Here is a 144,179-nt window from a genome sequence, read left to right on the forward strand (position 1 = left end):
ACAGTTCTTGTGTGGAAGTCAAGTACAGGTGAAGGGGACGAATGGGAGCTGAGTGGAAAGGACTGGACCAGACGCTGACCTTTGTGTGTGAACTCTTCTGCATTCTCTGCTGAAATTCTGGGGCCAACACTCTACAAACTGCATTTCCCAAGACTCAGCTAACTTCTTCTACAGCAGCTCTGCTGCTGGGAGACCCTCAGGGGTCCGACAGGTGCAGCAGGAGAGGACAGACTCGCCTCGCTTTCCTATTTGCTCAGTGTTGCTGGAGCCCCAGCTTGCGTTCACCTTGGCCAGAGGCCCCAGCCCCAGGGCCCCACCCCTGCCCGCCTGAGTCCTCTGCCACAGCCCAGCCATTGCTTCTTTCCGTTCTTAATCTCTGGGTTCTTTCGGCTTCCTTTGTTTGCTCTGTCAGCCTGCCAGCACCGTGCAATCAACTCGTTGGACTTCCCTCTTTGAATCGCTGGGGTGGTTTCCACTTTCCCATCTGGACCCTGGCTGCCACGAATCCCATCTGACCTAAAGACTTAGAGTCTAACAAACGTCTTTGCATTCCAACCTTGGTCAAAGAGCAGAAGCTCCTAAGTATGGTCTCCCAGTCTGTGGGACGAGTGAAGGGGCATCCACACGGCCTCCCTAGTCCAGTGCCGGCCGCAGTAGCGTGGTGCCGCCGAGCACTGCCTGACCATCACATTTACCTCTTGTAACTTGGGAACGTGGGTATAGAGGTGACCCCATCCCTGCCTGCCTCCAAATGCTCATAACAGGTGAGTCCAGTGTATGCTAAGAAAGGCCCACCCAGAGGTGTGTGCTAATAATTTATGGGGAAGAGGAAGAGAAGATCAGAGCTTCCTCTGCACTAGCCCTCACTACGCCCCTCCCTGCTCTGTCTTCTCCTGGCACTTATCTCCTTGACACAGGATGCTTCATTTACTGTCACTGCCAACTAGAATATAAGGGACACACTTTGTGTGTTTCACTCACTAACGCATTCCCGGCACCTAGAAGAATGACACACGGTAGATACTGAATAAAAATTTGTACAATGAGTCAACGGCATTTCCAAACAGGAGAGCAAAGGAAGGCAGTGTTGTGTCAACAAGGTACAAGCAATGTCGATAACAAGGTAGGGTGCGTTGAGTAGGCTTTGGCAGATAGACTGGGAAGCCACGCATCCATTCAAAAGGACACCTGGAAGGATGCTTGTTCACACAAAGTGGTTCCTGATGTAGCATTAAATAAAATGTAAAAATTTAAAAGAAAGGGGGCACCTGGGTGGCTCAGTTGGTTGGGCGTCTGACTTCAGCTCAGGTCATGATCTCACGGTTCGTGAGTTGAATCCCCACATCAGGCTGTCTACTGTCAGCCTGTCAGCACAGAGCCCATTTTGGATCCTCTGTCCCCCTCTCTCTGTGCCCCTCCCTCACTTGTGCTCTCCCAAAAATAAATATTTTTAAAAATTTTTAAAGAAAGTGTTTGCTGTCCATGATTTATTCTTTTTCCTGGAATATATCACCCAAATCTACTTTGGAGAACTGTCTCTTTTCCATCTGAGCTGTGGGTTTGGATGGACTGACTCTGTCATCTGGAGTGGCTCCTTCACTTGAACCACTCAGCATCCAACTGGCTACAGGGGTGGGATTCATACCCAGTTTCAGAAAAGTGTCCCAGGGCTTCTGTGAAAAGGACTCCTGTTTTCTTCAGAAAGAGCCCCTCATCAGGCCCTCTGTCCTACCCTGAGTGGTGCATGATGACATCATGGCCACTTGCCTGGAACACCTGCAGAGCACACAGGCCGGGGGGCCTGCCACTCAGACTGCAGTGTGGACAGCTGGAGAGAAATCAGCTCATTCCAACCACTTGCTCAAGTGAACCCTACCTCTGGATGTTTCGTTGGTAAGCTAATAAATTCTGCTACTGTTTGGTTTTCCCTCACTTGGTATCAGAAAAGTCTCAAATGATACATGGGGCTCGATCCCATTTTGATTTTCTAAATATATTTTGAAATATTCAGTTACTTAAACTTGCTGTCTTCCCTTCCAATCCACTCTTCAGCGTCTTCAAACAGGCATCTGGGTGCATCCCTCTAGCTAGGGTGCACGGCGACATTCAAACCTACACAGCTGGAAAGGCACTATACGCTTGGGAAGATGATGATGGCTCGGATCAGGATGTTTGTTACCACAAGCCGTGTGTGTGTGTGTGTGTGTGTGTGTGTAGAAAATGTCAAGAGGAACATATAAGAAGGTTAGCAGTGGTTGTCTTTGGTTAGTATGTTGTATGGTTCTTTTTTAACTATATGTATTTTCTAAAGTTTGTAGATAAACTTGTATTTTTCAGGTCATATTTCTGGGTCTCTGTCCAAATATATATATATCTCAAAAGTTTAAAAAGATTGGCCATACTCTAACCTCAACAGGATGGTAGAGTACTTTCAGTTTCCAATTCCATTTGCTTAGAATACAAATGTATAGAAGTCATAATCTGGTGACTGTGGTGCTTAGCTGAGCAAACAGACAAGAGCCCAGATTCTGTTTCCAGGGTTTATATTCCATTTTAGCCTCAGATTTTATGCCTAAATTTTACTATTGTGAACAATATGAGAACTAGAAAAGAACATTCCTTCTCAGAAGGGTGACAATATCTTCTGAATCAGAAATAGAGACACAGGGCGCCTGGCTGGCTCAGTCAGTAGAACATGCAACACTTGATCGTGGGGTTGTAAGTTTGAGCTGCATGTTGAGTGTAGATATTATTTAAAATTTAAAAAGGTGTTTGGTTTTTTTTTAAATTTTTTTTAACATTTATTTATTTTGAGAGACAGAGGCAGAGCATGAGCAGGGGAGGCAGGGGAGAGAGAGAGATACAGAATCCGAAGCAGGCTCCAAGCTCTGAGCTGTTTGTTAGCACAGAGCCTGACGCAGGGCTCGAACTCACGAACCGGACCATGACCTGAGCTGAAGTCGGACGCTCAACCGACTGAGCCGCCCAGGCGCCCCAAGGTGTTTGTTTTTTTAAAGAAATAGGGACACATTTTATTACACTTGCTAAAATCATGAGGGTCTATATCACCTCTGTCCCAAACTACCTGTGATTGTTTTCACCTAGTTCCCAGTGGCTCCTGTGTTTGGGGAGCACCAGGAGAGGGAAGGTCCGGAGGCTGGGGGCCACAGTCATCTTAAGCAACAAGGACGTGCAGAGATCTATAAGCTAAGCAGGTCCCTCTCAGTAAGAGGAGCTGGGTGGTGCCTGAGACCAAGCTGAACATCTGCCAGGCAAACAAAAAGCAATGGAGAAGAACAAAGGGGAGGATTATTTTCCCTCAAGTTCTTCTTGAGGCCCAGCAGGCAACACCCACCCTCCTTCCTCAAGACACTAGACATCCCTGAAGGGCGTGCTGCTGGCTGCAGACGAGGGAAGAAAAACACAAAGCATAGGTGGAAAATTCAGGCAGATCCACACTGTTGTGATATTAGTTTCCCACATGCTTGCTGAACTGGGAGTCAGAATTCCTGCGGAATCATTTAGTTTGCGTGTGGAACCATTGATCCCCAAGGACCTTGAAATTCAGTCAGTTAAATTCTTACCCCACCTCTCTTCTATCCTTAAGGCCAGAAGTGGAGGAAGGGTGGAAAGTGGAGGTGCCATGGTGGGGCTTTGTGAAATGGACAGAGCTCAGAAACGTCACAGAGCTATGGCCATTAGTAACCCAAATGGCTCACAGTGGGAAAGCCCAGTCTGGTACCAGGTTCCCTAACTTTCTGTCACCTCCAGCCCTGTGAATCACATTGTGCTGGGCCAAGGGCTTCTGTGTGTATCAGATGCACAATCTGTCCCCTGGGGTTGGGAGCTTGGCAGCCAAGAGCCTCCTGATTTGACTGATAACAAACCTGAGTCACAAGGGAGCTCTAAAGTCCCACCACTGGCATGTAGCCAAGTTATACTGCATTACAAATCTACCAGCAAAAGCAGACCAAATGACATTATTAGGTGTGTTTGTGGGTCAAATGCTTATGGATCAAGTTTAGACATACCCACCACAGTGATTTTAAAATATGTTCACAAATTCTTTGATATCCCTTTTGTGAAAAGGTAGAGTCTAATTCCTCTCCCCTCGAGTGTGGCAGGACTTAGCAACCCATTTCTTATGAATAGAAGGTGAGGCAGTGAAGGTATGTCACCTCCAAAGTATGTTATAGAAAGTTCCACGCATCCTCCTTGCTTGCTCTCTCAGAGGAAAGGCACCCAGTCACGTGGCAAAGAGCAGAGGCTGCCCACCCCTGGTGAAGCCTTCAGAAGACTTCAACCGGCTGACAGCTTTCTGCAACCTCATGAGAAATCCCAAGCCAGAATCACCCAATGAAGCCACCCTGCAGAGACTGAGAGAGTAAACTGTTTCTTATTTAAAGCCACTAAGTTTTCAGGTAGTTGATTATCCATCAATACGTAATGGATGCATTTACCTGTGTCACCTGATGCCTATTGTGAGGTTCAATGACTGTTCAGGTTAAACTTAGATGCTGCCCTTCTTTTGGTGGGACAGAGAATTCACAGGTTCAGCAGAGATGCATTTTCCTTCCCTTGTAGGCACAGCCTTCACTTGCAGCTGGGGGAGGGGGGGCATGTGACAGCTGTGGCCAGTGAAAGTGGTTATGCCACCTCCACACCTGGTTCATGGAAACTGACCATGTGGTCTCACTGCTGTGGACTGAATTATGTCCTCCCCAGGAATTCATATGTTGAAGCCCTAATCCCCATTGTGATGGTGTTTGGAGAGGGGAATGTTGGCAGGTAACTAGGATTAGATCAGGTCACCCTGTAGGGCCCCTGTGATGGCAGAGATGGGAGAAAGGCCCCCACCCCACCACCCCTTTCAATGGGCACACATCGAGGAAAGGCCATGTGAGGACGAGAAGGCAGCCGTCTGTGGTGCAAGAAGAGAGTCCTCACCAGAACTCTGCTGGTACCCATTCCTCACCCCTTGCCTCTAGATCTGTGAAAAATACATTGCTGTCGTTTGAGCTGTCCAGCCGATAGTGCTTTGTTATGGCGGGCTAAGCTTACTACGATGGGGTCTTCCAAGTTCTGATGCTTCCTGTCTGCCAGCTGGACATTGAGACCCAGGCCAACCTTGAACATCATCATCAGCTTGGGTACCTGAATGGCGTGTGGAACAGGGACCCACCATCATTTGTACGACTGCCTGTTGGGTGTTCCTACTGTGAACCTCAACATGGACAAGGATGCTCCTGTTGCACTGACTCCCTCGGACTTCAGGATGTGCTTGTTACAGCAGCTAGGGCCGCCTTTCAGAGCAGCGCTACAGCAGTTTCCTTTGTATGTGTGTTCACAATAGGAAATCTCCGTGCCATTAATTTACTCCGCTCGGCTGTGGTTTCAACTGTTGCACACCCAGAAAACAATAATATACAATTGCCTTGGGTGAGGGCCAGCTTCTTTTTCGGTACTAAGCATGCCAGTGCCTCTATATTAGCTCTGGGCAGTGGCTCTGGGGGGCATCTGTTTAAGTCGTTGGATGCCATCAGGCAGCTCTTGGTTATGCTGTTCACAGCTTGAGAAGATCTTCACTTCTCAGTGATGTCTGTGAATGCTGAATCAGAGATAAGACAAACACGAGCTTCTTTGACAGTGACTAGGTAAACTCTTTCTATGCTTTCTATCTGTTCCTGAAAGGCATTGATTTCTTCCCTGCTCAATCAGGACGCGTGAGAATACTCCGTCAAATTCTTTCCCTTCTCCTGTCATGGAGAAAGTCACCGGCACCCTCAGAAGCATGCAGCATTTGCGTGCAGAGTTACAGTGGTTACAGTGCCCCAGTCTCTAACCCGAAGGCCCAAACTTCAGGTGGATATGAACGAGTTACTTGAGTTCTGTGCCTCAGTGCCCTCATCTCTAAAGTAGGGGTGACAATGGCACCCCCCTCACGGGGTGTTGCGAAGATTGGGCAGACTGATGCTCGTACAGCAGGCAGTGCCCGATCCTTAACACTCAGTAGATGACTACTGCTGGTGCTATGATGGAGTGGGGGTAATACTATCCCCACCAAGGGACAAAGGGACCTGGGGAGTTCCTTTCTCATTTCCCATGTGAACCCCTCCTGCCTCTGTGCCTGTGCAGCCCTTCAGCCTGGCTGGTGGGCACAGCTCGCCTGGGCATTCTTCCAACTCTCCTCTCTGGCTGCCAGCTATAGATGCCACCTCTGACCTCCGGCCTATGACAGGACAGCTGCCCTCTCCCTGGTCACTGCTCCACCCAAAAATAGTTCCTGAGGGGACAAGGCCTTGCAAAGCTCACTTTCTTTGAGACTGTTGAGTCCTGATAAATAGGGCTGGCCGCAGGGATTCATGGGAGCCCACCCACCTTTTCCCACTCCACCGCTTGTCCCGGGCTCTAGGTCCTGCCTTTTGTGCCCATTTCCAGTGTGGATGGGCGGGTGGGCAGGGGAAGGGTAGGCGAGAAGGCCGGTGGAGAGTGAGAATGCTTGGGGTTCAGGCATCTCAGACTTCCGGGAAGACGGGACTCACTGCCCTCACTCCTCCACACCCTGCCCACGGCCACGGTTTCTTCTCTGCTGTCTAAACACCACCGCAGTCCGCCTAACCCCTCTCTACTACCGCCCTCTCTGTCAGAGCCCACCCTGCACTCTGAATCTCTAAGTGCTGCTCAGGTGTTACGAATGACCAGGATGACGTCCAGACTTCCTGAAGATGGAAGCCCAGCCCCGCCACCCACTTTCTCCCGATTCTTCTTTGCAGCTTGCCAGCCGCCGCACGCTCATGGCCTGTTTCTGCATGGCCACTCCTTTAGATACCTCTGCCGGGCCCCTGACTGTTTTATTTCTCCTCTCTCTTTCCCATGCTTTAAGTCCAGGCAGGGCCTACATGGTTGTTTTCACACTATTAATTTTTCATTCCCCCCTTCTTTCATTTATTCAATAAACTGACAAACATTTATCTGGCCCCTTCATACCAGGATTGAAAAGGCAGGAAAAACAGGCCACATGTCCAGCATCGTACAGTCTAATGGAGAGATGAAGACAAATACAGAAACAAGCATAGAAATGAGGCAATGCCAAGTGCCATAAGCAAAATCTGAACACGTTCTGTGGGAGTTGAGAAAAGGCAGAACATGTTTTATTGACAACATCAGGAAAAGCTTTATGAGGCAGAAATTACACTCATTCATTCAGCACATATGTACTGAGGACATGCTGTATGTCAGACACATAGGCGCTGGGGACAGACCTGAAGCAAGGAACACGTTCTGACTGGGCAGGGGTCTAGGGGAGAAGCTTGGCAGAGGGAATGCCAGGCAGGGTGGCCAGTAGGAGCAAAACGAACCCGACCTAGGTTCTCTCCATCTACTGGCCATAGTGCCCTGCTTTTCCTGCCAAGAACTGCTGCTTCCCTGGTCCTGCACTTGGATAAACCTGACCCTTGCTTCCCGTTCCAGGGGCCTGTCCACATCAGCCTGAGTTAGCCGGCATATCCTGTCTTCCTGGTCAGAGCGACTGGTCCCACGGTGGGCCAGTAAACCAGGTGGGGCCATTGTGCCAGACACACAAAGAGCAAAACAGAAGTAAAGGGCAACCATCTGAGTGGCTCGATCAAGCCTTGCTGGGTATCCCTCTGTTTAAGCTGGTTTCTTTTTAACTTGCCATCTAAAAAATCCTCATAGAGTAAAGATAGCAAAATCCTGGAAACCGCAGATTATTCTGGATGGTAAGTAAGCGACAGCTGATGAACCTGGAAAGGTAGACCTCACCCTCACTGTAATAGCTCTTTAAATATAACAATGGTAGCTGATGCTAGTGGTCACTTAATACATGTCAGGTATAATTTTAAGCTCTTTATATTAACGAATTCACTTATCCCTACAGGAGAAACACTTATCATTATCCCCATTATTTTACAGATATGGAAACTGAGGCAGGTAGGTTAAGTGACTTACCCGAGATGGCACCAGGAGTCACACCCTACATCTGACTGTGTCCCATGTGCAGTTTTCAAAAAACTATAAGGAGCTAAAAGATCTGTAGCCTTTTAGGCTTTGGAGTCAGACACCACCTCTTCCTCTTTTCAGCCGGTGTGACTTCGGGAAAGAATCTAATCTCTCTGAGTCGCAGGTTCCTCCTCTGCAGGACAAAGCAGGGCTGCTGTCAGGAGTAAACAGATGGCGTGTGTTTACGGAGTTTAGCACAGGACCAGGTCTTCGGGCCCTTGGCCTTCCTTCAGTGTCCCTGACTTCTGTTGTGCCCACTGTTACCCTGGAGGGCTCCTGGGGGGGCCCCGGGGAGCTGTTTGTTCTTTGCTGATCTCCAGTGCTAATCATACCCAGATGCAGACCTGGGAGAGGCCAACCAGGATCACTTCTTGAAGAGTCTCCCAAAGAGAGCAGCCCTAGGCCGCCCCTGCCTCCCCTCATAACCCAGGACTCTTTCGGATCTGCTCCTGGACTGTGGCGGGGCTTCATCTCCTGATGCGTCCGCTGCAAGTGGAATGCAGCCATTGTCAGAGCCCAGGCCCAGACAATCTCCTGATGAGGCCGACGGATGAAGGCACAGGACTTTAGGTGGAAGTTTTCAGAGATCCGATTGTCTGTAGCTAGATGGCCTGGGTGCTGAGCTGGGCTGAGATTCCCAACTTCCCCTCTGTGAGGAAGTTCATGCATACTGCTCCCCACCTTGTCTGAGGCCCCTCAGGACACAAGGAAGCCCAGGGCATGGGCTCACAGCTCTTGTGTAGGAATCTGGAGAGGCAGCTGAGAGCAGGGCAGGGTAGGAGGCAGCGGGCAGAGATGGAGAGAGCCAGACTGCATGGTCTGGTGCGGTGGGAACATCCCAAGGATGGGACACACCTGCAAAGGCTTTTTCTTTTTTACTCTTTGTTTTGGGATGATTTCAGATTTCCGGAGACTTTCCACATTCCCTTCACCCAACTTACCCTGATGTCAAAATCTTATATAATCTTGGAGCTTTTCCCAAAACTGAGACTCAGCATTAGCTCAATGCTGTTACCTGAGCTCCAGACATCATTCGCTTCTTCCACTCACACCCCCTCCTGTCCGAGCACACGCCCAGTGTCCCCATCATCTCCTGTGACCGCTCCTCAGTCTTCCCTCGAAAGTCCCTCCATTTGGGCTTGTGTGATATCTTCTCATGGTTAGACATGCTGTGGGCTTCAGCAGGTGTGTGAGCACCTCCTGGTGCTGCTGCAGGGGCAGACGTGTGATGGGATTTTGCTGCCTTCTCCCGGCTGAGATGCTGTCTGCCAGGATGTTCTGAGTGAGTATTTTTAAGCTCTACCCTCCCGAGCAGGCAGAGTATCTACATGTATTATTTGGTGCTCAGAGGCTTTTAAAGTAACCACAGCCCTGTGTTAGGGCACCCTCTGGGTCAGACCGCTGCTTCTTGGAGAGAAGTTCCCGTGGAGCTGGGCCGCCACTTTGGCATTGTGGGAGAGCTGACAGGAGACAGACGTGGAGAAGTGGGGGCAGGGTGTTGGCAGTATGGGGATAGGGTGCTCAGTGAAGAAGCTGAGAGAACCCCAGCCCACCCAAGACCCCCCTGCTGGCATTCCCCCAAATCCTGCCTGATCATCAACCCCTCAGGAAGGTGGTCCTTCCCCACATGACCCCAAAGACTCCTTCTCTGACCCTCAGTCCTCTAGAAAGCCCCCTGGCTTTCTAGACCCGTCTAGAATTTCTTCTGGATCCGTCTTCTCTATTCTGTTTGGTTTTCTGACTTAATTGCTCTCTCAGTTACTGTTATGGAGCCAATGTGCACAGAAGACATCCCTCCCAATCAGAACCAAAGCTCCACGCTGAGGGGGAGCTGTCTGGGATGGGATGAGGTACTCCCCTGACACTACCCCTTTTAGGGTTTCCAGACCCATTTCAAACAAGGGGGAGGGGGTCTCCCCACACACAATACCAAGCTATTCTCAGACACCACCATAGTGTCTAAGAATTCAATCTAGTTCTGACACTGTCTACCCAGAGACAACATCAGATCTCACAGGTTAGGGTTCAGTCCTACAAAACTGTCTTCCACCCCCAATTCAGATGCCAGTCACAAGCCCAGGCCGTTCCCTATGCTTTTGACCAGATGGCTATAAATTAGAGATTCCCAGGACCTCCTTCTTAGGCTCTTTTAATTTGCTAGAGCAACTCATAGAACTCAAGGAAACGCTTACATTTACCAGTTTATATAAGGGTGTGATAAAGGATAAGAATCAACAGCCAGATGAAGGGATGCATAGCACAAAGTACAGGGAAGGGTCATGGAACTTCCACGCCCTCTGCAGGGCACCACTTTTGCCACATCTCCACATGTTCACCAACCCGAAGCTCTCTGAACCCAGTCCTTTGGGTTTTTATGGAGGATTCATTATGTAGTCATGATTGACTAACTCATTGGCCATTGGGTGATCCAATCTCCAGCCCCTGTCCCCTCCCTGGAAGTTGAGGGAGACATTGGGGCCATGGGCCCCTGCCCTGAGATGGGGTCCAAAAGCCCCTTTCATTAGTAACAAGACACCCGTGTCACCCTTTTGGCTCTGAAGGAACTGTGGATGAAGACCAAATGTGTCTGAGAAATATATTTTGGTCATCTGAGTGATTTTTCATAAATCATCATATCATAAGTGCTGATAAGGGAGGGAGTCTGAAGACTACTCCTGGAGCAGGAGTTTTCCTCTAGCTTCCGATGGCGCTCGTCTACTAGGGCACCCTGCCCATCCATTTCTGGACAAGGACAACTCTCCACCTAGAGGCTCACTGACAGCCAGGTGACTATATTTCCTGTCTACTAGCTCCCAGTGTGGTTTCATGTTCATGACATGGAATCACAAAGTCTCCTCAAAACCTACCTTGTCTAAGGAGCTGAGGCAGTCTGTCCATGTCACAGGCTGTGTAGTACAGATGATCCCCTGTGCAAACAGGTGCAGCTGGACCCACTCAAAAACCAAAAAGCATTTGCCAAACACCCTGAATGGCAGGCAATAAGCGAGCAAGACAGATGAAGCCCTGCCCTCCTGGTTACAGTTGGTAAGGGGACAAGATTATAACCAACAAACATGTGAATAATGGCCCAGGTATCGACCAAGCCAGCTATGAGGGTAGTGAGGAGATGGTATTTCAGAGGCCAGAAGAAATGAGGAGCACATAATGTGGCACCTTAATAGAGGAGTGAGTCCCTGGGACACCCAAGCCAACGCCCCTCCTTCCCTGTCTTCTAAGCAAGCTACACATGCACAGTGTCCCACAGGCCCATGGGGTCCCTGCTGGGAGAGGATGCCCAGTTTCCAGCCTGCTCTCAGTGGGCCTTGCTTCCTGGGATGGCCCTAGACACAGCTCTCTACCAGGTGAGAGGGAGCCACACTGCCTTTTCAGCCTAGGCTCTCAGAACCCTCACTACGGACAACAGCAAAGGAGAAGCGTGTGGGTCTTCCCAATATGAGGCACAGCAGCCTGGGAGACCAGCAAGGGCTCCGGACAGAAGGCTCAACACAAAACTGAATACAGCTGACCATTGAGTAACACGGGTTTGAAATGCACAGGTCCCTTATACATGAATTTTTGTTGATCAATACAACACAGTACTATAAATGTATTTTTTCTTCCCTATGATTTTAATAAGATCTTCCTTTCTCTAGCTTACTTTATTGTAAGAATACAGTGTATAATACATATGACATATAAAATATGTATTAATTGACTCTTTATATTATCAGCAAGTCTTCCAGTCAACAGTAGGCTACTAAGTAGTTAAGTTTTTGGGAAATCAAAAGTGATACACAGATATTTGATTACACAGGGCATGGTCTACCCTAACCCCACTTGGTTCAAGGGCCACCTGTATTTGGAAATAGTTGGCTAACCCACACACCACAGAAAGAGAACATGTCAGCTTCCAGAAGCATCCAGGTGGTGAAGACACCTAGGCTGCAGCACCAAACCCACAGCCTACTGGAGGGGTGAGGGGTGAGGGCTCAGAGATCCCCAGAAGGAGAGGGAGAAAGCATCTCTCTCCTCTTACCTTTAAGCCCTTTCTTTGCCTTCATCATCGCCATGACCATGTCTGTGAATATCTGGATTGCCAGAAAATCATGGCACTGAATTAGGTCCTTAGTAGCCAGATTCTTTAGGAAAATCTTTTTCCCTTTAAACAAATTAAGTCTTTTAAAGAATCTGAAAAATGGCAAACAGTTCTGGATATAGGGTCTGTTGAGGCTGGAAGAAATGAAGGTTTCTTCCACTGGAGAGAGATTTGGGGGTCTTCACCACAGAAAATAGAGCACAGCTAATATCTGGGAAAAAAGACTATCATGCTCTGGTATTATTTTGAATGTTGATGACTTTTGGGTTGAGTTTTGCTCACTTGGTTTCATTTTTGCAGGGCCGTACATCTCTAAGCTGCTCCTCCCTTGAAACAAAGACTCTTCTAAGAGTTTGCAAGTTCTTTTCTACCCGCTCTCAGATTTGCTGGGATAGAGGACAAAAATGCCGAGGGGTTGGGGCGCCTGGGTGGCGCAGTCGGTTAAGCGTCCGACTTCAGCCAGGTCACGATCTTGCAGTCCGCGAGTTCAAGCCCTGCGTCGGGCTCTGGGCTGATGGCTCAGAGCCTGGAGCCTGTTTCCGATTCTGTGTCTCCCTCTCTCTCTGCCCCTCCCCCGTTCATGCTCTGTCTCTCTCTGTCCCAAAAATAAATAAACGTTGAAAAAAAAAATTTTTTAAATGCCGAGGGGTTGGAAGCAGGAGATAGCCTGTACACATTAACTGCCTACCCAACAAAGGCCCAAGGGCAGCGGGTCAGTCCAGCACAAATGTGGGGAGACCTGTTTCAGCCTCAAGGCCCCTTGGCCAGCAGAAGGGGAAGAAAAGGCTCTGTCTCACTCTGGCGGATGATCCTGCCATACATGTCCAGCCTGGCAGACATTGGCAGGGTGCCTCTCTTATGTGAAATGATCAAACGCCTGAAGATATAGGGCCAGGCTCCAAGCTCCCGCTGCTCAGTTGGCTACAGCCTGGTGTCTGCGTGAGGAACTGTCACACAGCCAGTAAGGGAGTTCAAGGACAGCAGGAGCTGTAGAAAAGAAGCAGACACCCATCTTGGTGAAGTCAGGACTGTCCATTCTTCCATTCTCTTCAGAGGTTTTTAAAAAGGCTTTGGCCAGGGGCACCTAGGTGGCTCAGTTCATTGGGCATCTGACTTGGGCTCAGGTCATGATCTCATGGTTTGAGTTCAAGCCCCATGTCAGGCTTGGCCATTAAGTTCTTATTTAAAGTATGGTCTTTAGTCTGTACTTATATATAACTTTTTTAAGTTTATTTGTTTTGAGAGACAAACAGAGCACTGAGGTGGGGAGAGGCAGAGACAGAACCTACCAGAGACAGACCAGCATTTGGGGGAGCAGTGCTGAGAGAGGAAGTGGGTGCAGTAAGACGTGCAGGCAGAGGCTCTTCACTTGGGAGGCGATCAATCAATTCTGGTCATGAGGCATGAACTGAGAATAAGTCTAGGAAAAGAAGGAAGAAAAGAGTTTGAGCAGCTGCTAATTCAGCAGCTTCCCACCTTAAAATGCTGAAAATATCCCCGATAAAGTAGAAGGCTCCCTTCCTTTAAAAACATAGAAAATAGAGAATTCTATGGGGCGCCTGGGTGGCACAGTCGGTTAGGCGTCCGACTTCAGCCAGGTCACGATCTCGCGGTCCAGGAGTTCGAGCCCCGAGTCGGGCTCTGGGCTGACAGCTCAGAGCCTGGAGCCTGTTTCTGATTCTGTGTCTCCCTCTCTCTCTGCCCCTCCCCCGTTCATGCTCTGTCTCTCTCTGTCCCAAAAATAAATAAGCGTTGAAAAAAAAAATTAAAAAAGAAAAAAGAAAATAGAGAATTCTATTTCATTAATATAGATTGAAGAAGTCCTTTCTATGAAAAAAACAAACCCAGAAGCTACAAAGGAAAAGATGAGCAGATTTGATCATCTAAACATTTAAAACTTCCCTCTGTGAAAAGACCACAAAAATGAAGTTTAAAGAATGGCAACGGGAATGCAATATTTGCAAAGCTTGTACGAGATAAAGAATTAAGGGGCACCTGGGTGGCTCAGTCGGTTAAGCGGCTGACTTCAGCTCAGGTCATGATCTCGCGGTCCGTGAGTTCAAGCCCCGCGTCGGCTCTGTGCTGACAGCTCAGAGCCTGGAGCCTGTTTCAGATTCTGTGTCTCCCTCTCTCTCTGACCCTCCCCCATTCATGCTCTGTCTCTCTCTGTCTCAAAAATAAATAAATGTTTAAAAAAAAGTTTTTTTTAAAGAATTAATATGCATGACATATAAATTATTTATATTGATAGGAAGAAGACAAAAGAAAAAATGAACAAAGAAAATAAGCAGTCAATTCATAAGAAACAGACAAAATACAAACATACACAAGTACATACATTTTTTCCAACATCCCCCTCAACTGATAATTGAGGGAAGCAAACTGGAGATAGACAGATAGATAGATAGATAGATAGATATTTCCCATCGAGTCTTGTTATTTGCAGTAATTATGTTCTGTAAAGTCAACACAAACCCTGAGTTACTGAAGACTAAGTCATTGTCCCTGGAGGAAATACATGGTTAGGTTCCTGGGAGCCTCTGGTCACATTGTCAACAACTAATCAATACATAACCCTGTTTTAGGTGCATTTCTGTTCAAGAAACCTTATTTAATATTTATTGTTGACTCGTGAATGTTGAGCTCACAATCAGCAGACCTCGAACTCAGCCTGGATAAACCATCTAGCAAGTGTATTTTTTCCATGAGGCACATCACAGCCTTTTTGTACTTAGGAACCGTAGACAGCACTTCAGCACTAGGCTTGGGGGCCACTTTAAATGGCAAAATCGCCAACAAAAAGCACAAAAATATGAAAACATGAGACTAACTAGGTGGCAAAAGGATGCCTCTTTCCAGTGAGAGTTGAAGAGTATCGCCTGGTTCCTTCCCAGCTGGGAGTGTGTGCAGGTGACTCACTCTCACCAGTTCTGTCCACATCCACTTGCAGCCACGAAAACATGCAAGTGTTGGTTATGGGGCTACAAATAAAGCTTAGCAAGTAGGCAAACACACAAACACAGCATCGATGAGAACTGAGGGTTGCCTGTATTTGTGAGTATGTATACATGTAGCCTCTGTGTATGTAAATCTGAATTTGCATACACACAACTCCTGGCTTCACGGGAGTTGTTACTGCATTGCTCTCATGTGCACTGTTTGTTCCAAGCACTGGGACAGAGGTGCTGCCTCCAAGGGGTTTGCTCTAATGGCAGAGACTGGTTATCTTCATGTGGAATGAACAAATGATTGCAGATGGTGCTAATTACTAGGAACAACATAATCTGTTTGCTGTGAAAAAGAACATTCACCCAAAGTAGCTGAGAGGTAAAAGCTGATACCTGCAGAGCTGAGAGATTTTCTATCAGCATGGAAATGTCTCATCTGGGAAGGGAGAGGAGTCTGGGCAGCCAGGGGCCCTGGGGACACAGAATGACTGGAGAGGCCACAGATACTGGGATACAATAGGTCCTGGGGGAATAGGGCTGTATGTGGGTGGTTAGTAGAATTTTAACTCATCATATAAATGTGGACTTCTTTTCAATGAAAAGACATCATGTAGTGTAATATCATTTTAAAAATTATATCACAAAAGCCAAGTGTTTTCAAGTTTCTTCAAGAGTGGCCTTATGAGCTCTGAGACATATCCACAACCAGAAGACAGAGAGAAAAGGAGAAAGTACACAGGAATCCAAGGAGCAGCTAGTGAAATAAGAGAAAACACTAGGGAATACGGCATCACCAAAGCTAAGAGAAGAGACAGCTTCAAAACAGAAGGCAGTGGTCAAGTAGGAGAATTCTTCACTAGATTTTGCCCAAGTAGATCAGTGGTGCCTTGACAAGAGCACTTCAGTGGATCAGAGGGCAGGAGAGAGGGAACAGGAAGGGAAGAAGTGGGACCAGCATTTATAGAAAATGCTTTTGAGAAATTTGAGTATAAAGAGGATCAAAGAAATAGTAGCTGGAAGGGAATTAGGGGACAAGAGAGGTTCTCTTGTTTCTTTATGATGGAGGATACAAGAGCACATTGGTTTACTGGTAGGAATGATCAGTTAGGTGCTGATGAAAGATCAATAGTACATGAGAGAAAAGGGAATAATGGAAGGAAAGTCCTAAACAATGTGAAAGGGGATGGGATCAAACACTCTTGTAAAAGAATTGATCTTTGTTAGGAGGACAGACACTTCTTGAATTACATCAGGATGGAATAAAGAAGGACAGGTGTAGATAGGGTTATAGATTTGGGAGTGGGAATAACAAGGAGGTCTACTGTGATATTATACTTTTTTCAATCATGAGTGAGGCCATCAGAGCAATACTAAATTGGAAGATGAAGTTGGAAATACAAACAGGGTCATATTAAATAAGACCCCATATGCCATGCCAAGTATTGTTCTAAATGCTAGGGAGCTTTTTAAAAACTAATGAAGATGCAGCGATAAGAAAATAATCAACTCATTATAAAAAATGAGCAAAAGATTTCCAACATTATTAGTCATCAGTAAAATGCGAATTAAAACCACAATGTGATACCACTACACACTTAGCAGAATGGCTTTAAAAAAAAAGTGTGACAATATCACATGTTGGTGAGATAGTGAAACGACAAGGATTTGTTTCTAACACTGACAGAGATGTTAGAATCATCTGGCAACAATTTTAAATCATAAAAATCCTTCAGCAGGCGCATCTGGGTGGCTTAAGAGTCCAACTCTTGATTTTGGCTCAGGTCATTAGCTCACAGTTTGTGAGATCAAGCCCCACATTGGGCTTTGCACTGACAGTGTGGAGCATGCTTGGGATTCTCTCGCTCTCTCTCTCTCTGCACCCCCCCCCCCAATAAATAAATGAACATTTTTTAAAAATGCTGCAACAAGAAATATAAACACACTGAAAATAAATGGAAAAAATACAAAATATCAGCCAAAAAAAGAATATATAAGAAGAATCAAAAGGAAATCTTAGAACTGAAAAAATACGTTAAAGGAATAAAAAAATTCAATGAATGGACCCAAGAGCAGAAAGGAGGGGAGAGAGGAAAGAATAAGAATAAGAAGACAGAAAAATAGAAATTATCCAATCTGAACAACAGAAAGAAAATAAGGAAAAAAGAAAGAAAAAAGGAACAGAGCCTTAGGGACCTACAGGACCATAACCAAAGATCTAACATTCATGTCACTGGAGTCTCAAAAAAGGAGAAGAAAGAGGGTAGGACATAAAAGTATTGAATGAGGATGAGGATGATGACTATTTCCCAAATTTAGCAAGAGATATAAATCTATACATTCAAAAAGTTAAGTGAACCCCAAACAGGATAAACCCAAAGAAATCCATGCCAAGACACATCATAGCTAAACTTCTAAAAATTAAAAACAAGGAAAAAATGTAGAAAGCAGCAAGAGAAATGAGACTTTACCTATCGGGGAAAACAGTTCAAATGACAGTAGATTTCTCATCTCTCATCAAGGAAGTGACACAACATTTTTCAATTTCTGAAAGAAAAGAACTGTCAGTCAAGAATCACATATCCAGAGATAATATGAAGGAGAAATAAAGACATGCTCAGATGAAGGACCAGTAAGAGAACTCATTGCCAGCTTGACCTACCCTAAAATAATGGCTAAGGAAAGTTCTCTAAACAGGTAGGAACTAAGAAAAGAAGGAATCTTGGGTCACTATATATATATATATATATATATATATATATATATATATATAAAATATAGAAAGAGTATACAAAGAGACACTCTTAATTTAAAACAATATAGATTAATTAAAATCGAATTGTAAAAAAAAAAAGGTAATCTACAAAAAAGTAAGAAAAAGAAAACAGAGAAAAAACACAGAGAGAACAAACAGAAAATAAAAAATAAAATGTCAACTTATGCCCTAACATCAACAATTTATTTACTTGTAAATTGTCTAAACATTCCAATTAAAAGAAAGATTGGTAAAGAGGATTAAAAAGCAGTGACCCAACATTGTGCTCTTTAGAAGAAACCCACTTCAAATATAATGAAATAGGCAGAAAGTAAAAGGGTGGAAAAATAGATATTGTGCAAATATTAATCAAAGGAAAGCAGAAGTGGTTATATTACTATCAAATAAAGTAAACTTTAGAGCAAAGAAAATTACAAGAGCCCAAATAAGTCATTATGTAATGATAACAGGACAAGTCCACCAAGAAGACACAACAATCCTAAATTTGCACACACCAAACAACACAGCTTCAAAATATGTGATTCAAAAACTTTTAGAACTGAAAAAGAAATAGGCAAATCCACAATTATAGTTGGAGATGAGAACATCCCTCTCTCAGCAACTGATAAACCAACCAATAAGTTTTAATCAGTATTTATATAGCAGTCCTAACAACAACAACAGAATACATGTTTTCAGGTGCCCGCAAAAGATATACCAAGATATCTTGGAGGAAAAGGGAAAGAAAGAAAAGAAAAGACCTCAATAAATTTAAAAGAATTAGAAACATACACAAATATATGATATGCTTATACATCATTTTTCTTTAGTTCAGTGTATTTGTTTTATTTTCCTTCAGGCTTCATAGATGAGATTTTCCTGTTATTTTTATGTTTTCTGTCATTGACTTCTAGTTTGAGTCTACTATGGTTGGAGAACACATTCTGTATGTCTCAAATCAATAACCTAAGCTTCCACTCCAAGAACCTAGAAAAGAGCAAAAGAAACACAAAGCAAGAAAAGCAGAAAGAAGATAATAATAAAGAGCAGAAATCAATGTAATTTAAAATATTAGAAAAAAATTAAAACAGAAACTACTTTGGGGTACATGGGTGGCACAGTTGGTTAAGCTTCCAACTTCAGCTCAGGTCATGATCTCATGGTTTGTGAGTTCAAGCCCCACTTCAGGCTCTGTGCTGACAGCTCAGAGCCTGGAGCCTACTTTGGGTTCTGTGTCTCCCCCTCTCTCTGCCTCTCCCTACTCAAGCTCTGTCTCTCTCTGTCTCTCTCTGTCTCTTAAAAATAAATAAACATTGGAAAAAAAAACAGAAACTCCTCTGAAAAGATCACTAAAATTGCCAAACCTCTAGCAAAATGGAGAGGGGGGGAGAGAGACAGAGAGACAAAGAGAGAGAAGACACAAATTACCAATATCAAGAATGTAACAGGAAATATCACTAAAGACATCAGACATCAAACGGAACATAGGGGAACACTGTGGACAACTCTGCACACATAAATATGACAATTCAGATGAAATAGACTAATTCTCAAAAAATCCAGTCTCCCACAACTCATTCAATATGAAATAGATCATTTGAACAGTCCTATAACTCTTAATATTGAATTTGTAATTTTAAAACTCCCCAAAGAAATCTCCAGGCTCGGATGGTTTTATTGGATAATTCTACCAAATGTTTAAAGAAGAATTAACACAAATTCTATACAATTTCTTCCAGAAAATAGGAGAGGTGGAACACTTCCCAATTAATTTTATGAATCTAGTATTTCCCTTATTCAAAAACAAAGACAGTACAAAGAAAGAAAGAAAGAAAGAAAGAAAGAAAGAAAGAAAGAAGTTTGTCGACAAATATCCCTCATGAATATAGGTGCAAAACTCCTTAACAAAATATTACCAAATAAAATTCCACAATACAAAAAAACGAATTATACACCATGATCACGTGGGGGTTATTCCAGAAATGTAAAGCTGTTCAATATTCAAAAATAAATAATTTTTAAATATACTCATTTTTAGACTTATTAGATACTACAATAATAGAGACTTTGTGGGGTTGGCAGAGGGATAGACACAAACCGTTAACATCTACAACATGGAATCCTACTCAGCAATAATTTAAAAAATAATTTCTAAATATAATTTAAATTATATCAATTATATGAAATTGTATTAATTTTAATTTGTTTTTTTTAAGTTTTTTATTTATTTTTGACAAAGAGAGAGAGCGTGCACGTGTAAGCTGGGGAGGAGCAGAGAGAGGGAGACACAGAATCTGAAGGAGGCTCCAGGCTCCAAGCTGTCAGCACAGAGCCTGACGCGGGGCTCAAACTCACAAACCATGAGATCATGACCTGGACCAAAGTCAGACGCTTAACCAACTGAGCCACCCAGGCACCCCAATATTAATTTTATTTTGAAATAATTCACAAAATTAAAAGGTTAAGAAGAAAAGTCATATGGTCATATCAATTGATGTGAAAAAAGATTTGACAACATCCAGTATCCATTCATGATTAAAAAGTCTCAGAAAAATAAAAATAGAGGGGGTCTTCCTCCACTTTATAGAGAACATCTACAAAAAACCTACAGTTAACATTATACTTCATGATGAAAGACTAAATGCTTTCCCCCTAAGATTAGGAATAAGGCAAGAATATTTGTTTTCACTACTCTTACTCAACATAGTGCTGGTAGTTCTAGCCAGTGCAATAAAGCCAGAAAAGGAAATGAAATGAATACAGGTTGAAAAGGTAGAAATGAAACTGTCTGTACTTACAGACACAGAAAGTCCGAAGGAACCTACAAAAAGAAACACCTAAAACTATTCTTGGAATTCAGTAAGGTTGCCAGATACAAGACAAATATAAAGAAACCAATTATGGTTCTGTACATTAGCTATGAATTCATGGACACCAAAAGTAAAAATATGGTACCATTTATAATCACTTTTAAAAAATTATATACTTAGGTGTAAATCTAACAAAACATGTACAGAGCTTGTATGCTGAAAACTACACCACACTGATGAAAGAAATCAAATATGGTCTAAGTAGAGACATATGTGTTCACGGATTGGATTACTATTCAACATGGTAAGGATGTCAATACTCCCCAAATTGATATACAGCTTTAACACAATTCCTACCAAAATCCCAACAAGATTTTCTAATGAAGATAGACGAGAAAATTCCAAACTTTACATGGAAAGACAGAGGAACTAAAATAATTAAAATAACTGAAACAACTCAGAAAAAGAGGAATAAAGTAGGTGAAATCAGCCTCCTCAATTTTAGACTTATTAGATAGCTACAATAATCAAGACTGTGTGGGGTTGGCAGAGGGACAGACACATCTGTGAACGTCAACAACATGGAATCCTATTCAGCAATAACAAGAAACAAACTACAGATACATGCAATAACTTGGATGAATCTCCAGAGAATTAGACTGAGTAAAAAAAGTCAATCCCATGGGGCACCTGCGTGGCTCTGTTGGTTAAGTGTCCAGCTTTGGCTCAGGTCATGATCTCATGGTCCATGAGTTCAAGCCCCACTTTGGGCTGTCTGCTATCAGCACAGAGCCTGCTTCCGATCCTCTGTTCCCCTCTCTCTCCAATACTCTGTCCCCCTCTCTCTCTGCCCTTCCCTGTCCCCTGCTCACGTGCATACTCTCTCTCAAAAATAAAATAAATTTTTTTTTAAAGTCAATTCCAAAAGTTTACATCCTGTATGATTCCATCTATATAACATTCTTGAAATTACAACATTAGAGAAATAAAGGACAGAATAGCAGTTTCCAGGGGTTTAAGGAAAGGGGGAGGAGGAGGGTATAAAAGGACAAAAGGAGAGATCCTTGTAGTGATGGAAATTTCTGTTTCTTGACTGCATCAGTGCACATCCTCGTTGCAAATTGTCATCATTGAAGGAAATAGGGTGACGCTGTTTCTTTCAACTACCTATCAATCTACAAGTACCTCAAAATAAAAAGGTATTTTGTGCTGTTTCTTTCAACTACCTATCAATCTACAAGTACCTCAAAATAAAAAGGTATTTTTTAAAAGGCTACATACTGTATGATTCTGTTTAAGAGAAATGCTAGAAAGGGAGAAATTAAAAGAACAGAAAATAGATCTGTGGTTGCCAAGGGCTGGGGGTTGATTTTTGTGAGGAGAAGCAACTCTTGTCAATCTTGGTTGTGGTGCTGGTTACTAACGGTATGCATTTGTCAAAACACATACGAATGCACCTAAAAAGAGTTAATTTTATTGTATGTAAATGTTTTTAAGTGAGTAAAAACAAAAGCCATGAAGAATTTCAAGGAGGAAAGTGGCATGGTCAGATTTGCATTTTAGGAAGATCATACCTGTTGCCCTGTAGGGCACAGAGGGGTGAGGCAAAGACGTGAAGGCCAGGAAATTGGTGAGGAGACTACTGGAGTCATCCAGGTTCAATACAAGCAGAGCCTGCACTAGGAACTAAGTAGCGATGGAGACAGGGAAGAGAAAATGGTTTCAATAACTCCTTGGACTCTTTTAGGACTGGAAATAGAAAGATGGATTCCAAGCAAGTGGGTTTTTTTCATAGAAGTGTGTGTGTGAATCTTCTCATCCAGTGAACTAGTACGCAAAATGGTCATTTACACGTAGTAGATAAAACTTTAAAAGCCATGTGCTTGGGAAAACTGATTTTATGAGATGCTGAAAGATAGGGATCCAGGACTAGGATTTTATAATTTTAGTTCAAATATAAGGTTATTAAACACCAACTAACCGAAAAGAAAATTTTGGGGTCTGAAAACAGCCAACATTTCATACTGGGTCATTTCCTCAATTTTGCACGTATGGAATTTTAACTGCTAAACAGAAGGTGACAGGAGCTGGTCCCAAATCGCAGGGCTGTAGGTAGCGAAGTGACCCCAAGGGACCTTAGGGAGTGGCCAGGGGCTGGAAGCCAGCCCAGAGAAAGCCAACAGGGGTGCACGCCTGGCCTAGTGGAGGGAGAAGCCAATTCAGGAAGGGTACTGGTCAGCTGCAAAGCATTGTATCCTAACCTTCTGTGGCAGCTGCTGCCTCCTAAGCTCAGAAACAAATGCTTAATTTGGAGATCAAGCTCCCGCTGGGATGGGAGGAGATGCTAGCTCAGTGGTTCCTCAAACTTTCTACCACCAAGAATTCTTTTCATCTTTTCCACTCCACCCCCACTGACCCACCCTGTGTTGGGTAGGGTTTTCCTACAAAACTAGATTTAGTTACATACATTTTTCAAGAATCAAAGACATTTATAGTTGCCAACCAGAGTTTTATCAAGAAACCACCAGGGGCACTTGGCTGGCTCGGTCGGTGAAGCGTCCCAATTCAGCTCAGGTCATGATCTTGACGTTTGTGAGTTCAAGCCCGGCATCAGGCTCTGAGTCTGGAGCCTGCTTCGGATTCTGTGTCTTCCTCTCTCTCCTCCCTTCCCCTGCTCACACTCTGTCTTTCAAAAATAAATAAACATCAAGAAAAAAAAAAAACTACTCAACTGACATGATTAACCAGTTTAACAATATTTATTAAGCAATAATGGTGGACATGGGTCCGGAGCCAGGAGTGCAAAGCGGGTGAGGTCTCTGCCTTCTGGGATGATGGTGGACAGCAAGTGAGGAGTTACCCTCGGCAGAGAATCTGCACAAGAGGAGAGAGGACAGTGAATTAGGAGGTGGGGGTGGAGGGCAGGTGGGAGTCAGAGAAGGCTTCCCTGAGGTACTCTTGAGCCAAAAATCAAAGGCTCTGAAGGGTAATTAAGAGTTTCCAGGCAGGTGGGAGCAGAGTGTGTGGTAATCCCCTCTGAAGAGCAGGACTACCATCAAGGCCAATTTCCTGAGGAGGTACTTCGTGTCAGGCTCTGGGCTGTGCACTCACACACATTTACTCTGCACTGGGAGGAAGTACTGATAGTACTCTCCTTCACGGGTGAGGAAACCACAGCTTCCCCTTGTCGAATACTTTTCCAGAGGACACACACGGCTTGGAAGTAATGGGATTGGACCCCAGAGCCTACATCCAGCAACCTGCAGGTGTCTCTGGGCAACAATAAGCAGCATGTGTTGCCAGAAAAGTGAGTGTGGGAGAGGGCACCACAATGTGCGTGTGGCTGGACCACAATTCCAAGGGCTTGCTCTGGCAAGCACATGAGGGGCCGGTGGAGGTACAAACCTGATTTTGGATTGTAGTCATGATATAGATTTTGGAGTGTAGTCATGAAGGAAACTGGGATAAACAAGCTTTTCCTTTTCTGGACAATTCTTTGAGATGGAATCTACTCCCAAAAGCAAGAGGTTTGGTTTCTGCCCACATATTGATGTCTCATAGGCAACTTGTGGTCCCTACAATACACCAATGGGAGGTGTCTGTAACACCCTCGATGTTAGCTGCACCTTCCCTGGCACATTCACAAATCGATGTGACTCGTCACGTTCCATGTGATCCCTGGTCACAGAGGTGACACAACTTCAGTTTTAGGGAAACAAGGGGGAACAAAACACCTCGGGAAAGATAGTTTCAATCCAACTGCTCTTCATGTGGCACAAACATAAAATATAAATAGGTTTCCAACAGCTTTGCATAGATTGTGGGTATTCGATTCATGGCAGGCTATCAGGGGAAGCTCAGGACAGCCAGGCTATTTTGAGGCCATGCTCTTGGAGGACACCCTCTTGCCCCCACGAGCCGTTCCCCTGGCACCACTCTCAGAGAGAAGCTCCTGCCTGTGCGGCCCACAGTCTGACTCAGGGCAGCATTTCTCAAGACCTTTCCTTTTAAGGAGTCAGGGATCGGAGTCCCCGCTGCCAGCAGGGAGCAGGCATGGCAGCTGGAGCATGAGGAGTCATCACTACGAATAGCCTGACTCTGAAGTTTCTAAAAGGGAATCCGGACCACCTGAGCCTCCCAGAAGAGGTACCGGGCACACTTACCCTGTGCCATTTGTGCCCGGGCCGAGCCATGTACATAAGCTGGAACATGAAGGGCATTTTGTAAGACATTTCAGCTGGCAGGTTAAATGTGTCCCACAGCTGTCACTGAGGCACTCTCCCAAAAATAGTCCCAACACAGAGAGAATCGAGATAATGGCAGAGAGGAGATGAGACTAACAGTGCATTATTACTATTACCCCATGAATAAAACATGTAAATAAAGGTGTTGAATGCAGGGGCTGAATTGTAAGAGGGCTCACAAAGCAGGCAAGTGGATCAAAGAGGCTGGGATGTTTGCTATTTGAGGAAGAAAGCGACATTTATATTACTAACACAGAGCAAGGAAATGAGATAGAGTGGACTGTCTTTTCAAAACAAAAACAGGGGCACCTGGGTGGCTCAGTCGGCTCAGGTCATGATTTGTAAGTCATGGGTTCGAGCCCCGTGTCGGGCTCTGTGCTGACAGCTCAGAGCCTGGAGCCTGCTTTGGATTCTGTGTCTCCCTCTCTCTCTGCCCAACCCCCACTTGCACTCTGTCTCTCAAAAATGAACAAACGTTAAAAAAAATTAAAAATGGGCGCCTGGGTGGCTCAGTCCATTGAGCATCTGACATGGACTCAGGTCATGATCTCACAGTTCATGAGTTCCAGCCCTGCATTGGGCTTGCTGTTTTCAGCAAGAGCCTACTTCAGATCCCCTGTCCCCCTCTTTCTCTGCCCTATCCTCCTCACTCATGCTCTCTCTCAAAAATGAATAAACATTTAAAAACAAAAAAACAAAAACCTTGGCAGAAAGGCTCGGCCCTGAAGAAGAAGCTGAGACCTTGTAGCCTAGGGGAGTGGCCTGGCAGATGAGATCCCCATCCCTCCCTCCCCCACAGCTGCTCTTGCAGAAGCCAAGAGGCGACCCTCTCCACCCCCCATGTGGAAAGAGGCATCCTCCTGCCTGAGGGGGAGGCCATCTGAGTCTGAAACCTATGATCTAATGAAGGCTTTTGGCTTCAGAAACTGAAGCCTATCTGAAAAATCATTAATACGGTGAGATATACATCATATCACAAAAAGTACCTATCACAGTACACTGCTGTTTAACAGAAACGTGTCTAATTTGCTCATCTAAGCAAATTAGTAAGACTCATAAATATCTCTCGCTCTGTTAGTGAAAAATTGAACTGAATTTGATCAAGCCTCTAAATCCACCAATTTACAAGAAAAGACATTTATAGAAACTACAGAAATGCAATCAGTAACGTTCAGAAAGCAGGGAACTCTGCGGGACAAACCACCTGGACTCTTTGACAATGAAATTTCAAGGGAAAGAGAGAGAGAGAGAGATTGCTTTCTTTCGCTCCAGACTTGAATGAACTATAAATAGAAATTTGTGAGACAATCGAGGAAATTTGAACATAGACTGGATATTTGATTAAAGGATCATAGTTAATTTTCAAAGGTATGATTGCGATACTGTGATTGTACTTTAATATATGGTCATTATCTTTTAGAGGGCTGAAACATTTACAGATGAAATTACAGGATTTCTGGGATTTGCTTCGAAATAATCTAGGGGGTGGGAGGGAACGAAATAAGGCTGGCCATGAGTAGTTATTGAAGGGGGTGAGGGGCACATAGGGTTTCACTGTACTGGTCTCTCAACTTGTTTTGTGTCCATTTGAAATGTTCCATAATAAAATACATGGATGAATGGATGGAAAAAAGGATGAATTCAAGGAAAAAAATAGCTTGTACTTCATAATAAACCAAAGCATGCTGTCACTTCAGATGATAAACAAAGATAAGATCTGGCCCTCTAGGAAATTACTTAATTTAGGACAAACACATCGGCACCCATGCCCACAGCAATGGGAAGTGTCAGAATAAGAGGGCTGAAGTATCAGGAGGGCCTCGCTCCAAACTGGCTGTACATTTTGAGCCACTGAACAGCTACTTAGGTTTTATCTACTGCAAAATTCCAAAATTATGTTTCTTATAGAATTACGAGGGACGTGGAATTACGAGGGACATGGAACAGTGTAAATTTATTAAAGGGATGAAAGTAAAAATACCTCCAAACCTACACCAAACTTCCTGGTAAGTTTTGCCTGGTAATTGCTTCCCTCCAATTCGTGAAAACTGTAAGAAGGAATGTGACATTATTCCAAGCTTCCAATGGAGTAAGAAAGGCATTGGTCATTTTTCCCTAACACCAGTCTTTTCTGAGGGAAATTCTACACCCTTCAGTATTACTTGCCTTGTTAGAATTTTGTAATGTGCATAAAGGTTAAAACTCCGTTCACCTTCATGAAACTCAAGGAAAGTCAGAATTTTCTGTGGTTTTCTCCAGACAACCCAGAGGCTTTGTGCACATCTGTCTAAAAAGCCTGGGGTTTCAGTTCCACAATCCAACAGATAAATCAGACTGTTCTTCTGCCCAAGCCCCCATCTAGCTGTCCAACAGTCTTCCCATGCAGTAGGTAGCACCAGCCCTTTGCAGTGAGCAAGTGAGCAACCCTCCTCCCAATCTTGCCCCACACACTGCCTGAAAATACTTGTGGCTTATGGAGGCACAGCTCATGAAAACAAGTCTTTATTTCTTACTGCTTAGGAGATGATCAGGTATATCTATCAACTTCATTATGGCTGGGTCAAAGTGAGATACTATGTCAAACAACCTGATTTTTCACCAACTCAAACCAAGCTACCACCTAGATTTTTTTTCCTATTAAGTTGATTACTATACTGCATCTACGATTAAAATAAAATATTTTGAGAAGTTTGGCAAAAAGGGAAGAGGAGTGGGGTGCTTGGCTGGCTCGGTAGGTGGACCATGGGACTCTTAGTCTCGGTCATGAGTTTGAGCCCTTGGGTGGGTGTGGAAATTACTTGTAAAAAATGGGAAGAGGAGTTGTTAAATTTAGAATTCTAAATTACAAAGCTTTGTCCTAAAATTAAAAATAAATAATAAAAGTCGATTACAGAGGTCTATAAAGACACCCGCCCATATTGGGCTATCCCATTGTATTAATCGGGGTGCTTTGTCTACTGTATTACATTTTTCCACATAGTCATAATTGTGGCACACAAACAATGTCGTATTCTGTTGATTTTCAGTTAGTGTTCTGCCCTAATATTCTGCCATGTTACATACAAGGACTTCATAGGTACCACTTTTAATGACAGGATAATATCCCATGTAATGAGTATTTCATAAGTTGTCTAACCATTTCCCAACTGTTGGTTATTTAAGGAATTTGAAACTAAAACACCCTCTCTTGTACCAGGTTTTTATTTACCCAGATGTGCCACATGTCACCACCAGCAATAGAGCTGCTAATTGATGAGCCCCACACAGACCGTCTTCTAGCCCTTTCCTCAAAGACAGCTATCAGCATGGCACAGTAAGAAGCCGTGGTTTCAGTGCCAAGGAGTGGCTTCAGTGTCAAGGCTTCAGTCTCCTTCTGAGGCACAACACAAGAATCACCAAGCTATGGCTTCTTTCTCAGAAAGAATCAGAAGTAGAGTGTCCTTTCTGTTTAGCTGGAGGAAGCTCCTTCCCGGATACCTGCCCTGCCCCCTGACCCCGCAAGACCTTTGCCTGTTTTGTTTTTCTCCCCAGCACTCATCACCTTGTAACTGCAACACACTATAACTCTGCAAGATACACTTTCTATTGTGTTGGTTGTCTCATTTCCCCCATTAAAACACAAGCGTCTTGAGAGGAAGATTGGAGTCTATTCTGTTCAGGGCTAGACCCCAGGGCCTGGCACAGAGATGGTCCTCAGCTGGCGTTTAGGAAACAAATGTGTGTTGCAAGCTCATCCCAAGACTCTCAAATCCCTGGCTTGTTCTTGTTATCAAGTCTCAGCTCACATGTCACCTTCTCCACAATCCTCTCAAGTAGACACCTGCCTACTCTGTTACCTCACACTTTTGGTGTTCCTCATAGACACTTAAGAGAGCTGTACCTTAAGAGAGCAGGGACTTCATATCCCTATTCACAGCTATGTCCCCATGGGACACAGAAAGTGCCTGGGACATGGTAGGCTCTTGAAAACTACTGCTGAAATAATGGATAAATTGAACACAGTGAGTGTCTGAACAAATATCCTAACCCCACCCCTAAATAAACAACATAAATAAGCCAATTCTGATTTCTTAGAAAAATCCTATTTTGGTGTCTGTGCTCTCATAATATATCAATACTGGCCCCGTGCTGATTTATATTCTTTCGAGAGCCTACAGAAAGGATTGTTGCAAATCACACGGGCTCCTCAACACTACCCAGGGTCTCCCTGGCTCTCTGTTCTTGTCCTCTGTGCCTTTCTCTAGGCCCACATCTTCCCCTCAGAAATGCTGGCCTCACTAGAGTCACTGTAATTAGCTTTCAGGAAAAGTTCTGAGGAGCTTCACAGGGAAACCCCAAATGGGGAATACTTTATGACATGTACGGGTTTCAGAGCCTCAGAGTCCAGGAGCAAGATGGCTGGCAGGTCTTCTGGAGGTCTTCCCCATGCCTGACAAGGTTCTAGAGAATTCGTAAATAGCAATGCTCTCAGGAAGCAGTAAGAACAGAGCTGGAAAGGCCCAACAGGATGGCTTCCTGAGAAGCTAACCCACATCTTCGTGTTTGTAGATGACTTTTCTTAACATTGTAAATGACAGGGAAAGCAGCAGCACTACACAGATGGTCAGCAGTGTCCTTACCTCCTAGGCCACTCCTGTGGTTCTCAACCACCAACTGTAATAGTAAATGAAAACTGCCAATATGAGAGAGTCAAGGACATAAACAAAATCAGAATCCAGTTTTAGTTTTTGAAATAATTAAAAATAGGGGTGCCTGGGTGGCTCAGTCAGTTAAGCATCCGACTTTGGCTCAGGTCATGATCTAGCAGTTCGTGAGTTCAAGCTCAGAGCCTGGAGCCTGCTTCAGATCTGTGTCTCCCTCTCTCTCTGCCCCTTCCCCACTGATGCTCACTCTCTCTCTCTCAAAAATGAATAAACATTAAAAATGTTTTTACATAAATAATTAAAAAGAAATATTTAGAAAGAAAAACAAAATTAAATAGGGACTCCTAACAAGTCTATTACAACTGTTAATATTTCAAAGACAGCCCTGAATTCAAATCTTTGGTCAGAGTCTACATTATAGCATGATTCAAACTTTGGTTAAGGAAATACAGTCATTATAATTACAGACTTTCTGGGGCACCTGGGCAGCTCAGTCAGTTAAGCGTCTGCCTTCGGCTCAGGTCATGATCCCATAGCTCGTGAGTTCAAGCCCCACGTCGGGCACGGTGCAGAGTGTGGAGCCTGGAGCCTGCTTTGAGTTGTGTCTCCCTCTCTTTCTATCCCTCCCCCACCCCTGGTCACTCTCTCTCTCTCTCTCTCTCTCAAAAATAAATAAACATTAAACATTTTTAAAAAAATAAAATAATTACAGACTTTCCTTTTATCTCTAGGGCAGGTCTCTCTTGGACTTACATGATTTCTATTCTGAACAAAAGAGAAAAAAGGCAGGATTACCTGTGAGACACAAGAAAAATATATTTACTCCTAAATGAAAGCAGTACAGACCAACTCCTTTTAAGTCAAAGGCGTTAAGTTAAATGTGAGAAAAGCAAGTCTTCTCTTGCATTTTCTTGGGATGGAGTTGAACACTACTCAAAGCAAGCAACTTAGAACTTTGAACTTAGAACTTTGTTAATCAAAGATCAAGCTTCCTCAAGCTTGTAAGTCTGCTTGAGGACAAAGTGGAAAAATTTGTAGAAAAATCCTATTATCAGCATCCTTACAAAATCCTCAACCAAGAATTTCAATGGCATTTATAGACTTGAGTCCTTAGATCATCATAACATCAAATGTTCATTTGAAAGGAATTTGCTGAAGTACAAGACACAAGAGGACTCGCTGGTGGCAGAAAACAAAGAAAACCCAGAGAGTGAGAAACCAGCAGAATGAAATGAATACTGAGTCTTAATCTCATTTCTGCAGCCAGTCACCTGGTCACCATAATAAATTTCACCAGTCACCCCATAAATCTGTTTCCAGAGGAATTCTGTGTTTTGATTTTTGTCTCTCCAAACCACAACCCTTCTCCCCCCTTCTCTCTCCCTGAAACATTCCTCCCCCTCCCATACACACACAAGACCTCTGGCAGAGTTTACTACCTGCCAACCTCTGGTTTATCCCTTTTAGTAGACTCCTACCAATTTTGCTGGGTTCATCCCACAGACTCAGCAAAGTCTGTGCACGGGCAGAGCACAGGCCAGCAACCTGCTTCTTTGCAGATCAGATCTATGGCAGGGTGGCTTAGACTGGGCAAGGCAACACTGCCATCTGGTGGCCCCTGAGAGAGTGACTGATGCAGATCGGATCTCCGTTGAAGAACCTGGGTCCGACCTCTTCCCTGGACCACAGCCAACTCCCTGCAGAAAAGGCAACAGCCAACTTTACTGCAGAAAAGGCACAGGTTGTGGGTCTGCTTGAGGACAAAGTGGTAGGAGATCACACTCTAGATCACCTATACTTCCTAAATCAGCCCATGGGTATCAATCCACACCCCATGTTGTGCTTTGAATGGAGGTTTTCCCATTACAGAAAAATACTTTTCAAAGTTGATTACATATTCCAAGGAGCCACTCAGACCAGGGAGAGCCACACGGACAGCTGATCTCCTCCTGGAGGGTAGAAGAAAGCACATGTCTGTGAAGCATCTTCAGGACAAAGACACTAGGCACCCATTCAGAGGGGGATCATGGCCTGCACAGTCAGGGCCTCTCCCTTCTTTGGACATCCCAGACTCACCACCTCCAAACTGTACACACTGTGAGCGCTTCCCCATCTAAGAGAGAAAATAAGCCCCAGGATGTTAACAGACAAACCCCAGTGATCCTGTGGTTGAAACTCCCTTCAAACCATTTTCATAACCTCTGTTCTGGTGGAAATCAAGCTAATGAGCAGAACACAAGGCTGTGAGGAGGTTCTGTACCTCCAGCTCACCTTGCCTTCAGCCTCCCCCAACAGTCCAGATTGTCCATGGACACAGCTGCCACCTCCTCTGTACAAGCAACAACTTGGGAAGGAACCTGAAGCTCCTTCCCAGTTTAGGTGCAGCCTGCTGCTGGGAACTCTGGAGGGCTGGCAGGTGAGAGATGTAAGGCAATGGCCATCCTGCTTTGTGTCCACCTCCGGGGGCCTGGGCAGCACCTGGGCTCAGCACCATCAGCTCTTGTCTGACTCATTCTAGCTTTCCCCAGCTGCTGGGCCAGGTGAGCGTTTAGCCCAGCCCCTTGTCCCCATCACTGAAGCTGGACATCTGAAGGTAGTGAGACTGACACAAGTGTCCTCATGGCCCCATTTTGCAGGTTCCAGTCTGTTCCTGTGTCCCCCACTCACACTCATTGTCCCTCCCCAACAGCCCGCACCGTGGACTTTAGGCTCCGGCACCTCACACAGCCCAGATCTACCTCCTCTTAATTGCACTTACAGGTCAAATACTATAATAAATCCTCTACTATGTCTCCTATGATTGTTTCTGATTGAAAGTGTCTGAAGAGGAGTTAAGGGAGTTTTTTTAAATTGTGGGTATTTAACTTAAAAATACAGGTCCAGCTCTGAGACTAGGAAAATGTCTTATGGGGTGCCTGGGTGGCTTAGTCGGCTGAGCGTCTGACTTCGACTCAGGTCATGTTCTCACAGTTCGTGAGTTCGAGCCCCGCATCGGGCTCTGCTGACAGCTCAGAGCCTGGAGCCTGCTTTGGATTGTGTCTCCCTCTCCCTCTGCCCCTCCCCCTGCTCATGCTCTGTCTCTCAAAAATAAACATTAAAAAAAAATTTTTTTTTAAGAAAATATGTCTCGGGTGCACCCAGGAATTAGTTTTTACCCAGTGTTCTACATAATTCTGATATAGGAGATCCCACCCTCTGAAAGGCACAAGTAGAGGGAAAGGAGATCTAGAGTCAGAAAGCAAGTTAATGAATTTTCTTGGCCATGAAAGGCTCTTCTAGGTATTAGGTACAGAAAGGCAAGGGGAAAAAAAAAAAAAAAAAAAAAAAAAACCCATCGGGGTAATAGTTGAGCCATTTTGGTAATAAGGACACTTTCCACTAATTGGTCCATATTCCTTTCAAGTAGGCTTGCAGTCGGCCTCATAGCCTGTTTTTAATCTCTGCAATTCGAGAAAACATGCTTGTGTATGACACATGAAGGCGTGAGTGGCACCTGCTGGTCACAGGCTTAGCTCTGAGCCAGGAAAACCCCACTGGGCAGTTCCGTTGAGCAGACTTTGGAAAAATATTTCTGCCCTTTCTCATCATTAAACAAAAAACATATACACAACATTCCAATTCAGTGTGTGTAAATCAAGTCACAGTTAACACATACAAAGAGTAATAAGCACTGTTTTCCCACAATTCCTAACATTTTCTGATTCTCAACCCCCTTTCATTCTGTGCAGCAGGCAGAAATGCGAATCTGACGTATGAAGGGAAGTCTTGACGTAATGGCAGCTTTTTCACCAGAAACTTAAAGCCTGGCTAACTATAAATTAAACTCTAATCTACCAAAGTGCTAAAAGGCTGCCTTTTTCAGGCGAGGTATTGTGGTTAAATGATCTATAAAAGCCACCCAAACAACTAGAGTTAGCTCTGGAAGGACCCACGTGCCAGCATATTCTGGACAAGGTAGTATTAACTGCAGCCTCCTTCAAACACAGGCCTTCAAAGGAGACCACATTCAAGGTGTAGAGAATTACTAGGTTAAAATAATTCATACTGGAAGGTGAGAAAAAGACATCATGAATTTGGAAAACTTCCCCAGAAAACTTCGGAGGTGAGGATCTTATACAAAGTTCCAGGCACACAAACCTATATAATTTTAAATAGTGGAAAGTTGAATCCCAATACCAATGGGACATCCTTTGAAACAAAAAATAAAATACAACTAGTTTATATAATTGTAATGATTAATGTTATATTAACTTGGCTAGATCACAGGGTGCCAGATATTCTGCTAAGTATTTTGGGGTGTCTGTGGGGACTTTTGGGTGAGATTAGCATTTACACGGGTACACTGAGTACAGCCGGCTGCCCTTCCCAGCATGGACGTGATCCAATCTGCTGAAGCCATGAACAGAATCTGCTCTCTGCCCAAACGCTGAGCTGGAACAGCCGTCTTCCCGGTCCTTGGAGGCAGGGCCCCACCACCGCCTCTCCTGGGTCTTCAGCTTGCAGGTGGCAGATCAACAGACTTCTCAGCAAATGTTAAAATATGTTATCTCATAGGAGTTTTTGGTAAGTCCAGTTCTGAACAGGAAGCCAACAGGAAAATCCTGTTGTTAATATGCCACAAAACCAGTGACACCCCCTAGGTTACACCATATCATCGGACTTGTTCACACCAAAGAAACTGCTCCAGCATTACATGTAATGGAGATAAAATGTATTTTATATTAGCTCTATCAAGATATAGGTCTCAGATTTAACATATTTTTTAAATGTTTATTTTGAGAGACAGCACAAGCAGGGCAGGGGCAGAAAGAGGGAGAGCATCACAAGCAGGCTCTGCATTGTCAGCACAGAGCCCGACGTGGGGCTCAATCCCAGGAACTGGGAGATCATGACCTGAACTCAAACCAAGAGTCAGACGCTCAACTGGCTCGACAGAGCCACCCAGGCGCCCTTCGGATTTAATATTCTTAAAGTGTTTATAAAAATTCTTCCTGATTACTGGCTAAAGCTCATTTAAGGGGCTATTTACTTTTGTAATTTTCTTCTATGCTGGTTGATTTGCAGATTTTTCTCCCAGTCATTTCAGACCGTTTAACATCCCCAGGGAATATCTTAAGATCTTCCATTTCCCTTTACATTCATTAATAAAACTGATAAAAGCAGTGGTTTAAAGGTAATCTACCCTTTAAAGAAAGCTGGGTGGACTTTATAATCAATTCCAAAAACCCTCTGCATAAGACAGGCTGGCCATCAAGCAATGATAAGCTGATCAAAACAGTCATCTTTTCCAGATTAATTTCTTGCTCATAAATATAAGGAAAAAGTGACATGACCTGTTTGTTTTTTTCATCTTTAAAATACAAAAATAAAGACACCTGTCTGGCTCAGTCGGGGAAATGTACAACTCTTGATCTTGGGGTCGTGAGCTTAAGCCCCATGCTGGACATAGAGCTTACTTAAAAAACTTTTTTTTTTTTAATTAAAAAAAAATAATTAAAATACAAAAATTGCTCTGGATGACAGAAAAATATGAGAAGAATGAAGAAAAGGAAAGGAAAACAAAATTATACTTTCTAGATCTGTCCTGCTTAGAATAATTACTTCAGGTTTTATTTAATACATCAGTCCAATAGTTCCAAGATACAAAATTAACCAGTTGTGAAGTGATTAATGATAACAGCACACAAATCAATCCTTCCTCAGGGGAACGGTCTCCTCCCTGATGCCCTCCTTGGTCACGATGCAGATTTTGAGTGCATCCCCAGTGTACACGTCCCTCTCTGCCGCTGAAATGAAGACATCTTTCACAAGCCGCATGGCTCTGTCCAAGGACAGTGGGACATGCTCCACATTCTGCATGTTCTTAAAACCAACCTGGTGGGACAGGAAACTTGAATGAGGCATCACGTGACAGTACAAAGGTGGTTCAAGCCTCCCCAGTGCCTTCACGTAGCTAAGGATTCAGCATGAATACATCACATACATTTAAAATATCTCTCAACTGAAATGCTTCCAGACCTGGCTAAATTACACATTCCTAAAACCTGACAAATGTTCACGGAGACAAAGCTGCTGCTCCTGAGAAGCACACATCACCTAGAGAGGTGGACATACGAAAGCAGAGTACCATTATACAATGTGCTACCACTAAGAAAAACCAAAAAGAGCCACGAGAATCCCTAGCAGCCATAACTAAGTCTCCCTGAAGAGACAGGCTTCGTCAGAAGACACACTTGGGTACAGAGTGTGAAGGATAAACCAGAGTCAGAGAGGAGTAACACTCCAGATCCAGGGTGTGCTATGCCCAAAGGCCTGGTGACGGGACAGGCACACCACACCAAAGGTCTAGGTGGAAGCGGAGTGATGGGTGATGAGGAAGATAAGTAATATGCACGAGTAACTGTACACACATATTTCAGAAACACAAAGAAGTAAGCTTGGCGGCAGAAAGGATGATGGGAAATGCAGGCCTGATTTCAGGCAACGGTAAGAGGAAAGGGGGCAAATTAAAAATGTACTTGGAAGTTAGAATATAAAATCAGGTGACGAACAAATGGTGAATGTGGGGAAAAAGATATTTGCAAGTGCTTCAGGTAAGGTGGCAAGAGGAGAACTGAACACATGGTCGACCGTTGCAGACACAGGAGACCTGGAAGTCACGGTATCAGGGGAAGACACTACAGAGTAGGTGAGAGGCCACAAGAGAGCCAGCAGAACACAGAGAGACAAGAAGGTCTGGATAGGGCAAATCAGCCCACCGAAAACAATAGCGATGCACAAGAAACCCTTGATTTCTCCACTCTCCTGAGCCGGTGAATAGGAGAACTCAGAGGAAGGCACTTTGTGTTAACGTCACAGCAACACGGATGCAGTCTCCTTACCTGGTTGTCGAGCAGGGGCTGTAGCATGGCACTTGCTGAGCCTCCGGCCTTGAAGGAGTCTCTCTGGTAGGACCCTACTGGGTCAAAGCTGTACACAGCTCCCTTCCCTGAAAGAATAAGACAGTTTCCATAAGGATGCATCCTGACTACCATCCCAAATCACGGTAAAAATAGATCCAGTGGGACACAAAATGGGACACAAAACGGACTATGAACTTAGCTAAAATGTCAGCCACATTCACTGTTAACCCAGCAGTCTGCTCGCCTCCACTCACAAGGGAGTCAGAGGTACACCTGCCTACTCTGGTCTCCTTATGGCGTGTTTGACACCTGGAGCTTCAGGCTCTCGTCAAGCTGACATCGCCAATTACCACCCAGTGGATCCCAATATGTATGTGGTCTCACAGGCACACTGGTTAGCAGTCATAGGTCCTGCTCTGAGTTCTGCACCAAACTCCTCACCACATTCCTAAAAAATGCTATTGTCGTTCTAGCATAGACCTGAGTTTAAAATTCTACTACTGTTGAATGTGAACAGTCACAAGGAAAACTTACCGTGTGTTTTTAAACAGTAAGCACCTTTAGCATCAACACCATAAAAAACTGATTTAATACAGGAAAATTTTCAGAAAAACACAAATGCCACATGCAAAAAGTTAGTTCTGCCTAAAACATAAACATTGCTTCGTACTACCAGAGTTAACAATCACTTTTGCAAACAAAACACAAGAGTTTGAATGTACCCATTCTTTTTTTATATATATATATTTATTTTTGAGAGACAGACACAGAGTGCAAGAGGGGGAGGGGCAGACAGAGAGGGAGACACGGAATCCGAAGTAGGTTCCAGGCTCTGAGCCCAATGCGGGGCTCGAACTCACAAACCACAAGATCATGACTTGAGCTGAAGTAGGATGCTTAACCGACTGAGGGACCCAGGCGCCCCTGAATGTACCCATTCTTTTTTTTTTTAATTTTTTTTTTCAACGTTTATTTATTTTGGGGACAGAGAGAGACAGAGCATGAACGGGGGAGGGGCAGAGAGAGAGGGAGACACAGAATCGGAAACAGGCTCCAGGCTCCGAGCCATCAGCCCAGAGCCCGACGCGGGGCTCGAACTCATGGACCGCGAGATCGTGACCTGGCTGAAGTCGGACGCTTAACCGACTGCGCCACCCAGGCGCCCCTGAATGTACCCATTCTTAACAACAGTTGCAGAGTACTATCAGTGTAAGGATAAATGGGCCTCTCAGGCTCTCCTGAAGCGTGCATAAATCGCTATGCCTTTTTAAAGAGCAATCTGGCAAGAGAATCTATCAAAATATAAAGCATGCACCCAATGACCCACTAACAATCTAACTTGTAGAACAGGATATACCCATAAGAAGGCTTATTCTGTCTCTCTTAAAAGAGCAAAAATTTCTAAGCAGCCCAAAATCCATTAGCAAAAACCGGTATGGAAGAAGAAGATGGGACTGGGGACATAACTGCAAGACAATGTAAAATGAGTAACTCTATAATGTGTGTAACAGAACCCTATTTCCTATTACAGGCATAAAAAAAAGCATGTAATGTATTTGTATAAGCACACAAACAAGTATGGCAAGATAAACTGAAAACTATAGTTATCTTCGTGCGACTGAAGGCAAGAAAAGAAGGGAATCACTTATATGCTTCGGTACTGAATCTGTTACAAAGCACACGTGTCACCGTAATTTTTTTTAAGGCCTTTTAAAAACAGCTGTGTTTGGGGGGGTGCCTGGGTGGCTCAGTTAGCTGAGTGTCTGACTCTTGGTTTCAGCTCTCAGGTCATGATCCCAGGCTCATGGGATCAAGCCCTGCATCGGGCTCCATGATGATCGTGCGGCCTGCTTGAGATTCTCCCTCCCTCCCTCCGTCTCTCTCTGCCTCTCCTCTCCCCTGCTCACCAGTGCACACTCTGTCAAATAAAAAAAACGAAAAACTCCCTGTGTTTTGGGTGTGAAAAATCATGGATCATTTGACGAGGTATGACTTTAAAGTGATATAACTGATCTCTAAAACACATTACGCCAGAACTGAAGCACCTCAGTAGCTCACCTGGGAGATGTGGGATAAGGACAGTCTTCTTCCTACCCATGGACATCTGCCACCCGTAGCTCTGGGTAGTTTTTCTGTTGCACAATTACTTACAATTCTCTGCTGAGAAGGCAGCATGTAAGGTGCTGAAGTCACTCAGGAGACCCCCAGGTTAAGTGTTTTTGTTGGAAGCAAGCTTGGGACAAGATTGAGATCACAGTGGGCAGTTCACTAACTTCAACACACAAAGAAAGGGACAGGAAATACAAAGCCAAAAAAGAACAACAATCTCTCTCAGGAGGCCAACAGGCCACAAATAAAACGAGGCCCAAAAATGTCAACTAAAGGCAGAACCAATTTCAGAAAAACCATACGCCACGGAGTTGAGAAAAACAAGAGCAGAATAAGTCGAAGATCAGAGTTTCAAAGACCTTCCCACTTAGCAAAGGCAAAAGAGACTTTTGTAACACGAGAACAGAATGGCATGAATCTTATCTGTAGAGTGCTTTTCCTCACCAAAATCATTCTTTAAAAGAGCACCATGGCTTCAATGTAAAAAAATAAAGTCAAAACAAGTGCTAGAAAGAAAACCTTGGATGGGGGAGTCTAACAAAGTACGACACTCAATGCCACAAAGAAAAGACCAACAGACTGGACCACACGAACTTCAGAAAATGCTGCACAGGTAGACAACCCCCAAAAGGTAAGAGACGAAGAACATTCTTGGGAGGCATCCACCACCACGGATATTACAGAGTTGACACAGTTAGATGGCATGCTTATAAATAATTTTTTAAGAAGACTAACCTGCAAATAAGGAAATAAACACAGGTCAGTCTCCAAAGAAGAAAAGCAAAGATCAAAAACCACAAATAAATGCCCAACTTCAGCACACAAAAATTACATATAAATTAAAATAATAAAATATTTATTGGGTAAAGATCTTTAAGAGTAGTAAGGATGCCCAAAGAACCCCAGGTACTCATGCCCCTGCTGCCAGGAGGGTCCACTGGTGGTCTTTTCCGAAGGGCAAACTAGTGATGGCATCAAAATGCCAAAAATATATATCCTCTGACCCAGACACACAACTTCTGAGAATTTTTTCCAGGGAAGTACGCACGGTTGAAAAAGTATACAAATATATGCTAATTTGGATGTAAGTTTAAAAAAATAAAATTTAAAAAAAAGAAAAGAAAAAGTATACAAAACTGTATGTACAAAGACATTCATCACATCGCTTAGATTAAGGACTGGAAACCACCTGAATGACCTGCAGAGGACTGGGAGGCAAACTGCAGTGTAGCTGTACCCTATGCAAGTCACTGAGTCATTACGCATCTTTATTCACTAGCATAAAACGATCTCCATGACAATACATCCAACATAAAGATGCATACACCACATTCTACTTGTAAAGTGCACAAACATGTATGACTACCAAGATACCTGTAAGCGGGTTTACTGGAAGTTTAATTGTAATTAACTCTAAATATAGGCTTTGAGGTGATAACTACTTTCATTTTTGTCTCTTCCAGTACTATTGAAACTTCTGCAACTACTGTTGTTTTTGTTACAGAAAAACTAAAGCCATTGTTACTTTTGGGTGGAAAAATTTTTAAAGTATGACTGCAACTAGAGAGTTAAAGGCACAGAGGTCCAAGAAGACAGCTACTCACCTGGCTATCCTGAAGGGCAGCTGTTCGATCCAGTGTCCTGAAGGGTAAGTGTTGATCCCACTGTCCTAATTTAGCCATTGACCCCAGTGTCCTGAAGGACAGCCAATGACCCAACTACCCTAAAGGTCTCAATAAAGAATACTGCTCTCCAAGTCTCCACCTCCACAAAAAAGAAAAACTGGAAACAAGGTCCCAGATACCCTGGACTTGGGGACACCTGGCATATGTGCAGTCTGGGTACAGGGCAGTAAATGGAAAACTGTCAGGCCAATACCACCCTCTACTCAGATTTTGGCCTACCATTCTTCAATAAGAATGAATGGCCAAAAATCAACGGAAATTTGAAGGAAGCCTCCAACGTAGAAAACAGAAGTCAAAAATAAAATGAAAAGAAATTAATCCGATAAAATGCGGAGATCACAGGAAAATAAATATCAAGGGGAGTACATCTAATGAGAACACACTTAGAGAAAAAAAATAAGGAAGCCAGAGAATTGGAAAAGTTCTTGGAAATTAATGACAGCAGAAGTAAGAATATAGTACAGGATAAAATCTAAACCTGAGGAAATCTTCAGAGAAGAAAAAGACAAAGGGATGGACAATATGCCAGGGAAGAATTATAATAAAATAGAAGATCACAATCCAGGTGATTGTCGAGACAGTGGGGAAGTGAACAGGAGAAGACACAAATAGGGAAAAGATCTTGTACAAAGGGTATCACTATAAAATTGCAGAACACCAGAATAAAAGCAAAGTCTCAAAACAAGTTCTCCGGATTTCTTTTTCCAGAAATCTCTTGAGAGATACACACCAACAAAGCAAGGAAATAAACCAAGAAAACAGGAAAGCATGGTAAAAGCTGAAGTGTCTTGGGGGAACAGACAAAAAAGACTGCTTTGCTACACAAATTCCTCTAAGAAGTGAAAATAAATTTAAAGGACAGTCAAAGCAGACAAGATTATAAAAGACAGAAATGCCTGACCAAAACATCAGAGAACAGGGCTTTGAACTCGAGAAACAAATCCAACCCAAACCTTAGCTTTGCCCTTCAGTAGATGTAAGTGTTCCCAAATTAGCCTCTGACGCTCAGTGAAACTCAAAGGACATTGTCTGGCATGCTAAAATTCAATGATAGCTATGACTAATGTTGCTAAAACCTGAATTTATTGATCTGACATTCAAGTCAGACATAATTTAGGTGGGAAAAAAAGTGTCCAGCAAGCTGGGCTAGGCAAGCTAATCTGTGGCTAGAATTTAACTTGTTAAGGGTAATGAATTTTTATTGGCTGTTTCTATGCTTTATATTCTGTCTTACTTTCAAGGAAGGCTGAAAGACTCGAAATAAATTGTCACCCTAATTTGTCTACATCTAAACCATGGTGGGTAAAAAGACCAGAGTGCTCTCGGGGCCCATTTATGTGGGCAGCTGTTAAGACAGAGGGAAAACAAAGGAAGAGCCCGTGGAACAGAAGGGACAGAAGGAAAAGTGGGGAGAGTAGGAGAGGAGCCCAACTCCCTACTATCCAGAAAGTTTTCCTCTCTGTAGAGATATTTCAATACGTTGTTCTCAGCCAAACATCTCTAGAACTTCTTTCTTCAATGGACTACTGTAAATGGTGGCACAGATCTGTCCTGAGAGATAGTATAGCATCTGGTTGTTGGAAGCAACCGAAAGTCAATCCAAATGAAACCTGGTGAAAACCATCTGTGTCCCTGCTGCGTAATACAGCTTTAGATCAAAAACAGGATGGACATGTCAAGTAACGAGACTGATTTTCTTAGGCCCTCCTGGTCTCACTGACAGAAAATCAAAGAGGTGTTTCAGAATGTTCTGAAAACACTGTTGGAAATGCATACATTTCTTTTAAGGCATCAGTTTTAACAACTTAAGTCAAATACATTTGTTATGTAGAATCATAAGGTCAAGCTCCTCCAAGTCAGATTTTTTCCACAGGATTAAAATGCTAATTATCTACTACTGAACTCCTGCAAGATATTCAGTAAACAGTAAAGGAACAGCATGCCTAACAGTCATTATTAGAGTCTTAGTACACAACCTGTGGTGTGTCTTTGGATCATCTCTTTATTCCCCTTTAAGCTTCAGTTCCTTATTGCTTTAATTAACAGAAAATAAAAGTGTTGGGCAAGATGCTATTTATTATTCTTTTCAACTCTAGAGGGAAACATACATATCTAAAAAATGCCACCCCCCTTCGTTTTCCAGAACGAGAATTCTACCTTCTTCATCCAGTCCCCCGATGATGTTGTAAACATAGTATGGGAAGAAGCGCCTTGAATAGAGGATTGTAGACAACATTGCAGCAATCGCCCCCGTAGTCATGGTCTTGTTATTGGAATGCTTATACATCTGCAATTATTAATGAAAGCAACAGGCACGGAGAGGCAGAATATATTACAGACATGAACGAGGAACTGTAAATTAAAGGATGAATGCAAATCTTGGTGAAACAATGTCTATTTCTTTCAAGAACACACAAACATACTAAGACAAAATAATAATTTATTGTATCATGCCATTTTAGGGGCTATAAAAATTAAGGGAAAGAATGCTAAATTTTCCTCAGTTGTCTGATCTAAAGACTCTATTCTCCATGCCATCCATATCTCAGGAACTGCTAATTCAAGAGCAAATGCACACATAATATGTTTATACAGTGACCTGGGAGGGTGTTTTAAATCCAGCTCTCCTTTACTCTGCCTCTAGACCAGGGTCAGCAAACTGTACAGTCCATGGACAAAATCCAGCCCAACAACTGTTTCTGCAAATAAAGCTCTATTAAAACATAATTTTTCATTACATATTATCTACACATCCTCGTGCATTACAACAGCAGAGCTGATAGTTACCACAGATATCAAATGGCCCATAAAGCTGAAAATAATTACTATCTGGCCCTTTACAGGTAAAATTTGCTGACCTTTGATCAGACCCAGATAGAAGTCCTTCTCTTTGCAAAGGAGGTATCTATGAGAACAGAAGACATGAGGGCAGGACCCTTACTCTGCATGATTCTAGTACAGGGAAGAGGTCCTGCTCCTTAAAGCATCTACAGTGGAGACCAGAAGTATCTAAAACAAACCTTTTAGTGATTTTGAATCCTAGATTTATTTACTCTTAGGGAATCCTAAATTATCCAGTAGAGAAATTCTACAAAAATTTCAAACATAAAATGAGTTCACCAATTTATCAGCCACATAGCAAACATCTCCAAAGATTTACCTAAGAACACAGACCAAAATAACAATAGCAAAATACGGAAGATTAGAAAAAAAATCTTCACTTCATTTCAAAATCAAGCATCAACAGTATAATCACTGCATCATTTATGTAATAACACATGAAAGAGAAATTTCAAGGATTGTGTAATTAAGTTGAATTCCCTGCTCCTTGTTATATTTTGTTAACACAACACTATTCTGCTGGTCTGTGTACTTTTGTACTGTAAGTTCCATCTGCAAAATATGCACCAGGAACCGAATGAATATGTCAATAAATGTAAATCAATAAAACTTTCAATGTAAAGAATTTAAATAAGTATTAACAATTGATCAATACCAAATGAAATCATTTCTGTATTTTACTGAACAATTTTGAAATTATTCCAAAACAGGTATCTGTTAAATTTACTACATACTCCAATACCTAGGACATCATTCATAAGTGTATACAATTTCAAGTGTTATTCACTAATAGGCAAACATAGAACGTGACCACCTCTGGTAACTTCTTCATGTACCAGGTTGGTCTTACCAACTACATAAAATTATGACACATAACCTAAAAAATTAAATCCTACACCAGCCCTGCATTTTTGCCAGCTAAGAAGAGTTTGCATTTACTGGTTATTATTACAGATAAAATCCATTTTAATATGGTTTAAATTACTCCTATCCTACTCTCCTTGAAATTATTTGTTACGTGCTGTTTAATATACACAGGCCATAATAAAAATCAAGACGTGCCTTTACTTTTATTAAGAGTCAGTACTCCTCTGTTCCTCACACCGTCCCCATCTCGCACGGAAGACATGGAGGCAGTGACAGTGTCAGCCCCTTTACAAACTGCAGAACAGGCTGGTTTGCCTCCTTCCTCACTTCCTCCTCATACCACCCTTTTCAGCTCTTCAAACTTCCTCAGCTGGCTGTCAACTAAAGCCTACTAAGGTGTTAGGTGGCGATAGCTTAGGTCGTGCCTCTCATCCAAACTCCTGACTTATCTATTTCTATTCCTGCCCGTGCATCCTGTCAACTAAGAGTCCAATGCTTGAACGAGGGAGAGCACGTCAGTTGATGGTGTTCCAAACCAAGCACCTGTCTAAAAGCTTGCCTCCTCCACAGAATTTTTGTTTTTGAAGGAAGATTATTTTCAGAAGAAACCCTGACCACGCTATCTCCATAAGGGTAGAGAACCCTTTATACTGTACAGAGATTTTAAATACCCTGCAGTTTCACATTACGCTACTTTAATGTGGCTATCATTTCATTAACAGTATCATTTCACTTCTAGAACAGGTTATGGTTTCACCTGCTAACTGAGAGCTTCTCCAGCTATTCTGAGTGACAATCTAATAAATCATTACTAACTTTCTAAAGTGCAGACACGTAACAAAAGTATCTACCTTTAGTCTTGCTTCAATAATCTTTGTCAGGGTAAGACAGTCTCCATGAAACCCGCTGCATCCAATGACTGTTTTGTCTGTTCTGTAAAGAGCACATTTCAGGAAACTGGGCTGGTTAGATAGTAAGGTAAAACACGTCTTCAGCAATTTTAAATATAAAACCCCTATTCCCGTCATTCACCAAATGGTAACAGGACTAGTTAGCCCTTTGTTGCGCGGGGAGGGCAGTGTCATCATTTCATACCTAAATAAATTATAGGTGAATCAAAGACTTCCAGAAAAATTAAAGTATGAATTGCCTAAAGAAGACATAGGTGATACAATCTTGGGTTGACAGCCACCTATTTAAATATGATACAACCCAATGCTTTCACAGAAAAATTTCATAAATTTCGTCAAATTAAAACTTTTATAGAGAAAAATGATAAAGTAAAAAAAAAAAAAAATTGTAGTAGATATGACCAAAGTCTTATATTAACTTCCTTTATCTAAAAGGGCTCCTACAGGGGCACCTAGGTGGCTCAGTCGGTTAGCATTCAACTCTTGATTTCAGCTCAGGTCATGATTTCACGGTTGTTTGGATGAAACCCCACATGGGGCTCTGCACTGCCGGTGTGGAGTATGTCTGGGATTCTCTCTCCCTCCCTCTGCCCCTTCCCTGCTCGCGCGCACTTGCTCTCTCGCTCTCTCAAAATAAATAAACACTTAAAAAATGAAATAAAATGGCTCCTACAAACATCAAAAGCATTAACACAGTGCATCATGGTATATAATGTACAGCATGGTGACTCTGGTTAATAACATTGCATTGAATTTTTTTAACTTTTTTAAAAGTTTATTTATTTTGAGAGAGAGAGAGATCAGGAGAAGAGCAGAGAGAGGAGGAGAAAGAGAATCCCAAGCAGGCTTCACACGGTCAGTGCTCAAACTGACAAATCGTGAGATCATGACCAGAGCAGAAATCAAGGGTCAGATGCTTAACTGACTGAGCCACCCAGGCGCCCAACATTGTACTGAATATTTTAAAGTTGCTGAGAATAGATCTTAAAAGTTCTCAACACAAGAAAAGATTGTGTAATAAATATGGGGACAGATGTTAACCGGACTTATGGTGGTGCAACATACACAAATATGTAATCATGTTGTACACCTGAAACCACTGTTACATGTCAATTATATCTCAATTTAAAAAAAACCTCACAATGGAAAGATTGGTAAAGTTATAGGAGTCATATAAAGAAAGACGCAAGTCACCATAAATGTATGAAAAGAGCCTTCATGTCATTCACAAATCCAAATCTACACAGGTGATGATTTCAACCTGTTAATAAGGCCTAATGCTGGTGAGGGGTTGTGGAAAATGGGTACTCCCCCCTGTTTTTAATGTTTATTTTTGAGAGAGAGACAATGCAGGCAAGGGGCAGAGAAGGAGGGAGACAGAGGATCTGAAGCAGTCTCTGTGCCGACAGCAGACAGCTGGATGTGGAGCTTGAACCCACAAACCGTGAGATTATGACCTGAGCCAAAGTCGCATGCCCAACCAACTGAGCCACCCAGGCACCAAAAATGGGTACTCTTAATAACTGGGCAAAAATATACATCAACTTAACTTTTTAGAAGGGCCATTTGGCAGTATCCAGTAAAAATTTAGGTGAACGTCACTTTTATGCAATAATTCCATTGCTATAAATTCATCCCATCAATCTACTCACATAAGTTTGCAAAGATATACTATAGGCTTACTTGTGAAGTATACATAATATACTATAGGCTTTCTTGTGAAGTTACATATTATGTTAATGGCTCTCCAAAACAAAACAAACAAAAAACAATTTAATGCCCACCACTGGGGAAGTGATTCAATTTTGGTATATCCATACAAATTCAACCAGGTCTCAAAAATTCCTAAATCTTATTATCTATCTATATGGAAACCTACACCAGTCTCATCAAGAAACATAGGAGAAATCACATGATAAACTCTTCCTTTCAGATATTTATGAGGGATTCATACAAACCATATCTGTCCAACTAGAGGGACTAATGACACCTCTGGGGGCATCAACATTTCCTGATCTATCCCTACAATCAACCTCACTGCACTCAGTTAAAGAGCTCCAAGCTCCCATAAAGCTATACTGCCTTTACTAACAAGATGGGTTAATAATACTAATAGGGTAGGACAAAATCTTAGAGCTTCAAGATGCTTTTCCCAAATCTTCACATATATCAAAGGAAGGGGTGTTTGCATGCAAAGAATAAAGTTAAATGTAGAGTCTCAAACAGGTGGGCAAGAGGCAAGTTTGGCTCTAAGCCCACAGGGTATGGGATTAAGTGCAGACAGGCAGTTTTAGCTCTATGTATGATTTAAGGCTAAAGACGGATGACAGGGAGACATATGAAATCACTAATGTTTTATCTATCTATATACCTAAAGGAAAAAAAAAAAAACAGGTATTCCCTTCAGTAGCACACACACTAAAACAGAACATTACAAAGATGAACAGAACCTTGCAAGAGAATGGTATTTGTAAAGTTATGTTCTTAAATTTTATCTGTGACATTTACTACTTTCAAATTATAAAACATCTTAGAAGAAAAAAGATAGCATGGATGCACTATGAATTAAATATCAAAAGATGGAAGAAGAATACAGGAAGAGAACTGGGAAGATGAAAACCGGTATTGATTGTTCTTTAGGTAGGGTGTGCGCTAGCCCTGGACCCAGGAAAGAAGTCAGAGTCCTCTTTACCTACTTCTTATAGCACAAGGCCCTGTCCAAGGTACCCAAATCCCATCAATCCATTCCTGTTACAATTCAGGTTTAAAAGGCTCTTGTGGCCTGATTTAGGAATTAACCACCAACTGTAACAGTTCCCAAAAATGTCAAATACAAACTATTGGTCATCAGTGCATATGACTTCACTTTTATGTTTTAGAAAAAATATACCTGGTCCTTAAGACAGTGGCTCACAGATATAACTGCTTAGGATATGGCTAAATTAAACATTTCAGGTTAAAAAAAAAGTGGGAGATTTAAAAACCATGTAATGGATTAACAGATAGAAAAATACAAAGCTATGTGATAAAATATTTACAATATTATAAATATTTTGTAGATATTTTATAAATAAATAAAGCATTATAGTAAAACGCTAATAATAAAAGCGATGTGGGGGCACCCGGGTGGCTTAGTCGGTTAAGTGTCCAACGCCGGTTCAGGTCATAATCTCGCAATCTGTGAGTCTGAGCCTCACGTCCGGCTCTGTGCTGACAGCTCATAGCCTGGAGCCTGCCTCGGTTTCTGTGTCTCCCTCTCTCTTTCTGCCCCTCCCTGCTCATACTGTCTCTCTCTCAATAGTAAACAAACATTAAAAATTTTTTTTAAAACACTGCATATCATATTAGGGAATACTAATTTAGAAAACTGTTTTCTAACAAAAATGCAAACTAAGCTCCAAACAGGCAATCTAAAAACTCATGAAACAAACTGTTTAGAAGTGGAATCTCTTACAGCAATAAATCATCACAAGGTGCCAGGAAGTACGTCCTTAGAAATATTTACTTACAGTCTGTAACACTTGGGGCTGTCCCTGGTGTGAATTGAATATCCTTCACTCAATCGAGTGTCAGAAGCCACAATTGAAAAATCTTCTCCAGCGATTGCCAATACAGTCCTGGGGGGGGGGGGGGGGGGGGGACACAAAAATTAGTGAATACTTGCGGATGGTAATACTACTTCTCTAGAGGAGAGCTCTTCATAGCACATATTGGACAAAACCCACTAGATTTGAGCAAGAGCAGGACTCAGAAGAAAGTTGAAAGATCAGTGGGAAAGGATCCCTGGCTATAAGTCGTCTAGGAAAAAAAATTTAAGTACTCCCTAAAAAACAACACAAGCCTAAGTCAAAGCGTAGGTCACTTCGCAGAAGGTAACAGAAAAACCACTGAATTATCATAACATCATCAAAAAATTAAATACCTACTTGTGCAAGGTACTGATATCACAAAACAGGGCCATGAGGACCAGGTGTAGACAGTGGTGCCAAACCAAAAGCTCTCTGAGCTCAAAGGACTTAATGCTTTTCATTTTTTATCCAAGTCCTTATTTAGTATCTACCACTCAGTGGACACCCAAATATCTGTTAGAAATGAATGGACAAAGAACAAACTTTCTCTTTCGTGGCTGTATGATTTATGATTCAGTTTACTGAAGAGGCTAGAGCATGAACTCCCAAAGCAGTCTGTCCAGTTCTAATTCTGGATCTCTCACTTATTAGATATGAGACTGCGGGTAAGCTGTTCAACTTCCCAAGGCATCAATGTCCTCATATAGATCAGAGATCGTAACAGTAACTACCTTACTAGGATTCCGCAAGAATTAAGTTAATAATTACAAAGCCCTTTTACTAGTACCTGAAACATAACTGGTCCTCTAGTGTTAGCGATGATCGCTATGGCATAGATATATGAGGCAGTAGATTGTGACCACTGAGAACCTGGGCTCTGGAGTTACTGGAGACCTGTCCTTGCCACTTCCTAACTCTGTGACTTCAGACAAATTATCCAAGTTTGAGTTGTTGGTAGTAACAGTTCCTGTGTTACAGGATGACTGAGTCAAATGACACAGATCACATAAAGCACCTAACACAGTACCTCACAGAACATAAGCACTGAGAAAATGTTATCCATTATTTTTACTGAGGTGGGATCTGCACTGAAGTTCTGAAGTACAAAAGGATGACATTTCAGGTAACGTGGACAATGAATAAAGGGAAACAGGTAATAATACAAATAAACATTCAAACAACTTACTAAGGTGTTCTGTGTGAACTAGTGGAGGAACATAAGGCTTATGTGAGGGACATGGGTCTGACTTGAGAAAATCCCAAATGCCAAACTAAAGATTTTGGAATGAGACATTTGCAAAGTGGAGTGAAGTTTTAAGAAGCCACTGTGACAGGGGCGCCTTGGTGGCTTAGCTGGTGAAGCGTGCGACTTCAGCTCAGGTCATGATCTCTCAATCAGTGGGTTCAAGCCCCACATGAGGCTCTGTGCTGAGAGCTGAGAGCCTGGAGCCTGCTTCAGATTCTGCGTCTCCCTCTCTCTCTGACCTTCCCCTGCTCACACTCTCTCAAAAATAAGTAAAACATTAAAAAAATTTTTATAATAAAAAAAGAAGCAACGGTGACAATAACATAGTACGTGAAAGCGGATGAAAGCACTGCTCCAATAAGACTAATGCAATAGCAATAGAAGGGCGCCTGGTGGCTCAGTTGATTGAGTGTCAGACTTTTGATTTTGGCTCAGGTTCGTGCCGGTTCGTGAGTTTGGGCCCCAAGTCGGGCTCTGTGCTGACATCACGGAGCCTGCTGGCGATTCTCTGTCTGCCCCACGCCCCCTCGTGCTCTCTCTCATGCAAGCTCTCTCGAAATAAAACAAACAAAAGATACGGTGCGTGTTAAAAAAAAAGACTAATGCAGTAAAAAGGCAGCAGTGGTACTGGAAGAAGTGGGGATACTGAGGAAACACACAAATTGTACATGGTTTTTCTAACTACCAATATGCGACAGAAGTGGGAAGAGCAATTGTGACATCCAAGATTTTAAACTTGGTGGAGCAGCACAATGGCATAATCATGAGCATAAAGAAGGAAAGGTAACTGAGAGGAATAATTAGCTAGCTTTTTGTTTTAGTATCTTGAGTTTGGGTAACAGGAAAAAATTCAGGTAGAAATGTTTCATTTAAGAAGCCAGAAAGGAGGAACTCATGAGAGGTAAACCTAGAGAAACAGATTTGGGAATTATCCTTCTGCAAATGAGATGTGAGTGCTAATAATGGGATTGAACTGCATTTAACGAGACAGTAGAAAAAGGACATGGAACTAAGTCTTGTTCTGCCAAAGCAAAGGCTGCCCATGAGCCAGCAGCAACAGGCGCTACAGAAAAAGAAGACTGAAGAAAGGTAACCTAATAATCACAAGGTCACAAGTTACTAATGTGTAAAGCAGTAATGGCTGAAATTGGATTACAAGGGGTTAAAGAGTAATGAGTACTCTACACACTGGAGAGTCATTCTTACAACTGCCTCACGATGTGCCTCCCATCTTGGGACGTAACTACTTCGTTATCACAGAAAGCGTTTAGAAGTGCAATGGTAAAGGCATACATAAAATCAGTGGCCAACGACGAGCTATGGATTCAAGTCCTGGCTCAACTGCACACCAGCTTTATGACCAGATCAATGACAAGAGCCCTGGCTCATTTGTAAAAATGGAGCTAATACCACCTAACACTCCGTGATCCTGAGAATTAAAAAAGGGAACTGCCTGCAGTATACAAAATGCTTTTCTACGGATTCTCCCTCTAAACTATGACCAGCTAAGAAAGAGAATGAAATCTGGGCTCAAGAAGTCGAAACACCACACTGTTCAAACACCACACTGTCCTTCGGTGGCAGAAACGAGGCTAAAATTGGAGACTTCCACTCTCTTTCCAACATATTTCAAAAGTCTGCATTAAAGTTTCAAATCCATAAAGACATGATTAATTAACATGGTTATGTCCAAGAACCGTCTGTTTGTTCAAATCGGGTGTGTGTACAAAGTTTAGTTGGTAACCTACAACCACTGCCTCAATTTACACCTCTTCATTGTTAACAAGTCCTAAACGCAGGGTCCTTCCACATTGCTAGTAACACTTTTAGCGTACAATGAAGGAAAAGTACTAAAGATAAAGCTAATTTTAAAAACACAACTTGAAGGTAACATGCAAGAGTACACATATTAAAGGGTCCCTCTTCTGACTTTTTTTCCCCTGAACTTAAGCTTAAACTTAACTGAAAAAAAAATATTTTAAAACTGTAAACTATAATATTCATATAAGGGAATGCATAAACACATGTGAAGATTCACAAATGGTTACACATCAATAAGCCTAGTGTTGCCGGGGCTGGAAACTCCATCCCATAGTCCAAACAGGTTCTTACCAAGCTCTCATCTACGAAACGGTCTAGTCAACCAACGCTGCCTTCCATTTAAAACAACAGAAAACGATTAAGCTGTTTGATTAGAATCATCAACTGCAGACACGACCGTGCATCCAACGACAGTGGCCAACCAACCCTAACTTTTTAACATCAGGCGCTAAACCTGTCGCCTCGCCTTTGACATGCGAAACCTATTTAGGCCGTAAGAGAAGGTTAGGCCCATTTTTAAACCTCTTTCGTAGCAGAGCCCAGATTTCAGTTTCTATCTTCTGTCTCACTGCAACAAAGAGCAGGCTATGCACAAGTGACCGGCCTGCAAGGTGAAGCACTTAAGGCCAAAGCTGCCCCTCCGCAACCCATGGAGAGGGAGGCCTGCGGTCGGCGGGGAACGCGGGCTCGGCCGCGACTCCCAAGGCTTCAGCAGGCACGAAGGCGGTGGGGATTGAAAGGTCGGCTCTCTGGTCTTTACCCTCCGTTGAAAGCGTAGGGCGAAAAGCGCATCTCCAAAGGGCCGGCGGCGCCGTGGGGCTCCACCGCCCGGTCCCTGCCGGGTCCCCAGCACCCCGCGGCCGTCGACAACATCGCGCTGCTCCGGCTGCTGCTGCTGTCTCACGGCGAGATGGCGCCCAGCCGGACGTCCCGCCGCTTCCGGCTTCTCGCGGCGCCAGCTCTGGCCGCTCTATCTCGCGCCGCTCGTTGGTTGCTCCCGTCGGTAGCCGGGCGCCCCCTATCCCAAGGAGGCGGGACAGATTTTTTGTTGTTTTCCTTAGAAAAGTTTCTTTCCTAAGAAAACATTAGAATTTGCGCCTGATGGACAAACATTTTAAAGTCTTACCATACAAAAAAAGTTGGCAAAACTGTGGAGTAGCGTAAACTCGAATGCTGTATGGGAGTGTAAGTCGGTGCACCCGAAAAGGGAGTGGCATCGCTTGGCGGATTTGAAGATGCATACAGCTTATGACCCAGCAACTCCCCGCTTAGCTGTATATCGTCCTCGCCAGAAGACAAGTACAAAAATGTTCTTGTGGCATTCAGTGTTCTTCATGGTTCCAAGTTGGAAATGAGCCAAATGTCCGTAAACAGCAGAGTGCATAAACCAATTGAGGGTTATGTCACAACAAAACAAAGAAACAAACGAAAAACCAAAAAAAACTAACCAATTTCAACGAGAGGAAAGATACAGCAACGTGGATGAGTCTTAGAAGGTTGAGCAAAAGAAAATATGTTACATAACTTATGAGTACACAGTGAGTAGGAAGAACCTGTTTGACTGGACTATGGGATGGAGTTTCCAGCCCCGGCAACACCAGGCTTATTGATGTGTAACCATTTGTGAATCTTCACATGTGTTTATGCACTCCCTTATATGAATATTATATTTTACAGTTTTAAAATATTTTTTTTAAAAAAACAAGCAAACAAGCAATTGGTTCTTTTAGGATGGACCACCTGTTATATGCGTGCAGTTTGGGAACCACAGAAGATTTTTGAAAAGCACTTGCTTAATTAAAAATTTCCCCAAGTTTTGGGGCGCCTGGGTGGCGCAGTGGGTTAAGCGTCCGACTTCAGCCAGGTCACCATCTCGCGGTCCGTGAGTTCGAGCCCCGCGTCAGGCTCTGGGCTGATGGCTCAGAGCCTGGAGCCTGTTTCCAATTCTGTGTCTCCCTCTCTCTGCCCCTCCCCCGTTCATGCTCTGTCTCTCTCTGTCCCAAAAAAAAATAAATAAACGTTGAAAAAAAATTTTTCCCCAAGTTTTATTGTAAACATAGGATAAAACAGGATTTTCTTTGATGGTTATGGACATAAAAGTATTATACTTATTTAGATTCTGTCCTGGATCCAAAAACTTATATAATACATTTCCCGTCCTCATGGCAACGACAACCTTACTGATTATATAAAGTACAGCTGACCCTTGAACAACACAGGTTTGAACTGCATGGGTCCACTTATACCCAGATTGTTTTTGATACAGTTTAGTACTGTAAATGTATTTTCTCTTATGATTTTCTTAATAACATTTTCTTTTCTTAATTATAAGAAATACAACATATAATTATAAGAATACAACATATAATACATATAACATATAACATATGTGTTAATTGACTTTTATGTTATCAGCAAAGCTTCCAGTCAACAGTAGCCCCAACAGAGTCAAAAGTTATGTGTGGATTTTCATCTATGTGGAGGTTGGTGCTTCTAGGGCTAAGAGTACAAAGGAAGCAAATTATAATACAATATATGATTATGCCTAAATGAGCCATAGGAGAGATGAAGATACTCTGTGGTCCAACCAAGCATACGGAAGTGAAAAGACTAAGAAACAACTACCCATACTCTTGAAACTGCCTTGGCCCCTCCAGCCACCCTAGTAGTCTTTGAACTTTATCAAGCACCCTTAGCCTGACTGATTAACCTTTCTTTATCTGTATGTCATGCATTCTTTCCTAGAAAGAACAAAGCACTTCTGCATGTGAGGAAACAGAAACCAGACCCCCTTGCACAACCTCTGAGCACTGCAATAATATCTGTAGCTGGCACCATCGGGGCTGCTCGTAATCAAGAAATATTATGGACCACTGCACTCCTTTTACTGATGACTTGCCCTAAATTCCTTTAAAAATCCCTGGCAGAACCTCTTAGCTGGCCTTTGGACAAGAGTTCACCTTCTCCCCAGGTGGCTGGCCTCCTGAAGAAAGCTCATATTCCTTTCCAATCAAAACTCATCTCTTGAGTATTGGCTTTTCTTTTCTTTCCTTTTCTCTTTTCTTTTCTCCTTCCTTTTTAAAATTTTAACTAGCCTCCAGGCCCAATGTTAGTGTTGAAATCACAACCCCGAGATTAAGAGTTGCATGCTCTACCAACTGAGCCCGCCAGGTGCCACTTGAGCATTGACTTTTCAAGCCCTGGGCAGCCAAATTTGGGATTCACTAACAAATTTTGGCAAGCCATTCAGGAACCAATGCCCCCGTGGCATCCGGTCCCCGCCCACCCCTCCACCCCCCCCCACCCCCCCCCCACCCCCCAGGGAATCCTAAGGCAGAGCAGAGGGCCACGGCTTCCTTTTAGTTTCCTGGGCTTGTAGCTTGGAGGACCGCAGGAGGTTAGCTTCTCAGGGCTAGTTGGTCTCCAGGAGGAAATCTGAGGGATCTGTCCGTACAGCTGATGAGACTATTTTTGTCTCCGGGAAACTCCCTGCTGATTCCTGAACGACACTAGCTGCCAATTTCGCTCTTTGGTTTGACTGGAAAGGAAAGGAGCATTTGGGGGACTTGACAAACTTCTGGACCGGATAAGTCCATCGGAGTGCCTGCTGATGCAAGTTTCTCATTTGTGAAGCATTGGGTGCTTTTGTTCCATTGTCCATGTTTTTTTGTTTCCCATTAGAAAGTCACAGCTTTCAGGAGAAACTAAAAGGGACTTGAATAATGGTCAATTTATTTGGAATTTGGAACAGATCTGTTTTGGTGTGTGTGCAGGGGGAGGGGGTTGTGTTATGTTAAATGTGTGTATAATGGGAAATTCCATTTCTAGCCCACCAAATAACCCACTGGACTGAATTTTGAATAAGTGAAAGGAATATAGGCAGGAACCTATGACTAAGAAGAAGGTGGTCTTTTACTGTAACACAGCTTGGTGGTCCATGTACCATTTAGAGATGAGATGGCCACTAAATGACTCTCTTGGGTTCCTTCCTCCCATTCAGTTGCCTCCAAACAAGGGGTCTTGGTTTGGTTCTCTTAGGAAGCCATTTGGGAGTGCCTGGGTGGCTCAGTCAGTTGAGCGTCCGACTTCGGCTTGGGTCGTGATCTCACGGTTTGTGTGTTTGGGCCCCGCATCGGGCTCTGTGCTGACAGCTCAGAGCCTAGGGCTGCTTCAAATTCTCTATGTCTCCCTCTCTCTCTGCCCCTCCCCTGCTCACACTCTGTCTCTCTTTCTCTCTAAAATATAAATAAAAAATTTAAAAAAAAGGAAGCCATTTGGTTCAGTTAGTGAAACTCCAACTTCGGGGGCAGAACCAGAAACTAGGAAGTGTTCAGTTCAATTGGTGAAGCCCCCAACTTTTAGGAAAGAACAAATGCTAACAGAGATACTCTGGGCTTCATTCAATCATAGTTGTGTGTCTTGTGTGTTCTTTCTGAACCTTTGCCCAGGAAGATTGGGAATACACCTTCTCTTCCCAAAGAAGGTCCATTAGGACGTAATTTAAATAAAAGGTACAGAGAGCTGAAAAACAACCAGACAAAAACCCTGTTTTTCAGGAGAGAGAGAGACAAGAGACAGAGAAAAAAGGGATGTTACTCTAAACTTTGAATCTGCCTCTGGCCTTTCGGGTGGCACCTTCGCACCTCCGCCTCCCCCTCCCCCTCCCCCTCCCCCTCCCCCTATTTCTGTACCTCTGTGGGCACCCGCTCACATAGCTGGCATCCTTGGTGCCTGGGGCATCGTCAGCTTCTGCTCCTCCTCCTCCTTTCCTTATCAAGAAGCAAAAAGCACCCTGAGCTGTTGGGCCCCTCCTGTGAGGTTCAAGCTAAAGCACCTCCCAAATTCCCATGGAGGGATCCAGGGACTCCCCAAACTTAAACCACTTACCTCAGATTTCCCCACAGATGCCTCAAGTAAAAAGTGACAGTGGGGAACAAATTAATTGAATTTTAGTGGACACAGGCACAACACATTTGGTATTAAGGCTAATTCAAGGGTGGGGCGCCTGGGTGGCTCAGTCGGTTAAGCGTGCGACTTCAGCTCAGGTCATGATCTCACAGTTCATGAGTTGGAGCCCTGCTTGGGATTCTCTCTCTCTCTTTCTCAAAATAAATAAATAAAATTGAAAAAAAAAATTAAAAATAATAAAAGTTAATTCAAGGTTTTTGGTTTAATTAAAATAGACATGCTTTTGGAGTTGTCAACATGGAATATGACACAGATAATCAGCTTTTATTCTACCTGAATTTATTAGTTAAAATCATGTTGTATCAGTTGCAATTTGTCAACAAAAATGACTTAAAATGATGGTTGATTTTGTCTGTCTCAAAGTTTTCCTAATTGTTAAGAACAAGTAGTCTGAATAAATAAAAAAGTTTATAGCTTTCAAAATCTTTGGCACCCCAAAACTTTAAAGTTTTTCTAAGTTAAATGATAAATTGGGTTGAACTCATTAGATATCTAATTCTTTTCCAAATGAGATAAAGTACTGAAATATTTACTAAACATAGGCTTATCTGTTTCTCACTCCTTCATAAAGAGAAACTAAAGGTACTTGGGTCTGCTAACAAACACAGTTCATACTTAATTGAAAGAGTGTACAAAAACATGTTTTTAGAAATTATGAAGGTGTTCATAAATTTGCCATCTAAAGAATCTTAGTGTAACAGACAGTTCACAATTGGTTCCTACTTAATTTTCACTGGAGACTAAGGTTTCTAAGAGTTAAAATTCTTCTAAATGTCAGTAAGACTGAAGGAAATAAGGAAAGTAACTCTGTATGTAGGAAAGTAAGAGATGTGTAAGAAAGATATAAGAAATGAGATTACATTTTTGTTGAGGTAAAAGTAATTTTGTCCTAAAATGAGACTGGTTATTTAGACAGAAAAGGCTTAGGACAAAATCTGAGTGAAAAAGAAAAATTGTAGAAGGTTTGTGAAGGGAAAACTTTGGTAAAGAATTTTATTTGTGGTCAAAACTAAGATTGAAATGAATGGATTCTGGGGCACCCAAGTGGCTCACTTGGTTGAATGTCAGACTTTTTATTTCAGCTCAGGTCATGATCCAGAAGTTGTGGGATCAAGACCCATGTCAAGCTCTGTGCTGATGGTGCAGCTTGTTTAAGATTCTCTCTCTCTCTCTCTCTCAAATAAAATTTAAAAAAAGACATTTTCTTCGATTGTCAGTCTGTTCTTGATAAGAAAGTATAAACAAAGTTTTTTTTTTCGTTATCTGCACAGAAAGTTTCTATGTTTGCCTTTATCAGGTCTTTGATTACTTAAGAGAACTAAAACTTCCCAATATTAAAGGAGGTAAGTTTTGCTAACAACTATATAACTTCTGTGTAGAATCTCTTATCGCCATCTTGGCTAAATAGGTAATAAAGGGTGCTTGCCTGCCTCAGTCAGTAGAGTTTGTGACTCTTGATCTCCAGGTTGTAAGTTCTGGCCTCACAATGGGTGTAGAGTTTACTTAAAAAATAATTTTTTTTAAAGATAATTATATATTGAGTGTTATGATAATGATCCTATTTAGGCATGTGCTTTAGAACTTTGAGGGTTTTTTTTTTTTATGTTTATTTTGAGAGTCAGAGATAGAGAGAGAGCACCAGCACATGAGCAGGGGAGGGGCAGAGAAAGAGGGAGAGAGAGAATTCTAAGCAGGCATCTTGATGTCAGCTCAGAGCCCAATGTGGGGTTTGATCTCATGAACCTAACTGTGAGATCATGACCCAAGCTGAAATCAAGAGTCGTATGTTCAACTGAGTGAGCCACCCAGGTGCCTCTAAATAAGTTTTTTTCATTAATTAGGATTGTTTATTTGGTATGTTAAGCGACTTGGGAAACACTGTCAAACAAATGATGATAAACCTTGCTTGAAACTTTGCTGATTCTCTAATGTTTGCTTTTCCACATTTAAAGAAATTTTCTCTTAAGGTATCTATGCCTTATAGAAATATGATAAAATATTCATTTGTGAACATATTGAAACATTTAACTTTTCTCCCTATATGAACCTTCCTGAATCCAGAAACTCTCAGTGAGTATTCTTTCTTTCATGGCATTATAATTATTTGCATAAGTTCAATAAAAATCTGTTCTCCCTGTAACAGGACACCGTGGGAAATATTGGTTATATTACCAAGGTTTTGAGTAGAATGTCAGATTTGAGAAAGACATGAATAGATTCAGATATGACCAGGGAGCTTTAAGGAACTAAGATTGAGTTTATAGAGTCATAAAGCTCCTTGGAGATATTCATGGGATACCTTGCTTACAGAGTTCTCAGCAGCCTTACTAGGTGAGTAAAGAATGTCACTTCCTGGAAGGTGGAGGAAACCTTAGAATATTTGGGGTATCTCAAGAAGAGGAATTCACCCAAATCTATAGGTGTTACAGGCAAATCTGATGGCAAGTTATTGGCTTGGTATCTGGCCTCAGGTCTTATTAAAAGTTCAATCTAGAGATTCCTTATGAAAAGTTCTAGCAAAGCAATTTTGTGTTTTTTGTTTTGTTCATTTGTTTGTTTTGACAAGCAAGTTTTTAAAATTTTTTAAAATATTTTAAAAAGTTTTCCTTTATTTTGAGAGAGAGAGATAGAGAGCAGGGGAGGGGCAGAGAGAGAAGAGAGAGAATCCCAAGCAGGTTCTGTGCTGTCAGCACAGGCTCCGTGGAACCATGAGATCACGACCTGAGCCAAAATCAAGAGTTGGGTGCTCAAATGACTGAACCAACCAGGCGTCCTGCAAAGCAAGTTTTAAAGAATTTATATGGTCAATCACTATTCTTGCTGAGCTTATGTAAATAATCAGACCAAGTCTGTTAAAACTAGACTTGTTTTTCAAATGAATTAGTCTCAATTTGGCTATCTTTGGAAATTGCTGGAAGCCAAGCTACCCAGCCTGAGTGGCAAAGCCTGGGCTGTGGATGGATTGGTGACTGCAGGGCGGCCCACTGACAGTGAAGCTTCTTGTACTCCCGCTTTTAGGTAATTTGGCCTTAAAAGTACCTGGGGTATTGTCTGTTGGGGAATTGCCCTCGGCAGACACCCTGGGGAAAAAAAAAAAAAAAAACATTAGGGAAGAAAATAAGGTTCCGCAAGAAATTGTGCGACCTTGCGTTTAGCCCTTGCCATTCCCCATGGAGGCTCCTCTACTTGCAGGAAGGATAGCCTCATTCATTTGCCAGCAAAGATGGCCAACGAAGGAGAGACGTATGGATCCGAAAGCCCCACTCCGGTAACTAAGGAGTGTATCTATGGACACAGGTCACTCTGACCCCTGGGCCCACTTGGCCCCCAGGAGGCATTCCAGATGATGATTGAACCTAGTCGGTTAAAGTACAGAATGGTTCGTTGGTTCCATTGTGTCTCTGAGAATGTATAAGACATGGGTTTCTAAGGCCCTCTTGGCCCCCTTCCTGGCACCTCGGACCCAGGCGAACACTTTTGTTCTTCAAAACCACGAATGATTCAGGGAAACAACTAAGAGGTCGTGTCCCTGTAACTGTCCCACTTGAGGTGTTGAGAGATAAATGACCTTTCGCGAAAACAGCAAAGCAAATACTTCATAAATTATAGATAAACATAGATACATAATAAAAACAATAAAAGAAATTAATCAATAAGCAAAGGGCAGGAGGGAACGTATGACAAAACAATCATGTTATTCCTTATGGGGTAATTATACAAAGGAACGTTTTCAAAATTAGATAATGTTAGAAAAACATAGATGACGTATGCTACAAGGAAATCACTAGCATATATAATGCCACGTTTACTACAATAAATCGGCCAGTTCAACACACTGCTGTTGTCTGTGTCCATTTTTATTTTCGTTTTGTTTTATTTTCACTTTTTCGCTAACGCCGCTCATCCTTTGGGAACCCCTGGACCTGCTGGAGCCGGACTCCGGCAGGAAATGAGGGTGACTTTAGGAAGAAAAATTATGTTTCAATAACACACCTTTGTGGATGTTAAATTCTAGTCTGATTGTCTTTGAGTGTTTGTTGTTTGCCTAAGCTAGACAACTTGAGGTAAACTTCAGAGAGATTGTCACAATAGCTCACGTATAGACAGTCTTTGTGCTTGTTGCTCTGTGAGGATAATAACAAGCCCCATGGGCATATAATTTGAACAGCTGGACATTGGGATGGACTCTTCAACAACGGTTAACTCAACTATCACCTTGACCAATTCTATGTGGCTGGGATGACAAAACCATTCTTTTGAAGCTGGAGCTCACCCCATTCCATGGGGTTAACTGTGTACTTGTGGAAATAGTGGGTGGCCTCGCTTTTTCTTATGACTGGATTGGATGATGCACTTGGGGATGCCCTTATCTCCTGGGACAAGTCATCTCCCACTTGACAGCGATTCCTGGCACATCAAGTAAAGAAGGCCTTTTGATGGTTTTATGCCTTACCATATTTGTCCCAGGAGCTACCTTTATTGATATAAAATTGCAAGTAGAGGCTTTAGCCAAGCATACAGCAGCCACCTTTAACCAAACCCGACGTGCAGTCACCCACAAATTTGAAATGTGGCTCTCCAAAACCGAATGGCCTTTGGTATCCTGACTGCAGTACAAGAAGGCACCTTAAGGAGAGCTTAAGGAGGCTCTCATTAAAATAGAGTGTTGTGTATATACTCAAAAAATGTAACTGAAGTCATGAAAGATTTAAACACATTACCACTATAGATGCCCTAGCTCTAGATCCTTTTAGCAGTTGGCTAGATTTAATTCCTTCCAAATGGAAATATACCCTATTAAACATTGCTATATTTCCTGTTCTCTTTCTCTTCTGTTGTTTGACTTTTTGCATCCATCAAGCAGGAGCTCATGCTATTCATACAAACTTGGAGATGTCTTTTTTTTTTTTTTTTTTTAAATTTTTTTTTTCAACGTTTATTTATTTTTGGGACAGAGAGAGACAGAGCATGAACGGGGGAGGGGCAGAGAGAGAGGGAGACACAGAATCGGAAACAGGCTCCAGGCTCTGAGCCATCAGCCCAGAGCCCGATGCGGGGCTCGAACTCCCGGACCGCGAGATCGTGACCTGGCTGAAGTCGGACGCTTAACCGACTGCGCCACCCAGGCGCCCCACAAACTTGGAGATGTCTTTAGCGTCCCCCTCAGTGGAAATGCCAGAAACAAGATTCTCCCATCCTGTAAAAAGCTTTATTCCAAAATCCCTAGGTGGTCCCCAGTCAGCAGGAAGTAGCTACAGAAGATGGACCTTCACCCTTAATCTCATAGATATGGAATGATGAAATGGACAGTGGGAAACTAAAGCCCCTTCAAGCCCTTCCCACCAACCTACTAGTCTTTGAGCTTTAACAAGAACCCTTAGCCCAAGTGATTGACCTTTCTTAATCTATCCATCATACATTCTTTCCTAGGAAGAACAGAGCACCTCTGCATGTCACAAAACAGAGACCAGACCCTCTTGGACAACCCTGGGCACTGAGGAACCACACCCCTTGCACAACCTCTGAGCACTGCGATAACATCTGTAGCTGGCACCATCCATTCTGCTTGCAACAAGAAATATTATGGACCACTGCAGTCCTTTTACTGATTAACTGCCCTAAACTCCTTTAAAAATCCCTGGGCCAGGGGACGCCTGGGTGGCTGTTGGTTAAGCATCCAACAGCCCAATCTCAGGGCTCATGATTGGGCTCTCTGCTGTCAGCGCAGAGTCAGCTTGAGATCTTCGGCACCCCCCCCCCCCCGCCCCCACGCCAGCGCGATCGCGTGCTCTAAGATGAACATTAAAAAAAAAAAAAAAAAAAAAAAAAAAAAAAAAAAATTCCCTGGCCAGGCAGAAACCTCTAAGCTGGCTTTGGATAAGAGTCCACCTTCTCCCCAGGTGCCGGCCTCTTGAACAAAGCTCATATTCCTTTTCAGTCAAAATCATCTCTTGAGTATTGCCTTTTCAAGCCAGGGGCAGCAGAATTTGGGGTTCAGTAACAGTCTCTTTGTGGCAAGTGTGACAAGAGTGCATAAAATGGTAGTAGCAGAAACAAAATAGAATTGAACCTGTAAACCAGGCTGTTTTTTTTCTTTTCATTCTCCAAGTTTGAAAATAGCTAACATGCGCGGAGAGTTTACCATGTGCCTGGCATTGCTCCTGCATTTCCTTAATCCATCTCACAACTTCCTTAGAGGGTGACTGTTACTATTATTCCATTCTACTAACTGAGGCGCTGAGGTCGGGTAACTTGCCGAAGGTCACACCGCTAGACTTCAAAAAGTCAACATTTGAAAATCATTATCTTGCCTCCCCTCGGCAAGGACCAATCAGAAAACGTTCTGGTCCGGCGGCTCACCCCCTAGAACTCCCGGGGAGCTCAGCCCGCCCCTTCTTTCCCTTAAGCCAAATACCCAGCGGAACTGTTGCGGAAAGAGCGGAAGTGACGGAGTGCCCACACTTCCCATGGCCGCCGCTCCAGTTGGACAATTGGCTGAAGCCTAGGATGGAAGAACTGGCGGAAGTGACATTATCAACGCGCGCCAGAAGTTTAGTAGGGTCGGGAAGGGTCGCCGTGGCGGGCGCCTGGGCCGCCTGTGGCTTAGCTTCGTTTTCGCGGCCCCGCAGTGGTCTCTGCAGGGACTCCAGGTAACAGCCCCTTTAGCTTTACCTCTTCTCTGAGGATTGGTGCAGAGGCGACCACTGCAGCGAGGCCCTGGGGCGATAGTGAGGGAGACGCTGAGTGGGCACGCAGGCCGCGCGGGGGCCGCTCCTCCCGGCTCGTGCCGACGCCGCTCCGGCCTGTACCGGCCGCCCACCCACCCCGGCCGCCTGTCCCGCCCGGTGCCCTCATCTGCTGTGCTTTAACAACGGCTTTCATCGTGCGAGTTCGGGTGCAGGGCTCCGGGAGTGCCCGGGACACAACAGTCCGGCACATCCAAGACCCGGAGTTCCTGTCCTGCCATCCTTTTCTCCTCGTTGATGTTGGAGGGCAGATTCAACCTGGCCTTTGTCCTCCTTTTTTTTGCTATCAGCAGGAATGGCTTTGTTATAAAGTTGTGCTTGAGACTTTAACGTTTTGTCAGAGGCTAGAGATTTCCGGCACGATAGAGCGTAAGCTGTAAATACACAGCGCTTGGTTTACAAGGCCTAGCTGTCTAGGCCCCAGGCCGTGTGCTTTTCTAATTTAAAATTCTAGGTAGGCTTCTGTGTGAAAAATAATACGCTTGAGTGGTTTATGCAGACACTGGGGGGCAATGCAAAATTAACTGATTCTTTTCCCTTATCTGTGATTGCCTTTTAAAAATTTGATGCTTCAATTTCCAAAATATGAACACACTCTGCAAACAACTTTCTTTTCAAAGGATAAGTTAGTATTATAGGATAAGTTATAAGTAATAGCTAACGATAGTAGTAACTAAGTAGGATTAAGTTAGAAGTAATAACTGTGGTTTTAATGGCACAGGTGAGTAAAAATGGTCGGTGCCATCACTGGCAATGAGGGATGACCTCTGAACAATCGTAACATCGGCCCGGACCTAGTGCTGCAGATTTCTTATGTAGACTCTGAGTTGCACTAAGGGGTCAGGAGCCACCAGTTTTGGAGAAAGCTCTTGTCATGTTTACGAGTGCTTGAAATCCTGCTCTCATTATTTCTTGCTTTAACCATAGCAGTGACTGCCTTACGGTGAACTTCCAGCCTCTAGTTTTATCTCTTTGAATTCATGCACACTTGCCAAAGTGGACCTACTCATGCTGCACTTCAAAATCTTGTCGCTGCTCTTTTGCCTATGTGATATGTAAAACTGGTAGACAGTGTGACCCCACTTACATTTGCTACCTCCTCTCCAGAGCTTGTCGCTTGCATATTGCATGCTTTTGCAGTCTTTGTCTCCTTGTGCTTGGTCTTTTGCCTGCAGTGCTGATTTGTAAATTCCTGCTTACCTTGCTAGACCCAAGTCCAGTGATCATGCTTTGTGAACACATTCCCCTTCAGGACACTTGGCAGTTGCTATGTCTTATCATCCACAGCATGTGTGCATTTGTTCTTGATGACCTACTGTATGCCAGGCATGGTGCTAAGACATTGGTGAGATTCTGCACTCCAGGAACTTGGCATAGTACACCTCTGTTACAGCACTTAAGTTTTGGAGTAATTATTTGTATACCCTTCACATGGAACTCTTTGATGCTAATGACTATTTCCTCTTCATATTTGCATCACTTCTATTGTTATTATAGGATAACAATTTAAAAAATATAATTTTATTATATCTGACATTTTCTGAACCAGAGTTTTTTGGGTTTTTTTCCCCCCTTTTTCAGTGATGAGTATGTAGGATATATAGTCTTTGGTCCTTTGTCCTGTCAAAGTGATTGATTCTTTCATTCATCCAACAAATATCTGAGTGCTTACTTTGTACCAGTACATGTTTGAAGCTCGTGTGTGTCTTTGGTATATAATTTGTAACTTTCAGACCAGCAAGTTCTATATGTGCCAATATCTTCTTAGATTTTAATGTTTAAACTGAAATCTACTAATAGCTAACATTTATCTTGGGCTTACTAAGTGATAACTAGATGCTGTTCTTGATATGTTGATGAGCCAGTACTGTTTGACTCTAGTTCTCAAAGCAACTCTAATCAAGGTAAGGAGCCATCTGAACTAAACTCAACAAAAAGTCTTTCAGTAGTCACTTGATTCTTTTTTCTAAAAGAAATAAAAAATGTGTAGCCAGTAAAGAAATGATGTGTTAAGGAAAGCTAGATAGAGGCATAGTTTGTATTTATGTGTTCTAAAGAGGTCAAGTTATTGCATGTATAAAAACATGTTTTATTTATTTCTGTGTCTGTACATCTTCTATCACAGTGTTGTATTCAGTTAGATTGGGGCACCTAGATGGCTCAGTCAGTTAAGTGTCCAACTTTGGCTCAGGTCGTGATCTCATGGTTTGTGGGTTTGAGCCCCATGTTTGGCTCTGTGCTGATGGTGCAGAACCTGCTTGGGATTCTCTCCCTCTGCCATCCCTCACCCCCTGCCCCCCAGTGAATAAATAAACTTAAAAAAGAATAAAACAAGGCAAGAATGAAGCAGTATTTTTAAAAAAATAAATAACTTAGTAGATCAATAAATATCACGTTAAAGTATGTTGGATCCAATTCACTGTTTATTGAAATTAACACCTAAGACATTGTGGAGGATATAAACTGACTGGAATATTTAAAAACCTCAACTTGGCCCAATAGCACTCTGTACACAGTGCTTAATACATTTTTCTACTCAGGGGCGTCTGGGTGGCTCAGTCGGTTGAGTGTCTGATTTCAGCTCAGGTCATGATCTCGTTGTTGGTGAGTTTGAGCCTCACATCGGGCTCTGTGCTGACAGAGCCTGGAGCCTGCTTCAGATTCTGTGTCTTCCTCTCTCTCTGCCCACCCCCCCCCCCCCCCCCCCCCCGCTCTGTCTCTTTCTCTTTCAAAAATAAACATAAAAAATAAATGTTTCTACTCTGATTTGACAGTTTCCTTAGGAATGTGTTTTCTCTGAGTGTTTTTTCCCAAAAGTTTTTTTTGTTTCTTTGTTTGTTTTAGTGTTTATTTATTGGAGAGAGAGACATAGAGTGTGAGCGGGGGAGGTACAGAGAGAGAGACACACACACAGAATCTGAAGCAGGCTCCAGGCTCCAAGGTATCAGCACAGAGCCCAACTCGGGGCTTGAACCCACAAGCCTTGAGATCATGACTTGAGCCGAAGTTGGCTGCTTAACCGACTGAGCCACTCAGGCGCCTCGATTTCCCAAAAGTTTTTAAATATTGATTATGACACCTTATTTTTGAACATTCTAAGTATTAAAAACTAAGTTTTTAATGTTTATTTTTCGAGAGACAGAGAGACAAGAGTGTGGGCGGGGGAGGGGCAGAGAGCGAGGGAGTCATAGATTCCGAAGCAGGCTCCAGGCTCTGAGCTGTCAGCACAGAGCCCCATGTGGGGCTTGAATTCCTGAACTGTGAGATCCTGACCTGAGCTGAAGTCGGACTGAGCCACCCAAGCACCGCTGAACATTCTAAGAGCATTTAAATTAAACATGTAATAAAACACTTTTTGTTCTAGTGGTAGTTTTGCATGCGGTCACAATAAACATGGGAGGGAATAGGATTTCAGCATTATAAGGTTAAAAAAGTATATTCCAAAATAGCTTCATTGCTTTTTTCTAGTTTTTTTGTGTAATTATGAAACTGGTTCATAAAAGACTGTACAGCTTGTATTCTTACATTAAACCTCAAACTTTTTTCAAAGTGGCGTTACCGTTTCTTGGTGTGCACGAAGACAACGCAAGCAGCTGAGGAAATTGCTAAGAAGTGTGTACCGGGGATGCTTTAGGAAGAGACTGAATGCCGAGGCGAGTTCCAGTCCAAAGGTGTTTAATTTACCAAGAAGAAAGTGAACATCATGGATCAGAACAACAGCCTGCCACCTTATGCTCAGGGCCTGGCCTCCCCTCAGGTAATACAACTGGGGGGAGGGTGTAGATGGGACAGAGTCTACACTGTTAGAGGCAGTAGAAAAAGAAAGGAAGGGAATTTAACCATCTGTCGTTGAAATTGATTTATCTGATTTTAAGCCTCTTACTTTGTTGAAACATTGTATTAGGCTTTGAATAGGCTTGATAGTGTTAAATTTGAGGAGTTTATTTGGAAGTTAAAATATGTATTTGTCTATAAATCTTAATCTTTTGATAAATGTTTACGAAAGTGTTCCATATGACTATCGGGCCTTTGATTTTGAAAGTAACTTTTGCCAAGTTATTTTCTGTTTTTAGCATTTCTTTTTTATGTTTAAGGTTCCAAATAACATCTACTTTTAAAAAATTAACTCATGATAAGAACACCCACTTTAGGTGTGTTTTGATAATTGTGTACACCTGTGTGTATACAACTGCTCTGCTGATCGAGAGCTAAAGATAGTTTTGCTTAGCCTAGAAAGTCATACAAATGGAATCATACCAGTATGTGCTTTTTTTGTGTATCTCTCTTCTTTGCCCAATATAACATCTGTATATCAGCAAATTCCTTTTTATTGCCGAGTAGTACTCGATTGTATGGATGTACCACATCTTGTGTATTTCCTCTCTAGTTGCTGACGTTGTGGGTGTTTTCAGGTTGGGGATATTATGAATAAAGTTGCTGTAAACATTTGTGAACAGGCTTTGTGTAGACTGTTTCTGTCTCTCTTGGGTAAATACTTATGAGTGGGATTGCTAGGTCTGTGGTAAGTGTGTGTTTCACTTTATAAGAAACTGCCAGACCATACTCTAGGTCCACCAGCAGCAATGTGAGAGTTCCGCTTGCTCTACATCCTCACTGACACTCTAACTTTTAGCCATTCTAGTGGTTGCTTAGTGCTGTTTCTTTGTGATTTTAATTTGCATTGTCCTGATGACGAACAATCTTGAGCATCCTGTCAATGCTTATTGGCCAACTGCATTATTTTCATTTGTAGAATGTCCTTCACATCTTTCGCCCATTTTTTTAACTGGCTTATTTGTTTGTCTTTTATTGAATTGTAATTGTTCTTTGTGTATTCTGGATACAGGTCCTTTCTGAGATGTAGGTATTGTAGATATTTTCTCTCAGTCTGTGGTGTGGCTTACTTTTTAATTTCTTAATGATATTTTTCAAAGAGTAGAAGGTCTTAATTTTTCTCTGCAGTCCATTTATCAATTTTATTTCAACGTCAGTGCTTCTGTGTCCTAAGAAATCTTGGTTAACCCAAAGTCTTAAGGATTTTCTCTTTCTGATAAAGTTTTAGCTTTTACATGTGTGCCTGTGATCCATTTTGAGTTCATTTGTATACGTGACATAAAGAAAGGCAGACCTTTCAAAACCTCACTCTTTTTAAAGTCACATAACCTGAATTTTTTCTAGCCAGTATTTTACAGATGTGAGTGATCGACGCAGTATGATCGTACCTATACTGTTAGGGCTGCGGTGTATGTTTGACCCTCCTCCTCTCATACTCTTTCTGCCACTATGTTGATGAAACAATTTAACATAAACCTTAGACAATTTTGGTTTATGCTTTCTGCCAAATAAAGTGGTGGAAGTGGGAGAGGATTGTGGCTCCTTTTTGGATTTTGCACGCATTTGAGCATCGGACGAAAACTATGGATTCCTTGATGCAGAAATACTAGGTATACTTTGAAGAGGTTCACAGAGTCACTGCAAACTCTGCAGGCTCTATGGGCTCTGTAGAGTTGGTGCTGGGTGAGGGCATTAGACTGGCTCCCAGAAAAACTTGGCTGTCATTGTGGCTTCTCTGCTGGTGAGACCTGTGGTCTTGGGGAAGTCCTTTAGCTTCTCCTGGTGTCAGTTTTCTTGTCCTTAATGTGGGAAGAACATTGAGTTTTTCCTTTCCCAAAGGGCTGTTATGAGATAAATTAATTATATCATAAATTATATATTAATAAATATATTATTAAATTAAATTAATAAATGTGACAGTATCTGGAAGTTAAGAAGCATTCAGAAAAATAAATTGATATTATTCTGATAGATGCATTGGGTTTTCTTGATATAAATTTTTTGTATATGTGCTGCCGAAGCGAGCACAATATAAACTTTTTGGAGAGCAAATGATCCACGTTTTTGAATAGTATTCTAATAATTGTCGTCATTATTGTTGCTAACACTTCAGTATCTTCTGCGTGCCTGTCATCGTGTTGAATGGGTTCAGTGGCATCTCTGGGGTAACTATATAATTTAGTAGCCAAACTTGGACAGATACATTGCGAGTGAAATGGGGAACTACCCAGGTAGTATGCCAGGATAATAGTTTAAAAGCATGGGCAGTCGCTCCAATTATGTCCTTTATACTTTCTAGCAGTATTAGAACATCGTTATCCTGTTGATGTGCCTGAACGGTTAAGCAACTTCCTTGAGTGTTCACATGCAATAAGTGGCAGGGTTGGATTTCACACCCGGGTATAATTCTAAATACCAGGCTCTTACCTACTGTGCTGTGGTGAAGAAGAAAGTGATGTGTGTAAGGACAGCAAATGCCTTTCTGTTATGCATCATGACTCCATTTATATTCGGAAAGCATCTGTCTTTGTACATCTCACCTCCTCTTCTACCAGACAGGTGCTGGAAACAATACCAGCTCGCCTGACTTACTGTCCTCCTGACCTTCCACAGGGTGCCATGACTCCTGGAATCCCCATCTTCAGTCCGATGATGCCTTACGGCACAGGACTGACTCCACAGCCTATTCAGAGCACCAACAGTCTGTCCATCTTGGAGGAGCAGCAGAGGCAGCAGCAGCAGCAGCAACAGCAGCAACAGGCGCAGCAGCAGCAGCAGCAGCAGCAGCAGCAGGCTCAGCAGCAGCAGCAGCAGCAGGCAGTGGCGGCCGTTCAGCAGTCAGCATCCCAGCAGGCGACACAGGCGGCCTCGGGCCAGACACCACAGCTCTTCCACTCACAGACTCTTACCACTGCACCCTTGCCGGGCACCACTCCCCTGTATCCCTCCCCCATGACCCCCATGACCCCCATTACCCCCGCCACGCCAGCCTCTGAGAGCTCTGGGATCGTGCCGCAGCTACAGTGAGTACTTTTTGTCTTTCCCTTAACCCAGAAGGGCCCCTTGCGGCGGGTGCTGCTCTTCTTTGTTCCAGACGGATTGAGTTGTTGAGGGGGTGGCACTAGTGGTCATCGTATGTCTAAATTTGCTCTTGCTCTGTCTCCCACAGGAGAAAGGATGCAAAGTTGCCTCAGTGAGTCAGTTCCCTTAGTAAAAGGCTCTCATAACATCGCCTCATATTGGGTAGATTGGGTAGCTCGCGTTTATGTCCTTGGGCCAAGCTATCAAATTGTTGTAGACATTTCCCTGCAGCTGATTTGCTGAATCAAGCCTTACATGGTCTCTTTCCCTTTGATGTTTTCTTTGGGAAGGGAAGATTAGTTACTTAGTTCACAATGGTCCTTGTTTGTCTTCATTGGTTATTATAAGGGCTGCATATAACTCTTTGGAGAGCTGTGTCCTTTCCACAAGCTGAGAATGTCTGTTCTTGCCCTCAGTGGATTTTTCTGTATAAATTAAATGGGTCCTATATGTATCAGAATTGGACGCAGGGTGGAGGTAGGAAAAAAGTCCTGAAAAATACACAAATATTCTCTTGTATCTACCAGTGTGAAGTACATAGCTTTTGCTTTCAGGAAGCATGGCCAAAGTGAAGGGTCATTTGCAATAATTAGTTCACCAGCCATCGCTGGTCATTTTTGTCACTAAGTAATATTTCATCGTAGATCCTGTTATCCAAATCTTGCCTCAGATTTTTGATCTGATGTGATTTTAAAAATCAGATGATTTTCATTTTAATACTTTAGAGAGATAATCCCTTGTTAGTTCACGTTTGTCAGCAACATTCCCTGGTGTCTTGCTTGTCTGGCTTTTATGGCCATTTAAGTTTTTACCTCTTGTTTAAATCATAAGTTATAACCAGTTGTGATGGGGTGTTTGTTTCATCTTGGCACCTTAACCCTTCTGGTATTCCACAAAGCATCTAGTCAGACACGTTACTGAGTTTCCATATCCATTAAGAACCCTGGTAGGTTGGGAATTCAGTGGCCTCTAAATCCTACAAGCTTATGAAGACTTGGGATAGATAATCAATGAAAATATATAAGAACACATTTTTAAGGGGCGCTTGGCTGGCTCAGTTGGAAGAGCATGCGACTCTTGATCTTGGGGTTGTGAGTTTGAGCCCCATGTTGGGTGTATAGATTATTTAAATTAGTAAACTTAAAGAAAATCATACATTTTTAAGAAGAATTCTGGGGAGGTGGCAGAGCCAAGAAAATCCCTGGACCGAATGGCTTCGGTGAACTCTACCAGACATTTAAAGAAGAACTAATACCAGTCCTTCTCAAACTTATCTAAAAAATCGAGGGAACATTTTTTAACTCATTCAGTGAGGCCAGCAGTACGCTGACACCAAAGCCAAAGACACTAAAAAGTCTACAGACCGGTATCCCCATTGATCATTGATACAAAAATCCTCAAAAAAATACTAGGAAACATCATTAAGCAGCATGGTGTAAGATTATTCACCATGACCAAGTGGGATTTATTCTTAGAATGAAAGGGTAGATCAACATACAAAAATCAACCATTGGGGGCGCCTGGGTGGCTCAGTCAGTTAAGCATTCAATTCAATTTTGACTCAGGTCATGATCTCACTGTGAGTTCAAGCCCCTCATTGGGCTCTGTGCTGACAGCATGGACCCTTCTTGGGATCCTCTCTCTTCCTCTCTCTCTGCTCCTTCCCTGCTCATGCTCGCTCGCTCTCTCTCCCCCCCCCCCCCAAAGTAAATAACCTTAAAAAATCAACCACTGTAATATACCACAACAATAAAATGAAAAGAAAACTGATACCTCAATTGATGCAGAAAAAGAATGGACAAAATTCAACACCCTTTCATGGTAAGAACACTCAACAAAATAGGAAAAGATGGAAACTGCCTTAACATAGTAAAAGCCATATTTAGAAAACCATAGCAAACCTAATACTTAACATTGAAAGACTTAATGCTTTTCCTCTATGATCAGGAACAAGGGAGGGACAACCTTTTTCTCCATCTCTTTTTTTCTTTTTTATTTACATTTATTTATTTTTGAGAGAGAGAGAGACAGAGAGAGACAGAGCACACATTGGGGAGGGGCAGAGAGAGAAGGAGACAGAATCCGAAGCAGGCTCCATGCTCTGAGGTGTCAGCACAGATCCCGACGCGGGGCTCGAACCCACAAACAGATCATGACCTGAGCTGAAGTCGGATGCTCAACTGGCTGAGCCACCCAGGCACCCCGCTCTTTCTCCATTTCTATTCAACATAGTACCAGAGCAAGACAAAAAAAGGGTATCTAGAGTAGAAAGGAAGAGATAAAATTATGTGTTGGCAGATGTTATGATCTTATATGTAGAAAATCGTAATGAGTCCACAAAAAAACCTGTTAGCTATAATACGTGAGTTTATTTAGCAAAGTAGCAGGATACAAAGTTAACACTTGAAAATCAATTGCATTTCTGTATATAGACAGTGAACAATATGAAAAGAAAATTACAGGTGTCCCTGGGTAGCTCAGTCGTCCTTGGGTAGCTCAGTCGATTAAGTGCCTGACTTCAGCTCAGATCGTGATCTCACGATTCGTGGGTTCGAACCCAGTGTTGGGCTCTGTGCTGACAGCTTAGAGCCTGGAGCCCACTTTGGATTCTGTGTCTCCCTCTCTCTCTATGCCCCTTCCCTGCTCACACTCTATCTCTCTTGAAAATAAACATTAAACATTTTTTTTGAAAAGCAAATTACAAAAACAATTCTATTAACAAGATCAAAAAGGATAAAATACACTAAAATCTTGAATTGTGGGTGACTTGTTCTCTGCATGTTTCGCAAGATGAGCAAACATTTCTAATAAATTTTAACTTGACAAATGAGCAGTGTCTTGCAATACGAGTAGCACGTGATGCTGAATGTCACATGATCACAACCTAGCCAATGGTTCTTGAAATTTGCTTTGATATACAAGTGCTTTGGATTACAAGCATGTTTCTGGATTGAATTATGCTCTCAAACCAAGGTTTTGCTGTACTTAGGAATTAACCAAGGATGTGAAAGACGTATGATGAGAACTATAAAACATTGCTGAAAGAACTTTAAAAAAGACATGAAAAGTGGAAACACATCTCAGGTTCATGGATTAGAAGATTTAATATTGTCAAAATTTTAATATTGCCCAAAATGATCTATAGGTGCAGTGCAATCCCTATCAAAATCCCAATGATATTTTTTGCAGAAGTAGAAAAAATCATGCTAAAATTCAAATGGAATCCCAAGGAACTTTGAATGGCCAAAAACAATCCTGAAAAGGAAGAGCAAACCAGAGGGCTCTCACTTCCTAATTTCAGAACTTACTACGAAGTTTTAGCAATCAAAACTGTGGTATTGGCATAAACACAGACATATAGACCAATGCAGTAGGATAGAGAGCCCAGAAATAACCCTTGCATATATGGTCAAATGATACTTGTCAAGCGTCCCAAGACTGTTCAATGGAGAAAAGATAGTGTTTTCAACTAATGGTGCTGGGACAACTGGATATCCACATGCAAAAGAATGAAGTTGGACCCTTAGCTAACACCAAATAAAAAACTAACTTAAAATAGATCAAAGACCTAAGTGTAAGACCTAAAACAATAAAACTCGGTGAAGAAAACATAGGACAAAAGCTTTGTGACATTGGACTTCACAATGTTTTCTCAGATGTGACACAAAGGCATGGGTAACAACAGAAAAAACATAGACTACATGACAATTTTAAAACTTGTAAAAATTTTTTTTAAAAAGAAAACTTGTATACCAAAAGACACTGTTCACAGAGTAAAAATGCAACCAACAAGAAGGGAGAAAATGCATCCCATGAAGGATTATTATCTAGATACTTAGAGAACTACTAAAACTCAACAATGAAAACCAAAGAGCCTGATTCCAAAAATGGGCAAAGGACTTGAATAGACATTTTGCCAAAGAAAATACACAAATAGCCAATAAGCACATGAAAGGATGCTCAACGTCACTAAACATTATGTAAATGCAAGTCAAAACTACAATGAGACCACCTCATACCCATTAGGATGGCTATTATCAAAAATAGTATAACAAGTGTTGGGGATATGGAGAAATTTGAACCCTTACGCACTGTTGCTTAAGAAGAAAAAAATACATGCAGCAAATATGTGACTAAATTTGTGGTAGATGTACCACAACTTGATTATTTCTTAAGTAGAGAAATGCTAAAGGCAGGTGTGTATATAAAATTAATTGGAAGGAAATAGGTGAGGTAGAAATGAAAACATTCATTGGGTTGATCATTTTTTTTTCTAATGCTCATTTGTTTATTGAGTGAGAGAGAATCCCAAACAGGCTCCATGCTGCACTCGATCTCACGTACCGTGAGACCATGACCTGAGCCAAAATCAAGAGTCAGACACTCAAGTGACTGAACCATGCAGGCACCCCTTGGGTTGATTATTCCAATTGGCCTTACAATTGTCTATTAAAGAACACAGCTTGGGGCACCTGTGTGGCTCAGTCGGTCTGGCGTCCGACTTCAGCTCAGGTCATGATCTCATAGTTTGTGAGTTTGAGCCCCATGTTGGGCTCTGTGCTGACAGCTCAGAGCCTGGAACCTGCTTCAGATTCTGTGTCTCCCTCTCTCTCTGCCCCTCCCCTGCTCGTGCTCTGTCTCTGTCTCAAAAGTAAATAAACATTAAAAAAAAGTTAAAAGAGAAAAAAACACAGCTATCCTCTTATCCAACCCAGTTGTGAGCCATCAAGTTTTCAAACTGTTGCATTTTGACAGGACAGGAACCAAAAGCAGCAATGAGCTGGAAACAGCTGGAGATGTATTTGCAATCTGGAATCGGTATTCATACGACAGTGATGTCCCATGCCCGTGCATGATGGTTTATGGGCAATTAGTGTCATTCAAAGGGCAAATAAGGGCTTCATTCAGAAGGCCAAGGCATGGCTCTGCAGATAGATGGACTCAAAGCCTGGCTACCACTTAGGAGCCGTGTTTGTCTGGAGCAAGGATCCCATTTTATCTGGAGCAACCATGCCATTTAAGCCTCAGCTTCTGCATCTGAAAGTGTGAATACTGATAGTTATTACTTCATAGTGCATTATAAGTATTAAGTGGGGTAACCCATGTAAAATGCTCACCATGGTGTGTGGTAAACATAATAAATGTCAACAATGTAAATTTTTTTAAATTTTAATTTTAATTTATTTTTATTTAAAAAACTTTTTAATGTTTATTTATTTTTGAGAGAGAGAGGGAGGGAGAGAGAGGGAGAAAGAGAGACAGAGCATGAGCGGGGGAGGAGCAGAGAGAGAGGGAGACACAGAATCCGAAACAGGCTCCAGGCTCTGAGCTGTCAGCACAGAGCCCGACGCGGGGCTCGAACTCACGAACCGTGAGATCATGACCTGAGCTGAAGCCGGACGCTTAACTGACTGAGCCACCCAGGTGCCCCAATGTAAAATTTTTTTAATTAAAATTTAAACTGACCTAATTACATTGTTCTAGTAAAAGAATCAGATTTCTAGATAATTATCTAACACTTCATCCTGTAAAAGTTAAATGATTATGCTTTCTTTTAAAATTTCTTGCAGAAATATTGTATCTACAGTGAATCTTGGCTGTAAGCTTGACCTAAAGACCATTGCACTTCGTGCCCGAAATGCTGAATATAATCCCAAGGTCAGAGCAATTACAATGTATTTCAAACTATAATAATACAGGAATTTGTTGTTAAAGGTCCCTAGACCAAAACGTGTTATGCATAAGTTTGTTGATACCAACAAAATGAGGAATTAAAGAAAATTGTGTATTGTTTTTTATTGAGAGACCCTAGAATCACAGCAGTCTACAAGATAAAGTACTAAATTTATTTACCCATTGTGATGGGGATCTTGTGACATTAAAAAACAAAATATGTGGTATGATTTCATTTATGTTTTGAAAACCATATAGAATGGAATGATACGCTGTCTGGAATTTACTTGAAAATAAAGCAATTAGAGAATTGGGGAAGGGCACATGGGTGAAACAAGATAGGCCAGAAGTTAATAATTGTCAGGGTTGGGTAATAAGTACAGGGAGTTTATTATATTTTTCTATGTATAACTTTTAAACTTTATAATAAAAATATTATGGGGTAAAAATACCTATGATACTTTTTACATTAACATAAGCAGCCTGAGTACATGGTAAGGCTTTTGTCTCTGCACTGGTAGATAAGTTGTTTTTTAAAAAAATAGTAAATATTTGCATTCACAAACGGATGGACATTCTTCAAGGACTAGACAGACCAGGCCTCTGAGTGGAGATGATCGGATTGAAGAAGAGCTCTCTGGTAGGGCCCTGTAGAAGACAGTTCCCCTAAAGTGGGAGAATCTCTTAGCGTGCTGTTTGCTTTCATACATGGGGAACCACTATTAAACTGGTTTCGTTTAACAAAGGAAAAATAAGATTTTATATAAGAAAAAAGGAGAAGGCAGAAGGACACACTTGAGAATCTGAGTATTCTATTTGACAGGCTATCTGTGTCAGTGTCTGTGCCTCTCAGTTTTTCCAGATTACCGCCATATCCTTTACTGATGTCCCTTGTTCCCCCTTTGGTGAAACTCCCAGTCTAGGTTGCCCATGCGGATTTGACTCCTTTTCTTATGTGGTGTCATTATTTGAATGTCATCTTGAAATAGTGTCCAAGTGGCAGCATGTAAGCTTACCTGGATGTTAGACAGTGGAGAAATATCATAAGAAATAAGTGAAATTCACTTCATACATCCAGTATTTTTTAGTTTGCTTACACCTAACCAGAAGGATTAACTCCCCAAGAATCAGCTTGGTCAATTTTAGGAACAGAAAGTCTTTTTTCTCAACTTATTGATTGTTCTGTTCTGTGCCTCCCTGCACCCCCCAAGTATTTATCCCATTTGTTAACAATTGTGCCAATACTACTTGGCCGGCCAATAAATAGTTGAGGACACTTTTATTATCTGGCTCTGTTTTAGCCAGTGAAGTTATGATAAAGCATTTGTTAGGTGAGTGGTTTCATTTGTTGTTTGAGCCACAATCCAGAAACTTCTGTTTTAGTTTGGGAACTCCTGGTCAGGGTAGAGATCTCATACACTGGGTGAAATCATGTTCTTGTACCACATTTTGTCAACAGCACAAAATGATTAAACACAAGGGGAAGAAGTGAGAAAGAACAGGCAGTATATATACCAAGTGTGTTGTCCTATCCTTGATTCCAAGCTCTTGGGAGGAAGCTGTATTTTCAGGAGTCATCACTTTCTGGAGGTCTTTTAGTAGATTCGGGGTCAATCTTCAGGCAGAACCCATGCCCAGTTGGATTCAGAGTACATGCAAACCGGGGAAGTTATCCATGTGTCTAATCCTGGTGCTTGAGAATGGTATTTCAGTTAGAGTCTCAAATGTTTTCTTCTACCCAGTTTGAAGCTGACTTTCACTGATAATCGCTTTCATGTTTCTGTCTGCTGCCTGTACATCACCTAGAGATGTGTGCGGTGATGTTTTCTTTAGAAACGTGGCTTACCCATAATGGGGCATGCGACTGTGTATACGACTGACATTGGTTTGACCAGGGCAGGTTTCCTGTGCTATCCAAAAGTTTGCATTAAGTCACTTTGCTTTCATTAAAGACCTACATTAGTGCCTGTTTTTGCCAACGGAAAGAAATCTGAAGAGAATTTCTGCTTTTACAAAATGGTAATTGTTCCTCACTTTACTCCATTTGGGTTTATGAAAGGTTTCACAGGAACACTCTACTTTTCAGTAGCAGGGGAAACCTGTTTTTGACAAGACCAGGATATATCAAGGTTGGGACAGTTAGTAGGAGCCAGGCCAGTTTTCATGCATCTTTCAGGAACAGTGTCATGGGGTGAGAATTTGCAGGGATTTTGGGGTGTAACACCCTGTCATTAGGGCTAGGATTGTAGGCCAAGAAAAATAAAACTCTTTTTGGAAACTTGGAGTGTTTTAGCACTTGCCTTTTAACAAAGGAAAACTTCAGTCAACAGGAGAACTATGTACATACTATTAAACGGTGTATCTAAACTCTGGGCACTCAATCAAATCTAAGAGGAAGTTCAGAGCCTTGCCCTCTATTATGTGAGAACTGAAGATATGGCATTTCTCAGCAGCCTTTTGAACTTCTCAAGTTGAATATCCCCAACATTTTTGTAAAATTTGAATCAATGTACGTATTTGTCTTTTTTTTTTTTTTAGTGTGGCTTTTTGTGTGTGTGTGCATATGCATAAGTATTAAAACTTGAGGATGACTTTGACACCCAACTATTTTGAGATATTTAAATAAAACAAAGAGAAAGACAATGACCAAGTTTCTGCCTCCCTCCTCAACCAGAAAAACTATATATATCATTGTGTCATCATTGGCAGCTAACCCTAGTAAGAACTGCATGAGTTAGAGAAGCCATTTTCCTTAGAGTAGGCTGTACAATCAGAAATCTGATTGTACAGAAATCAGAAATCAGAAGTCTGATTTCTCTAATAAGTCATTAATTTATTTTTAATGTTTTAATTGGAGATAACCAAAGAAAATAGACAACTCTTATTGTCCTAATAACATAAACCCAAATCTTATTGAATGTTAATATTTACTCATGAACCTCTAGTAAGATAACTGTTTTAGAAGAATGAGCTTTTGTAACAGAATATATCTTATAACAACATTTAAAAGTTACGCTGTATCAATGTAAAAATATTAATGTAAAATATACCTTGATTATTTTAAATATATGAGTCATTATTGAATGACTTATTCTAGGATGTATCATCAGAACAAAACAGAATGAAGTAAGTTTAGATTTATTTTCATAGTTTACTAAAATACGTTTTTTTAAGGAAAGGGAAGTAAACTGGTTGGGTTTAGGTTGGAGTAGTATTTAAGAGTTACATAGAAAGCAGACAAAATAATTTTGTAGAAGTGTAGGGGTATGTTTGTCAGCTGAACCAGGTAAGTTGGATAAATATATGTTAGCTGTACATTGAGAAAAAAGTTAAGTGATGGTCCTGGAGTGAGTTTCTAAACCTCTGTCTTTTATATACAAGTGAGAAAGATGTAGCCTAGGTAGAAATGTCCAAAATAAAAGTTGCTGTAATAACTGTCTAAGAAAGAAAATGACTCCTTTAATTATTGAGACTTTTTGGTCTGCTTGGTTGAGCTAATTAAAATTTGGAGGACATCAAATATGGCTGATTATTTTAGAACCCTTTCTTTTTACAGTAAGAATAAATCTTTATGGTTGCCCAGTAGCCATTGAGGAAACCACAAAGATACTTCAATGTAAAAACAGTTCTTTTTTTTGTTAATTTTATTTTATTTAGAGTGAGAATTTAAGAAAGAAAACGGAAAAGCCAGAACTGTTGAACTTCTTTCATCATTTAAAGCATTTTACCTTTGACTTTGAAATGTAATATCAGCATATTAAGTTAGACAGTACATATCTAATGTTGAATTTTTGAAGGTTAACACACAAACCTGGATTTGTAAGGTTGAATTTGTGATAAACTGTAACAATTTCCTTAATAAGAAGATAAAGTGTATATTTATTATCTGTTGTGCCTCCTGTATAGTCTCAACCATTTCTATTAGTTATCTTCAGCCAGAGCAATTCAATGTTGTGTCCTACGGACATAAGGGAAACTAGCAGGTAGATAACCAAGAAATGTCTTGCTGTCTGTTCATCGGTACACGTCATATGTCCCTTTTTTAATCGTTTAAAGTGGTAAAATAAACATGTATATCTCCATTTGTCCTTCCACCAAGTAATAGAATGGCTCTTATACAGCATATAAAAATGAAAGTAAAGGCTAAATAAAAACTGTTTATTGGCCAGGTTTTTATCTTTATCTTAAGAAATTATGTAAATATCAGACATTTTTAAAGTATTTTTCTAAAATCCCAAGGTAGCTAAGATCTGGAAGTAACCATTTATGCACTGTGGTAAGCCAGTATACAGGGTGTATGTAGCATTATAATAATTAATCTTTTATCTATTATTTTATTTTGGATACATAATTCTACAATGTTATAGTCTCTAATGAAATGATATTATTTGATCAATAAAATCAGTAGAGGGAATTTAGGAAATGCAAGGTTAGGCTTTTCTGGGACTTGTACAAACTAGAATGTAGTGCTTGTATTTTTGCATGGTGGTAAAATCTGCAGGAAGACAGAGCAGTTTTAAAACTAAAATTGCAAAAGGAATCTAATTTGTTAAAGAGCTATCCTGATTAGAAATACATGAATATTTCATATGTAATCATCAGATATTAAAATTTTAGAGTTATTTGCAAGTAATTTTTTGCTTTTTATCATGTAAACTAGTAATGGAGGCCATTCATTCAACCCACAGCTGAAATATGTTCCCCTCGAGTTACGATGTTAGCAGTAAAAACATTGTTAAAAAGTCGAAATTAAAAATAAAAGGTTTGATTTTTTTCTTAATTTGCAATTTTATGTGTTGATACTTTAATACTGTTTCTAAAAGCTAGCTGGAAACAGAAGGTCACTCCACTACATATTGATATGTTTGTAATTTGATTTACTCCCTCTGGAGGTAGAAAAGGTTTATCAATCGATTTGCCAAAAAAAATCAGTAAGTTAACAGTTCTAGAAGCTAGCAAATATAAGGTAGAAACAGAGGCACTGATATTTATTAAGGACGTAATTAAAGTAAAATTTTTTGCAAAGATTAGTTGTTGTTGCAATGGTGTGGAAGAATACACAGATCTTGGTTCAACGTACTCAGTAGTCACTGTATTCTGCTCCCTGTGCAAAGAAAAGCATGCGTGCTGCCCGGTGATGTAAGAGACCCATGTATAGGAACATGTGCCAGGGATTTTGAGAACTCTCCATTTTACCAGTCGTGACGTTCATTGTCTTACTCTCCTAAAGGAAGTCAGTCTGGCGTGACCTCATTAACAATTGTCTCTGACCATTTTAGCGGTTTGCTGCTGTTATCATGAGAATAAGAGAGCCCCGAACCACTGCACTAATATTCAGTTCTGGGAAAATGGTGTGCACAGGAGCCAAGAGGTAGGTTTAAGGAGTTTATTCTCCTGGTTGTACGTTACCATGGTTACTCAGTTGCATTTTATGTGTCTTTGATAAAATGGAACATCCAAGCTGTTACTAAGAATCCCTTTATGTAACAAATTTTATGTATAACACAAATTCATCCCCAAGTGAAAACAAATTGGTCATGAATCACAAAATTTCTGAGCAGATGGTGTGAGAGTGTATAGATCTGCTTGGTACTGGCAGTGGGACAGACCACGTAGATGCCCGCTGCTCCTTGTTGTAAATAGGCTTCATCATGAGAGTTAGGGTTTATTCAGGTCTTAAGATGTCTACCCCTTTCATAAATGCTATTGCCTATATTCTGCGTCTGTTTGAAGTGATCCTGTCTGTGAAGGTTAGTGCTTTGGGGCCTGGCTGTAAACGTTCCTTGTCTTACAGAGTCCATGTAATTGGTAGAAGGCGAAGGTTGGAGGAAGATTAGTGGCATCAGCTTCATAGAGCTTGAATAAGTGAAGGAAATTAAGCTCTTAAAATAAAAATTAATATGACTTGGAGTTGTCTACACACCAAGAGGGCTGCAGATGTTTTTGCTTATTCTGAACTTTGAAGTTGTCTTTTTTTTTTTTTTAATGTTTGTTTAGTTTTGAGAGAGAGAAACAGTGCAAGTGGGGGAGGGGCAGAGAGCTAGGGAGACACAGAATCGGAAGCAGGTTCCAGGCTCCAAGCTGTCAGCACAGAGCCGGAAGTGGGGCTCGGACTTGTGAAACAGCGAGATCATGACCTGAGCTGAAGTCGGACGCTTAACCCACTGAGCCACCCCCGCGCCCCTGAAGTTGTCTTTAATGAGGGGAAGGCCATTGGTGTGGACACAGTGGTTCCTGATCTCCTGTGTTACCTTTTTCAGAAGGCAAGGTGTGGGTCTCTCCCTGGCTTCCACATAAGTCTTCATTTCGGGGTCTTGCTTGTTTTTTCCTTGATGGGTCATCAAAAGCTTCTGGCTTATCAATAAATGCTGGGTGTTTTTTTCTTTCCCAGACATGCTATTCATTCACTGTTTAGCTGTCTTTATCCATTTGCTACACACTGAATAGTGGGTATCTAGTTGCATGATTATTTTGTCAAGATAGGAATCCACAAATAAATTTATTTTCCTCAAGAAAAAAAAAGCATTGCAAGTAGGTATGTTTAATTTCTGTTATCCCTAACCCTTGCACTTGAGAGTCTTTTGCTTATGATAGTATTATTGCTTTTATTTTGCTTTTCTTACATAGGCCGTACATTACTAAGCCATAGTTTTATCCAACAGATGAGTTATAGGAATGGATAAAGAGAGATTTAATATAAAAGAAGATACAATTAGAGTATGCATTATCTAAGTATAAATCTCATTAATATTTTCCTATTAAAATGAAATTGTTAATTTTCACCTTAGGAATTTGTAGGCTAAAATACAGTAATCGTAATGATCATGGTGATGATGAGATGTTCCACATCTGTAAAATCTGGGCATATCAGTAGTCTGATGCATTGAATTTTGAATTCAGTAATTTTGAATTTCGAATAAAATTTTATTTTAGCTGGCTTTGACTATGACTATCTCACTTTTTCTTCTCCCTAGTGAAGAGCAGTCCCGACTAGCAGCAAGAAAATATGCCAGAGTTGTACAGAAATTAGGTTTTCCAGCAAAGTTCTTGGACTTCAAGATTCAGAATATGGTGGGGAGCTGTGATGTGAAATTCCCTATAAGGTTAGAAGGCCTCGTGCTGACCCACCAACAATTTAGTAGGTGAGTCTGAAATGTATTGTGATTGCCTTTGGCAACAATTCACTTATAATCTGTGTAAACATTATTCATGATAAAACATATGCAGAACAGTCGGTATGTAAGAACAAGGGATGTACTGATAGATGTATTGAATGTTGAAGTTTCTTCTTTCTGTCTTGGAAAATACATTTTTCTCACCATTCTCCTACCTCCCATTTCACTTATTGACATCCACAACTCCCCTCGACTGGGATGAAATTGGCTCCCTGTTATTTTATTGCTCAATAAATGCATTTTAAATGCATGAATTAAATCCACAACCTGTTATGTCAACTCTTGTCCCCAGTTGTTTGAATTTCTCTAGTGAACATTATACGAGCTGTACCAGTAAAGTATAAACTTGAGTGAAATGATTATTATTTCCTCTTACTTTCCCTGCCACCTACAAGGCCACTGCCCACTTCTCCAGCCTCTCTGCTTCCAGCACTGCTTAGACTTGCCCTGCCCTTCTTGGACCAGGGCTCTTGGTCCAAGTTTTATACTTGGCATCTTCTTGTTATACTTTTCACCTAGGAAACCCCCACTGGCACTTCAGATATCCACCCAAGATGCCACTTCCTCAGAGAAGCCTGTCCTGCATTTCCCAGTAGGTTAGCCACACACAGCGTTACTGTTTTCAGTCTGTCTGAACTGGGAGCTTGAGGCTGCTACGACATCAGAAAATCCAGACTCATTAGAAATAGAGTTCGTTGGTCTTCAAGTGCCCATGACGGGTCACCCTCACCGGCCTTAAGTTCTCTTTCCTCGGGTTGGCCTCGCAGTGAATTTGCCGTTTAGTCAGTATTTTCCCTGCGCAGGTCCTCATTTTGCCTGAAGCGTGGACAGCTTTTAACTTCTCAACTGTTTTTGTCATTTTCCTCCTAGTTACGAGCCAGAGTTATTTCCCGGTTTAATCTACAGAATGATCAAACCCAGAATTGTTCTTCTTATTTTTGTTTCTGGAAAAGTTGTTTTAACAGGTAAGTTGTAACAGGAAGTAGTATCCAGAGGTTTGCAAGAGTTTCAAGCACAGCATTTTCTCAGTGCTGAGAAGTAATTTCAGTTGGCTGGCAAGTGGTGAAGACACCTTTGCCCCTTTCTTCTCCTCACCCTAACACTCTGATGAGAAACATACGCACCAAGGGGGTGAGAGCAGGGAAGATGGCCATTACGTTGCTTGAGAGATGGCATTTTAAGCTGGAAATCCTCCTGTAAAGCTTTGAGATTCATCTGTGTCGTTTGGAGACAACAGAGGGAAGTTTAGGAGATCTTGCTTAAAGGCAGCAAGTGGGAGAATAAGATTTGGTCATTCCTTCTGCACTGCTTGGGTCACGAGCTGCTCAGGTCCCAAGCTGGTGCAGGGACTAACACTGGTCACATGTGGTGGACTGCAGGGCAGGAGGCTGGAGTCATCTAGGGCACTGTTTTGTGGCTTAAAAAGCCATTTTAAGAAAATAGTACTTTAAAAACAAAAACAGGGTTGTATCAAGGGATTCCCTCATTAGTGTTCTAATGTCTGCATCTGTCAGTCTAACTGGGAATGGAGAGAATTGTGCTTGTGGTGTTAAAGTAATTTTACCTTTTAAACATGTTAAGAACAGCTATTTCAGACTCCTCTCTTCTCTGACTTGTCTTCATAGGTGCTAAAGTCAGAGCAGAAATTTATGAAGCATTTGAAAATATCTACCCTATTCTAAAGGGTTTCAGGAAGACGACATAATGGCTGTTAATGTACTCCTGCCTCTGCACCCACTTGTTCTTTTTTTTAAAAACAAATCAGTTTTGGTACATTTAAATGGTGGTGTTGTGGAGGGTCCCAGTTTGGTGAGAAGATGGGCGTTCTGTGGGTTGCAGCACCAGGTGAAGCTCTCCGGCGTGCACTCCCCGTGGCGATGCTGGGAAGTGGTCTTCTGCGCAGAGAACACTGCAGCATTATGTAAGTTGCTCGTACTGTGCTGCTGTTTGAGTTGTGCTGCCTGTTTATTTATAATTAGATTTTAAACACATACTGCTGTTGACAAGTTGGTTTGAGGTACAGAACTTCCAAATGTTAAAGCCACCTCTGCAGTTGATTGGACTTTTTCTTTTAATTTCTTCCCCATAAACCAGTTTTTATATTTCTACCAGAAAAGTAAAAATCTTTTTTAAAAGCGTTGTTTTTCTAATTCGTGACTCCTAGGGGTTATTTTTGTGCCAGACACATTCCGCCTTTTCAGTATTGCAGGACAGAATAGATGTATTAAAGAAAACAAATGGCTGTACATATTTTTCTTCCTTCGGAGTATTCTGTACAATAAATGCTGTTTATAAAAGTGTTAGATTGATGTTATAAATGATACCTTGTAAGATTCATGTGACCATACTGGTAAAGTTTGTATTTTAGATATAATTGCCTGAAACCATTTCAGTGTGTGCTTGCTTGCTTGTTTGTTTCAGTCAACATTTCATTGTATGTTGCAGTTTTAATGGAAGAACTACCTGAAAATTTAAGGTTGGTCACGAAACATGTATTTATGATGTTCCATAAATTGAGCACTTCCTGTTTCCCAGATACATTGCCTGCAATTCTCACAAAACCTGTAACTAGGTTTTGTTCCTCTTTTTTTTTTTTTTCAACGTTTTTTATTTATTTTTGGGACAGAGAGAGACAGAGCATGAACGGGGGAGGGGCAGAGAGAGAGGGAGACACAGAATCGGAAACAGGCTCCAGGCTCCGAGCCATCAGCCCAGAGCCTGACGCGGGGCTCGAACTCACAGACCGCGAGATCGTGACCTGGCTGATGTCGGACGCTTAACCGACTGCACCACCCAGGCGCCCTTGTTCCTCTTTCTTAGGTGAGGAAACTCTGGCCTCAGCTGAGGGATGAGGCATTTGTCCCAGGTTACATAGCCAGTGAGTGGCAAAATCAGGCTCCAGGGCAAAGTCCTTCAGTATTAAAGCTGGGGTATGTGTACAGCCTAGTGAGGTGTTTTTTCTCATGAACATTAGCTGGAAATTTGTAAGTTCTTGGGTGTTCTTGCTGGAGTTAATTGTAAAAGTATATTTTCAAACAGTTCAGAGGCATATAATCAGAAAGGAAAAAGTTCTTCTGCTTACTGCCCCGGGGTATCTCCCAAGCCCCATTCTGTACAGGTCCTTTCCTTTTGGGGTGCTTTTGATCCCGTATTTAGAAAATACTAAAGCATATGTTCAGTTTTATATAGCTTTGCCTTTTTTTCCCCATCAGTAGGTCATAAACACATTTCCATGATAGGGAGTCCAATGGCATCACAAATGTATGACATCTCTTAGGTACCATTATGTATTTACCTGTTTCCTTAATTATGGCCATTGATACCAGTAATGTTAAGGATCATTTGGAAAGACATCTATCCAAGAAAGAAATCTCTCCACGTGTAGATCTTCTCTTAGATTCTTCAGTAAAGTTTTATAATTTTTTCCTATAGGGCTTCTACACATTTCATAAAAATTAATTCCTAAGTATTCTCTGGTTCCTATTAATGAAAATTTTCATTACATTTTAGTTCTTGTTGACATATCTTCTTCCTAATCACTCTTCTGAATTCTGAAACTTCTACCTGTGAAACACCGCACACACAGATAGCCTAACAAATATGTCCAGCACAGTGTACTCCTCAGTAGACACCCCTGCAGCCACCACCTGGAACCTTGCCTGTGTCCCTGAAACCCCTCCTTCTGCTCCTGCCCAGCCACAGCGCCACCCACCAATAGATGTTATCTCGAATTTTGTAGTCATCACCTAAATTACTAATATAGGGCAGTCTTCCATTAAAAAAAATTTGGTGTTTTTATGCGTGTATTCCTTATATTCCTCTTCCATCTCTTTTCCTTAAAATTTCCAGACCATTTAGCTGGTAGTTTCTTTCAGTATGTTTTGCTATTTTCAAATTCATGGTGTTATTCAGCCTGTTCTTCTGTTCTCTATTTCCTGCAAATGAGTAGCTGCATCCAGACAGAGGCCTGATACCTTTGTAAAGACTACAGAAGTGCCATGTTCTTTTGTTAGGAGTCAAGTCTCTGGTGTTTTCTCTTCTCTCTTTTAACATTTGTTTATTTTTGAGAGACAGAGCATGAGCAGGGGAGGGGCAGAAAGAGAGAGGCAGACACAGAATTGGAAGCAGGCTCCAGGCTCCGAGCTGTCAGCCCAGAGCCCAATGCCAACTCGAACCCATGAGCCGGGATATCATGACCTGAGCCAAAGTCAGACACTTCACCGACTGAGCCACCCATGTGCTCCATTTCACTGTATTTTATACACAAATCTTTTTTAAATATAGGTACACGTATAACATGGGCTAACAAGCCAGGACTTGCTCAACTAAAATTACAGTCAAATAGCCAAGTAGTCGGTGACATTAACAGATGGTGTAACATCCAAGAAGATGTACTTAGGGCGGCAGTGCCATTTCCAGGCCAGCGGGGATAGGTGTGGGAGAATATGAACCAATGTAGATTAGCTGTCGGTCTTCAAGCACTGACCAACAGCAATGTCCTTCATGCTTGCTTTAGTCCTGGGCTGGCATCACTCCTGTTCAAAGACGTCACTGTAAAGCACTCGGGGCTAGGAGCCTTAGCATGGTTAACAGATTTGGCTGACCTCAGGGCCTTCCCTCAGGCTGCTGTGTCCTGGGCTAGATTTCCCTAGGGAAATTCCAGCGCCTCATTCCTACCTCCTTCCTCGGGTTTACTTCCCATGTGGTACTGAGATAGAGGGGAAGACCATCATTCTTGCCTTGCAGTCTCTTTTGAGCAGTGCTGCTGGCTGATCAAGGTTGTTTTGAGGTAGAGCTTCTCTTCAAATTCAGTTGAAGTCCTCACACGCACCAGCCTATTTTTCTCATTGTTCTGGACCTCTATGTATACTAGAGCCTGTCTGATTACCAGACAAATCTCTTCAGGTTTTACCCGAATAATTTTCTCTTGGTTTTAACACTGCAAATTTTAGGAGGAAAAACACTCTAACAGATTGTCTTAATTAGGCAATTAACCCACTTTTATTCAAGTAAAAAGAAACAAACACAGGTAAACCAATCACTTCACTTAGTCTTACCATTCATAGTTAATTAGTTCACACCAAGTATGTACCTTTCCAGATTTCTGTGAACAGAAACATAAAAATACTTTTATAAAGGATATGAACATACTATGAATATCTTGGTGTCCCTTTAATAAACCTGTATCTTATTTGATGTGCATATAGGTCTGTATCATTAAGACTGCATTACCTTCTGCTGTAGGAATACACCAAAATTTATTTACTTGTCACTGGACATTTTTGTTTCACTAATATTTACACATTGTAAACTCACCAAAAACAACATCTTTGTCTCTGGTACAATTATTTCCTTAGGATAAAGTCCTAGTAATGGAATTGCAAGGCCTAAGACAGTATGAGCATTTGTAAGGCTTTATGATGTTGTCTTTAGGGTGTATCTGTTATATCTTGCTTCCAGACAAATTCCTCTGTGTAGCCAATCCCCAGTCTGCAGCTTTCAGCACAGGTGAAGACAGCCACAACACCCCAATCGACACTCCTGCCCAGAGTGTCGACCTTCAGGTAGTTGAGAAGCTGAGGCATGACCTGAGGAGAGGATGACACAATTAGGTCTGTTTTCAACATACCTTCCTTGCCAGGGTGATAGGGATCTTGGGTGTTTCAGTCTCCGGCTTTGACACTAACTTAATTAATTTTGGATATAGTTTTCACAATTCATTTTTTTACTCAAGAAACAAGTATCACCTACCACTTTGTAAGGTTAGTAAATCCACAGTACAAGAACATTTCTACCCAACCCAAATGGATTGTGATAACAGTTCCTTTTGAAAACCCATCTTTTGGGGCGCCTGGGTGGCGCAGTCGGGTAAGCGTCCGACTTCAGCCAGGTCACGATCTCGCGGTCCGTGAGTTCGAGCCCCGCGTCAGGCTCTGGGCTGACGGCTCAGAGCCTGGAGCCTGTTTCTGATTCTGTGTCTCCCTCTCTCTCTGCCCCTCCCCTGCTCATGCTCTGTCTCTCTCTGTCCCAAAAATAAATAAACGTTGAAAAAAAAAAATTAAAAAAAAAAAAAAAAAAAAAGAAAACCCATCTTCATGATTCTATCCATTTTTTCCCTACCAGATCCAAAAACCCTAAACTGAGTAGGGCCTCTAAAACACTTCCTGTCACCAAGTACAAAGGCCTTAAGTGCCAGAACAAGAAAAGAAGGTATATTTAAAATTACAAATGTAACAAAATGGAGACACTAAAAATGATGATTTAACCATACTGAGAGGTGGGGAGGGGTGGTCAAGATGATAGAAGCAACTGCATTTAAATCCTTTTTATTGTACAAGTCAGTCAACAGATAATGTCTAAAAACTAATAAACTGACAAGTTATCAGAAAAAGTACATTATTTAGAAAGAGAAAGGACTACCAGATAAAACAGTAAAAGACATTTCCCTCCAGGGAACAAGGTGGGACCAAGGTGTCCCTTAGGTGGGACAAGGCACTTGCTGTAAATAACAGGACCCATGTGCATATGTTACTTCAGTGAAGTTTTATAGCATTTAATTACATAACCCAGGGTGACTGTATATTAGAATACTTTTTGAGGTCATACCTGGAATTCAAATATTCTCTTGGCACCACAGGGGCAATCTGGAATATCCTTTTCTTGAGGGATATTTTCACCAGAGATCCAGATGGGTGCAATCCCTCTGCCATATCTGAGAACCTAAAATCAATCAGGATCATGTTCAAATCACAAACATCTCACCTAAGTCTCCCTTGGTAACATGTGCTTTGATAATCTGGAGAAACTCTGCACATGCTCTTACACATGAGTTCCCCTCACTCATCTGAAACACAGTGAGGTTCCCTCACCTCAGACCTGGCACCATTAATGCTTTCTCAGTGTCATCATTTTAGCTTATCTGACTTGGGTTATCAAAATCGTATTTCATAAAAGATAATACGGTTAGAATCGGAATCCTAAGAGTATTTTGTGTAGTTTCTGAATCCAAAATGTAGCCCAGAGTTTGTGTTTACTTTCACACAGATAACAGGAACCTGTTTTAAACTCAGTTAAAAATTTTAAAGGGACAAATGCCAAGTGAAACACTTGTTTAGATAAATACTACAGAGATAAATTTCATTAGGTGTTATACATCAACGGAGTGGCCTTCCTGTTTTGTCACAAGCATATACATTGCTAAAAACTACCTTCTCAGTGTTTAGGACCCGGGTCTGTTCTTCCCATGATCTTCTTCCCCTGGGTACTTGATTCAGTGACTGCTTTATAGGAGTTTAGCTGAGTTTCCTTCAGTGATTTAGGTTTATGGCGAATGTCTTTAAGAATGATGTTAATGGAAGAACAGAGATGAAGAAGAGAAACGTCTGCTGAGCACTTGCTATGTGCCTATACCCTCCCTTCACCCGCACAACCACCCTGTTTTTTCACACTGGAGATGGAGTTACATCAGAGCTTATAGTGTAACTCAAGGATCCAGGACTCTCGCCAACACCAAAGCGCATTTTTCTTTTCACAAAACCAGGGTTTGTGTTACATGTCATGTTGGTTTCATAAGCAAGAGTTCCCTGTTGGACACATGGGCAAAAATATTTTTTTCTTTCTGCCACTGGTGCAAACTTCTTGCATCACAGGCAGTATCTTACTCATCTGCTATCTCTGATCCTTTCTTTAGACTATAGACCCTACATGATAAGCAGGACAACCTGTAGTCTTTCAGTAACTACTGAAAGGATCAGCAGACCACCTGTGTGAAGGATTCCTGTAACAAGACCCTAGCTTTATTGTAGTTATCTCTTCTCAGGGATCTTACCCTGAAAATACCACCTGAAAAGAACACAAGAAAGAGTTGTATGAATTCTAGTTTACCTGTTCTGGCTCAAGGGCTATTTTAGTTTTAAACTTCTGGAAAATTTTATCTTCCCTGGATTCATGTTTCGCCATGGAATCCAATTCCTCCTCAGGTACTTCACCTGAAAAATCATCAATGTAACTGTTAGGACAATAGGAATAATCCCCATGGCCTGACATCTTCCACATGCCGAGGAAAGGAAATTTCAAACAACCAACTTAGTGTTAAATTGGAGTGAAGGCCAGATGTTCCCACAGGCTTTCCCTGAACTTTTAATTCATTGAAGTTGGTGCTTCAAGACCATCTGACTTTCCAGGCACTCCACTTTACTGTGCAGGTTCCTAGTTAAGTACCTCTCTTTAAAGCTTCAAATGAAAAGAACAGACCCAAGTCCTGGGTTTAGGACTTGTGTCCAGCAGAGATGACAGGACACGCAACAGATATTGACCCTTTTATTTTCACTACTGCCCTTTAGGCATCTGGACTCTCCCTATCTCTTTGTGTTTCATGCATTTTTCCCAGCTGTTATACTCATTCAGCCATCACAAGCTCCCTGTTGACCTACCCACTTGTTCCTCACACTCCTCTCCTGGAATCCCAGCTATCTGAACCACTGCTGTCCTCAACAGAATTTAGTCTGTGTTACATGTACCAAAGAATATTTTTGATATCACCTGAATATGAACTATAAACCAGTAAGCTGATATTCTAAAGTCTATTTAGATTCTAAAACCTCCTTTTGTAGTGCCTAAGGGCTCAAATTCTGGAGTCAATATCATGTGAGCTCAAACTACAGTTCTAAAACTTTAACAGCTTCGGTTACATGACCAAACAAATTACATGGAAAACCTCAAATTCCTCACTGCAAAATGAAGTACAGTTTCTAACTCTACTGCTTTCAGGATTTTAATGAGATCACACACAAACAGCCCTCGATACAGACTAAGTGTTGGATAAATGTTGGCTACTAATCTGTTTCTTAGGTATTTGCTTTGGCCTAGGCACTACACCTAGAGTGTGTTCATCTCTAGATAACCTGTAAAACTGCGAATCTGAAACCGGCCACACGAAAGAGAAACATTTAAACGACCCTGGTCACCTGCCAAACACTAAGCACTCTCCCTTATTTGATCTCGATCTGAGAAACATATCTTGGATCCAGAGGAACGTACCAAGTTTCAAGCATCTTGTGGAGCCCTACCCAAATGACCACGTGGATACTTGCCCTGACAGGTCTTTATCAGAACTAGAATATATCTGATACATATGCCAAGGAGGGGAGGTACAGGAAGTATATTTTCAAATGATATAATATTTGAATAGTATAGGCTACATACTCCAAAGTGGGTTAACTTTTCCTATCAGTGCCTACCTCTTTTCTTGACATACTGAGCCTTTTCTTTCAAGCATTATATTTAATCACTTAATGAATAAAGGTTCTAAAACTGATCCCTTACCCATGCTTCCCATAATTTCTGATTCATTTTCTTTTTCAACAACTTCAGGTGTAATCTCATCTTCTGTTTCTATTACAATTTCAAATTCTGGAAAAAGGAAGTTGTGGTCTGGAATTGTTCTGTCCAAATATTCTGAAACAAGAAAAGGTAACTAGCATAATTACTAGTCATTTAGTTTTATAGAGGGTCTAATAATTTCCCATTTCTAAGGGATGTTCTATGTAGTTAACATTTTTGCCAAATAAATATATGTAGTTCCAGCATTTCAGGTTATGGGTCATAAATTAAATGCCTGTATTGAGGCAGGTGTGGGACATAACTGAGTAGGTGGGACGTCACAGTTCCTTTCATAGAGCTGTTCATATCACCAGTTACCAAAATTTTGGAAAAGTATCATACTTTCTTTAATCTTAACTTTTATCCTCAAAACAAAAAACCTGGGTTGACAGATGCTATGAAACGGAGCTGAAACTTACAAGAACTGACTCACCTGATTGTGTACAAGCCTGCTTATGTCCCAATCTCCAGTCTAGAGTCTGATGCTCCTTACTGCAGTAATGTGCCTTGTGACATCTGGAGCATGTTTTGGGGCCTAAACAGCCACAAACTCTGCAGAGATGAGCACCAGACTTGAGCTGGAGGCACACAGACTCTCCTGTCTCTGGAGGAGGATTCTCAGAAGGTGGTTCGTATGAGTAAAAGTCATTTTTCCTGGGTAGCTGATTTCTAAAAACTATAAGAAAATGAGAAGAGATGTTGTAAATACCGTAAGTAAAACAATGTAGCAATCCAAACACTGGGGACTCTGGTCCACACAGACTGAAAAGACCACAGGTTTTGATTTCAGTGATCTTATTTTCCGAAAGGGGAGAAAAGGGAAAAAAAAAAAGTGAAAAAGAACAAGAAACCAGTTTGGTACCCACAGCAATTTGAATTGGATCTTTGGGCTTATTCAATATAATTAAATAATGAGACTAACAGTTAAGTTACATTGATTCTACACAAATATGGAAACGTTATTGAGCCCAGCTTTCTAAAAAACAATTGCCATTATTTCAGTATAACAACGCCTACTTCGTACCAATCGACTAAACTCAAAAGCTGGGGCGCAGAATGCGTGAGGAAGCTGAGCGGGGCGGGGGGCGGGGGCCAGGCGCTGCGCTGGACTCTCCCCCGCCCCCCCGCCCCCTCCCCCCCGCCGCCGCCGCCCCCAGGCGCTGCCCTTCGCATACATGACCCGGGCCCTGGCTCGGGAGCAGCGGCCGCTCACCGCGCAAACCGGCGCAGCACGGCGGCACCCGGCAGCAGAAGAGGAAGAGGCAGCGGTGGAAGGCGTCGGCTCGGTCGGGCAGCGGCGCGTAGAGCTGCAGTAAGAAGGCCAGCGGGCGGCCGCACAGCGCGCAGGCCAGCTCCTCTGGCCCCGGCAGCCCGGCAGCGCCCAGCCACGCCGGCCGCCCGCCCACCTTGCTTGGGAACTGCTCGCTGCGCAGCCGCCACGCCGGCGCTGCTTCCACGAAGCCCAGCTCAGCCGGCCCCGCGCTGGCCACCGCCATACAGCTGGAAAGACCGGCCGCTCACACGCTCGGACTGTCTGGCCGGAAGGCGGAAGTTGGCCACCGGAAGGCGCGCAGAACGGCGAGTCAGAAGCGATTGGGTAACAAGGGAGAGGAGGCGGGACTAAGGAAATAGCCCGTTGTAAGCACGCTCGGTGCGACCCTAATTTCCGGTCCCGTGACGTGAGGGTGGGGGTAGCTTTTAGGGATTAGGGGTTAGGGTTAGGGTTAGGAATTTATCCTAATGAGCCAAGAGGAGGTGTGTGCATGTTCACCCACTGGTTCAAGTATTTCAACTGTGTCCTTGGTTTTGGTTTTTTTCTCTGCCCTGCTCTTTGGACTTGTCGGCCATTGCCACTTCAAACACTGAGAGTTTTATTTTTTTAAGTAAAAGTTTACAATAAAAATTCAACTAGAAATGCAACAAGTCTGAAACTGCAATCTACAAAAGTGAAAAGGACCATGGAGCTACTGTCCCTGCTCCTTTTCTTGCGGCAGCCTGCCACCTGCACGTGGCAGCTGACACTGGGAGCTGCCTGTGGGCCAAACCCCAAAACCTGCCCGTGCGGGGCCAACGCCTGGCCATCCCATTATCCTGGGCCCCTTCTCCTGGGGCCATGAGGATTTTATTGGCTGTTTCTTGTTTAAATCTCAAGGAGGCATGAGCGAATGTAGGTGGGATTCAGCTATGGCCCAGATGCTTCTATTTCTAGTACCTATTTTATAGCAAAATTACATCTAACATTTCCTTTCTTTTGAAAACAAGTTTCCTTAATTTTATTTAAATTTTATAGAGTTAAAACATATAATGGGGTGCCTGGGTGGCTCAGTCAGTTAAGCCTCCAACTCTTGATTTCAGCTCAGGCCGTGATCCCAGGGTCATGGAATCGAGCCCCTCATCCAGCTTTGAGCTGAGCGTTGAGCTTGCTTAAGATTCTCTCTCCCTCTCCCTCTGCTCTTCCCCTGCCTGCTCTCTCTCTTTAAAACAAAACCCACTAAAACCACCAAACAACCATGAAACATAACAACATTCTTTCATCTTAGTGTTACCTCTTTAGTGTTATTTTGTTTTCAAAAGCACATCTTAATCATTCTTGGATTCTTAAGCAAATAATTAAGTTCTGTTTTACTGAAAGGAAAAACAATATGAGAATGTTTATTTTTAAAAACTGCAATCTTGGAGCGCCTGGGTGGCGCAGTAGGTTAAGCGTCCGACTTCAGCCAGGTCACGATCTCGCGGTCCGTGAGTTCGAGCCCCGCGTCAGGCTCTGGGCTGATGGCTCAGAGCCTGGAGCCTGTTTCCGATTCTGTGTCTCCCTCTCTCTCTGCCCCTCCCCTGTTCATGCTCTGTTTCTCTCTGTCCCAAAAATAAAAAAATAAAAATAAAAATAAACGTTGAAAAAAACCCCTGCAATCTTGAAATTGAGTAAGCAACATCCCTTCTAAGATTGGGTATTTGTAGATATGAATTGAGTTGTGAGGGAGAAGAGCTAGTCTATTCTCTGTCCATTGAGGCTAGGGAAGAGTGAGAGCCCCCCTCATGGGTAAGGTAGCTTTGACTTCTGGTTAGGTCCACAGTACAGGATATGTAAAAGCAGATTGTTGAGTAACAGTTTGCTTCATGCCAGTGACAACCTGCTCCAACTCAATTGTTCTTAGCAAACTTTTCTTTCCAGCAGTGGAGTCCCAGGCTTTTTAGGGAATCCCGTGACTTTTCACACCACAAGTTTGTCATACATACAATTCAAGCATATGAAGATGGGGTAATGCCAGAGACACTTCTTCAAAACTGAAACCCATTTGTGAGATCTGTTTCAGTTCCTACTGTAGACACTTCTGTTTTTTTATTATTAATTACCGAAAACATTTAACTTGGAATCAATTTATTATGAATTCTAGCATATTTTTAGTGGACAGATGTTCAAATCTGTGCCCTCTTTACCCTGAATTACTGTCAGAATGCTTGTAGTCTATGGTTCAGCTTTAGTTTCTGTCTTTATTACAATGGATCTGAAAACATCAACTTTCCTTTCAGGGATTGATACGACCTTTACTCCTCTGTCTTCCTAAGTCTCTGAGTGGATGTTCTCCAATGTGATCTTTTTGGTCCTCATGCCCCCTTCCTACCCCTCTGTTGAGGTACACACCTCCCCCTGGATATGATGTAGCATCTCCCAAACTGTCATCTCAAGGTAATGTGTTTTTTTTTTTATGAGTCTTTATTTTGCTAAGGTTCAGATGACGTTCCCTGTGACTCACTTTATTACCCCCAAGTAAAAGGAGCAAGCCAGCAGTTCAAATCTTACATGTTGCCAATATTGCAGAATATCTGCATTGAATGAGCCCTGGTGAGTATGAGTCATTTTGCTGCTGAACACACATGCTCCCACACTGCCCGCCATTGGCCTCAGATCACCTAGACACTAGACTCTTCCACCCACAGAAGGGAATTTACAAGGACCACTTAATAATTTTAGGTCTATAAAGAGCAAAAGGTGTTTTCCTAAAACACTGAGGAGAAAATGAGGCTTAGCAGAAGAACTGCCCCTAGGTCACAACTGCAGGACAGTCTCCCATTGTGTATTATTGGTGGGAATGGCTAGTTTGTCCTTTGGAAGCCACCAAGAACAAGGACTCTTTGAACCAAGTCTCTACTCAACTCTGGACAAAAAATTGGCATATTTGACATCCTCACCTTTGTTTAGGGCCTTTAGTGGTTTTGCACAGCCATCACAGCCCCGAATACGCAGCCAGACATTTGAATCTCCACAATCCACATTGGACCTGTCTTTTGGAGTCTAGTTTCTCATTATTCTCACTTGATATTCCTTATTTGTTGGGCAGGGTCAGGGGCTAGGGACTGGGTCAGGGTCAAGGTCAGGGTCTTGGTCTTGGTCTGGGTCTAGGTCAGGCTTACATTCTGGGTCAGTGTCAAGGTTGATATTTGGGACAAGGCCTTGTTCTGTGTCAGGGTCAGGGTTTGGCTTTGTCATAAGTGGCCCCCTTCCCTATCTTATATCTCTTCTCTGTTTCTCCTCTTTCTGAGCCTCTAGGATGGACAGGACTCTCACACATTTGGAGTTGATCTGGGGAGCACTGGTTTCTTGCCTCTCAGTCTTGGGCTCTAAAAAAAAGAGTGAAATATCCACCTGGTCACTGACTGTTTCAAATGCAACTCGACTCTGATCATGGATTGTGAATAGCCTCAGAGATCATGCAGGATCCTTCCACTGTCCCTCCTGGGAAGGGTGCTGCTGGCTCCACTCTGCCTGGGGGTTCCCAGGTTCCAGCACAGCTCTGACCCATGAGGGCACTCAGTAGACATATGTGGTTTTATATAGGATGAGGTGTGGTGACTTACCAGCCCCCTTCTTGTGGGCTGGTGGGGCCCTCCTGGCACTGGGTGGATCCTTCGTCCCATCTGAGTGATCACCAGTAGATAATCAGGTCTCAGACAGGACAACCATCCAGGCAGGCATCTGTGGTCCTTCAGCTCAGGGCAGCCTGGCTCCTGACAACCCTCGTGGCCCATTACTGAGCTGACTGTGCTGCTGGGCAACTTAACAGGTTCATAGGCAGTGTAGACAGTTCCAATGTATGTTTTCATTCCCAGCATCTGTGTGGTTGAGACAAGCACCTCCTCCCTCACTCTTAGCCTGCCAAGAGTGGTAATAAACCTCCAAATACAGAATGTGGCCCTGGCTACAACGGGCATACAGCAGACTGGCTCTGCAGTCCTTTGGCCTCCAGATTGTAGTATAAACCTTTGAAATGCATGCTTGTTAAGAATCAAGGAAATAGGAACAACTGTGTCTCCTAGTGAGTAGTTTCTCACTGAGGCTGTGGGGTCTCGGAGAACCACATGCATGACCCAGGGACCGTGGCCTCCAGAAAGCCTGCCAACTGGGGATTTCATGCTGTGGAGTAATCCTTGGGTCTCCTACTGCTTCACTGAGCAATAATTTCCTTACTATACATTTGGTCTCTGCTCTTTGTAAAGGAGAGAGAGGAGACTGTAATATGGACCAGTTTGTTCGTTGAGAATGGGTGATTAATGTGGTCAGGGGGCAGGTGTTACTCCTGGGCTCCCTCCTTCCAGGGACACGAGTGAGGTCTGTGTGTCTTCTAGTCTCTGAGACTTGAGGACCCAGTGCCCAAAGCAGGAGCCTTGAGTTTACCACCAACAGCAAAGTTAGTTTTTCTGCAGCTGGAAGAGTGTTTTGCCATCGTGGGAGGACAGCAAGAGCACTGGATGGACCACTGCAGTCCCTGGCCCTAAGTGAACCCCTTCCTTTCTTGGGCACAGCAGATTACAGTGCTGTGTAGTTGGCCATCAGTGATGTGGAGTTTGCTGCTTTCCCAACCTGGCATCCATTGTCATGCCCAAGTCCAGTAACTTAGCTTGCCTTTGGGAACTACATCTCGCTTGTCTCCCATGCAAACAGTTCCAGAGGGCAGCCCCCACCTCCCATGTGCCTCAGTGTTGGGCACATGATCCAAGTCTAGCCAACCCCATCTCCATTCTCTCGGTGCTCTGATGACTTCAAGGATGAGAATGTGACCCAAGCCAGGCCAAAGATACTTAACCCCATGACTTTTCAGGGATCCTAAGGGAAATAGAAACCTTTCCCAGTAGAATGGACAGTGAGTGGGTGTCAGCCGGAGTTGCTGGAGGCCCCAGACACAGTGAGAGAAACCTCTGAATGGAGCCTCCCCAAAGGCATTTGGCAGGATGGAGGTTTGGAGAGGGTCCAGGTCACCCTGGGAGAGTGTGAGCCCCTGGGCCTGCCAGATCCAAACCCGTTCTTAACGTGCTTCTGGCAAGTATTACTTTATTTCTACCATTAAAAAATACTAAGTTATTTTACCTCAGTAAGTATGTTCATTTGCTTGCAATTCAAACAGTCATAGCTGACACATCAGGATCAATAAACCCTGAGCCCCTCTGTGCACACTGTCCTCACTGGGTGGGCCATGGCTGGGATGATTAAAGCTCTCATCTCCTCTAGGTTTCCAGTCTGATGCAATAGGTTTCTCTTATTTGACCTTTAATTTCTCCTCTCTTTCTAGTTTTCTTCATAATTGTCACAATTAATGAGCCAATATTAAGGTGTTATTTTAACTGAGGTCTATAATTTATCCATGTTCCCTCTGTTCTACCTTTTCCTGCTCCATGACATGTAGTCAGCATGTCGTTTTGGGCTTTTCTTTGCTGTGACAGTTTCTCAAACTTTTCCTTGTTTAGATGACCTTAGCAGTAGTGAGGAAAACTGGTTGGGCATTTAAAAAAATGACTTATTGGTTTTTAAAATAAAAAAAAAACATTTAAAATATTTTCCCAGTTTTGTAATTTGTTTCAGGAGGAGAATTTAGTGGTCCATCACTTACATATATAACACCCAATGCCTATCACAAGTGCCCTCCATAATACCCATCATCCATTTAGCCCATCCCCCACCCCACCCCCCTCCAGCTACTCTCAGTTTGGCCTCTAGTTAGGAGTCTGTTTTATGGTTTACCTCTCTCTTTTTCTCCCCACTATGTTCATCTATTTTTTGTTTAGTAAGTTTCACATGAGTAACATCATATGGTATTTATCTTTCTCTGGCTTATTTTGCTTAGCATAATACACTCTAGTGTCATCCATGTCATTGCAAATGGAGGCATTTTCATTCATTTTTATGGATGAGTAATATTCCATTGTATATATATACCACATCTTCTTTATCCATTCACCAGCTGATTGACATTTGGGCTCTTTACATAATTTGGCTACTGTTGATAGTGCTGCTATAAACATCGAGGTGCAAGTGCCCCTTCAAATCAGTATTTTTTTATTCTTTGGGTAAATGCCTAGGAGTACAGTTGCCGAGTCGTAGGGTAGCTCTATTTTTAACTTTTTGAGGAACCTCCATATTGTTCTCCAGAATGGCTGCACGGGTGTGCATTCCCACCAATAGTATGAAAGCTTTCCCCTTTCTCCCCATCCTCCCCAACTTCTGTTGTTTCCTGAGTTGTTAATTTTAGCAATTTTGACAGGTGTGAGGTAATATCTCATTGTAGTTTTGATTCGTATTTCCCTGATGATGGGTGATGTTGAACAACTTTCAATGTGTCTGTTGGCCATCTGGATGTCTTCTATGGAAAAGCGTCTATTCATATCTTCTTCCCATTTCTTAACTGGGTTATTTGTTTTTTGGGTGTTGAGTTTGATAGGTTCTTTATAGATTTTTGGAACTAGCCTTTATTAGATATGTCATTTGTAAATATCTTCTCCCATTCTGTAGACTGCCTTTTAGTTTTGTTTTTTTTCTTCACTGTGCAGAAGCTTTTTATCTTGATGAGGTCCCAATAGTTCATTTTTGCTTTTGTTTCCCTTGCCTCCGGAGATGTGCCTAGTAAGAAGTTGCTCTGGCTGAGGACAAAGAAGTTGCTGCTTGTGTTCTCCTCTAAGATTTTGATGGTTTCCTGTCTCACACTTAGGTCTTCCATCCATTTGGAATTTATATTTGTGTATGGTGTAAGAAAGTGGTTCAGTTTCATTTTTCTGCATGTTGTTGTCCAGTTTTCCCAACACCATTTGCTGAAGAGACTGTCTTTTTTTCCATTGGATATTCTTTTCTATTTTGTTGAAGATGTGGACCATATAGCTCCGGATCCACTTCTGGGTTCTCTATTCTGTTTCATTGATCTATGTGTCTGTTATTGTGCCAGTACCATACTTTCTTGATGACTACAGCTTTGTAATATAGCTTGAAATCTGGAATTGTGGTGCCTCCAGTTCTGTCTTTCTTTTTTTGGGGTTGCTTTGGCTATTCAGGATCCTTTCTAATTCCATACACATTTTAGGATTGTTTGTTCTAGCTCTGCAAAAAATGCTGGTGGCACTTTGAAAGGGATTGCTTTGGATGTATAGATTGCTTTGGGTACTAGAGACATTTTAACAGTGTTCTTCCAATCTGTGAGAATAGAGTGATTTTCCATTTCGTTGTGTCTTCTTCAATTTCTTTCATAAGAGTTTTCAGAGCACAGTCTTGTACCTCTTTAGTTAGGCTTATTATTAGGTATTTTATTGTTTTTGGTACAACTGCAAATAGGATCAATTCCTTGATATCTTTTTCTGCTGCTTAGTTATTGGTGTATAGAAATGCAACAGATTTCTGCATGTTGATTTTATATCCTGTGACTTTGCTGAATTCATGTATTAGTTCTAGCAATTTTTTGCTTGAGTCTTTCAGTTTTTCTACATAGAGTATCATGTCATCTGCAAATAGTGAAAGTTTGACTTCTTCTTTGCCAATTTGGATGCCTTTTATGTCTTTTTGTTGTCCAATTGCTGAGACTAGGACTTCCAGTACTATATTCAATAGCAGTGGTGAGAGGGGGCATCCTTGTCTTGTTCCTGACCATAGCGGAAAGGCTCTCAGTTTTTCCCCATTGAGGATGATATTAGCTGTGGGTCTTTATATATGGCCGACATGACGTTGAAATCTGCTCCATCGATCCCTATTTTTTTGAGAGTTTTTATCCAGAAAGGATTCTGTATTTTGTCAAGTGTTTTCCTGTATCTATTGACAGGATCATATGGTCTTATCCTTTCTTTTGTTAATGTGGCATATCACGTCGATTGATTTGCGAATACTGAACCAGCCCTGCAGTCCAAGAATAAATCCCACTTGATCGTGGTGAATAATTCTTTTAATGTGCTGTTGAAATTGATTTGCTAATATTTTATTGAGAATTTTTACATCCATGACCATCAGGGATATTGGCCTGTAATTCTCCTTTTTGGTGGGGTCTTTTTTGGTTTTGGAATCAAGGTAGTGATGGCCTTATAGAATGAGTTTGGAAGTTTTCCTTCCATTTCTATTTTTTGGGAACAGTTTGAGAAGAATAGGTATCAACTCTGCTTTATTTTATTTTATTTATTTTTATTTTCTTAAACAATTTTTTTGATATAATTTATTGTCAAGTTGGCTAACATACAGTGTATACAGTGTGCTCTTGGTTTTGGGGGTAGATTCCCATGATTCACAGCTTAATACATCACCCAGTGCTCATTCCAACAAGTGCCCTTCTCAATGCCCATCACCCATATTCCCTCTTCCCCTCCCCCCCACCAACCCTCAGTTTGTTCTCTCTATTTAAGTGTCTCTTTGGTTTGCCTCCCTCTCTGTTTGAAACTATTTTTTCCCCTTTCCTTCTCCTGTGGTCTTCTGTTAAGTTTCTCAAGTTCCACATATGAGTGAAACATATGACATCTGTCTTTCTCTGACTGACATATTTCACTCAGCATAATACCCTCCAGTTCTGTCTGTGCAAATGGCAGGATTTCATTCTTTTTCATTGCCAAGTAGTATTCCATTGTAGATATAAACCACATCTTCTTTATCCATTCATCAGTCAATGGACATTTAGGCTCTTTCCATAATTTGGCTCTTGTTTAAAGAGTTGTTATAAACACTGGGGCACCTGTGCCCCTATGAATGAGCACTTATGTATCCTTTGCATAAATTCCTAGTAGTGCTATTGCTGGGTCATAGGGTAGTTCTATTTTTAATTTTTTGAGGAACCTCCACACTGTTTTCCAGAGCGGCTGCACCAGTTTTCATTCCCACCAACAGTGCAAGAGGGTTCCCGTTTCTCCACATCCTCACCAGCGTCTGTTGTTTCCTGAGTTGTTAATTTTAGCCACTCTGACTGGTGTGAGGTGGTATCTCAATGTGGTTTTGATTTTTACTTCCCTGATGATGAGTGACATTGAGCATCTTTTCATGTGTCTGTTGGCCATCTGGATGTCTTCTTTGGAAAAGTGCCTATTCGTGTCTTCTGCCCATTTTCCCCTGGATTATTTGTTTTTCAGGTATTGAGTTTGGTAAGTTTTTTATAGATTTTGGATCCTAACCCTTTATCCGATATGTCATTTACAAATATCTTCTCCCATTCCATTGGTTGCCTTGTAGTCTTGTTGATTGTTTCCTTTGCAGTGCAGAAGCTTTTTATCTTGATGAAATCATTTTTTGATTTTATTTCCCTTGCCTTTGGAGACGTGTCAAGCAAGAAATTGCTGTGGCTGAGGTCAAAGAGGTTTTTGCCTGCTTTCTCCTCTAGGGTTTTGATGGTTTCCTGTCTCACATTGAGGTCTTTCATCCATTTTGAGTTTATTTTTGTGTCTGGTGTAAGAAAGTGGTCCGGGTTCATTCTTCTGCATGTCGCTGTCCAGTTTTCCCAGCACCACTTGCTGAAGAGACTCTTTATTCCATTGGATATTCTTTTCTGCTTTGTCAAAGATTAGTTGGCCATACATTTGTGGGTACATTCTGGCTTCTGTATTCTGTTACATTGGTCTATGTGTCTGTTTTTGTGCCAATATCATGCTGTCTTGATGATTATAGCTTTGTAGTAGAGGCTAAAGTGTGGGATTGTGATGCCTCCTGCTTTGGTTTTCTTTTTCAACATTTTGTTAGCTATTTGGGGTCTTTTGTGGTTCCATACAAATTTTAGGATTATTTGTTCTAGTTTTTAGAAGAATGCCAGTGCAATTTTGATTGGGATTGCATTGAATGTGTAGATTGCTTTGGGTAGTATTGACATTTTAACAATATTTGTTCTTGCAATCCATGAGCATGGAATGTTTTTCCATTTCTTTGTGTCTTATTCAATTCCTTTCATAAGTTTTCTATAGTTTGCAGCATACAAAACTTTTACATCTTTGGTTAGGTTTATTCCTAGGTATTTTATGGTTCTTGGTGCAATTGTAAATGGGATCAATTTCTTGATTTCTCTTTTTGTTGCTTCATTATTGGTGTATAGAAACGCAATTGATTCCTGTACATCGATTTGTATCCTGTGATTTTGCTGAATTCATGGATCAGTTCTAGCATGTTTTTGGTGGAGTCTTTTGGGTTTTCCATGTAGGGTATCATGTCATTGCGAATTGTAAATGGGATCAATTTCTTGATTTCTCTTTTTGTTGCTTCATTATTGGTGTATAGAAATGCAATCGATTCCTGTACATCGATTTGTATCCTGTGATTTTGCTGAATTCATGGATCAGTTCTAGCATGTTTTTGGTGGAGTCTTTTGGGTTTTCCATGTAGGGTATCATGTCATTGCGAAAAGTGAAAGTTTGACTTCTTCTTTGCCAATTTGGATGCCTATTGTTTCATTTTGTTGTCTGATTGCTGAGGCACAGACTTACAACACTATGTTAAACAACAGTGGTGAGAGTGGACATCCCTGCCGTGTTCCTGATCTCAGGGGGAAAGCTCTCAGTTTTTCCCTATTGAGGATAATATTAGCTGTGGGCTCTTCATATATGGCTTTTGTGATGTTAAGGTATGTTCCTTCTATCCTGACTTTATTGAGGGTTTTTATTAAGGAAGGATGCTGTATTTTGTCAAATACTTTTTCTGCATCTATTGAACAGGATCATATGGTTCTTATCCCTTTCTTCTCTTAATGTGATGTATTGCATTGATTTGTGACTACTGAACCAGCCCTGCAGCCAGGAATGAATCCCACTTGATCATAGGGACTAATTCTTTTGCGTGTGTGTGTGTGTGTGTGTGTGTGTGTGTGTGTGTGTGTGTTTTAAGTATAACCTTTATTTTTAATACATTTATGCAAAATGTTTGAGAATTTAACAATTGGCTTCTGCTGGCTCTAGCACACCATGGATGGGTAGTTAAATAAAGTTGTAGAGGTTGAAAGCACAGAAATTCATAACTTATTACTATACAGGGAAGGAGGGGAAAACAGTCCAAAATGATTCTTAAATTTTAGCCCTGAATAGCAAGGAAAGAGAGAGAGGGAAGAGCAGATTTGAACAGAGAAGATGCTGATTAATCTTGGAATTTATTTCTCTCTAAAGAAACTTGAGGGTGGTTTGAAATATAGGTCTCCACTTATGCTCAAAGAAAAATCTATCACATTAGGAATCATCTGTTTGAAGATTATTGCTGAATCATGAAGGGGAATGAGAGAAATGAGGACAGAACTTTGGGGATATTGTCTACATTTTGGCATCTGGCTAAGGTATGTGAATTAGAGAAAGAGATACAGATGGAAAAATCCAGAGAAGCATGAGGATTATCAGTACAGGAATTAAACAGAAACCAAGGAGGAAAGGCTTTTTAAGGAATCTGCATTTAGGATTGTTGAACACTACTAAAGGAATGTTGTTGAGGGGTGGGCCACAAGAAAGGCAACATTTTTTTTTCTGATGCAACTGACAGAAAGCAGTGTGAAGCAATGGCAACACTATCGAATGTTGTGCTAAAGTTTAACATCTCACAACTTACAATTGAGCCCCTCTTCAGCCATTTACTATTAGCTGTGGGACTTTAGGGCAGCTCCCAAATGTTATAAATCATAGAAGGGAAAAGGGAACTGACAGACATTTGCTGAGTGCCTCCTGGGAACCAAGCAGTGTGTTTGGAAGGCACTTTGCTGGCATCTCATTTACCATGACAATATATGTGAAAGTAGGAAGTTCTTCAGATGTAAGGTATTATTTATTGGAAATATGAAGAGAAAGGGGAGAACATCTTGAGGGGGTAGATTAAAGCAAGATGTTGAAAGCCTAATCTTAAATGATCCTGCAGTGATGGTATCACAATTTTCTCAGCATTAACATGATCTATTCCTTTTGTCAGCTTCAGAGTTAGAATTTTAAAATGCAGTTTGCACCCACAAAGTAAATGTGTGTTCCTTTGTGTTTGCAAACACTTGGCATGTTTTTTTTCTTTTTTCTTTTTTTAATTTTCTTTTTTTCTTTTTCTAAATTTACATCCAAATTAGTTAGCATATAGTGCAACAATTATTTCAGGAGTAGATTCCTTAGTGCCCCTTACCCATTTATCCCATCCCCTCTCCCACAAGCCCTCCCATAAGCCTCAGTTTGTTCTCCATATTTATGAGTCTCTTCTGTTTTGTCCCCCTCCCTGTTTTTATGTTATTTTTGTTTCCCTTCCCTTATGTTCATCTGTTTTGTCTCTTAAAGTCCTTATATGAGTGAAGTCACATGATTTTTGTCTTTCTCTCACTGACTAATTTCACTTAGCATAATACCCTCCAGTTCCATCCACGTAGTTGCAAATGGCAAGATTTCATTCTTTTTGATTGCCGAGTAATACTCCATTGTGTGTGTGTGTCTGTGTGTGTGTGTGTATATGTGTGTGTGTGTGTGTGTGTGTATATGTGTGTGTGTGTATGTATGTGTGTGTGTACACACACAGACACCACATCTTCTTTATCCATTCATCCATCGATGGACATTTGGGCTCTTTCCATACTTTGGCTATTGTTGATAGTCCTGCTATAAACATAGGGGTGCTTGTGTTCCTTCGAAACAGCACACCTGTATCCCATGGATAAATGCCCAGTAGTGCAATTGCTGGGTTATAGGGTAGTTCTATTTTTAGTTTTTTGAGGAACCTCCATACTGTTTTCCAGAGTGGTTGCACCAGCTTGCATTCCCCATAATTCTTTTAATATACTATTGAATTTGATTTGCTGGTATCTTGTTGAGAATTTTTGCATCCATATTAGTCAGGGATATTGGCCTGTAATTCTCCTTTTTTGTGGGGTCTCTGTCTGGTTTGGGAATCAAGGTAATGCTGGCTTCATAGAATGAGTCCAGAAGCTTTCCTTCCATTTCTATTTTTTGGAGCAGCTTGAGAAAGATAGGTATTAACTCTGCTTTAAATGTCTGGTAGAATTCCCCTGGGAAGCCATCTGGCCCAGGACTCTTATTTGTTTGGAGATTTTTGAAAACTGATTCAATTTACTCACTGGCTATGGGTGTGTTCAAATTTTCTATGTCTTCCTGTTTGAGTTGTGGTAGTGTGTGGGTGTCTAGGAATTTGTCCATTTCTTCCAGGTTGTTGGGTTTGTTGGCATATAATTTTTCATAGTATTCTCTGATAATTGTTTGCATTTCTGTGATGTTGATTGCGATCTGTCCTTTTCCATTCGTGATTTTATCATTTGGGTACTCTCTCTTTTGTTTTAGAGAAGTCTGGCTAGGGGTTTATCGATTTTGTTTATTTTTTCAAAAAAAAGCTCTTAGATTCATTGATCTGTTCTACTGTTGTTGTTTTTTTGTTTTGTTTTGTTTTGTTTTGGAATTCTATATTGTTTATTTCTGCTCTAATCTTTATTATTTCTCTTCTGCTGGCTTTGGGGTTTCTTTGCTGTTCTGCTTCTAGTTTCTTTAGGTTCGCTGTTAGATTTTGTATTTGGGATTTTTCTTGTTTCTTGAGATAGGTCTGGATTGCCATGTATTTTCCTCTAAGGTCTACCTTTGCTGCATCCCAAAGAGTTTGGGCTGTCATGTTTTCATTTTCATTTGCTTCCATACGTTTTTTTAAATTTCTTTTTTAAATGCCTGGTTGACCCTTCATTCTTTAGTAGGATGTTCTTTAACCTCCATGCATTTGGAGGTTTTCCAAACTTTTTCTTGTGGTTGATTTCAAGTTTCATAGCATTGTGATCTGAAAATATGCATGGCATGAACTCAATTCTTTTATATTTATTGAAGGCTGTTTTGTAGCCCAGTATGGGATCTGTCTTGGAGAATGTTCCATGTGCATTCAAGAAGAATGCGTATTCTGTTGCTTTTGGATGAAAAGTTCTGAATGTGTCTGTCAAGTCCATCTGGTCCAGTGTATCATTCAGGGCCATTGTTTCTTTATTGATTTTCTGCCTAGATGATTGTTGTAAGTTGAGTATTAAAGTCACCTGCAATTACCGTATTCTTATCAATAAAATTGCTTATGTTAGTGATTCATTGATTTATATATTTGGGTTATCCCAAATTGGGTGCATAAGCATTTATAATTGTTAGCTTTTCTTGATGGAAAGACCCCGTAATTATGATACAATGCCCTTCTTCATCTCTTGTTACAGTCTTTAGTTTAAAATCTAGTTTGGCTGATATGAGTGTGGCTACTCCAGCTTTCTTTAGACTTCCAGTAGCATGATAGATGGTTCTCCATCCCCTCACTGTCAGTCTGAAGGTGTCCTCAGGTCTGAAATGGCATATTACTGCTGGTGGGAATGTAAACTGGTGTAGCCACTCTGGAAAACAGTATGGAGATTCCTTAAAAAATAAAAAATAGAACTACCCTACGACCCAGCAATTGCACTACTAGGTATTTATCCAAAGGATACAGGTATGCTGTTTCAAAGGGGCACATGCACCCTCCATGTTTATAGCAGCACTATTAGCAATAGCCAAAGTATGGAAAGAGCCCAAATGTCCATTGATGGATGAATGGATAAAGAATATGTGGTATATATATATATATATATATATATATATATATATATATATATATACACACACACACACACACAATGGAGCATTACTTGGCAATCAAAAAGAATGAAATCTTGCCATTTGCAACTATGTGGATGGAACTGGAGGGTATTATGCTAAGTGAAATTAGTCAGAGAAAGACAAAAATCATATGACTTCACTCATATGAGGACTTTAAGAGACAAAACAGATGAACATAAGGGAAGGGAAACAAAAATAATATAAAAACAGGGAGGGGGACAAAACAGAAGAGACTCTTAAATATGGAGAACAAACAGAGGGTTATGAGAGGGGCTGTGGGAGGGGGGAATGGGCTAAATGGGTAAAGGGAATTAAGGAATCTACTCCTGAAATCACTGTTGCACTATATGCTAACTAACTTGGATGTAAAAATTTTTTAATGTTTATTTATTTCTGAGACAGAGAGAGAGAGAGAGAGAGAGAGAGAGAGAGAGAGAATGGGGGAGGGGCAGAGAGAGAGGGAGACACAGAATCCATCTGAAGCAGGCTCCAGGCTCTGAGCTGTCAGCACAGAGCCTGATGTGGGGCTCAAACTCACAAACTGTGAGATTATGACCTGAGCCGAAGTCGGGCGCTCAACCAACTGAGCCACCCAGGTGCCCTTGGATGTAAATTAAAAAAAAAAAATAAATAAAAAATGGCATATAGATGGATCTTGTTTTTTTTTTTTTTTATCCATTCTGATACTCTATGTCTTTTGTTTGGAGCATTTAGTCCATTTCCATTCAGTGTTATTGTTGAAAGATATGGATTTAGTGTCATTGTATGTTTCATGCTTGCAGTGATGTCCTTTGTAGTCTTTGCAACATTCCACTCCCTTAGGATCGCTTGCAGGGCTGGTTCAGTGGTCACGAACTCTTTCAGTTTTTGTGTTTTGTTTTTTCGTTTTTGTTTTTGTTTTGTCTGGGAAAACATTTATCTCTCCTTCTATTCTGAATGACAGCCTTGCTGGATAAAGGATTCTTGGCTGCATATTTTTCCTGTTCAGCACATTGAATATTTCATGCTACTCCCTTCTGGCCTGCCAAGTTTCAGTGGACAGGTCTGCTACTACCCTTATGTGTCTACCCTTGTAGGTTAAGGCCTGTTTGTCCCTAGTTGCTTTCAGAATTCTCTCTTTATCTTTGTATTTTGCCAGTTTCATTATGATTTGTCAAGGAGAAGATTGATTCCTCTTATGTCTGAAGAGAGTTCTCTGTGCCTCCTGGATTTGAATGTCTGCTTGCTTCCCCACACCGGGGAAGTTCTCAGCTATTTATTCAAGTAAACTTCTTCCCTTTTCTCTCTCTCTCTCCTTCTGGAACTCCTATGATATGGATATTATTACGTTTCATGGAATCACTTAGTTCTCTAATTCTCCCCTCATGGTCTTGAGTTTTTTATCTCTCTTTTTCTCAGCTTCATCATTTTCCGTAATTTTATCTTCTATTTCACTTATTCTCCCCTCTGCCTCTTCCATCCTCACTGTCACCACATCTATTTTATTTTGCACCTCATTTACAACATTTTTTAATTCCATCATGGCTATTTTTTAGTTCCTTGATCTCTGCAGCAATAGATTCTCTTCTGTCCTCTATGCTTTTTTCAAGCCCAATGATTAATCTTAATACTATTATTCTAAATTCTTGATCAGATATATTGTTTACATCTGTTTTGCTCAATTCTTTAGCTGTCACTTCTTCCTGGAATTTATTTTGAGGAGAATTCTTCCGTTTCATCATTTTGGCTAGTTTTCTGTCCCTTCTGTGTTTTAATAGCTTGTTATGAATCCTGCACCTGTGAGTACTACTATATTAAAGAGGGGTCATGCATTATCCAGGGCCTGGCCCTTCAGGAGGTGTTTTTGGCATGTGTTACGTGCTCTCCGTTGTTGTGACTCTGGTTGCTTTATCTCCCTACTTGTAGTTGTGGTTTGGACCCTCCACCAGATGTGCTTTGATTTGTTCATTAAAGTAACCCTGGGAAAAAAATAGAAAAAAAAACGGTGGTGATGGTGATGGAAGAGGCCTTTTATCTCTCTCAAAGAGAGAAATGACGGACGCAGGGGAAAAAAAAGAAAAGAAAAGAAAAGAAAATTGACCAGGCAGAGAAACTATACCGCTTGATCCAGAGAGAGGAAAATAAAGAAGGAGATATAGAACAGGTATAAAGATAATAGATTAAATATGTGTGCTTAAACAAACCAACAACCAGAATCACCAGATTAGAGAAGGGAAGAAATAAGAAGATGAAAAGGAAGAAAATATAGATATACATATAATAAGAATTGTCCAGGAATTAAATCAGAAAATGCAAAACCACTGGGGGCCTTGGAACTAGTGGCTGTGCTGGTTTGGAGGAGGGCTGTCTGGGTGGTCAGTGTCAATCTTGCTCCAGTAGATACACAGTTACCAGGCAAGAAGGGGCGTGGTTTGGTGTAGGCAGGTCCTGCCTCCACTGTGGCCCCTTGTCTGTTCCCTGAAGCCCCACCTTGTTGGTGATGGGGAGAAAAATGGCGACACCCCAGTCTCTCCTCCCCGGACTGGGTGTCCCAAACCATTCTGTTCAGGTCATCCTCACAGCGCTGCATGGGTGTGAGTGGGCTGTTTGTTTTTTGTTTTGTTTTGTTTTGTTTTTCCCACTCCACTGTCTCCTGTGCCTCCGTGGCATTTTTCTGGGACTCAAACCCCGATGTCTTAAAGGATCCCACTCTGCATACCCCAGTGCCAGGGAGGTGCCACTCTGTCCTGCTGATAAAGGGTCTCTGGCTGTCAGGCGCAGTCAAGGTCCTTTGTCCTTGGAACAGCTGTATACCTTTTTCCCACAGCACTCAGGGAGGGGATTGTTTTCTCCCATTGTGGACTGCACATCTGAGCTAGTTGCCTAGCCCAGGGCTGGCACCCCAGGTGTGTGCACAGGGGCAGCTGGCCCCAGTCTGGAGGAAGCTCCACAGTTAGAAATTGGATCTTTCTCCATTTTTTTTCTGATCTTTGGTCTGTGGTTTTTCTCTTGTCCAAATACAATCCTACACTTCCACAGCCTGTCGTTCTCTTCCTTTTGTGTCTCTGCATAAGGGAATCCTTCTCCTCCATGCCTATGCCGCCCATTTTATCTCTTCCAGTTCGAGATCATGCACTTGTAGCCCTCCAAGTTGTCCCCGTGGGTCCCTGGAGACGTCTCTGTCACTCTGCAGCCTGGACTCTTGGAATTACAAGTCCTCTTGCCTCAACACCACTATGTTTGAGGGAGGAGGGAACTTCAGGTCCCCCTACTTCTCTGCCATGTTGGATTCCTGTCTTCTCAACTCTGCTTTAAATGCCTGGTAGAATTCTCCTAGGAAGCCATCTGGCCCCAGACTCTTATTTGTTGGGAGATTTTTGATAACTGATTCAATTTCTTTGCTGGTTATGGGTCTGTTCAAATTTTCTATTTCCTCCCACTTGCGTTTTGGTAGTGTGTGTCTAGGAATTTGTCCATTTCTTCCATATTTTCCAGTTATAATTTTTCACAGTATTCTTTTATAATTGTTTGTGTTTCTGTGGTATTGGTTGTGATGTCTCTTCTTTCATTCATGATTTAATCTATTTGGGTCCTTTGTCTTTTCTTTTTGATAAGTCTGGCTAGGGTTTTGTTAATTTTGTTAATTCTTTCAAAGAACCAGCTCTTAGTTTCATTGATCTTTTTACTGTGGGTTTTTGTTTGTTTGTTTGTTTGTTTCTAGATCATTTATTTCTGCTTTACCCTTTATTATTTCCCTTCTTCTGCACGCTTTGGGCTTTATTTGATGTTCTTTTTTATAGCTGCTTTAAGTGTAAGGTTAGGTTGTGTATTTGGTACTTTTTGTGCTTCTTGATCTAGGTCTAAATTGCAACTTCCCTCTCAGGACTGCCTTTGATGCATCCCAAAGGTTTTGAACTGTCATATTTTCATTTTCATTTTCATTTGCTTCCATGTATTTTTAAATTTCTTCTTTAATTTCCTGGTTAACCCATTCATTCTTTAGTATATGGTTCTTTAACCTCCATATATTTGAGGACTTTCCAATTCTTTTCTTATGATTGACTTCAAGCTTCACAGCATTGTGATCTGAAAATGTGCATGGTATTATCTCCATCTTTCTGTATTTGTTGAGGGCTGGTTTGTGACCCAGTATGTGATCTATTCTAGAGAATGTTCCATGTGCACTGGAGAATAATGTGTATTCTGCTGCCTTAGGATGAAATGTTCTGATATCTGTTAAATCCGTCTGGTCCAGTGTGTCATTCAAAGCCATTGTTTCCTTGTTGATTTTCTGCTTAGATGATCTGTCTATTGCTGTAAGTGGGTGCTAAAGTCCTCTACTATTATTTTATTATTATCAATGAGTTACTTTATGTTTGTTATTAATTGATTTGTATATTTGGGGGTCTTCAAGTTGGGGGCATAAATATTTACAATTGTTGATATTCTTGATGGATAGACCCCTTAATTATGATATAGTGCCCTTCTTCACCTCTGGTTACAGTCTTTATTTTAAAATCTAGTTTGTCTAATATAAGTATGGTACTATGGCTTTCTTTTGACATCCATTAGCATGAGAGATGGTTCTCCATCCCCTCAATTTCAATCTGCAGGAGGCTTTAGGTCTAAAATGAGTCTCTTGGGGCGCCTGGGTGGCTCAGTCAGTTAAGCGTCCAAATTTGGCTCAGGTCATGATCATGGTTCATGGGTTTGAGCCCTGCATTGAGCTCTGTGGTGACATGTCAGAGTCTGGAGCCTGCTTCGGATTCTGGGTCTCCTTCTCTCTCTGCCCCTTCCCCACTAATGCTCTGTCTCTCTCTCTCAAAAAAAAAACATTCAAAAATAAAATAAAGTAAGTCTCTTATAGGCATCATATATATATGGATCCTGCTTTTCCATCCATTCCGATATCTTGGAGCATTTAGTCCATTTATGTTCAGTATGATTATTGAATGATATGAACTTAGTGCCACGTGTTACCTATAGAGTTGGTATTTCTGGTAATTCTCTGGTTCTTTCTAGTCTTTGCTACTTTTGGTCTTTTTTTTTTTTCTTCACTCAAAGAGTCCCCCTTAAAATTTCTTACAGGGCTGGTTTAGTGGTCACAAATTCCTTTAGTTTTTGTTTGGGAAACTCTTTATCTCTCCTTCTATTCTGAATTTCAGCCTTGCTGGATAAAGAATTCTTGGATGCATATTTTTCCCACTCAGTACTTTGCATATATCCTGCTACACTTTTCTGGCCTGCCAAGTTTCTGTGTACAGATCTGCTGCAAACCTGATCTGTCTTCCCTTGTAAGTTACAGACCTATTTTCACTTGCTGCTTTCATGATTCTTTCCTTGCCTGTGTATTTATTTGCCTGTGAATTTGACTATGATATGGTTGATACCTTTCTTGAATTAATGGGAGTTTTCTGTGCTTCTCAGATTTTTGTGTACTTCCCCAGTTTAGGGAAGTTTTCAGCTATAATTTGTTCAAATAATCCTTATTCTCCCTTTTCTCCATTTTCATCTTCTGGGACTCCTATGATATGAATGTTATTACATTTTAATAAGTCACTGAGTTCCCTAAGTCTGCTTTTGTGATCCATGACCTTTGTTTCTCTCTTCCTTTCAGCTTCATTATTTTCCATATTTTTATCTTTTTTTACCACGAATTCACTCCTCTGCCTCGTGCATTCACCTTGTCATGGCATCCATTTGGGTTTGTTTCTTGGTTATAGCATTTTTAATTTCAGCCTGACTAGATTTATTTCTTTTATCTCTGCAGAAAGGGATTCTCTTCTCTCTTCTATGCTTTTTTCAAGCCCAGCTAGTATCCTTATAATTGTTGTTTTAAATTCTAGTTCAAACATCTTACTTATATCTGTATTGATTAAATCCCTGGCCATGATTTCTATTTCCTGTTCTTTCTTTTAGGCTGAATTTCTCCATCTCATCATTTTGTCTAGAAAAAGAATGAAAAAAGAAAAACAACAACCACAAAACAACCCCCCACCAAAACCCCAAAACCCCCAAAACAAAAACAAAACTAGATCCTAGACCTGCAGTTTTTGCTCTCTCAGACCTCCAATTGATTTCTTGGGTGTTCAGAATGATTTGATAACTATCTAGCTGTGTTCGAGGGATGAGACAAACTTAGGGTCTCCCTACTCTTCTGTCATCTTAACTCCCCCCTCTTAGCATAATAAATGGTTTTCCATCCCCTCACTTTAAATCTAAAATGAGTCTCTTTTGTAGGCAGCATATAGATGGTCTTGGTTTTTTATCCACTCTGACACCCCATGTCTTTTGATTAGAATATTTAAAAAAATTTTAATGTTTATTTTATTTTTTTTTCAACGTTTATTTATTTTTGGGACAGAGAGAGACAGAGCATGAACGGGGGAGGGGCAGAGAGAGAAGGAGTCACAGAATCGGAAACAGGCTCCAGGCTCTGAGCCATCAGCCCAGAGCCTGACGCGGGGCTCGAACTCACGGACCGCGAGATTGTGACCTGGCTGAAGTCGGACGCTTAACCGACTGTGCCACCCAGGCGCCCCTTTAATGTTTATTTTTGAAAGAGAGAGAGAGAGAGAGAGAGAGAGAGAGAGAGAGAGAGGCGGAGGGGCAGAGAGAAGAGACACAATCCGAAGTAGGCTCCAGTCTCTGAGCTGTCAGCACAGAGCCCAACGTAGGGCTTGAACCCACGAACTGCAAGATCATGACCTAAGCTGAAGTCTGACACTTAACCGACTGAACCTTCTGGGTACTCCAGTCTGGGAAACTCTTTATCTCTCCTTCTATTCCAGTTGTTCACTAGCATGTTGTTTGGTTTTCTTCTTTTAATTAACTTCTAATTTCATACTTTTGTGGTGAGAAAAGATGTCTGATATTTCAGTCATCTTAAATGTATTAAGATTTGTGGCCTAACATATGATCTGTTCTGGAGAATGTTCCATATGTGCTTAAGGAGAATATATATACTGTTATATGGAGATTGAGTGTCCTGTCCTATCTCCACTAATGTGTTGTTTCGAGCCAATGTTTCCTTATTGATTTTATGTCTGATGATCTATCTATTGATGAAAGTGGATTATCTCTTTTGACTGGAGAGTTTATCCATTCACTTAAGGTAATTACTGATATGAAGGGATTTCTGACATTCTCTATTTGTTTTCTGTATGATTTAGAGCTTTTCTGTACCTCATTTTCTGCATTACTATCTTCTTTTGCATTCAGTTAATTTTGTAGTAAAATGTTTTAATTCCCTTTTCATATTATTTTGTGTATATTCTATAAATATTTCTGTTGTGTTTACCATGGGGATTATTTTAACATCCTAAAGTCATAAAAATCTAACTTGAATTTGTACCAGCCTAACTTTAATAAAATACAAAAACTCTGCTCCTATACAGTTTGCCCCCCTTCAGTTACTGATGTCACATTTACAGCTTTATACATCATGTGCCCCCCAAAATAGACTAATATTTTTTATGAATTTGTTCTTTAAGTCATATAGAAAATAAAAATTAGAGTTATAACCCCAAAGTACACTAATACTAGCTTTTTAATTGCTCATGCATTTATCTTTATTGAACATATTTTTTTCTTCTTGTGTCCTTTCATTTCATTCTGAGAGACATCCTTTATCATTTCTTGCAGAGCAGATCTACTGGGAACAGACTCCCTCAGATTTTGTTTATCTGGGGATGTCTCAACCTCCCCCTCATTTTCGAAGGACATTTTTTCTGGATATAATGGAGAGGTTTTTTTTTTTCCCTTTCATCTGTTTGAATATATCAATCCACTTCTTTCTGGCATCACAGAGTTTTTTTTTTTTTCTTATGTAACTTTATTTTTTATTTTTTAAGATTTACACCCAAATTAGTTAGTATATAGTGAAGCAATGATTTCAGTAGATTTCTTAATGCCCCTTACCCATTTAACCCATTCTCCCCTCCCACAACCCCTCCAGCAACCCCCAGTTTGTTCTCCATATTTATGAGTCTCTTTTGTTTTGTCCCTCTCCCTGTTTTTATATTATTTTTGTTTCCCTTCCCCTATGTTCATCTATTTTGTCTCTTAAAGTCCTCATATGAGTGAACTCATAGGGATTTTTATCTTTCTCTGACTGACTAATTTCACTTAGCATAATACCCTCCAGTTCCATCCATGTAGTTGTAAATGGCAAGATTTCATTCTTTTTGATTGCTGAGTAATATTCCAGTGTGTGTGTGTGTGTGTGTGTGTGTGTGTGTGTATACACACACCACATTTTCTTTATCCATTCATCCATAGATGGACATTTGGGCTCTTTCCATACTTTGGCTATTGTTGATAGTGCTGCTATAAACATGAGGGTGCATGTGTCTCTTTGAAGCAGCACACCTGTATCCCATGGATAAATGCCTAGTAGTGCAATTGCTGGGTTGTAGGGTAGTTCTATTTTTAGTTTTTTGAGAAACCTCCATACTGTTTTCCAGAGTGGCTGCACCAGCTTGCATTCCCACCAACAATGCAAAAGAGATCCTCTTTCTCTGCATCTTCACCAACATCTGTTGTTGCTTGTGTTGTTAATGTTAGCCATTTTGACAGGTGTGAGGTGGTATCTCATTGTGGTTTTGATTTGTATTTCCCTGATGATGAGTGATGTGGAGCATTTTTTCATGTGTCGGTTGGCCATGGATGTCTTCTTTGGAGAAGTGCCTATTCATGTCTTTTACCCATTTCTTCACTGGGTTATTTGTTTTTTGGGTGTTGAGTTTGATAAGTTCTTTGTAGATTTTGGATACTAACCCTTTATCTGATCTGTCATTTATGAATATCTTCTCCCATTCCATTGGTTGCCTTTTAGTTTTGCTGATGGTTTCCTTCGCTGTGCAGAAGTTTTGTTTTTTGTTTTTTTTTTTTTTTTTTTTGATGTGGTCCCAGTATTTCATTTCTGCTTTTGTTTCCCTTGCCTCCGGAGATGTGTTGAGTAAGAAATTGCTGTGGGCAAGATCAAAGAGGTTTTTGCCTGCTTTCTCCTCGAGGATTTTGATGGTTTCCTGTGTTACATTGAGGTCTTTCATCCACCCTGAGTTTATTTTTGTGTATGGTGAAAGAAGGTGGTCCAGTTCATTCTTCTGCATGTCGCTGTCCAGTTTTCCCAGCACCACTTGCTGAAGAGACTGTCTTTATTCCATTGGATATTCTTTCCTGCTTTGTCAAAGATTAGTTGCCCATACGTTTGTGGGTCCATTTCTGGGTTCTTTATTCTATTCCATTGATCTGAGTGTCTGTTCTTGTGCCAGTACCATACTGTCTTGATGATTACAGCTTTGTAGTATAGCTTGAAGTCTGGTTTTCTTTTTGGCATCACAGGTTTTCATGAGAGATATTGTTAATAATCTTATAGAGGATCCCTTGTATGTGAGTCATTTTTTTCTTCCCACTTTCTGATTCTTAGTATTTTTCTTTCAACTGTTTGATTATAATGTGTCCCAATGTGTATCTTGAGTTTATTCTACTTTGAGTTTATTGAATGTGCTGGATTTGTAGATTCATATCTTGCATCAAATTTGGGAAGTTTTGGGTTATTATTTCTTCAAACAATCCTTTTTCCTTTTTTTCTGTTCTCCTTCTGGAACTCCTACAAATGTGTGTATTGATATGCTTGGTGTCCCATAGGAACCTTAGAATATATTATCTTTTCTTCACTCTTTTTCCTTTCTGGAAAGGAAAGGCACTCAGTCTCAATGATTTCAATTATTCTTTCTTCACATTCACTTATTCTTTCTCCAGACTAATCAAATATGTTCTTGAATTACTGTAGTGATTGTTCATTTCAGTTATCATACTTTTCATTCCAGAATTTCTTTTTGATGTGTTCTTTTAATGTGTCCTTCCTCTTTATTAATATTTTCATTTTGTTCATACTTAATTTTCTTGACTTTGTACATGTTTTCCTTTAGCTCTTTGAGCATCTTTAAAATAGCTGATTTAAGGTATTTAACAAAATTTTAATGCTTATTTATTTTTGAGAGACAGAGAGAGACAGCATGAGCGGGGGAGGGGCAGAGAGAGGGGCACAGAATCAGAAGCAGGTTCCAGACTGAAAGCTGTCAGCACAGAGCCTGATGCAGGGACCAAACTCATGAACCACGAGATCATGACCTAAGCCAAAGTTGGATGCTTAACCAACTGAGCCACCAAGGTGCCCCTTAAGGTACTTTTTTAGTAAGCCTGCCATCTGGTCTTCCTGAGAGACACTTTCTATTTATTTTTTTCTTTGAATGAGCCATACTACCTTATTTCTTTTTGTCTTGTGATTTTTTTTTGTTTTAAATGACTTTTAAATCTTATAGTGTGGTTATTGCAGAAACCAGATTCTCCCCCTTCCCTGGATTTTGCACATTTAAAATTTTTATTGTTGTATGGCTTCTTTGTACTACAACTCAACCTGAGGCAAAAAGTTAGAGTCCCTTTAGGTCTTTTCTGATCCAGTGTCTTTCACTGGGAATGTGTGGTGGCTTTCTAAATTCCATCATATATGCAATTCATTCTGAATGTCCTAATCCTTCAGTGTCCAGTTCCCAAGGAGGGAAAAGAGAAAAATAAAGAGGTTGGAATGAAACTCTGTCTCTTGATTTCCCTGGAAGTGTCTTCAGCTAGTAGGGTCTCAACAATGATAGCCTACCTCTGCCTGTACCTCCAAGAGCAGAAGCAACAATCAGAAATCATAACATGAATCCTTGATATCTGTAGGAAAAGATCCATATTACCTACCTTAGCCCCCACAAGCCACATTCAAGACACTTCAGGGATATGGGCATGGTTGCCTGCCGCATGGCTGAAGATGGGGATTGAATAGCTACCGCCATGCTAAGAGTGGAAAGAAACTACAATATATCTAGTCTTTCCCCTGGAAGCTGCAAGGCTTTGAAAAGACTCCAGAGTTTCAAAATATTTATGTCAGACATATTCTTCAAGTAAAATTTTTGTCTAGGGTAGGAGATGTTTTCCTGAAGCCTCCCACTCTTCCATCTTTTCTAACATCACTCTAAGACTTTTCATAGTTAACGTAATCCTTGATATTCTTGGGTTAAGATCTCCCATCTTGCTTGCATTTAAAAAATTTGTTCCATCTGTTCTTTGTTTCACAAAATTTCCTATCTGGAGATTATTGGACACTGTCTCTGAACTGTCACTAATTCCAGAACACCTAAAATGTCGCTGTGGTTCTCCAGTCTGTGTAGAGTCTTATGGAGGCCAGGTGATAAATGAAGTTTTGGGCCAGGTCCCTCTCACAGTACATTCAGTAAGTTCCTAGACCAATCCTATTTAATTGAATTGCATTTATTGAATAGACACATTCAGCAACTGGAAGAATTCCCGTGTGGTTTCTCTGGCTGGTGGAATAGTGCTATACTTGTAGGAAAGAACAAGTGGAATTCACTAGAACTAGTTATGTGTAAGAAAATAGTAAATCAGCAGGAATCCTACGTTCTGGGAGAGGTTCGTGCCCCCATGAAGGACTTGAAAGGACTTGAAAGATACAGGGTTGAGTGATGTATCTCTCACATTACCCATTCAATTCACATATCTGACCTGTCCAGAAAACAGATGGATATTGGAAAGTGATATTAAATTCTAGTAAGCTTAACCAGATGGTATCTCCAACTGTAAGTGTTGTTCCAGATGTGGTTTTATTGCTTGAGTAAATTAACGCACCCGCTGTACCTGGGTATGCAGCTATTGATTTGGAAAATGCTTTTTTTTTCCCCCTCTCGATATCTATTATTAAACACAAACAGAGCAATTTTCTTTCAGCTGGCAAGACCAGAAGTACACATTCACTCTCCTACCTCAGGGATATATCCACTCTCCAACCATACATCATAAGTTAGTCCAGAGGGATCTTGACTGCCTTTCCCTTCCTCAGGATGCCACATGGGTATTGATGGCATTATGCTGATTTACCTAATGAGCAAGAAGTAGCAATTACTTTAGAGTTATTAGTAACACATTTGCATGTCAGAGGGTGAGAAATAAGTATGACAAAAATTCAAAGGCCTTTCTCCTTAGTGAAAATTTTAGAGGTCACTGGCATCAGGCATGTCAGGATATTCCTTCTAAAGGCCAAAAAAGGGCACAATGCCTAGTGGCCCTCTTTGGATTTTGGAGGCAACATATTTACCATTTGGGTGTGGTACTCCAGCTCACTTACTGAGTGACCTCCAAAAACTTCTAGTTTTGAGCAGGATCTGGAATGAGAGAAGGCTCTGCAGTAGGTCCAGGCTGCCATGCAAGCTGCTCTGCTACTTGGGTTATATGATCCAACAGATCCAATAGTTCTTAAAGTGGAAGTGGTATGTAGAGATGCTGTTTGGGGGGCTTTGAAAACCCCTTGGATGTGAATCACAGTGTGAACACCTAGTATTTGGGATGAAAGCCCTATTATCTTCTGAAAGTCCTACTATCTGTCTTTGGGAAACAGCTTTGGCTTGCTACTGGAACTTAGTAGAGACAGAATGCTTTCATGGGCCACCAAGTTTCTATGAAACCTGAGCTTCCAATATTAAACTAGGTATTGCCTGGGGCAGCTGGTTGGCTCAGTTGGTTAAGCTTCCGACTTCTGCTCAGGTTATTATCTTGCAGTTTGTGAGTTCGAGCCCTGCATCAGGCTCACTGCTGTCATTACAAAGTCCCCTTGGGATCCTCTGTCCCCCATCCTCTGCCCCTCCTCTGCTCATCCTTTCACTCTCAAAAATAAATACATATTAAGAAAAAAAAAGGTATTGTTTCACCAATGAAGCCATCAAATTGGGCATGCACCGCAGTATTCTGTTGTCAAATGGAGGTGGTCCATCCAAGATTAGGCTTGTGCATGTCATGAGGGCACAGGGAAATTACATGAGGATGTAACCAAAATGCCCATGGGCCTCACTCCTGCTACATTACATTCTCTCTCCCAGCATGCATCTATGGCCTGTAAGGGAGATCTGTATTAGCAGTTGCCTAGGAATGTTATGCATACACCATTCAAAAGTGGACAATTGGAGCACTACAGCCCCTTTTTGGGATGTTCATGAAGGACAATGCTGAAAGGAAATCCTCTGAGTGGGCAGAATTAGGTGCAGCTAATAGTTCATTTTGCTTGGAAGAAGTGGTCAGAGGCATGAGTGTACACCGTGTTTTTTTTTTTTTTTTTTTTTTGGCTGTGGCTAATGAGTTTGCTGGATGGTTAGGCACTTGAACATTATTAGAAAATTGGTGATAAGGAGGTGTGGGGAAGAGAAATGTGGATAGACCTCTGAGTATTCAATAAATATGAAGTTATTTTTGTCCGATGTGAATTCTCACTAAAAGGTGATGTCACTAAAGGGGGATTTTCAATAATCAAGTGGATAGAATGACTAGTTCTGTGGATACCAGTCAGCATTTTTTACCTGCCATTCCTGTCATTGTCAAATGGGCTCATGAACAAAATGCATGGAAGCAGAGATGGTGGTTATGTATAATCTCGGAAACATGAACTTCCATTCATCAAGGCTGGTTACATTGGACTTCTTCCATCATGGAAGGGACAGCACTTTGTTCTTACTGGAATAGACATTTGGGTACATATATGTCTGTATGCTTGCATGCTACTATAAAAACTACTGCCTGTGGACTTACATAATGCCTTATCCACCATAATGACATTTCAAACAGCATTGTATCTGATCAAGGAACTCACATCACAGCAAATGATTTATAGAAATGGGCCTATGTTCATGGAATGCACACATTTTACCACGTTCTCCATTATCCTGAAGCAGCTGGTTTGATAGAAGGGTGGAATGTCCTTTTGGAGACTCTTACAGAGTAAGCTAGGTGACAATATCTGGCATGGCTGGGACTATATTCTTTGGGAGGTTGTATATGCTGTAAAATAGTACCCAATATATGATGCTTTCTCTCCTGTAACCGGGATTTATGGATTCAGGAATCTAGGGGGTAGAGAAGAGACTGGCACCACTCACCACTACCCCTAGATACCCACTAGCAAAATTTTTCTTCCTGTTCCCGTGTTATTATGCTCTGTTTGTCTGGAAGTCTTAGGTAGAATGGTGGGTACCAGAAGTTGGGGAAAAGGGGAAAAGGAGGGGGGTGTTGTTTAATGGGTATAGAATTTCAGATTAAAAAGATGGAAAGGTTCTGGAGATCCATTGCACAACAACATGAATATACTTAACACTTCTGAGCTGTATGTTTATAAGTAGATAAGATGGTAGATTTTATGTTACGTGTAATTTATCACAAGTTTTAAAAAAGATCATTACAATACTAAATATTGGAGAGGACGCAGAGCAACTGGATTGCTCCTACACTGCTGGCAGGAATGTGAAATGGTACAAACACTCTGAAAAGGGTTTTGCAGTCCCCTTTTAAAAAATTGAATATACACTGATACAGTCCACCAGTTGTACTCCTGGGTGTTTATTGCAGAGAAACGAAAACTTGTACTTATGCAAAAGCTTGTACACAGTTGTTCATAGTAACACAAAAATGCTCTTTGTTTGTGATAGCCAAACTGCAAAACAACTATAATGTCCCTTAGTAGGCAAAAGGTAAACAAACTTTGGGACATGGATAGCAGGAATCTTACTCAACAATAAAAAGGGTTTAGCTATTGATACATGCACAACTTGGGTGGATCCAGAGACTAATGCTCCGGGATAAAGGCCAAATCCCAGAAGATTATATGCTGTATAATTACATTATTATATTTATATAACATTTTTAAAAATTTTTTTAATGTTTGTTTATTTTTGAGACAGAGAGAGACAGAGCATGAACAAGGGAGGGTCAGAGAGAGAGGGAGACACAGAATCTGAAGCAGGCTCCAGGCTCTGAGCTGTCAGCACAGAGCCTGACGCGGGGCTCGAACTCACGGACTGTGAGATCATGACCTGAGCCGAAGTCGGCCACTTAACCGACTGAGCCACCCAGGCGCCCCATAACATTTTTGAAATAACAAAAATAGAGTGATGGAAAACAGATTTGTGGTGGGGGGAAGATGTGAGTATAAAGAAGTAGCATGAGGGAATGTTTGTGTGAATGGAATAGTTTTTTGTCTTGATGGAGGTAGTGGTCACATGAATCTACATGTGTGATAAAATAGCTATACACACTGCATACACATATATACACACTGCATCAATATCAAATTGCTCTATATTGTACTATAATTGTGAAAGATGTAACCACTGGGGAAAATTGGTGAAGGGTTAATGCCACTTTTCTATATTACCTTGAAGACTTCCTTGAATCTATCATTATTTCAAAATAAAACATTTAAATTAAAAAACAGATATTCCCTGTATTCAAAGTTGTGTAAGGTATGTCACTGTGTATGTATTGAGAATTCAAATAAAAACTAGGACTTGGTCATTGAACAAGACAAAGCAATTTGCTAGTTTTATATGGCAATTTTAGAAACTTGAAATTCAACTCTGAGTAATCACCACCCCAGCTTCAGGGATGCTGCACTGTCGCCAGTGTCACACTAAATATCGGCAATAATTTTTGCTGAGAGAACTAAACTTCTGATTACTGTCCCATTATTGTTCTGAAGCCCCAAGGAATAATTTAGCACTTAGTTCAACTCAGGAGCAATCTGTTTTGTCAGAAGGTAATTGTGCACTTGTAACACAAGTGATCTTAATGACCCTAACAGGAGACACACAGCCTCAGGGAGGGCAGTTTAATCTCTTGTGTACTTGGCAGGTGAGTCATTGTACACAAGGCCATTTCCATTTTGGATAACAAAGTAGTTCATGCCCAGGGGGAGATGAAGTCACACATAACCTTGACATCCTGCCATTGCCTTTCAGCACAGCCTATGAGAGTTATCCTCCTGCTCTGGGGCCACAGAGACTGGCTTTGGTAAGGATGCTGCTGCGACTGGGTCTCAGTGCTGCAAATGAGATATTAAGTCATTTCCAGAATTCTGCTCCTCAAATATTCTCTTCTTTCCAAATCTAAACTTAATCTTCTATCTCCTAAAATTGCCCCTATATTTCAGATTTCTTCTTTGCATTAATTTTTTATGGTACAATTATATTTTGGTTTTACTATGCCAACTTTAAAAATGTGTTATGTTGATCTTTTTCTGTTCTATTAATCTCCCATTTACTAAATTCTTTTCCTCAATTTCTCCTTTGGCTTTCCTGCTCATATCCATATTCCTTCTTTAATTGCATTAAAAAATCTCTTTGTATTTAATTAAGATGACTTTATTAGTTTTTTGTCTTACTCACATATACTTGATGATAGATTGAAATACACCACGTATTGATTACAGAACCTATTCTTTGCCTTTCCTCCTTATCATTCCTTCCCGGTCCTTCACACTTTAAGCGCTTGTCTAACCGACTACCCATTCTATTTCCATTCCTTGCATTCTTTTATTGGTTGTACTTCCTCTTCAGCTTTTACGTGTTGCTTTTAAGGCATTGTTTTTAATACTTTATAGTCTTTTATTTCTTTTAACTATCCACCTAATAATTTCCCCCTACAAATTAGTATTTTAAGTAATTTTTCTCTTTCTTCCATTTATTTACTTCTGAAACTCCTATCACTCTTTCCCTTTCTGGTAATAATTACAGTATTTCTGCTGTTTCCAAGATCTTCACTACTATATCCTATTTCCAGAGGTATATTTGTTGTCCTTTTGTATTTCTTTCCCCTTTCCTTTGTTTCTTTTATACTCAAGTATCTTCCCTTCTAGCTTGAATACACTGTGCATACCCAAATGCATTCTGCATACTTGAATTTATAGTTATGTTTGTGGCAATATCTCCTCCTCCCTAGGGCTGGTTAGTACATTCATTTTATATTCTTAATTTTAATGTAGTCCAGTATTTTAATATCTTTATTTACATTTGTGATTTATAAAAATTAAAGAAAAATGTATCTACTCTAACCTCTTAAAGATATTCTCTATATGAATTCTAAAATATTCAATAGATTTGCTTTTACAGTTAGGTATTCAATGCCTATGAAACCGATATTTTGTATGACATTATATCAGAAATATCTAAGGTCATACTTAGAAAAGACCTAACACCATTTTTGTAAAATACTCTTCATTGCCTACTTCTCTTTTTTTCTTCATCATGTATCAGGACTAGAAAAACATGTTGGTTGACTGCTGAGAACTCTAATTGTTTCATAGGTGGCTCCTGGCACCCAAACCATTATATCTTAATGATGTAGCTTTATAATGATTTTCCTTGATACTTCCTGGAACAATTATTTACACATTTTTCTTCATTTAAAATTGCTTTGACTTTTCTTGACATTGTGCATGTCATAGACATTTTACAGGTGGGCAAATCATTTTAAGAATTAGATTTGGATTCTATAGTATTTATATATCATTCTGGAAATGTTAACAGCATTAACATATTACATCTCTGAGTCTTTGAACATGAAAATTTAGATGATTTTCTCTTACTGCTTTCACATGTTTTTATTTAGCTACTTGATATTTTTCTACTGTTTATTTTTGTAAAGTTTATTTATTTTGAAAGAGAGAGAGAGCATGAAAGCAGGGGAAGGACAGAGAGGGGAGCAGAAAGAGAATCCCAAGCAGGCTCCATGCTCAGCACAGAGCCCCACGCGGGGCTTGATATGTGACTTGACCTCACAAACATGAGATCATGACCTGAGCCAAAATCAAGAGTTGGTCGCTTAAATGACAGAGCCATGCTGGTGCCCTGATATTTTTATACTGTTTAGATATCTCAACTTTAAAATTTATTTTATAGAAATAAAGTTTGTTGGGGTGCCTGGGTGACTCAGTTGGTTAAGTGTCCGACTCTAGATTTCTTCTCAGGTCATGATCTCATGGTTGGTGAGATTGAACCCTGCACTGAGCTCTGTGCTGACAGTGCAGAGCCTTATTGGGATTCTCTCTCTCCTCTTTCTCTGCCCCTCCCCTGCTCGTGCTTTCTCTCTCTCTCAAAATAAATAAATAAAAACTTAAAAAAAAGAAATAGAATTTGTTTCTGATATATACATGAAAATTATTATTGTATAGTTATAATTCTATCCATTTACCTTGTAAAACTCTCTTATTTAAAAATTTTAAGCTCTAGATTCTTTGTAATTTATACACAGAAAATAATATCTAACAAGAAAATTTTGGGGTTTTTTTTCCTTTCCAAAACATGTACTAGTCATTTTCTTGCCTGAGTTTTTAGATCAGCTCCTCTGGTATAAAAATGATGAAAAGAGTAATTCTGAGTATTTTCCCATTTACACAGAGTTCACAGTATTTAATTATTTTGCAGGATGATTATGGGCCCAGGTTATAATTACTTTCCTAGGTTAAGTATGTAGCACTTTATTCATAATTTTCTATCATTTGTTTTAATTTTGAATGTATTCTGAATTTTATCAAGGAATTTTGATACAAGTATTGAGATGATCACTTTAACTTGTGCATATAGTTAATTTTATTGACTACTTTCTTTTTAATATTAAGGTAAATCTGTTTTCTTGAGGCAAACCTAACTCATTCATGGAAACTATTATTTTTGTATATTGTTGGATTAACTAATTGATTTTATTCAGGATTACCTCTTCATGAATAATATTGATATGTCTTTTGTTATATATTTTCATTTCTTGGTTTTATTTTAAAGTTATGCTAGTGTAAGAAATGAATTGTGGAATGCTTGCAATTTTTAACTATTTGCCAAAATGTAAGTGTGGGATTACTTGTACCTTGACCATTTGATAGAGTTCACCATGATATTTTCTGGTTCTAGAGTTTACTGGCGGAAAGGTTTTGGCAGGTGCGCTGTAGGGTCTGCTTCTTAAGAACCCGACTGAGGACAAGGTCCTTCAGGGATAACCTTTCTTCTGCCTGAAAAACATTCTTTAGAATTTCCTTTTGTAGTGACTGGGGTAGTTTTGGGGTGTGTGTGTGTGTGTGTGTGTGTGTGTGCGCATGAGTGTGTGTTTGCATGTATGTGCATGTGTGTATGAAAATATCTTCAATATATCTTTACTCATAACATTTTACTTGGTGTTTAGTTTTTAGGAAGGGAATTATTTTTTTATCACTTTAATTATATAAATCTGTTCTCTGTGATTTCCATTAGAAGTGTTGAAGCACTCTTAAGCATGATAATCTGTTTCAACTTTGAGCTAAATTCTATTATTTTTTTCTTCATGTTTTTTACTGTGATAAAATACCTATAACACACAATTTATCTTTCTGACCATTTTAAAGGCTACAGTTCAGTGGCATTATGTACATTCACAGTGTTTGGTGACCATTACCACCACTTAGTTTCAGAACATTTTCATTATTCCAAACGAAAACCTCATGCTATTTAGGCAGTTATTCCTCATTCCCTCCCCAGCCTCTGGCAACCACCTATCTGCTCATCATCACTGTGGGTTTACCTATTCCGGATATTTATATTTATGCAAATTTATATTTCATATAAATAGAATCATACAATATGGGCTTTTTGTGTCTGGTAATACTTTCTCCCAATCTTTGTGAAGTCTCTTCACTTGCTTGATAGTGTCCTTTGATGTACCAAAAATTAAAAAAAATTTTTTTAAATGTTTATTATTATTTTTTTTTTTTGAGAGAGAGACAGAGGCAGAGACAGAGACAGAGTACGAGCAGGGGAGGGCAGAGAGAGGGAGACACAGAATCCAAAGCAGACTCCAGGCTCTGAGCTGTCAGCACAGAGCCTGACAGGGGCTTAAACTCACAAACTGTGAGATCATGACCTGAGCTGAAGTCAGATGCTTAACTAACTGAGCCACCTAGATGTCCCGATGTACTCCAACTTTTGATTTTGTGAGTTCAAACTTACTTATTTTTTTCTTTTGTTGCTTTATGCTTTTGGTGTCATATTTAAGATATCATTGCCAAACTAGGGGCGCCTGGGTGGCTGAGTCAGTTAAGCATCTTCAGCTCAGGTCATGATCTCGCGGTCTGTGGATTCAAGCCCCGCTGGGCTCTGCGCTGACAGCTCAGAGCCTGGAGCCTGCTTCAGATTCTGTGTCTCCCTCTCTCTCTGCCTCTCCCCTGCTCATGCTCTTTCTCTCTCAAAAAATAAATAAAAACATTTAAAAAATGTATCATTGCCAAACTCAAGGACATGAAGATTAGCCTTATGTTTCTTCTAAGAGTTTTATACCTCTTAAATTTAATTCTTTGATCTCTTTTGGGTTAATTTTTGTATATGATGTAAGTTAAGGGTTCTACATCACTTGTTTGCATGCAGATATTCAGCTGTCCAACGCTGGACACTGGTTTTTCCCCATTGAATTGTTTCAGAACCCTTGCCAAAAATCATTTGACCATAGATATATGGGCTTATTTCTGGACTCTGTATTCTGTTCCATTCATCTCTATCTGCTTTTATCCCAGCACCACAGTGTTTTGATTTAGCTATGCAGAAAGTTTTGAAATCAGGGAGTATGAGTCTTCCAACTTTGTTCTTTTTAAGATTACTTTGGCAATTGGAGGTTCTTTGAAATTCCATAGAAATTTTAGGCCAGCTTTTACATTTCTGCAAGAATGGCCATTGGGGTTTAGGGAGGGACTAAATTGAACCTGTAGATCGCTTCAGGGAGTATTGCCATTGTAACAATATTACGTCTTCCAATCCATGAGCATAGGATATGTTTCCACTCATTTGTGTTTTCTTTAATTTCTTACTACTATGTTTTTTAGTTTTAGTGTGTGAATGTTTTACCTCCTTGGTTAAATTTATTCCTAAGTATCATGTTTTTTTCTAATGTTATTGTAAATTCAATTGGCCTAAAATTATTTTTGGATTTTTCATTGCTAGCGTATAGAAATACAGCTGCATTTTGTATCCCAAAACTTTGCCAAAGTCATTTATGTTTTAACAGTTTTATTGGTAAATTTTTAAAGGATTTTTTACACATAAAATCATGCCATTTATGAATAGAGATAGTTTTGCTTTTTCCTTTCCAATTTTGAGGACTTTTATTTCTTTTTATTGACTAATTGCTATGCCTGAAAACTCTAGGATAATATTGAAGGGAAGTGGTGAAAGCAGTCACCCTGTCTTGTTCTTGCTCTTAGGAGGGATCTTTCAGCCTTTCACCATTTAGTATGGTGCTACTTTAAACCCTCTATTCCTATATTATTGAGTATTTTTTATCATGAAAAGATTCTAATATTTTTACAAATGCTTTTTAAAGCAGCATTGAAATAATCATGTGGATTTTCCACTCATTCCATTAATATGGTGTTTTACATTAGTTGTTTTTCATATTGTTGAACCACCATTGCATTCCTGGGATAAATTCCACTTGATCATAATATGTCATCCTTTTAATGTGCTTGGTACTGGATTCAGTGTGCTAGTATTTTGTTGGGGAATTGTGCATCTATGTTCATAAAGGACTTTGTTCCTTTTTTTTTCTTGTGATGCCTTTATTTGGCTATGATATCAGAAGGATGCTGGCTTCATAGAAAGAGCTAGGAAATGTTCCCTCCTATTCTGCTCTTTGGAAGAATTTGAGAGGCATTAGGATAATTTTTTTAAAACATTTTTTGTTGGAAACTCACTAGCAAAGAGCTCTGGTCCTGAGCTCTTTAGAAGGGAAGGCTCATCACTTACATACAACACCCAATGCTCATCACAAGTACCCTCCTTAATACCCATCACCCATCCAGTCAATCTCCCACTAGAAGCGTGGGGGTGGGGGGGTTCTTGATTACTAATTCAACCTCTTTACTTGTTTAGGATTTATTTTCTATGTCTTCTTGAGTAGGTTTCAGTAAATTGTATGTTTTAGGAATCTGTCAATTTCATCTAGGTTATCTAGTTTGTTGGTGTAAAACTGTTCATAATATTCTTGTATAATCTTTTTTGTTTTTGTAAGATTGGTAGTAATGTTCCCACTTGCTTTTCTGATTTTGGTAGTTTGAATCTTCTTTCTTTTTTCTTAATCAATCTAGCTAAGGTTTGTCAATTTTGTTAATCTTTGCAAGGAACAAATTTTTTGTTTTATGGAGTTTCTTGTTTTTCTATTCTCTATTTTGATTTTCTGATCTAATCTTTGTTATCTCCTTCCTTCTGCTACCTCAGGTTAAGTTTGCTCTTCTTTTTCTATTTCCTTAAAATGAAAAGTGGTATTACTGAACTGAGTTCTATCTCCCTTTTAAATATAGACATTTATAGTGATAAATTTCTCTTTGAACGCTGCTTCACTGTCGTGCAAATATTGGCATGTTGTGTTCTCATTTGCGTTTTTCTCTATTTTATCTTTTTCTGTGTTTAAATTTTTGGTAAAATATGCATAACACAAAATTTACCATCTTAATACTTTTTAAACATAGAGTTTAATGGTATTAAGTACATTCATAATGTGTTATCATCAGGACTATCCATCTCCAACCCTTTCTACCTTATAAAACTAAAACTTTCTACCCATTAAACAGTAACATTCTATTTCTCTATCCTCCCAGGCCCTGGACTGGAAACAGCTATTCTACTTTCTGTCTCTATATAATTTTGACTAATATAAGTACCTGATTTAAGTGGAAGCATAAAGTATTTGTCTTTTTGTGACTGGTTGATTTTATTTAGCATCATGTCTTCATAATTCATCCATATTGTAGTATATGCAAGAATTTCCTTCCTTTTTAAGACCGAATAATATCCCATCATATGGATATGCCACATTTTGCTTATCCATTCATCCATTGATGGACATGTGGATTGCTTCCACATTTTAGCTATTATGAATTATGCCGCTATAACATAAGTGTACACATACTGCTATCAATTCTTTTGGTTAAATATACATACCCAGAAGTGAAGTTGCTGGATTGTATGTTATTTCTATATTTATTTTTTTAAGAAACTGCCATCCTGTTTTTTGCAGTGGATATACAATTCATTTTACATTCCCACCAACAGTGCACAAGGGTTCCAATTTCTCAACATCCTTGCTAACACCTGTTATTTATTTATTTATTTTTGATAGTTGTCATCCTTACGGGTGTGAAGTGGTATCTTGTAGTTTTGAGTTCCATTTCCCTAATGGTTAATGATGTTGAACTTTTTTTTTTCATGTGCATAGTAGTTATTGTATATCTTCTTTGGACAAATGTCTATTCAAGTTCTTTGCCCATTTTCAGTCCAGTTTTTTATTTTTTGGTTTTTGAGTTGTAGGAGTTCTCTTTATATTATGGATATTAATCTCTTATCAGATATATTGTTGGCTAATATTTTCTTCCATTTTGTGGGTTGCCTTTGACTGTTGATAGTATCTTTTTTTTTAAGTTTATTTATTTATTTTGAGAGACAGAGAAAGTGAGCATGCATGAGCAGGTGAGGGGCAGAGAGAGGGAGAGACAAAATGCCAAGCAGGCTCTAAGCTATCAGCATAGACCCTGATGCAGGGCTTGATCTGACAAACCATGAGATTATGACCAGATCCAAAATCAAGAGTCAGATGCCTAACTGACTGAGCCACCCAGGTGCTACTATTGTGTTTTTTGATGTACAGCAGTTTTTAATTTTCATCAAGTCCCATTTGTCTATTTTTTCTTTTGTTGCCTGTACCTTTGTTGTTGTATTTAAGAAATCATTGCCAAATCCAATGCTGTGAAGTTTTGCCCTGTTTCCCTTTTAGAGTTTTATATTTTTATTTCTTCCATTTAGGCGTTTCATCTATTCTGAGTAAAATTTTGTATGTGGTGTTAGGTAAGTGTCCCATTTCATGCTTTTGCATGTGGATATCCCGTTTTCCCAACACCATGTGTTGCAAAGGCTCTTTACCTATTGAATAGTCTTGTCGCCTTTGTCAAAACCATTTGACCATGTTTGCCCATTCTTTCTGGGCTTTCTATTATTTAGTTTTTAAAAAATATTTACTTATTTTTTAGAGAGACAGATACAGAATGCAAGTGGGTTAGGGGCAGAGAGAGAGGGAGACACAGAATCTGAAGCAGGCTCCAGGCTCTGAGCTGTCAGCACAGAGCCCCACGCGGGGCTTGAACTCACGAGCTGTGAGATCATGACCTGAACCGAAGTCGGAAGCTCAACTGACTGAGCTACCCAGGTGCCCCTGGGCTTTCTATTCTATTCCATTGGTTTATATATCTGTCTTTATACCAGTACCACATTGTTTTGATTGTTGTTGCTTTGTAGTAAAATTTGAAATCAGCAAGTGTAAGATCTTCAGCTATATTCTTTTTTGAAATTATTTTGGCTATTTGGGGTACTTTCAGATCTCATGTGAATTTTGGTTGGGCTTTTCTATCTCTGCAGAAAATGTCATTGGTATTTTGATAGGGGGTGCATTGAATCTGTCGATTGTTTTGGGTATCATTGACAACTGAACAGTATTGTCTTCCAGTCATGAACATAGTATGTGTCATCCATTTATTAGTGTCCTCTTTAACTTCTTTCCGCAGTGTTCTGTATTTTCCCACTGTACAAGTCTTTCACCTCCTTGGTTAAGTTAATCCCTAGGTATCTTACTCTTGTTGATGCTATTGTAAATGGAATGTTTTCCTAATTTCCTTTTAGATTGTTCATTGTGTAGTAATGCAACTAATTTTTGTGTGTTGAGTTTGTATCCTGCTGCCTTGATGAATTCATCGATCAGTTCTAACTCTGAGACTGTTTAGAATCCCATCTTTGACCCATTGGTTATTTTAGAATATTTTGTTTATTTTCTTCATAATCTTGAATTTTCCAGTTTTCCTACTTTCACTCTGTGATTTCTAGTTTCATTCCATTGTAGTTAGTGAAGATACTTTGTATGATTTCTCATGTCATCAATGAATAAAGTTAGTTTTAATCTCACATTTTACGATTTTTAATCTTGCCTTACATACTGCGTAGTACACTGCTTGTTCCCAGTCTTAGGAGGATAGTGTTCAATATTTCTCATTAAGTATGATATCAACTAGAGTTTTTTTCTGAGATACCTTTATGAGCTAATATTTCCTGGTTTGCTGGAAGTTTTTAGCATGAGTGGGTGTTGAATTCTATTAAATTTTTCACTAGTTGTAAGAATTCTGTGAGTTTTCTAGTTTAGTCTCCTATTTTGACAAATTACATTGTTTAATATTAATGTACCTCACCAGAAAGCTTGCTGCAGCTGGGCTGGCTGGTCACTGATGAGTACACACCAAACCAGAGATCAATGCCTGCTAAGAGACTGAAGGAAGTATGAGAGCTCACATATACCATGTTTATAGATCTACAGGGTATCAGGCTTCATCCACTTGGAACAGTGTTGGAAACCATCCTACCCCTCCTCAAAGATGGTGTAAAAAGAGACTAAGGGCTAGCTGGTGGTCTGTAGACAGGGACATTCATGCAGACCCTGGGCCCTATGTTTGTTACTGAGACATAGAGGGTAAAACCACTTTGTGGCTCTGACCTTGCTCAAGTTCTGATCCATCCTGCACACCCCACCATGAGGTGGAGATAGGAATGGAAAACCTCAGCTCCAGACAGGCTATGTCAATAATAGGGACAGCTTGGTGTGATACCAGGTGTGGCCTGGATGGGACCCTAAGGTATCTGAGCTGAAGACAGAGGTGAAAGTAGCATTGATAATAGTGACATGCAGGCATTCTTGTGACACTTTATGAAGTCTTCCTTATCCTGCAAGATATGCTGGAAAGTAGCTGACATTTTCTGTTGTCATGCAGCAACAGATATTGTAAATAGAGACTAAAATTATCTAAGATAATTAATTATGGACTAGCCTATTTAAGAGACACTAAGGAGCTGCTAGTTTCAGCTCAGAGATGTAGGAAGCTAGAAAGAATTTCACTCCTACCATGACAAGAGAAAAGCAGGACTAACTTAGAATTAATGACTTTTAAAAAAGTGTTTTATTTATTTTTGAGAAAAAGAGAAAACATGGGCAGGGGAGGGGCTGAGGGAGAGGGGGACAGAGGATCTGAAGCAGGCTCTGTGCTGAGAGCAGCCAGTCAGACAACCTGATTTGGGGCTCAAACTCTTGAACTGTGAGATCATGACCTGAGCTGAAGCTGGACGCTTAATTGAGTGAGCCACCAGGCACCCCAGAATTAAAGACTTTATTGAATCCATTTGAAAACTGAGGTTGCAGGGGATATAACTAACATGAAATCTAGAGAAAGTCAGAAATCCTGAAGTCAGTCAAATAACAAACAGCACATTTCACAAAAAGGAACAAGGATAAGAAGTCTAGCAGATTTCTGATCATGAACCATAAAAGGAAGAAAACAATGAAGTGACATCTTTAAAGCGCTGGGGAGAAATGTCAATCCAGATTCTCTAATTAGCAAGAATATCTTTATTTTTATACCTTTAATGAGAAGCAAAGACTTTCCAGCACCACCACACCCCAAATCCCCAGAGGATTCAGTGCCAGCAGAAACTTGGATCTATATAAAGCATAGGAAATGGAACAAATGAAAATAAAATGTAGCATTTTATTTCTAAGTGCTCCAAAATAGTAAGTCATATAAAGTAATAATAGCAACAATGTGTGTCGTTATAGCATAAGTAAAAGTAAAATATATGATAAATATTGGACATGGAATTGGAGGGAGGAGTTGAGAATATACTGCTATAATTTTCTTACACTACAAGTGAAGAGGTATAATATTTGAAGATGCATTCAGATTGTTTTAAAATGTATATTTAAACCCTGAGACAATAAGTAAAAAAAAATTCACACGGAACATCCACCCAAGTATGCTATATAGAAATCATGTGAATCATGTTCTTGGACTATAATATAATTTAATTAGGAAGCATTAACAGAAAGATAGCTTTAGGGAAAAAATCTTTGTAATTAAACAACCAATTTCTATACAACTCATGGGTCATAGAGGATGTCTCAAAGAAAATTTTTTAATATTTTGAAAATATGAAAACACAACATACCAAGATTTAGGCTTTAGCAAGATTTATGGGATATACTTACTTGGAAATTTAGAGCATTCATTTCCTATATTGGAAAAGAAGAAAGATATTATTTTATTTTATTTTTTAAAGTTTATTTTGGGGGAGTGGTGCGTGAGTGGGGGGGGGGGGAAGAGCGAGGGAGAGAGAGAATCCCAAGCAGGCTCCACGCTGTCATCGCAGAGCCCGACGCAGGGCTCGATCTCCTGAAATGTGTCATGACCTGAGCCAAAAGCAAGAGTCAGATGCTTAACCTATTGAGCCACCTAGGTGCCCCAAAGGAAGAAAGATTTTAAAAATCAGTAAGTTATGTCAAAGAAAAACAGAACTGAGGGCGCCTGGGTGGCTCAGTCAGTTGAGCATCCTACTTCAGCTCAGGTCATGATCTCACAGTTTGTGGGTTCGAGCCCTGCACCAGGCTCTGTGCTGACAGCTTGCTCAGAGCCTGGAGCCTGCTTCAGATTCTGTGTCTCCTTCTCTCTCTCTGCCCCTCCCCCGCTCATGCTCTGTCTCTTTCTGTATCTCAAAAATAAATAAATGTTAAGAAAAACAGAACTGAACACTTGTTAAAATGGATTTTATTCTGACTACTATAATAAGAGAGAGATACTGCGGTGTAAAGTAAGCTCAATTTCAAATAAAACAAAGGGAACTGAGGTTTTTAAAGGAGAGCAGATAGTGAAGAAACAAGGACTCTGGGGAAGTGAAGCAGAGGGGAAAAGAAAGGGACTGGGGACTTTATGGAATGGAAAATTGCACAAAGAATAGGTGAAGATGTTCTGGCAAGGTGGGTGGACAGTGTACATTTTGTGGTTTGGCTGCATGACGTTTTCTTGAGTGAAGACTCAGCATGAGGGCTGGGGTCCATTAGGGACACAGCCTGGTGCAGGTGGATGCCAGGCTGTAGTTTGGTCAAGTCCCTTAGAAAAATGTTTGCAGATGTCATTTGTGCCGAATGGGAATTCACAAACGTCCCTTCTCCTGTTCAAGAGAAAGGTTAGATTTTTTTCTCATAGAACAAACATAATTGCAACACTTCAAAGTCCTTGAGAAAGGTCCAACCTTTGCTCCCAATGACTGTGTGCTCAGAGTGGTAGATGTGATGATCAAAGACATTTAGCAATATTGTTGGCAGCAGGACAATGGTCCCATAAAGATGTAAATACACTTAAGAGACCAAAATATGACCATTAATATTAGTATAAAGATGCCAAGTTTGGTTAAGTCTCAGCATATTGTTTGGAAAAGTCACCTGGGCTGCCAAGGAGTTCATACCTAAGCCTCCATCATACACAACTAGAGAAAGGAGAGGAAATTAAACATAAAGCAAGTATAAGGTAGGAAATACTAAAGATTAGAGCAGAAATCAATGAATTTGAAAATGGGAAAATAATAGAGAAAATCTAAGATCAATACAATTGATGAGCTTCTGGATAGTTTGACCAAGAAAAAAAGAGAAGACACAAATTAGAAACAACAGGAATGAAAGAGAGAACATAACTAATGATCCCAAAGGCATTTACATATTAACAATGGAATGCTACAAACAATTCTAAGCCTCTAAATTTGATAACTTAGATGAGATAGACCAATTACTTTTAAACTACCAAAAGTCATTCAAGAAGAACTAGATAGCCTGAATAGCCCTATATCTATTTTAACAATTGAAGTTATGGTTTAAAACCTCCTGTATATTTATCAAAAAATACCAGTTATGCACCATTTGCCACCAAATGGAAGGAACAGGAACACCTTCCAACTCACTTTTTTTCCCATTTCATTTCATTTTATTAATTCCAGTGCATTTAGCATACAATGTAATATTAGTTTCAGGTGTACAATCTAGTGATTCAACACTTCTACACAACACTTGGTACTCATCACAAGTCGTATGGTATTTATCTCTATCTCACTGACTTATTTTGCTTAGTACAATCCTAGACAAGAAAAACCTCCATACTGTTTTCTAGAGTGACTGCACCAGTTTGCATTCCCACCAACAATGCACAAGGGTTTCCCTTTCTCCACATCCTCACCAACACCTGTTTCCTGTGTTGTTGATTCTAGCCATTCTGACAGATGTGAGGTGATATCTCATTGTGGTTTTGATTGGTATTTACCTGATGATAAATGATGTTGAGCATCTTTTCATGTGTCTGTTGGCTGTCTGTATGTCTTCTTTGGAAAAATGTCTGTTCATGTCTTCTGCCCATTTTTTTAACTGGATTATTCATTTTGGGGGTATTGAGTTTGATAAGCTCTTTGTATATTTTGAATACTAACCCTTTATCAGATATGTCATTGGCAGATATCTTCTTCCATTCTGTAGGTTGCCTTTTAGCTCCATTGATTGTGTCCTTCACTGTGCAGAAGCTTTTTATTTTGATGAAGTCCCAATAGTTTATTTTTGCTTTTGTTTACCTTACCTCAGGAGACATATCTAGAAAGAAGTTGCTATGGTTGATGTCAAAGAGGTTATTGCCTGTGTTCTCCTCTAGGATTTTTATGGTTTCGTGTCTCACATTTAGGTTTTTAATCCATTTTGAATTTATTTTTGTGTATGGTGTAAGAAAGTGGCCCAGCCTCAAGAAGTTAAAAATAGAACTACCTCACAATTCACAGTCCAAGTGTCCACTGAATGATGAGTGGATAAAGATGTGGTATATATATACAATAGAATATTACTCAGCCATAAAAATGAAATATTGCCATTTGCAACAACATGATGGAGCTAAGAGAGTATTATGTTAAGTGAAGTAAGTCAGTCAGAGAAACACAAATACCATGTGATTTCACTCATATCTGGAATTTAAGACACCAAACAAATGAGCAAAGGGATAAAAGAGAGAGAGAGAGGCAAACCTAGAGACAGAGTCTCTTAAAAATTTTTAAATATTAATTCCAGTATAGTTAACATTTAGTGTTATATTAGTTTCAGGTGTACAATATAGTGATTCAACAATTCTTTACATCATTACTCAGTTCTTATTATGGTCAATGTACTCTGTTAGCAAATTGATGGTTACCAGAGGGGAGGTGGGTGGGTGGGGATGGGTGAAATAGGTGATGGGGATTAAGGAATGCACTTGTTGTGATGATCACTGGGTGTTATATGGAAGTGTTGAATCAATATATTGTAGACATGAGACGAATATAACACTGTGTGTTAACTAACTGGAATTTAAATAAAAATTAAAAAAAAAAATAAACTTATGTGTAGAAGCAAAACAAAAACCACAAAAAACCCTATATGCTAATGTCAATGGCAGTGTCCTTCATAATAGCTCCAAACTGGAAACAACACAGACATGTTTCTTTCCTTTTTTTCTTTTTTAAGTTTATTTATTTATTTTGAGAGAGACAGAGACAGTGCAAGTGAGGGAGGGGCAGGGAGGGAAGGAGAGAGGGAATCCCAAGCAGGCTCTGTGCTGTCAGCACAGAGCCTCTTGTGGGGTTTGAACCCACAAAACCGTGAAATTATGACCTGAGCAGAACCAAGAGTTGGACGCTCAACAGACTGAGGCACCCAGGCACCCTAACAGAGACATGTTTCAATAGATGGATAGCTTAAACATTCGGTATGTCCATATAATGGAATATTTTCTGCAAATAAAAAAATTTTCTGCAAATTTTCTGCAAACTATTGGCACACACAGCAAATTTTATTTTTCCAGGAAGTTATGCTGAGTGAAGAAAGCCAATCCCCAAAAGTTACATAATCTGATTGTATTTATTACATTCTCACAATGACAAAATATAGAAATGGAAAACAGGCTAGTGACTTTTAGAGGTTAAGGGGGATAAGAGGCTAAAAGGGAGACGGTATGTCTATAAAATGGCAACATGAGGCATCCTTGTTTTGATTAAATGTTCCGTACCTTGGCTGTATCAATGTCAACATCCCACTTGTGACATTATACTATATTTTTGCAAGAGGTTACTATTATTTCTTACAACTACAATACACAATGATCTCAAAATGAAAATTTTAAATCGATATTTAAAAAATCATGGTAGGAGGAAACATCCAGTACCATTAAGTATGATGTTAGCTGTATGCTTTCTTAGCTGTCCTTTATTGAGTTTAAGGGACCTACTTTTTGTTCCTACTTTACTGACAGTTTTTATCTTTTTTTTTTCTCGGTACCACAGACAATATTTAATTAATTAATTAATTAATTAATTAATTATTGTTTTAAGTCTACATCCAAATTAGTTAGCATATAGTGAAACAATGATTTCAGGAGTAGATTCCTTAATGCCCCTTACCCATTTAGCCCATCCCCCCTCCCACAACCCCTGACGGTTTTTATCTTGAATGGACATTGGATCACCCCAAATATTTTTCTTAATCTATAGAGATAGCCATTTAATTTTTCTTATTTTGTTCATATGTGATTGTTTGATTTTCAAATTTAGACCAATCTTTTATCCCAGGAGTGAATCCAATTTCACCATGATGGTTCCTCCCCCCTTTTTATATTGCTGGATTTAATTTGCTAATGTTTAGCTTGAGATTTTTGTGTCTGTGTTCAGATAGACGCCTGTAGTTTCCTTTTTTTGTCTAGTTTCATTTTAAAATTTTTATTTAAATTCCATGGGGTGCCTGCATGGCTCAGTCGGTTAAGCGACTGACTCTTGATTTTGGTTTAGGTCACGATCTCATGGTCGTGAGATCAAGCCTCATGTCTCAGAGCCCCCTTGGGATTCTCTCTGTCCTCTCTCTCTGCCCCTCCCCCCACTAGCATGCGCTCTGTCTCAAAATAAATAAACAAATAAATAAATAAATTCCAGTTAGTTAACATACTGCGTAAAATTAGTTTCAGGTGTACAATGTAGTGATTCAACACTTCCATAAAACAAATGGTGATTGTAACAATAAGTGCACTCCTTAATCCCCACCATTTATTTAACCCATCCCCCTACCCACCTCCCCTCCGGTAACCATCAGTATGTTCTCCATACTTAAGAATCTGTTTCTTGGTTTGCTTTGTTCTCTTTTTTCTCCTCTTTGCTTGTCTGTTTTGTTTCTTAAATTCCACATATCAGTGAAATCATATGGGATTTGTTTTTCTCTGACTGACTTATTTCACTTAGCTTAATACTCTCTAGCTCCGTCTATGTCATTGCAAATGGCAAGATTTTGTTCTTTTGTTGTGTGGCTGAGTAATATTCCAGTGTGTGTGTGTGTGTGTGTGTGTGTGTGTGTGTATGTGTGTGTGTGTGTGTGTGTGTGTGTGTGTGTGTGTGTATCTTCTTTATCCATTAATCATTTGGTGGACATAATGTTATCTATAACAGCATATAGATTTCTGTGTGAAAATAATTTTTCATTTCTCTCAGATAAATTCCCAGGAGTGCTACTCCTGAATTATGTGGTAATTGTATTTTAAGGGCTTTTTGAAGAATTGCCAAACTCTTTTCCAAGAGTGACTGTTTCATTTTACATTACAACTAGTTATATTTGAGTGAGAAGTTTCTTATGAAACTTGGTGGCATCCTTGCCAACATTTGGCATTGTCATTTTTAAAATTTTAGTTATTCTGATGGTTGGTCGTTGTAATAATCAGCTTGGCCCTTTTTTTTTTTTTTTTTTTTTTTTTTTTTTTTGTTTGCTCTCAGCTTTTAGGCTTCTCTCCTCATTCTTCCCCCTGTGTCTCAACTTTGGGCAAAGTGATAAGAAATCCCAAGTTTTCCTTCCTTTGGCTCCAGGAGGAGATTCAAAGCATGGGACCCCTGTTCTCATGTGTAAACCCTCACCCCAGCCACATCCCTACCCATAATAATAATAAAAAAGAAATCAGGCCGTTTTCCTTTACATTCATTCATTCCCTAGTCGTTTTGGATCATCTCTGGAGGTTTGTCCTGCTCTCCTCAGAGCCTCATTATGTGAGTAATAACCCTCTTTCTATTTCTTGATCTGTCTGTGGCGTCTCCAGTCTCGACAGATGATTTCAGGAAAAAGTCAAGTGGAGGGATAAGGAAGTCTTGAGACACATAGGTAGGCAGTATTAGACACATTTCAGTGTAAGTGAACTGAATATGGAGTGAGGATTATGGTAATTCTAAGTTTTCCAGTTTCAGTAGAGCACTGGGTCCACCTGCTGGAGGTAAGAGATTGAGAACATGATGGAGGTAATATATAACTTGGCTGTTGGTTTTGATATTTTGAATTTGACCGTATCTACCTTAATGTTTCTTACGTTAGTCAATCTTATAACAAACATAACAACAAAATATAACTAGTGTGAGATAGGTTTTGTTTAGCAGAATTTGTGTGACGTATTTATATATGCTACAAAAACTATAATTTGTAAATATGAGCTATATAATACAATAAACTTTTGGGAAGAATATAATTGCACAGATGCTACTTGTATTCAATGTGCATAGAAAGACAGAAATATTAAAATATATAGATTAAGAATTAATTATTTGAAATAAAATTTCTCATAATATATAAAAACAGTCTTTAGGGGCGCCTGGGGGGCTCAATTGGTTAAGCAAGGGATTCTTGGTTTCGGCTGAGTTCATGGTCTCATGGTTCGTGGGTTTGAGCCCCGCATTGGGCTCTGCTGGCAGCACTGAGCCTGCTTGGCATTCTGTCTCCCTCTCTCTCTGCCCCTCCCCTGATCTCTCTCAATCTCTCTCTCTCTCTCTCTCTCTCTCTCTCTCTCTCTCTCTCAAAAATAAATCAATAAACATAAACAATAAAAAAAAGTCTTCAGAATAGGCCAAATAGTCTCTCATTGGCTGGGATGCTGTTGTCTGGGCAGGAGGAGACCATCCTTCCTCCCGCTGGGATAGTAAAGGAGTAGGTACAGTAGCATCAAGTTGTAAGGTGCTTCTCTTCCTATTGGGTCTGGAAATGATGTAGAATGGTAGAGCTCTCAGAGCTCTCCCTTTTGGCCTCTTGACTCCATTTTAAACAAAGTTTATTTTTTTTTTTTTAATTTTTTAAATTTATTTTTGGGACAGAGAGAGACAGAGCATGAACGGGGGAGGGGCAGAGAGAGGGAGACACAGAATCGGAAACAGGCTCCAGGCTCCGAGCCATCAGCCCAGAGCCTGACGCGGGGCTCGAACTCACGGACCGCGAGATCGTGACCTGGCTGAAGTCGGACGCTTAGCCGACTGCGCCACCCAGGCGCCCCTAAACAAAGTTTATTTTTATTAATTTCCACAGAATATATGACATTCCCTATCTTCACAAACATTCAATTCTGTTCTTTTTTTTTAACGTTTTTTTATTTTTGAGACAGAGAGAGACAGAGCATGAACGGGGGAGGGGCAGAGAGAGAGGGAGACACAGAATCGGAAACAGGCTCCAGGCTCTGAGCCATCAGCCCAGAGCCCGACGCGGGGCTCAAACTCACGGACCGCGAGATCGTGACCTGGCTGAAGTCGGACGCTTAACCGACTGCGCCACCCAGGCGCCCCTTCAATTCTTTTCTTTAAGAATCTCAGTGATTCCTTGGTTTGGTGTAGCTGAACATTTGCCGATCCTGCAGGAAAACTCCCTGAAACTTGATAATATACTCCTCAGTCAAAGTTACTTTTAATATTTACATTCATAATCAAATTATTTGTCTATAGGATGTGCTGGACTTGGTTTGAAGATCTAAGAGAGACTGAACGACAATGATTTCCAGTGACAGAATTTTTGGGATCTTCTTTATCTTTCAAACTTGTATTGGTTTCATGGGGAATTCTTTGTTATTTACATTATATATGTACACTTTCTTAATTCTTCCTCATAAGAAGAAGCCTGTAGATGTGATTCTAGCCCACTTAACTTTGGCTAATGCCCTGACACTTATATTCAGAGGGGTTCCAAATATAATGTCATCCTTTGGAATTAAGCTGGAGATGAGTGATACTGGATGTAAAACAGTGCTCTATATTCAGAGAGTTACCAGGAGTATTTCTCTGTGCACAACCGCCCTTCAGAGTACCTTTCAGGCAGTGACTATCACTCCAAGTGATCATAAATGGGCCTGGCTCAAGAAGAAAATCTCTACATTCATTCAACCTTCTTTAATTTTCTTCTGGACGATCAACATGGCCATCTATTCCGTGATCATTTTAAAAACTGTGGCCAGCAGGAATACCACTGAAGGTGGAATTGGGTATTACACTGCTTCTTGTAAAAGCAGTGCATATGATCGACAGACGTCATCAATATTTCTAAGTACTGTATTCATTCGAGATTTGTTCTTCCTCTCCCTGATGACATGTAATAGTATCTACATGGTGAATATCCTTTTCAGACACCACAGAAAAGCTCAGCACATTCGCAGTACCATCCAGTCTTCACAAAGTTCTCCTGAAAACAAAGCTACCCATGTTATTCTCATATTGGTGAGCTGCTTTGTTTTCTTTTACTGGACCAACACCTTTTTTACTGTTTATTTAGTTTATTTAGCTAAGAAAAACTATCAACTGGAGAAATTTAGTAACTTTTTTTCCTCATGTTACCCGACCATCTGTTCTTTCTTTCTGATTAAAAATGAAAATAGAATTCCTGGAATACGTATCATGAAAACAAGAATCAGAATCTTTTCTTCCTAAAGAAAAAATTGATTATATGAATACTCCTTAGCACTCTTCTGCACCATAGGAGTCATTTGTATGAGTACAGAGTAACATGCTTATCAATGATATGAGGTACTTAAACAAACTTTTTTTAAATGTGTACTCATTTTTTGAGACACAGAGACAGAGCGTGAGTGGGGTAGAGACAGAGAGAGAGGGAGACAGAGAGTCAGAAGGAAGATCCAGGCTCTGAACTGACAGCACAGAGCCTGACGTGGGGGCTCTAACTCACGGACCGTGAGACCATGACCTGAACCAAAGCCAGACACTTAACCGACTGAGCCACCTGGGTGCCCCAAGGTACTTTTTAAAATGAATATAATTTATCGTCAAATTGGCTTACATACAACACCCAGTGCTCATCCCAACAAGTGCCCTCTCAATGCCCATCACCTATTTTCCCCTCTTCCCATCCCCTATCCACCCTCAGTTTGTTCTCTGCATTTAAGAGTTGACATGAGGTACTTTAATAGTCCCCATTGTAGTGAGTTAACAATCTGAA

General features: G+C 40.9%; 4 protein-coding genes across 5 annotated transcripts; 2 read left to right on the plus strand and 2 right to left on the minus strand.

The window, feature by feature from the left end:
• Positions 1 to 35,094: 35,094 nt before the first annotated feature.
• On the minus strand, positions 35,095 to 52,449 carry PSMB1 (proteasome 20S subunit beta 1). Its single transcript, XM_047859058.1, has 6 exons — positions 52,224 to 52,449; positions 48,337 to 48,444; positions 44,768 to 44,849; positions 42,366 to 42,495; positions 36,394 to 36,500; positions 35,095 to 35,386 (listed from the first exon to the last, which is right to left on the minus strand). The coding sequence occupies exons 1-6, from the start codon at positions 52,334 to 52,336 to the stop codon at positions 35,201 to 35,203; spliced, it is 726 nt and encodes a 241-aa protein (XP_047715014.1). The 5' UTR covers positions 52,337 to 52,449; the 3' UTR covers positions 35,095 to 35,200.
• A 10,494-nt stretch (positions 52,450 to 62,943) lies between these two features.
• On the plus strand, positions 62,944 to 85,327 carry TBP (TATA-box binding protein). 2 transcript variants are annotated; one of them, XM_047860060.1, is made up of 8 exons: positions 62,944 to 63,081; positions 66,728 to 66,934; positions 69,625 to 70,034; positions 75,663 to 75,750; positions 81,045 to 81,136; positions 82,740 to 82,907; positions 83,811 to 83,905; positions 84,566 to 85,327. In XM_047860060.1, the coding sequence occupies exons 2-8, from the start codon at positions 66,881 to 66,883 to the stop codon at positions 84,643 to 84,645; spliced, it is 987 nt and encodes a 328-aa protein (XP_047716016.1). In that variant the 5' UTR covers positions 62,944 to 63,081; positions 66,728 to 66,880; the 3' UTR covers positions 84,646 to 85,327. The 2 variants fall into 2 exon arrangements, with proteins under 2 accessions (XP_047716016.1, XP_047716017.1); XM_047860061.1 differs by lacking the exon at positions 62,944 to 63,081 and adding an exon at positions 63,129 to 63,631.
• Positions 85,328 to 87,918: 2,591 nt separating this feature from the next.
• On the minus strand, positions 87,919 to 93,877 carry PDCD2 (programmed cell death 2). The gene is made up of 6 exons (XM_047860455.1): positions 93,535 to 93,877; positions 92,755 to 92,997; positions 92,265 to 92,396; positions 90,825 to 90,928; positions 89,547 to 89,660; positions 87,919 to 88,528 (listed from the first exon to the last, which is right to left on the minus strand). Exons 1-6 carry the CDS (start codon positions 93,815 to 93,817, stop codon positions 88,370 to 88,372), a joined length of 1,035 nt encoding a protein of 344 aa, XP_047716411.1. The 5' UTR covers positions 93,818 to 93,877; the 3' UTR covers positions 87,919 to 88,369.
• A 48,846-nt stretch (positions 93,878 to 142,723) lies between these two features.
• LOC125165238 (vomeronasal type-1 receptor 3) lies at positions 142,724 to 143,653 on the plus strand. The gene has a single exon (XM_047857862.1). It carries the CDS (start codon positions 142,724 to 142,726, stop codon positions 143,651 to 143,653), a length of 930 nt encoding a protein of 309 aa, XP_047713818.1.
• Positions 143,654 to 144,179: the final 526 nt, after the last annotated feature.

Source organism: Prionailurus viverrinus, chromosome B2 (assembly GCF_022837055.1).
Source record: "Prionailurus viverrinus isolate Anna chromosome B2, UM_Priviv_1.0, whole genome shotgun sequence".
NCBI lineage: Eukaryota > Metazoa > Chordata > Mammalia > Carnivora > Felidae > Prionailurus > Prionailurus viverrinus.

Coding starts and splice junctions, on each gene's coding strand:
- PDCD2 (XM_047860455.1), bottom strand. CDS start 93,817: ATGGCGGTGGCCAGCGCGGGGCCGGCTGAGCTGGGCTTCGTGGAAGCA. Junction 90,929..92,264: donor AGAAATTATGGGAAGCATGG/GTAAGGGATCAG, acceptor ATGATTTTTCAG/GTGAAGTACCTGAGGAGGAA. Junction 88,529..89,546: donor AGAGAATATTTGAATTCCAG/GTATGACCTCAA, acceptor TCCTCTCCTCAG/GTCATGCCTCAGCTTCTCAA.
- LOC125165238 (XM_047857862.1), top strand. CDS start 142,724: ATGATTTCCAGTGACAGAATTTTTGGGATCTTCTTTATCTTTCAAACT.
- TBP (XM_047860060.1), top strand. CDS start 66,881: ATGGATCAGAACAACAGCCTGCCACCTTATGCTCAGGGCCTGGCCTCC. Junction 82,908..83,810: donor ACCCACCAACAATTTAGTAG/GTGAGTCTGAAA, acceptor TTTTCCTCCTAG/TTACGAGCCAGAGTTATTTC. Junction 83,906..84,565: donor TGGAAAAGTTGTTTTAACAG/GTAAGTTGTAAC, acceptor TTGTCTTCATAG/GTGCTAAAGTCAGAGCAGAA.
- PSMB1 (XM_047859058.1), bottom strand. CDS start 52,336: ATGTTGTCGACGGCCGCGGGGTGCTGGGGACCCGGCAGGGACCGGGCG. Junction 48,445..52,223: donor CCCTACGCTTTCAACGGAGG/GTAAAGACCAGA, acceptor CCCCCCCCCCAG/GACTGTATTGGCAATCGCTG. Junction 36,501..42,365: donor CGGGGGACTGGATGAAGAAG/GTAGAATTCTCG, acceptor TTATTCTTTCAG/GGAAGGGAGCTGTGTACAGC.